This window comes from Astatotilapia calliptera, chromosome 9 (genome assembly GCF_900246225.1).
Source record: "Astatotilapia calliptera chromosome 9, fAstCal1.2, whole genome shotgun sequence".
Taxonomy (NCBI): domain Eukaryota; kingdom Metazoa; phylum Chordata; class Actinopteri; order Cichliformes; family Cichlidae; genus Astatotilapia; species Astatotilapia calliptera.
Genome location: NC_039310.1, coordinates 19,621,691 through 19,748,863, shown reverse-complemented (window position 1 = coordinate 19,748,863; position 127,173 = coordinate 19,621,691). Strand labels below are relative to the sequence as shown.

The 127,173-nt window shown below is 40.4% G+C and overlaps 5 protein-coding genes across 7 annotated transcripts; 2 read left to right on the top strand and 3 right to left on the bottom strand.

The window, feature by feature from the left end:
- Positions 1-6,589: 6,589 nt before the first annotated feature.
- On the bottom strand, positions 6,590-36,590 carry ube3c (ubiquitin protein ligase E3C). Of its 2 annotated transcripts, none has more exons than XM_026179788.1 (24): positions 36,447-36,590; positions 35,776-35,890; positions 35,592-35,645; positions 35,033-35,107; positions 34,422-34,568; positions 34,178-34,293; positions 33,912-34,069; positions 33,206-33,359; positions 32,120-32,340; positions 31,819-31,970; positions 28,482-28,669; positions 25,617-25,703; positions 24,024-24,181; positions 23,513-23,739; positions 20,618-20,722; positions 20,044-20,131; positions 18,237-18,334; positions 17,676-17,808; positions 14,691-14,938; positions 11,753-11,965; positions 9,631-9,819; positions 9,477-9,543; positions 9,240-9,370; positions 6,590-7,678 (listed from the first exon to the last, which is right to left on the bottom strand). In XM_026179788.1, exons 2-24 carry the CDS (start codon positions 35,839-35,841, stop codon positions 7,508-7,510), a joined length of 3,246 nt encoding a protein of 1,081 aa, XP_026035573.1. In that variant the 5' UTR covers positions 35,842-35,890; positions 36,447-36,590; the 3' UTR covers positions 6,590-7,507. The 2 variants fall into 2 exon arrangements, with proteins under 2 accessions (XP_026035573.1, XP_026035574.1); XM_026179789.1 differs by lacking the exon at positions 36,447-36,590 and adding an exon at positions 36,094-36,196.
- A 5,804-nt stretch (positions 36,591-42,394) lies between these two features.
- On the top strand, positions 42,395-45,120 carry mnx1 (motor neuron and pancreas homeobox 1). The gene is made up of 3 exons (XM_026180185.1): positions 42,395-42,964; positions 43,634-43,794; positions 44,409-45,120. Exons 1-3 carry the CDS (start codon positions 42,469-42,471, stop codon positions 44,694-44,696), a joined length of 945 nt encoding a protein of 314 aa, XP_026035970.1. The 5' UTR covers positions 42,395-42,468; the 3' UTR covers positions 44,697-45,120.
- Positions 45,121-46,898: 1,778 nt separating this feature from the next.
- nom1 (nucleolar protein with MIF4G domain 1) lies at positions 46,899-57,357 on the bottom strand. The gene is made up of 11 exons (XM_026179784.1): positions 56,280-57,357; positions 56,062-56,174; positions 54,555-54,750; positions 52,414-52,737; positions 52,170-52,280; positions 51,735-51,905; positions 49,733-49,854; positions 49,503-49,635; positions 48,024-48,155; positions 47,814-47,923; positions 46,899-47,440 (listed from the first exon to the last, which is right to left on the bottom strand). Exons 1-11 carry the CDS (start codon positions 57,201-57,203, stop codon positions 47,263-47,265), a joined length of 2,514 nt encoding a protein of 837 aa, XP_026035569.1. The 5' UTR covers positions 57,204-57,357; the 3' UTR covers positions 46,899-47,262.
- Positions 57,358-57,423: 66 nt separating this feature from the next.
- Positions 57,424-99,303, top strand: lmbr1 (limb development membrane protein 1). The gene is made up of 17 exons (XM_026179785.1): positions 57,424-57,632; positions 63,445-63,517; positions 66,977-67,016; positions 67,838-67,977; positions 71,601-71,704; positions 79,237-79,363; positions 79,616-79,684; positions 80,336-80,400; positions 80,688-80,760; positions 84,906-84,995; positions 86,134-86,210; positions 86,670-86,747; positions 90,568-90,641; positions 90,899-90,989; positions 91,617-91,683; positions 96,130-96,291; positions 96,753-99,303. Exons 1-17 carry the CDS (start codon positions 57,570-57,572, stop codon positions 96,836-96,838), a joined length of 1,479 nt encoding a protein of 492 aa, XP_026035570.1. The 5' UTR covers positions 57,424-57,569; the 3' UTR covers positions 96,839-99,303.
- Positions 99,304-101,494: 2,191 nt separating this feature from the next.
- On the bottom strand, positions 101,495-108,597 carry rnf32 (ring finger protein 32). Of its 2 annotated transcripts, none has more exons than XM_026179786.1 (7): positions 108,553-108,597; positions 107,848-108,082; positions 107,618-107,760; positions 106,055-106,212; positions 105,830-105,938; positions 102,634-102,801; positions 101,495-101,827 (listed from the first exon to the last, which is right to left on the bottom strand). In XM_026179786.1, the coding sequence occupies exons 1-7, from the start codon at positions 108,565-108,567 to the stop codon at positions 101,597-101,599; spliced, it is 1,059 nt and encodes a 352-aa protein (XP_026035571.1). In that variant the 5' UTR covers positions 108,568-108,597; the 3' UTR covers positions 101,495-101,596. The 2 variants fall into 2 exon arrangements, with proteins under 2 accessions (XP_026035571.1, XP_026035572.1); XM_026179787.1 differs by having other exon boundaries at positions 102,634-102,795.
- Positions 108,598-127,173: the final 18,576 nt, after the last annotated feature.

Genomic DNA, 127,173 nt, shown 5'->3' with positions numbered 1-127,173 from the left:
TGACAGAAAGAACTAAATTAAAATTTTGATTGAATAATTTTAGTTATTTTCTCAATTTTTAGTTATTTTCTCCAAAAACTTTGATTTAGTAAGTCAGAATTTTGAGATGCTTAACTAGATGCTTAAAATGTTTGAGATAATAACCCAAATTCTAAATTATATATGGCAAAAAAGTAGTTGTTTGTTTTGTTTAATTCAGGGTTTTTTTTTCCACTGGCAGAAATAAGCTTCCAGATTGTGAATTTAAAACAACAAACAAATAATGTTTAAATATTTCATTACCAAAAATGTGAAATCTATCATCTGTACCTTATGGTATTAGTTTTGCTGAATTTAAAAAAAAACCTGTGGATGAAAATAGCGAATGTAGTGCATGGATACATCTGTTTTCTTCGTCCCAGCCCTTTGTCAAAATGAAACTAAAACTTTGAAACCTAAAAGCTGAAATAGGCGGATTTTTATTTGTCTCATTTCCACAGACAGGTAGGTTTCAAAGTGGCTTTCATAGCATTATAACTTCTCCGTTTTGCACTTTATTGTTGTTGTTTTTTGGGGTTGTTTTTTTTTTTTCTTTTTTTTTTTTTAAAAAAAGAACAGTTTTCTGTATTTTACTTTTATAAATTTCATAAGCACCCCCCACACTCCCTAGCAGATCGTTACATGGAGAAACCTTTGGAATACAAGCGCGCTGATCCACACAGGTATGCACACGGGTGTTCACTGCTCGTAGACCCAAATTACACCTTTCTTGGCTGCTACTTCGAAGCACATCTGTCCTGCGTGCTGCACAACAACATTGAATATTTAGTATTTACTGCTGTTTACACTTAGCTAGATTAATGCGATGGTGTTGTGTTTAGTATGTTGCTTTGTTTTTTTTTGTTTTTTTTGTCTTTTTTTGCTTGTTTTCTATTCTTCTCTCAACAGGTGATCCAGGAGATTTTTATTTTTTTTCTCCCCCCCTTTCTCACCGTCCCTCTCCCCTTCTGTTTTTCCTTTCCTTCCTCTTTCTTTCTCCCTTTCCTATCTCTCACTCATGTCTGTCCCGTCTGTAACATCTGAAAATAAAATATAATAAATAATAAAAACAAAGATCGACCAAATGGACCAATACGGCAATGCCACGATGATCCATTTGGCAAAGTAAATCCATTGGGTATCCTTGTTGGTCTTCAGACAACAATTCTGATGGCTAAAGAACCAAATGGGACAGGCGGGAGAAAAATAAATAAATAAATAAATAAATTTCATAAGCACAAAGTAAAGCACCAAATTGTCTTAAAGAGAGGAAGAACAGTCAATGTGATAAACTATTTTAATTACAGCTATTACCAATGTTAATTACTGATTGGTATTTCAATCCTCGTCTGCATGTCAAAGTGTCATTGAGCAAGACAGTGAATCCCGAGTTGCCTCCCTTGTAAGTGTGTGAATTATAGGGCAAAAGGTGCTTGAACAAATGTGTGAATGAGGTTTTTAGTAAGACGGCAATTGGAGTGCTCAAATAAGGTAGACAATCACTATGTAAGCACAGGTCCACATAGAGGGGTAAAAGTGACCTTCAGTTTACACTTAACTTTGTTTCTCAGTGACAAATATTATTAATATCAACGGGATAACCTGAACTATTTATAAATGAGTAGGGGGAAAAAATATTTCTGCATTGTTATAGCCATTTTGCCTGCTGAATGAGGGTAATCAGTCGAAACTGCCCTTGATGACTGCCATTGACAAGTGAGAGGATATTTACTAAAAGGTTTTGTTAGGTTAGATTTTTATTTGGGATCACTAGAATCTATAGTTTTTTTAACCAACTGAATAATTACTTAGAAATCTGCAGACATATCAGTATAAAAGAATGTGTGGAGGCAGCTGTAGACACAATAACTGGTGCCTGATATCGGTCACGGCCACCTGTTAGCTCAGTTCCTGCAAAACAAGCATTTTCTATGAAGAGTGGGATATGGCTCTTAACAGGGTCCATTCGTCTTCTATATGTTCAAGACATTCCTTAATACAATTCAAAGTGTTACACAGGTTACATTTCTCAAAAGCTAAACTAGCAAAAATATTTCCAAACGTAGAGCCATTGTGTGATAGATGTAAACAGACTCCAGCTACTTCCCTTTATATGTTCTGGTCCTGTCTGACAATTGCTCCCTTCTGGTTATCATTTTTTGATGTCATCTCTAAAGCCTATGCCTATAACATCTTGCCTTCCCCCTTGGTCTCAATTTTTCTGGTATAATGACTGCTGCTCCCCCTGCCCGTTTACAGAGGGTCATTGCCTTTTCGTCATTATTAGCAAGACGCCTGATTTTATTTAAACGGAAGTCTACTACTGCTCCATCACACCACCACTGGATAAGGGATGTTATGCAAAATGGCAAGCTGGAAAAAATCAGATGTACTCTCAACTGATCCATCAGCAAATTCCACACAACATGGGACCGTCTGATAGCATACGTCAACAATCTACCTGGTCTGAAACTGTGAATGTTCCAGACCAGTTCCTACCACCCAGATAAATGCACATTCTCATATAAAACTCTGTGTAATTCATATAAAACTACATCTATATATCCATTTTTTTGAGCACCCATCTAATTCAAAGTCACAGGGTGGCTGAAGTCTATACCAGGACACCAGTCTATCACAGGGCTAATATGAGATTTAGTGCAGTAAACAATAAATAAATAAATAAAATGTAGGACAATGTTAAAGAACAGAAAATAAAATATTAACATTTACTGTTTAAAATGTTTAATTTCAGTGTAGTTTTCATCACTGTCACTGTTGGTTTTCTTTTAGATCAGTTGCAATATAGATAATATTTGACAGACTGAGATTTAGAAAGTTCAGATGAGATAATACAACACAAGCACTTGACTCGCTGTCAACACATTATTGTTTGTGCCTCAGATTCAACAAGGTGCTGAAAACATTCCTCAGAGTTTTTGGTCCATGTCAACATGATAGCATCGGCAGTTGCTGCAGAATTATTCGCTGCACATTCCTCAAGAGAATCTCTCGTTAGCCCATGTGCCACAGGCGCTCTGCTGGATTGCAATCTAAACTGTGGAGGTAATTTGAGTACAGTCAACTTACTGTTTTCTTTAAGAAACCAGTTTGAGATGATTTGAGCTTTGTGACGTGGTTCGTTATTCTGCTGGAAACCATTAAGAAGATGGGTACACTGCAGTCATGAAAGGATAAACATGGTCATCAGCAGTACCAGGCAGGCTGTGGAGTTTAAAAGACGCTCAATTGCTACTAAGCGGCCCAAACTGTCCCAAGAACATGTCCCCCTCAAGTTTTCAACCTCAATAAACATGAATGCAACTAAAAGATATATAATTAAAGGTTTATTTATTCAAACAATCAATCATTAATGGAGATGCGCTGGTATTAACTAAATGCACACTAATCAAATAATAATTTGACCAGATTCCATTAAATTTAACATTTTATACTGTACATAAATAACAAAAATATTTCAAAACTTACATGTAATAAAATAACTTAATGGCACAATTAAGCCACCAGTGGCCTGAATTGTTGATACAAAGCAGGATGGAGCCACGCTCTTATCTTTACCCCCCAAAAATGACCCTACCATCTGAATGTCACAGCAGAAACTGAGACTCCATAAGCTTGAGGCGACATTTTTTCATTTCATATATCGTCCACTTTTGGTGAGCCTGTGTGAACTGTAGCTGTGAACTGTCCTGTTCTTGACAGCTTCAGCCCACGGTGTGGTCTTGGTGCTGCTGAAGCCCATCTGCTTTAAGCCTTGACATGTTGTGCATTCAAAGATGCTCTTCTGCATACCTTGGTTGAAATGAATACCTTTCTTCTGTTCAGTTCAATTCAATTTAATGTTAGTTATATGGCACCAAATCACAACAACACTTTCCTTAATACAAAGAAAACCCCAACAATCATATAAGCCCTGTGAGCAATCGTTTTGGCGACAGTGGCAAGGAAAACATTTTCCATAATATTTCAACAGGAAGAAACCTGCAGCAGGGAGGGTCGTCATGTGCCGCGAGCGGTTGGGGTGAGGGGAGGAGGACGTTGTGGAGATCTAGATCTGGGATCTGACAAAAACTAAAACTATCATTAAAACTCATTTTATTTTTATTCAATTTAGTTTTTATATTAATGTTTTAATCATTGAAACGCTGAAATTTGCAAAGTCTGTCGTTTGTTTTTATTTCCCGTTTTATGGTAATTTTGATGGTACGCGTTTCACCGAGGGACACCTGAAAGCAGCACGTCATTGAGCGTGGACAGCAGCGTCGTTGCGGTGTCCTGCTCACACATCCGCGATGACACCCAACACCAGACTTTGCTGTTCACGCGCGCACAGTGGATGAAACGAGGCTGTCACGTGCCTCGCATATCCCCTAACAAACCTAGAAACGTGCCGGATCATAAGAAGCGCTTTCACGCGGCATTCAGGGAGCAAAAGAATCAGACAAACGGCTTTTTGCGCCACCTGTCGAGCGCACGAGAAACATACGACCTGTGTCTGTTGTAATTATAAGCCTGATCCAAAACCATTGAGAGGGGAGGGACAGGTTTCCATGTAAGCTCACCCGTTTTCCCTGCTATAAGAGGATACCCACTACACTAGCAGTGTGATAGTGGGACTTTTAATTGTAAATAATTCTCAGTATCACGCCTCTGCACAGGTGTAAGAGTTGGGCTGAATTTGATATACTGAAAAAGGCTTAGTGAGCCAGGGCCTAGTTTATATTATACGATATTATAAGACTGTTTATAAGATATTATAAAACTGTTTGATCAAAACTGTCAAATGTAACCAGAAGAAAAGGCTCAGACTCAATTTTGAGCTTATTTTCAACACTAAATCTCAACTATGAAATAAGAAGGTAAAGTTCTCACATTTGCATACTGGCTTTCAATATTTATTTATTTATTTTTTAAAAGATGATCTCCCCTTGGGTCACACTCTAGAAATGTAGGATACGCACAGAAGACATATCTGAGGAACTGATAAGCAGTGAGGTGAACTCATCCTAACCCAAAGAAGTCAAATAAAGCAGGGCAGGTTATTGCAGTTTCAAACCGAAGTGAGGCTGAAATTACAGGCCTGCATTGATTTTAAATGGAAGATGAAGGTCGTTTTTGCAGTAAAAGCTGGCCGGAGCTCTTGCCAGCAAAAGAAGACCCAATGAAAATGACAGATAGCTATTAATTATACTGGGCATTAAGGGCAGTCTGGATTTAATTAGACCCATTGAGTGGGAGGAATCACAGCAAAAATAGATATCATGCATAGGTCAGTGCTTTTCCATACTTTGAAAGTCTTCACTTAAGACTCTTTATTTTCTCGCCTTTCTGTGATCGCTGTGGCTGAATTTGACGTGGTAACAAAGTAGGGCGACAACAAGAATGAGACTTAAAAATCGATCAGATTTAATTTAAACGGCAACCACAACTCAAATAAGCTTGGGCTGATCAGTCTTCATGTCTAGACAGGCAGAAAGGCAGCACAGGCACTCCCTGTCCTGATGTACTGCTATGCCAAAGCCACTGAACCCACATTTCCTTCACAGGCTTCAGTGCCAGGAGAGCCATATTCATAAAAAACAAATGAATTCATTGCTTTGATATTTCTGTTATTGGTTCGTGACCTTGAAAGGCTTCCAGAGGGTCTTCAGGTGTTTTCAAAGTCGTTTCCATGCAGCACTAAAGGTTGACCACCAGGTGGCAATCTGCTACAAGAAATATGTTAGCAGAGACTTAACTAAGATCTTTTAATCCACAACCTGGAGCTATGTCCCAGTTTTTTTGGTCAGTGCGCTCAGTAAATGGCCAGTTTAAACCTCAGGTTTGCTTCCATGTTAATTAAAATCCATGTTTTCATGCCAGCTTCGCAGGGACACTCACTTTGGTATCTTGTTTTGGAAAGCAGGCTACAATCCCACCCCCCTCAAAACACCCTCAAGTGATTTTTTTGATGCTTCCTCGCTACGCTGCAAGATAAACAAGCCTAAAAGCTTCAATTAGCCCTTAAAAATCCTATGAGCAAGCTCAAGTAGCATACGCAGTGAAGATGATTCACAACATCCTGCATTAACTTTGTCAGTTATAATCCATCACTTGGTAATAGTCTTAAATAAATCTTATAGTAATTGAGATGAATCCCTCATTTCAATGACAAGTCTGGTTTTTAAGACCCAATTACCACTTTGAGTTCTCTGGCCCAGAGGATGTGCGGCGTATGAGAAGAGGGGGGCAGCGAGCTGGCTGCTTTGGCGGAGAAGCGAGGATGGAGAGATGGACTCGGTCCAAATAGGGATGGATATCTTCCTCAAGGGCTGCACTGCATTAGAGGCCAGGTAGATTTATGACAAACGCACACAATCTTAATTTGTGCTCAGCCCGATAATGCATCTCAAGGCCAGAATAGTTCTGCTCAGTGTTTCTTAACTGGATGTTTCTTTAATTATATGTCAGAGGCCATAAAACTCAAGAGGAGATTTTCCCACAAAGCACTGTTTTATGTCTCGGTCATTACTGTAAATTACAAGTAACAAGAAAATATGGAGGGAAAAAATCAAAAAGAAAAGTGGGTTTATTTGTTTCCATACACTCTTATTTTTTTTTCAGCCTGTTGGTACACTGATCATCTGTAAGCCTCATCAAACATGACACAGTTGCTGCTTCCCCCTACTAAAAAGCAAACTTGCAGGAGGAAGGAGAGGGGGGGGGTCGTTCACCTTAAAGCAGACGTGTGTGAAAACAGAAACTCGTCACGTGAAAAGGAGAGAGGAAAAACAAACCTGTACAAATACTGAATAGATGAATAATACAAGAGCAGCTGTAAACATATACATATTCACACAAAAAAAAAAACCAACCTTCAGTGCTCCCCTCCCCAAACATCCAGCAAGACAAGTCATTTCTATTCTTCAGATGGCGTGTGCACACTTACTGTATCGTTATCAGACACGACGGTTAATACTAGGAATAATAACAATTCGAGAAATCACAAAAACCTGCAGGTTCACCGACCTCTACGTGAAAATTCATGACGGCTGTACACAAAAGCTCCTCCTGCCTCCACAGCCCTTGGCTTTACAGTCCTGCCCACTCTGTCCCCCCCAGTCTGTTGTTATATTGCCTTTTTTTGTTTCAACATGATGCCGCTTAATCTTTGGTGAAAACATTTCTCCATTCAGTTACACATTTGTTTGTTTTGTTTTTTTTTAAATGTATGCACAAAATACCTTCTGCAAAATTTAACTAAGCTGCTGATCTGTCTGAAGAATAAGAAGGGATTCAACATTTCAAATGATTTAAAAGCACCCTTCTTTCAGTCTGTGGGGGAGCATTTCCTCACCATCGGCTTGGCACGCACGCACGCACACACACAAACAGTAAAATCAGTCAGTGCATGGTTTGCTTTCCCTCGTCTATTTTCAGTCTTTCACCCCAAAGCCACTTCTGTGGCGTCCATGTCTGGAGGCACAGCTCAGCTCAGCTCGAACCCGGAGGATGACTCGATGGCATACAGCAGCTTGTTCCTCATCAGGTGCTGGTCGCAGAACTCGGGGAGCTTGAGCAGGTTCATGCAGGTGCTGGCGGTGGGCAGGCGATCCAGGTCAGTCCCTCCGTTGTGGATGCAGAAGGCCGGGTAAAGCTCCTGTTTATGAGTGAAGGGCTTCAATTAGAAACTGATAGAGAGAAATCTCTACATCCCCGAGGCGTTTAAGAACCATGGAAATTAAAAAGAAAAAAAAAAATGAGGCGACAGGCAACACGTGTCCGTAATGATCCCAATTTCAAAACCAATTCAGATTAAGCAATAACTGTCAACTTCCACAAGGGGATAAATGTTAAAAGAGAGACATTAAGTGCTAAGCTAATACAGTGGAAGTATAAATTGAGGAAATAATCTTAGTGCTTGAAAGGTACCGAGTGGGGAAATCAGCCCACGGTTTGACCCTTGGATGAGACGCTGGAGGAATGGTCATTTCATGTTGTCTAGCTGGCATTTTTTTAAATCAAGCCTCTCGCTGATGAGGCCACCTCATCCGCAGGCGGTGACACGGACCGTTTCCATCACTGGCCGGGCCAACGCACCAGGTACTCCGCCCTGATTTCATCCTGCTTTTTAAAGTTAGCATAGATGGCTCAGCGGCCACACTTGCCCGATTAAATGGCTCTTTAGGGGTTTGGCCATAATGACCCCATTTTTCTGACAATTACCGTATTAAACTATCGTTGCTTATTGAGAAAGTGTCATTACCGCAGGCATCATTTTGGGGGGGAAAAATGGAGAGTTTCCATCATCTTTTTTAAACGGCTTCTCCTGACAGAGCCATTTCTCCTCTAATGAATCCTGGGCCGAATCACGACAGCTAATTAAAGCTTAGCTGGCTTGAGCTGAGGGCCGGGTCAGGGGCCGCTTCCCTACGAATTACCGCCTTCTGCAGCCCAGAGACGAGCGGAGGCGGGAGGAGCGGAGTCATATTTATCAATGGTGGAGTGAAGGCAACACTCAAACACAGAGAGAAGGAGAGCGTTGCTCCCCACAGCGCAAAAATCAAGTTTTCTTAACCGATGACAATAACAAGGAGTACTAAAACCAATCATATCATGATTACACCTTCTGGTTTGACAAAGTATGACATAAAAATTGTTTAATGGCTCAGAGTAACACTTTCTCCTTTTTTCTCCTATCTCAAACTACTTAAGTGTCCCACAAATCAAGTCAGTGAGAAAGCGAAACAGCTTCCAATTAGGAAATCATTTCAGAAATAGGAGGTTAGCGGTAATGATTCAGCAAACGGTCTTCAGAAGTAGATGGATGGAGTTTCCTTGCATATTAATCTCACAGAAAACTGCTGCTTTCTGCCCCGTCGCGCAAAGTTGAAAAGTTCAAGAGGCTACCAAGTTCTGAGCGGCAATATTTGACCAGCCAAGGTTTTTCCAGCCAAGCCCACGCATGCGAAGCTGCAGACAGACTTCTTCTGCAGAGGAAGGTCATGAACTATAAAACAACAGTGGACGTGGTGATAAGACTCGGGTCTTATCGCCAGCTAATTTGAAAACGATCATTTTCTAAGCTGTTATCAGTCTGGGCATTTTCATTACAAGCCTATTAAAGAGGGAACACTCCCTTCTGTTGAGGATGGAGAACCAGAGGATAATGGTGGGCAAGGCAAGTGCAGAGAGAAGAAGGGGGGGGGAGTCCACATCACCTTGAAGCCCAGCAGCGGTGGTCTGGAGCAGCTGGTGACAAACTTCAGCAACTTGCGCTTTTCGTCATCTGTGAATCCTTCGACCACCTCCCAGAAGATCTGGATGACGGGATGAGTGGCTGAATACCCGCCTGAAGATGACGATGAGGGTGTAAAGTTAGAATGAAATTTCTCAGTTCTATAAATGAGAATTTGCAGAAAAAACATACACAAGAAAATAAAGCACTTTGTACCTACCTGAGTAGTTTGTAAAGTTTTTTAGGTCGTCGAGACAAATTGGCACATGAGCCCCAGATATCAGAACCTTTAAGATGTTTAAAGCATATTTTTAGCTTCTTTAACACATTTTATGTTTCTTCAGGTTCAGTTATTTATGTCACGTGTAGAATACCTGAATCTCCTGCTGGTCAAACATGCGCAGCCACTCCAGGTTGACCACATTGGCCAGACCCTGTCTGAAGGCCAGGCAATGAGGCCTGATCTGCTTGTTGAGCCTGTAGTCAGCCACCAGATGGATGTAGGCTATTCGGTTTGCCGTGGTCACAGGAATATCTTTGCCTCCAAGCTTCAGCTCAACCACCTGCATCAGAAGGCACACGAGGCATTTACACGGTTCTTTCACAGTTCTTCATTTTCTCTTTAAAGTTCTTCAGTTGCGAGGTGACCGTTCGAGTATTTATTTGCAACGTGCAGGATTTAATTCAATAACACAAAGGTCATTAAAATAGTTTCAGCAGCACTTTGATTAAAGGTAAAGCTCTCTCCATGCAAGTGTGAGGAGAAGTGCACTTCAGTGTTTCCAAATATAGCCCGACTACTGAACATCTGGTCCAATACAATTTGGCCCAGTGTTCTCTTTTCATTAGCTTTAGAGCAGTTAGCACTTGATAAGATGTGCTCGTCTCAGTTCATAAAGCTGGCAGTGCGATGACATCATAGCATCCGCAGGAGTAAGAAAAGAAAAAAAAAAGTAATGTTCATCTTTTTCCAACGCTGTCTTGGGATATGAGATCTAGTGTTTAGACAATTAAATTACTCACATGTATAAACGTGACTTCAGAAACTTTATTTCCTCTTTCTTTTACTCCAATAAATTGATTACAGGGGTTTAAAAAATACTCACTGCCTTTGTTGCTGCTGCATTTCCTGCAAATACTGCAACACTGCACCACGTGGCAATGTGAAAAGTTTTAATCAGGACGATCCACACGGCGGATTAAATCTCATCTCAAGGTGCTGCAGGACTGGGTTTGCATTAATTTTCCTAATTTTAGTCAGTGTGTTATTTGCAGCTGGCCAAAATATGGATAACCACCTTTCTGTGTCTTTCTACCTAAAGTGCCAGTTATCAGCTCAAACTCTTCCGGATGAAGAAAAATATGAACTTGCACTGATTTTCAGCATCACTGTCACAGATAGCTCGACTAAAATGAGCTCAACATCATCGTTTTGCAGTGAACAACTTTCAGCTGCCACGTTGGATCAGGTTGTCATGCTGGAACCAGTTCCCTTTCTGTTTGTTATTTTTCTCATAAACCTCCAACACGTGGCAAACAGGAACGCCGCTTTTAACAATGGTCGCATGCAGACGGTCACAAAAACTGACCGATAAACACTTTACAGGATATTTGTTTAACTAAAATAAAAACTATTGTCTGAAACTGCAGCGGTGATGAATCAGCACCTCTGACGCATTCTTAACAAAAACTGATCGATAAGCTTCACAAAGGCGTTCAGTGCCGCAATACTCAGCCAGACCGCACTATAATGTAAGCGGTTTTTCTTGTGGTTTTTTGTGTTATTTTTCAGCTTCTACCTTTGCACTGCTTGTGGTCTAACTTAAAGTTAATCATTTTCTGTCTTTTTCTCACTCACAGTGGATTCTGATTATGTGCTAATGTAAGAGAATTACTATTGTTATCTTGCTTGCTTTGGCTATCTCACGAGGGCAAATGCAGGGCAGACTGCTCCCGGGTGTGTGCCTAATCTTTCACAAATTGTTTTCCCTGTCGTGTTTGCGACCAGGAGGGCTGTACCGTGACTCAACCATTTCAGGTGTTTGAGAAGAGCTAATACGACGCGCTAAGACCCTGAGTAAACAGGAGCTCCGTGCAGAGTGCAGGTCTGGGCTTAGGTGACTCAGAGTGATGGTGGTTGTTCACCTCCGGAGCCTTGAGCTTTGGAGGGGGCGTGCTTAAGAGCAGCTAGCTGCTTCTGTCAGGCGTGTTGTGAGGTAATTTCTCGGGGAAAGGCAGGTGGAACGGTCAACAGAGCTGCTGTGTTCGCTGCACCGCAGCAGGGCTTAGGGTGACAGCGGTGACGTGCTTTATCTCTCTCAGAGCTGAAAAGTGGTACATTATGAGGGAAATGAATTATTAACGCCACAAAGAGAAACCAAACAGGAGGAAGGACAGACGGCTAAGCATGACCAGGATACAAAGAGATGGAAAAAAAAAAAGTACACGTGAATCATTTATCCAACTAAATCCCACCCTGTCCCCAACCCCGGTCACCTGAGCTTCTCCCAGATCGTTGTTGACCACGGTGAAGTTAAGGCCCAGCTCTTCCACGTCACCCTCGTAGCTCTTGAGGAAAAGCAGGTTGCGATACATCTCTGGGTCCAGGGAGGCCAGGTGGTGAATGTCCACATCTGCGCTGGTTCCAAGAAGCTTGGACAGGAAGAAACTCGCAAAGGGCAATTCCACCAGCATGTTTTCATAAAGCGCCTGCGGGAAAATGTTGATGTTAATCCCTTAAAGCCTGCATCAAGAAATAATTTGCCACGAAATTCTGTTTTGGGGGTTTTTTAATTGAGGGTTTAAACCTTCTGACAAAAACTCAAAATTGATTTGTATAATATTTTCTGCATTCAGCATAAAATCTACCTTTACCGCACCAAATCCATTCAAGTTTAGCAGTAAGCAACATCTCATTAAGGCAACTTTTAATACAGGGAGTTGATTCTAAATTCGATTCCAATTAAAATGTATTTCTCTGTATCAATCGTGCCCTCCCTCAGAGTTTGTATTTGTCCAACCAGAGAAGCCAAATATATTCAAACTACAGTCCAGGTGAACGGGAACACTGTACCGTTTGGAAAACCAAATACGTCGCTTCCTAAATTATTCAGCGTCTTCAGAGATTTACTCACTTTTAGAGGCAACCTCAAGTGGCCATTTTTTCTGCCCTTTTGTTTTTTAGTTTCATTGCATCAAACACCACAATTAAATAACTAAGAGCCTGCTTCCAGCAGCAACCAAAATGCTAGCAAGCACAAATTAAAGAAAAAAAATAATAATAAAATATCACATTTGCCTGAAACTCCTAACAATGAATGAAGTGATAGAGACTTCATCTGATCACATCTGAAAATACACAAAACAACCTACCGCAAACACACACGCTTCTGCTTCACTGGACTCAAACTTTATAAATGCCAATTCTCACCTTGACCTTAAATGCCATTAAGTACCACAGCCGGGCAGGTGACTCATAAAACGAAAAGCTAATGTACTTGAATAGTCCGAAAAAGAGCCCATTGGAGACATTAAAATATACAGGTCTTTATAAATGATTGCGCTAAAAACCCTGACCGCATCAGCTAAATGGATTATAAATCTAGAGGATTTCCATAATGCATGCATCTTAAACACACACACACGCAAGCATAAATCACGGCTATTTTCTAAACACAGGTTAATTGTGCAACTCCAAACATTGTCTATTTTTTATGCAAAATAATCCACTTAGCATTTCTCTCGTGGCCGCGATTCATTTCAGACCATATGCGCGGCGTGGCCCCTTGAAACCTATCAATAACACTTGTGCTGGGAAGAGGCAGCATTAAGTATATGGAAAAAACCTGTAGCCTTATTTTTTTCAATGCCATTTACTTTATTTATGAGTGTTTATTGCCAGAAATTGTGCCAAAATGACTTGGGCTGGAAAGAATTAATTATTATGGCCCAGGCCCTTTTAATATAAGTGAGTGCAGTGGCAACGCAATTAAAGCAGATCGCGGCACCATCAGGTGGAATAAATGCCAACAACATTGCAGGTGCATTCTGTTAGCTGCCAAATAAACTCCTTAATTTACAACATTAAAAATCAATAAAATTATAATGCCTTCCAAACGCATCTCTATCAATCAGCAGTGCAGAACTATCAGTCAGAGAGCAGACTGTGCAGAGAGCTGGTGTTTGGGTCGTATCAAAGCAGTTCACAAAGAGAAAAGGCCACTGCCGAAGAGGCTGGAAGAGAATCTTGATATTTGGACAAACGCATGCTCCCATCTAGATTAAACGCAACTTTTTAATCTTTAGGTTGAAGCGATGCCACCGCAGCAGCAAAGTAACCTGTTTTCATGTTTTCCCATTTGTGGCTTAAATCTTTCAGCTTGTCAGCTGGGTGGACAAGTGAGGAAGAAGGATGATGGCCGGCCTCTATTCTGATGTTCAATCCACTTTCAGTGAGTACCCCCAGACAAGCCACTCCTGCCTGTAATACATCACCTCCACAACAATGGCACGCCTCGGACATTAATTAACAATATTAATCTCCTGTGTCCTTTGAGCCGCGCCGTGAACTGTGCACACTGCAGCAGCGGTGATGCAATCCCAATCTATATAAACGGTTGCCTTTTATCCAGGCAATAACGGCACTAAACAAATATCAATACACCTCTCAAGTGGCCACTCAAACGTCCATTTTTATGGAGAAAGAGGAACTTAAGGTAAGGTTAATTGAAAGTCAAATTCAAATTAATTTCCCACCGCCTAATTGCCTGAACCATTAGCTCTGGGGAGCACAATGTTGCAAGACGTAGGGGTGGGGAGCTTGTAACTGCTGATTGATCATGTCTCACTTCCACAGAATGCAGAGAAGAAGAAGAAAGGAGAGGAGAGGAGGGGGGGGCTCAGAGCTCTGATAAGTGGACTGGACCACCCAGGGCCGAGCAAGAGAGAAGAGACCTGGATGTTCCTGACTGTAAAAGAGATCAAAATGCTATTACCACATGCTTTGAACGCTTATTTATGTCCTGTCTCTGACGAGCTGCTGATTTAGTGCCAACCAAATGTGATCACTACACAAACAAGAGGTAGGAATCATCGGCTAATGGAAGATCTAATTGAGAGGCGACCGCTTGTCATGAGGTAATTCTTCTCCAGACTGAGATGGTAACCCCCCCCCCCTCCCAACAACGCACACCCCTGAAGGAGGCATCTTGATAAACAATCACCACCACATGCATTAAGGATGATTTAGAAACATTAGGCTCTAATAAATAGTGCCATCAGGCAAGGAAAGGGGCAGAAAAACAATGCTATCAACAGATTACGCAAACTGCTCATTAATGAAAATAAAGCCCACGCAAGTGCCAGATTTAAGTTCTTGACAAACTCCTCCATTATATAGGTTAATATTTCTTAGTGTTTTACTTTGGAGGCTCACCTTTCCGAGGATCCTGCCTAAGAAGTAGTAGTGTCTGGTGAACGAGTCTCCCACCAGCATCTCTGCAGCGGGGCTGGGGTACAGCAGGCCCTCGTTGGTCGTCTTGAAGAAGCCCTGGTTGGGGTTGAAGCCCGATTTGAGGAGCTCATTGAGGAACTCGCGAAAGATCCCACCTCCGTCGATTCCCGCCTCATCCAGACCGTGAGCGTTCAGCAGGTGCACTCTGATCCTCTTCTTTAGGTCCGGTTCTTAAAAAAAAGAAAGAAAAAAAGACACGGGACATCAGGAAGATTTCATCAAGGTACAACAAGAATAAATATTAAAGACACTCTCTGATAACATTCATGGTCACAGTAAACTGAATTTATTTTCCCTCCATAAATGTCACCAACAAGCCTCCTGAAGATCTCAGAGATTTTTTATTCTTCACTTCACATTACTTTTTATAGTAATTTCCAGCAGGGAAATTAATTGAGACACACTGCCAGTATCTTCAGTCTAACAGTTAATGGTCATGTTGTCAGTTTTTATGATCACAAACCTATTTCCTGCCATGAAATTGAGAGAACAGCATATAAACGGAGGTTTTCACAACAAAGCTAGCTGCTAGCTTTAAAACAATAGTTTTAGCTTAAAGGCATATAAGGAAACAAACCATTTCCTGTGATATAAGTGGAGTGAGATTGTTATAATTCAGGACAAAACTGAACTCTTGCATCATTACTTTAAAGTTCGGTTTGACCTTGGTTACTCTTGGAAGTTAGGAGACTGAGTTTCTTGTAACTCTTTGGCAGCCCTGTGGATCAGCAGTCACAACATGCTGCTTTTTACATCACGTGTACACTGCATTCAGTATTTCTAATCATAAAAAATACACTTTCATATGTTTTTTAAAGCTTAAAATCATCTGTTGTCTGATTTTTCCCCCCGATTAAACAAACCTTGCTGACTTATTTTCTAAGTGCTTTTATGAGCTAACAAATGAAATGTGACTGTGTTTACCAAACATGCCCTTCCTGGTAATCAGCTGGATGACCCCCATTGTTTAAAATACCCCTATATTTATATAGTTTTATTTTGTTCTAAGCAGGAAATCAGTTTTGCAAGTAAAAATATAAACTGTTGTGAATAGAAACAATTAAATGCATATAAAAAAAACAGTGATTAACACATCAAAGTAATCTATGCCTCACAGCAAAGGAGAAGAAATGAGCGGAGAGGCCCAACAACTTGTAAAAGTTAAGATCAAAGTCCAGATTTTTAGGCCATTTTGACAGAATCACATTAGTGGAGGTTTGCAAACATTCACTTACATAACTTCCTCTACCTTCTTCCTAACTTTTGCCCTCATTGACCTTCTGAGTAACCCTGTGAAACCATTTACACAGTGACTAAATTATTTCATATTCAGTGCAGCCGACAGGAAATATTCCTGTTCCATTTTGATGTCACCTTTATATTAAAACTAAAACTTGAACATTTTATCGAGCTGACTGGTTCCTTTTTTAAATAATTAATAAAATTGCAATTATTTTGACTTGTTATTATTATCGATCTATTAAATATTAAAAGGTTCCTTTAGAGGGTTGAACTTATTTACCATCAGAAAATGTAAAAACAGTATTAATGTATACACTTGCCACCCACTGTTAGGGAAACTGCTCATTAATCCAAATATGTAATCAGCCAATCACAAGGCAGCAAATCAATATGTTTAGGCGTATAGGCATGGTCGAGACAACCAGCTGATGTTCAAACTGATCGTCAGAATGAGGAGGAAAGATAATTTAAGTAATTTTTAGCATGGTGGCTGGTGCCAGACGGGCTTTTCTGAGTATTTTAAAAACTGCTGATCTGCTGGGATTTTCCACACACAGTCATCTGTAGATTTTAAAGAGAATGATCCAAAAAAGAGACAATATCCAGTGAGCAGTAATTGTCTGCATGAAAATGCCTTGATGAGGTCAAAGTTCAAAGGAGAATGGTCATGCTGCTTAAGGCAGACACAAATAACCACTCATTACAGCCACGGTAGAAGAAGAGCATCTCTGAACACACAACACACTGAAATTTGCAGTAGGTGGGCTCCAGCAGCAGAAGATCACACCAGGTGCCACTGCAGCTGTTTTCTGTCCACTAAGAAAGAGAAACTGAGGCTACAATTTGCATGGGTTTAGTATCGTGGATATGAAGCCGACAAATCTACAGCCACTGTGTGATATAGAAACAAGTCAACATGGACCAAAATCTCAGAGGAATGTTTCCAGCATCTTTTTGAATCAGTGCCACAAAGAATTAAAGCATTTCTGAAGGCAACCCAATACAAGCAAGGTGTACCTAATGAAGTGGACATTAGGTGTATATATTCCCACAAGTCTGAAGTGCTGTGCGTTTTAATCCAACAAACATATTTTGCACTAAAGCACTTTCTTGACCTGCAAAATATTATAATCAAATTCTGTAAAAGGTCATCTTTCAGAATAATTAATGTATGGCAATAAATCAAGACAGCTATAACGTATATACACACATGAATGATATAGATCATGTCTTTAGCCCAGGTCTCCTACTACTCTTTTTAATCAGATTGCTCCCTCTCGAGCACCCTTTCAAATTCAAACACAAAAGAGGTGACTTAAAATAATTGATTCCGCTTTTATGCGCTCCATTATAATAATCGCGACCACAATTACAGCTTTACTGAAATTCAATACTCTGCACAGGAGGAGAGCCAACCTTCATCTTTGCTGCTAACCAAAACCTTGATCCTTGATATTAAGATTTTAATGGAGCATAACAAGAGTTTCGGGAACATTATCGGCATTTACTACAGAATGCCGCCTCATTTCTTGTGCTCGGAATGACGCAGCTGCACGTTTTCTATGGTGTAATGTGCTATGATGTACTCGCTTCACATTGTTTACCCACAAAATAATGCACGTATTACAGTTTTCTTTTATTGAAACTGTAACGCGCATGCAGTACCGTTTTCTGGAGAGAGTTTGTCGTAGGCGTCCTCATATATGTAGTTGCGCCTGATGGTGACATTGATGCCGTCGGGGAACGGGCCGTCCCCCTGCACATCTCGCTTGTCGGCGAAGATTAACCTCTGGAAGATCTACAAGACAGACATGAACCCGGTGACAGGGTCAGTGACAAATCCTGGGAGTTATAAAATGTTTAATCCTGCGAATTATTTTGAGCTTTAGATTTTGAACATACAAACACGAACAATTCCTAAAAGCAAAGCGCTGCTAACCAATGATGGGTAAAATCCAAATATGTAACTGGATAACTGAAACAAATGGATTTTTGCTTCTCTACTTTTACCTCCAATCAATAAAAAAATATGAATGTAGCTACAAAGACGTAAAGCGCTGCACTCGAGTTGTTACCACAGTGTTAAATACTTACTGGCAAGCTTTAATATTCTCAAAATAACCAGCAAATTTAATAGCATTATATGTATACTATATAAAGGCAATCACTATAATACAACACTCAAAGCCTTATGGTGCAGCTGAATATGGAGCAGCGGTGCAGTACCTTCACTCGCTCCTCGAAGGGCACCACAAACGGGAGCTCGGTGAGGATGGCCAGATGTCTTTCCTCGGACACAGACAGCTGTGGAGGCTCTAAACCAACTAAAAAAACAAAAAACAAACCCACAGTGTTCGATATTTTAGCGATTGCTTTAATGCAGGGAATCAGTCATTTTCTTCTTGTTTTTATACAATATAGTTATTTAGTGATTTTTGTCCAAATCACAGTAAAAAAAACTCATGATCTAAATACTTTGTGCTTTTATAAAAAAAAAAAAAAGTAACTTCATGAGTCTCAGATTTAACCAGGGGCGTAATTCCCAGGGGGGTTATGACCCAACCAATATAATCCCCCCAATAAAATTATGAATTATCTTGCATAAATACCAGCAAAATAGTTGCATGTTTATTCATCTGGGGATTTATTTATTTATTTATTTATTTAGACACAGATCTTGACCCCCCCAATGTTCAGCACAAAGTTACGCCGATGAATTTAACCCTCAGTATGTGCAATATAATTGTTCATTAATACACAATATTTGTAATTTAACAGCCAAGTGGTTTTTGAGCTGGAAGCACACTCTCCAACATCACTCTGTAACACTCATCTAACATAATCGCTCCTCACTGTTAAGCATTACGATTAAAACTTCAATCGGTCCACAGGCCAACCATTAAATACCCTTTCCACCCTACAGCCTTTTAATTAACCCAGCTGTGACCTGTCCATCCACCTGCTGGGCTTTATCCATTAGGCTGCTGTTTGTTTTGTATTAAACTTGGCATTTAGACTGTTTAGCCCACAGAAGAAAAAAAACGCTACAATAGCTAAACCGCTCTTCACCCTCCTCCGTGTCCACTGCAGCTCAATTATTCTGCCCAATTAGTCAATCTGATCTGCATTTTCCCATCAGGTTTCCATCTTTGAGGAGAAATATGGCCTCTGAGTGGTCAATACATTGCTCATTCATCAGCCATGGGGCTGTCCATTTAAGGAAATGAGAAAAGGCCAGACAAACACGTGGACCAGATGTGGCTGACTTCATCAGGTACTTTCACGCTAATTGAATTTATCCCACACGGCCTCTGAGTGGCACTGGGTAGATCATACACACATTTTTATCAGCTTGTTTTCACACCGTACTTCACAGAAACCCAAAGTGAGCCTGATGAAGCCCCGTGTCGACGTCAGTGTATTTTCCTGAGTGCCTAATTGAGTCAATGAAGAGAAAATGTGGTTAATATATCTTGGTAGGAATGGGGAAGGTTAATGACTTTTCTGCAGCTTCTTTTCACATCCCTGGGAGGCCTGTGAATGAAACATTATGGTACTGGAAATGTACTTCTATCTCTTTATCTCACTCATTGAGGAAGAATCTACTGGCTATCAGCAATAACACTTCCTTTACACAAACATGATTTTACACTCAAACGTCTCTTATCAGATACATTATCAATGCACAATTCCATAATATATGAAAAGCAAACACAGAGAAGGTGACTTTGGACAGCAATTACTGTGATTTCTTGGACTACTTATCAAGCTGACACAAACATTATGTGCTTCTAAACTTTGCCAAATGCCAAAGGAGTAGCTGTGTGGTGTACATTAAACAGCGCTGATGATAATAGGCTTAAGAGTCTAGTCATTCCAGTTGATGACAAATAAACATCAACTATTCTGCGATTTCAGAGCAGGATAAATATGAAGGTCAATTAGATGACATAGAAAAAGGTAAAGGGGCTCAATTTGACACCCATCTTTTTATAAGGGGAAAAAAAACACCTAACAGCAGAAATTACAGTACCATCCAGTGTAGACTGAAGTGGCCCAATGCGGCCCATCCTCCGTGTTCTCCATACGTGTCTTGCAGATGGGACGTACAGCTGGGTGACCTGGAGAGAAAAGAGAGGAAGATAATGATGAACCTGAAGCTCCTGCCTGTGCCTTCGAGCCAGAATAAGGGTTACAGGTGACTTTACAAGCCCAAAACATCTTTAAAATAAGAAGTCTTTGTAAAGTTTTTCTTACTTTTACAGCAGTGGTGTACACATAACTTTTTTTTTTTTTTTTTTAATTTAGAATAATTTTCATTAACTTTTCAGCTACAAACAGTAGAATATGCTGACTCTGTTACCACCTCTTGAAATTATGCTCTTCTGTGCAACGAAAAAAGAAAAGAAAATAAGCTGAAGTTTATGAAACTCCTCTCACTTGCTCTAAACATGTCTTCACCTTGTTAGAAGGGATAAAATGTGTTGTGATGATCATTTTACCCTTAAGAGGGTAAATTCATTTTATAATTCTGTCTATTAAAATTAAACCAATGCAGAACACGCAATGTAACAATGAACCAAACAGCTGTGATGACAGGTAAATACCTTATCGGCCCGGATGTTGACCTCCTCCGAGAGCCAGTGACCTGCCGGACAGAAGGGTCGGCGGATGTCACGAGCTTTCACCATCTTCACCAAGTTAGTGATGACCTAAAGTGGAAATCAAACACAAAGACACACACACACACACACACACACACATCCATACACATACCACATTAACATCTTTAAGTCTGACATCAGCATCCCTACAAGAATTCTTAAAAACCGCGGCTAAAGTCTATTTTCAGAGGAGAGCAGCTGTTTTTTTCTTTCACGTATAGGCTGTTCAGTAGGATGAGGTGCCTCCTCTTGGAGGAAAAAGAAAAAGCAATTTGAGAATTTAGCCATTAGTGCGCCATTTATGGGGAGTATAAAAGAAAAACGACCTGCGCCATCCCTCAACGTCCAGCCCTGTTAATTACTGGCGAGGTCTGCTGACATCAGCCATCGGACAGAGGAAGCAAAAGGCCGAGCAGCACTGGATCACAGAGCTGTAGCAGAAGGGCGAAGGGTTGCAATGATATTTCCATTTGGTTACACTGATATTACTGAACCTTTGTCCGAATGCATAATGCTTTAAAGGATTGAGACTTGTATCATTAACCTGAATTATTCTGACGCCATGTGAATGTTTCATGTTTCAACGGGGCTTCTTTCAGTAAAAGTTGCAACAGCATTTTTTCCTCTTTGAACCTAAACAGCAATAACATATCCCTACTCAGTTGCTAATTTCCAATAAATTCAGACTTTTGATTCTGGTGCCATCATTTGTGATTCTCTGAGCCAGTGCGAGAGGGGCGTGGCCCGTTATCTCTCGCTGCAGCAGACAGAGTAGAAAATAACTTAACTAAATGGTACCTTTACATTTCACTTATGCAACAAGTCTTTTGCACATTTGGAAACCGTTGCGAGTCTATCTCTGTGAACATACAAAGTGACCTATGTCTGAATGACAGCATGCCCTCACTTTAGCAAACTAATGAGGCCTAAAATGTCACATATCCCATGTCTGGAAAGGCTTTAGAGCTTTTTCAGTCTGCTAATGACTCAAATGTTAATAAGAGGCTCCCCTGTTGCTATGGCAAGTCCGAGTTAGACACCTACTGAACAATCACATGCACGTCTTTGCATGAAGATGTAACGCTCGCAGCCAGTCAATTTCCGTATAGTACCTCAGCTAGATTATTCCAATCGACATGTTCATTTCTAAAGCATGTCATTTACATAGAGAAACAATCAATCTTGGCCAATCACCGGGAGGCAACCAGAGCCCGCAATAATGGCAAGTGCAAAAAGCTGTAAGAGGCACGTGACGATGGGTTTGGAGCAGACCTACCCCCTGACTCTGGGAATGAATAAGCATTCCTTAATTAGCCCATCGGGTTAAGTGCAAACCTTAATGGGCCTTTCCCAAACTCCGGCGTGACATCGTTCTCCAAACATAGCCAAGAAGAAAGTTCCATTAGCAATATTAATACAAGCTTAGTTGATCATTTTCATTCAATTAACTTCTTTCAATTAAATAGATAGCTCGACAATGGAGGTGATAAAAGATGGGGAGGGACAGCTGATGACACGAACCAAACATTAGCGTGTTAGGGGTCAGCAGCGTTAAACCGACTGTAAATCCCAACGTTCAATTTGGAAAATGCATTTCCCCTGCTCCCAACTTCTTTAATGGGTCGTTTTAGCTGACAAGAGGCCTTTGAGCTGATCTTTTATGAAAATCCCAGACATGCGCTTCACGTATTCACCACCTTTCAGAGAACACAAGCGTTCACTTTTAAATCCTTTGTCTAAGGGCCAAGAACAAAGTTGCTTAAACACAGTTTCTCGTGGAGAAAAGCAAAGAGGAGAAGTGGAAGGAAGATGTGGAATCGAGACTAGGATTAAGTTGAGGATGTTTTCTGCCTCATTTCCTCTGGGTAAATAATCAGCGTATGACCTCTCTGGTGCTCCGTCTCATCTTTGCCTGTTCATGCTTACATGCTTAACTTCCACTGGTATGGACAAGCATTAGGCCAATCTTGCCTCAACGCACAGAGGGACTACACAACAATTAGGCCCATCGCTAATGTGCCATGCTTCACGGTTAACATGCTGATGAACAGACTTCAATAAAACAGATTTAGCATGATCATAGGAAAGACTCATGAAGAATATGTAATGCTCACTAAATACATGTGTGCACTGAAAGCTAATTACTGAGATACTGCACGAATCCTTATTGTGCTTTGTGATCTTAACTCCTACTTGCACATGACTGCTCTGGATTTTTCTTATCGATGACAGAAAATATGCCCACACCTGAGGCCAGAAAAGATTCAAAAGTTTCCAATTTTATGCTAAATTTAAAATTTTCTACTCAATATAAAGAAAAACTTCATCTTAAAACACTAGCTAAATTTCTCTCGCTGGTATATCTACTGAGATACATTGTGCGCTCACTTCCTGCCTCATGTTTTAGGGTTAAACACACGTGTAAGCAGGTTAAAGGAAAAATATTTTCGCAACAATGAGACTGTGGGGTTTTTTCTGACATTTTACTGCTCAAAACTTCAGTTTTCAAATTACTGGCTTTGCCACACAGTGAGAAAGCAGGTTTCTGACTTTATTTCCCATGATGCACTTAGAGAACTGTAGGAACTGCAAAGTTTGAAAGTTCTGCTTTTTAGAAACTCTGATATTTTTTCCCATTACTTGATACACTTTTGTTTTCCATCAATTTAACTCTTAGCTTTTTTTTGAATGTGCACTTTGTGTTTGGCAAAACCCTCAATGTCATACGTTTTTATGCTCTGAAAATGAAGAAAATAATAATTTTACCTGGACATAATGAGAAATACAAAACAGACAAACAAAAATGCTATAATATATATATAGGACTACACATCTTACCTTGAAGAGTTGCACCCAGCGCTTCTGTTCGGCCTGGATATGCTGCTGAACCTCGGTGTTCGTCTTCACCCCCACACTACGGAAGGCAGCCATGTACTCCTCTCTGTGCTCTGCTTTGGTCTTAGGGTAGGCCAGCTTGATGATACCCAGACATGCATCTCTCAGACAGCGAGACAAAGTCACAAGCTCTAACAGCGTGAAGGGCATCATGGAGGACTGCGTCTGACCTGTTGAGAGGGAAAATACATTTACAGATATCGATCTGCACCACCTGTGACTGCTAAAAACAAAGGACAACAGCGATATACTATTGTGTTACAAGCGGGAAATGAGCGATATGGGATGGATATGTATCCCAATCTGTCGTACATTCGCCTGTCCAACGACCTCTGTACAAAATATTTGTCAAATAAAATATGTAACGTAGATATAAAACAGGGCACCTAGAGGACTACCAGAGAACCATAGATACGCCATTATATCAAGTTAAACAGATGTTTATGTCTATTACCTTCCATTGCATGTCCAAAAAACTCGCTGTCATGCACGGAGATAAGAGAGTGGCTGAAGAGAGAGCTGAAGAGATAGAAGACAGGAATGATGCGGTTGGAGTCCTCAAAGGACATGGGAGACCCTCGGGAGATCAGCTGTAAGAGTGGCACCATAGACCTAAAGGAAACACAGACACATAAACATTTGAAAAAATAAGTATAAGGTTGTGTGAGCAGGCAGAAATATACTGCACATGGATACAAGCTAATGGGAGCTTAAAAACCTGCAGTTTGTCTACTGGCCAACTGAGGCCTACTGCAAAAGTCCCATGTTAAAAGCTCAACTTTACAGCATTAAAAAACATATTTACAGATTGCTTCTGGTTAACTGAATCACACTGAATGGCAGGTGGAGCCGGTTGGTGTCTGCTAGGCCTCATCCACTAGTTCAAGTCATTAAACTGGACATCTTTACTGTGCGTGTGCTGTTTGCCTGTTCTGGAGCATTTTTAATATCGGACTAATCTTATGGCTTGTAGTGTGGTAAAGACTGTCCAAAAAGTCTGCTTCTTTGAGGTTTTGGTGGGTGATATTCTGGTATTTTTTCATCTCTTACTGTATGGATGTTTGTGTGTTCCCCTTTCATCCAAATGCCCATCTTCTATACCATCTACGATACAAACGTGGTGCGTCTGGAAAGTATTCACAGCGCTTGTTCCACACTTTATCAAATTACACTCATACTGCAAAATGGATTAAATTAATTTCTCACCTCAAAATTCTACACAAAATACCCCATAATAATATTTACATATATTTGTTATCTTGGTTGTGTGCTTAGGGTCGTTGTCCTAGTTCGAGATCCAGAGCACTTCAGTGCAGGCCATCATCAAAGATGTCACCGTACATTGCCGCATTCATCTTTCTATCGACCCTGACTAGTCTTCTCATTTATGCTACTGAAAAATCATCCACACAGCATGATGCTGTCACCACCATGCTTCACTGTAGGGATGGTCTTGTACAGCTGATGAGGAATATCTGGTTTCCTCCAGATATGACACTGGGCATTCAGGCCAAAGAGTTCAATCTTTGTTTCATCAGACCAGAGAATTTAGTTTTCATGGTCTGAGATTCCTTCAGCTGCCTTTTCATTGAGGAGTGGTTTCTGTTTGGCCACTCTATCACACAGGCCTGATTGGTGGAGTGTGGGAGAAGTGGCTGTCCTTCTGGAAGGACAATGAAATTCTCCTCTTTCCAAAAGAGCAATGCTGATGCTCTGCCGGAGTGACCATCGCAGTTCTTGGTCACGTCTTTATCTAAATCCCTTCTACTATAATCTCTCAGATTGGCCGGGTTACCAACTCTATTGAGAGTCCTAGTGGACTTTTTCCATCTACATATGATGGAGGCCATTGTTCTCATTGGGACCTTCAATGCTGCAGAAATGTTCCAGATCTATCTGAATGTATCTGAATCCATCTTGGAGTAAAACTGTAACATGACAAACTGTGCAACAAATGAAGCACTGTGAATACTTTCTGGATTCACTGCATATCTATAACAATGCTTCAAAAGATAAAAATCATATAGTCAATGTTAGAGTAGCTCACCCAGTGATCATCTTGGTTGTCATGGAGGTGATGAGGTGCCAGAGATGTCTCAGGAAGCGTGCATTGAAAGCCAAGCTGTACAGAAGTCTGCAGAGAACAAAGACAAGCACATAAAACAGAAATATTTAAGTATATTAAATGGAACTGAAAAGACTTGAGTGAGATATTTCAATCAAATGGCACAATCAGTGTGAAGAACAATACATTTACCCTTGGCCAACCTGTTTACCCTGCTGAGATTGTCAACTTTGTCCCGTTAATCAGGGAACACCCAGAAAAAGACACTGTTAACCAATATTTCCCTCACACAATTTTCTTAGTATTTTTTCTTTCTGTCCTTTCATACCTTGCGAGGGGCAAAAGGAGATTAAATTAGCCATTAAGCTTTATTTAGGTGAGGCACCTTCCATTAGTAAACTAGTTGGTGGTGAGGGTGCCCATAAACAGCCCTCTGGCTTCCTGCTGGAGCCCCATTTAACTTAATGACCAGGGGACGGGGCGACAAGACAATGCAGGACGTAGGAGGAGGGGAAACCTGGTCCTCGCTGTGACCCTGCAGTACTGGCATGCTTCCACACTCACAGTGAATTACATGATAACGCAGAGGAAGGCCCACATACTTTGCTTTAGTCTCTCTGCACTCAACGGGCTGTGGCACCAAGGTGTGAAGGCGCTCTTTGTTCAAGTGTGTGTTTTTTTTGTGTATGCTCCTAAATTGCATGGCTTTTCACACGGAGGATAAGAACAGGTGACAATAATGTGGTAAGTAAGCTGAAAAGCAACATGAAGTAGCCCTGCATATAATAGGCCTCTGTCTACTGACACCTACTGTATGAGGATGATTGCCGTTAACAGGGCAGCATCATGTGTTCACAGTAACACAGAGGAATAAAGGTCAGCAGAGGAAAAACATAAAAGTTGGTTGAGTGGGAAAGGGGCAATTCCATGTCTGCTAGATAGTCTCATCTCAGTATCAATGTTCAAATTCCCATTCCACCATCCAATCTGCCAAAATGGAGATTAACATTAGGAGCAGACAAACCTCAATATGGCTTGAAAAGTGGTTTGTGTTGATCACAGGCCATCTGTCAGTGCAACAAGACACTGGAGGGAAGCAAGGAGCAGTGCTGTGGGCCCATAACAAGTGATGTGGGTGTTTGATTGAAATGGGAAACAAAACACTAAATGCCAGCTGACATGCTGATTTACAGCCTGAGAGAACCCAAACCCCCATTTCAATCATGGAATGAACCACTAATAAACAAAGTCAAGACATCAGAAGGGGTTGTGTGTACATATGTGTGAGTGTGTGTGTAAAAAGCAGGTTGATGAATAATGTCTGGATCATTTCATTTTGCACTAATGAAAGAATCTCAGTTCAGCAGAAAAAACAAACAAACAACAAACCCCCGAAACATCAGCCGTGCTCAGGTCAGATCTGATACCGTGAGCCTTGAACGCGCCTCAGCCTACAGACAAATTTGTTTTGCTGGCTTCTGTGTCCGCATGAACCAACAGCATTTTTTTTTTTTTTTTTTAATCACACCACCACAAAGATCGCGGTAACGGTTCAAAAGTAAATGGAGGTCACTTAATCAGAGTGACCCTGTTAGCAGCAGAGTGCTACACTGGAAGAAACCAAACAATCAAAGTGAAATTACACCAAATATCCAACCCTAACAGTTAAAGTGAATTACTGCGTGGTCTCCAGAACAAACCTGAGCTAAGTATAATTAGCAAATCAATCAAAAATCTATTTTGGTCCCAGTTGATTGTCCTGCTTTTAAAGTTACCCTATAGAAAAAAGTGTGGAGTGCAGTTTAATGAGACATTTTACATATTTATTAAAAAGGCAGTGTGCTGGGCTGGCTGCACGACTGGCCGGCTTCTTTTTTTTTTCCTTTCTTTTTTTTGCTTTAAGACTCGTAAATCAAGACCAGAATGCAATTTGCTCCCCTTAGCCTCTTGTAAAGCTATCCCATCCACTCCTGCAGTGATTAATCTTTCTCAGTGAGCTAATTATTTTGTACAGATATCCAATAATGATGGAAGAGGAAGGACAGGATTTATGGTAAAAGCCGAGAGAAAGAGGAAGCTGTAAAAATAAATAAATACATTTAAAAATAAGGGCTGAAATTCTTCTAAATTCTTGTCAACCGCTTGTAAACAACAATGCAAAATTACTAGCTGACCACTAGAGTCCAGCTGCACATGCCCAGTTTATATAATTACTTGAAAGGATTTGGGGAATGTTATGGATTCAAATAATAGCAAAATATCTGTCTAGTAAAGCAGAGCTGCTAATGTGATCCCGAAATGCATCCTCACATATAAATGAACTGACAGCAACTGGCTTCAATAATAATTAACTAGAGCTGGTTGCCCGTCCATGAAGCTCAGCCTGATCACCTCCTGTCAGTCAATGCACCATCTAGACCCCCACGCTACCTCTGACATCCTGGCCCTAATGCAATCAACCTGAAAAGGGGTAATTGCCCTCATCCAGAACTGACAGCCTCCCTGACATCCCGGCTTCCTCTGCCGGTTGTAAATGCCAGCGGGTGCGGACCACTGATAACTGCCTGCCTGCCTGGTTTTATCGTTACTTACATTACTGCTTACAGCGCGGAAACACATAAACACACAGTTTTCCTCTCAATCAGGTGGCTCCTGGGATGCAAGGCTGATCCCGTCGAGATGTGCAAAGTGTTATGATATGCCATTTAAAAAACGAAAAGCTTTTACATTTACTTTGAGGTTGTGTTTTTGATTCAGACACGCCTCCTGGCGTAAGGCTACTTACATTAACTTCATTACATGACACAGGAAGAATGAAAGACCCCCCAAAAATGTGCGTCTTTGTACCTGACTTTTGGCACCATGAGACGATGCTGCACCATCAGCGTGTGACAGATGGACGCCATCATGGTGAAGACCTCCTCGCTGGCTGAATCCCTCCACACCAGGTTGAGCAGGGCGTTAGTCTGGTGTTTGGTGTCCAGTTTGTGGACACACTCTTCTGTTATCAGCTGAACTGAAATCCGGCTGTCATCCTAGTGAAGAAAGAGATGAGTGTTATTTAAAGGACTGTGATTATGTGATTGAGAAGTATGTGTACGAGGGTAAAAAAAAATAAAAATGTTATTTTAGTTTTTTATAGTTTATTTTCGAGATGCAATCTGCAATTTTTAGGTTACTGTTAATAAAACCAAGCGTTTAAATATCAGTTTTTAAACTTGTCGGTGTCATATGAGAGTATTGTGGAGTGTTTGTTGCTACTAATCTGCCTGGTTTGTGCTTGTGATAACAGTTATCTATTTACTTCTCTTTTAAAGAAATGTTTATTGGCTCTTGGTGAAAGCATCTTCTGTGACCACACAAGAGTGCACAACGAATTTCCCAACTAGGACAATAAAATATATTGTATCGTATATTATCGCTTTATTATCGCTAGACGAGGTGTCTGAATGTACGCATTTTTGAAGGTCTGAGGCAAAATGTTTTAAGCCACAGCGGTGCAGAATCCTTCCAAATATTCATTTATTCAGTTTCGTAAGTTAATCATGTTTACAGTGGGCCAACCACCAACTGGTGGTAAATATTTACTCTAAATCCATCGATAAGTAATGAGTAATCCTGCTTCAAACACAAAAACACAGAAACAAACTAAACCAACCACAACCGCCATAGCAAAGCTAATAAGAAATAATTTGGCAAATGTTGTGATTTAATGCCATTTTACCTTCAGTTATTCAGCTGATTGTCATCCTTTATGTTAACTTATCACTTTAAACTCATTCAGCATCATAAGCACATAAGGAATAGTCTGTTAATTCCTTTTATTCCTGAGTTTGGGAAACAAACTCCCAGTTGTTCACACAATGAAAAGTGTGGCTTCTCCATCGCTGCCACACAGCTTACATTAGAGAGGCTGACATTACCTGAGTATAGGGCTGCTCGATTATGGCAAAAATGATAATCACGATTATTTTCACTGAAATTGAGATCTCGATTATTTGACGATATTTATTTAACCCTTACGACCTACTATAGAACCAAGTCCGCCAGAGCTTATATTATTATTATTATTATTTTTTTTTTACATGTTGTAGTGCCATTTGTGGGAGCATTTCAAGTTGCTATACATCAATACAACTGTTATAGCCTATATTGTAATAATATGTATGCATTAAGTCCATAGTAATTACATTAATTGCAAAAAAGTACAATAAACTACAAAAAAATTGAAAATCGTTTTTGGGGTTTTTTTTTACATATATTTCTACTTGGAGAAATTTAAGAGGTTTATCCCTCAAAACTTGAAATACAAAAAAAGTTGCAAAAAATAGTTTACAACAACAGGAAATTTATTTTGAGTGTCTTCATAGTTTTATTTTGGAGATACACCAATTTTTATATACTGCAGGAAAAACGAAAAAACAATCCTATGATGCAAATTTGCAAAGAAAACAGCAGGTGCATCAAAATAAACCATTTCCAGCAGTACAATTCGAGTTCTAAGCATCACAGAAACTATTCAGAAAAGTATAGAGTCAAACATGACTTATAAAAACACCAGTATAGGCAATTAAGGCCTACAAGTAAAAAAAACTACATTTCCGCGAAAATGACGTCACTTCCGGTTTCGGGCAGGAAATGGCGCACATGCGATAGTTCGCGACTTCCAGTGTTGCCAACTTTGTCGCTATATTTAGCAAGTTTTCAGACCCGCTAAAAAAAAGACGTGAAAGCCCTTATTGCTTTTACTTTCTTCTTTTACTCTTATGCTGTTTTGTGGATCACAAGGTTTAAAACTACTTATAAACACACACACACAAAGTAACTCCACCAGAGCGCCTATTTCGGGTCACTTTTGCCGGGTAAAGGAGCAGGGTTGGAATTGTGACATTAAAAAAAACAATAATTGCTAAAAGAAATTTAATTTGTAGTTCTAAATAAATTCTAAATGCATTTAGGACGTTTTTTACTCACTTTATGTCTCTTCCACGATGTTATTTCTCTCTCCAACAACATAGGTTACAATTAGATTAGCATGACCTATTATGCAAATTTGGCGATGACGTCATTTAGCGACTTCTAGCGACTTTTAGGACAACCAATAGCGATTTTCCTTACTGAGGAGTTGGCAACACTGCTGACTCTGTTACACTGTGGGAAGTGTTATGAACAGCTGATCGGATCACAAAGCGTGTTTCTGGAATATTATGTTTTTGTTCCTGCAAGCGCTTTTTATGCAATTTTTGCAAAGCTTTATGTGGAAGGAAACCGTGACCGAGGACAAGCTGATGGCATCAGATGTAAGTACAACTCCTCCGGTTTCATATGCAAAACAAATTATTGCGCTAGCTTACACTGTTCAGGTTCTACAGGGATTTAAAAATTGTTACACAAAACGGAGCGTGCTGCTCTGACCGGCTTTAAAGGGTTAACGATGACAACGTATTGAATAATGACTTTAAAAAATAATATAAAATAGTGTGCAACACCACTGAAGTTTTTTTTTACCTCTCTTTTCAACCAGCGGCAGTCACTCTCCTCTCCAAATAACTTCTGCTTAGCTTTCCGAGCTTCCCTCGGGTCCTCTTAATCAGCGGTCTCCACCCTTTTTTGCACCACGGACCGGTTTATGCCCCACGGACCGGCCTTTAAGGTGTCGCGGATAAATGAGGGAGGGGCCAATAATCGGCTCAGTCATTTTTAATGATCGTTGAAAGCCCAGATCGTAATCGTGATTAAAATTCGATTAATTGAGCAGCCCTACCTGAGTACAACATGAACCTTGTGCTGGTATCAGCCAACAGGCTAAGTCACATTTCTAGTGAAAACTGTTAACAGACACGAGAATGACCTTTTTGAGATATTCAAGTTTTGCTTAAATCAAAACTGCTTTGACTGTAAGAAACTTTTGTTTTGTTATAGTTAGCCATATTGTTTATGCTATGTAAAGGTAAATGTCTTGCGGGACAGTTTCACATCTACAAAGCAAAACTCATGACAAAAAAAAAAAAAAAAATTTAAAAAAAATGGGGCTTTGCACATGTTTTGAATGTAGAAATAAAAGTAAAAATTAACTGAATTGTGTCAATGCTAGAAATGTGTAGAGGGGCCTTATCAACACTGACATCCCTCACCGAGGCATGCTGTGCGCTGAGATATTTGGACATATATGCGGGGATTTTACCTGCATGGGTAGCGGCTGGATGCCAGCGTTATCGTCATCCTCCGAGTCGCTGCTCACTTCTGGCCTGGTGCTGCTTTCTGACACTGGCAGCAGCGGCAGCAGCGTCTGCAGGGCCCGGAGGTACAACAGGAGACCCTCCTCTGATAGTGAGCCTGCCAACGCGCATCATTCATCATTACCGCGCACATTAACCCATCTCCCACTCTATAAATCAGTCTCATTACCACACAGAGGAATGTACAGGAGAAACAAGTACAGCACAAGCATGAGCCTGTGTGTTCAGCTCTAAACTCCCACTGACCTAGGCGGTTCTCCCCTGCAGAGAGGACAAAATAAAACAGCCATGGTGCTTGGCTCTGTGCTGCTGAAGAGGAGTCGATCGTGGCCTTAAGGGAGCTCAGGAAAGCCTCGAAAGGGAATGAGTGACGGAAGTCTGATAGTGCCGGGATAAAGAAGTGAAAGATCTGCTCAGTAAACGGAGCAGAGATGAACTCCTCGGTAAAAGCCGCAAATACAAACTGCCTGTAACATGACAGACAAAGCAGATATTAGTACACTGTGTGAAATCCTAACAAAATAAAAATAATATCAAAATACTGTTTGCTCATCGATAAATTCACTAAAGTATGGGTTGATTTAACATCTCCCTGCTCTTTCTACTGTGTGACTTCTCCAATATTGTCTCTCCAAACAGTGCTGCTTTGTGTAGCCTGGTCACACACATCTGGCGAGCCAAGTCAGATAATTAGCTGTTAGAGCCAGTATGTACACAAGTTCCTCTCACTCCCGTCTTGCTTTTCTTCAAAGAAGAAAAGAAGTCCTCTCGTCGTTTGTTATTAAGAATGTCTCAAACCAAGAGACAAACAGGCTGGTATTCTGCACTCCAGCGAGCAAGCAAGTCTGGGAAACTTTTATGGCTTGTTGTAAATTGGTCTGTGAAGCAATTACTGCTTCACTATTGACAAGAGGGACAAAAACTGGTGTAGTTTGTCTGATTGGCTTAATGGATGATTTTAAAAGAATTCAACAGAGACAAACACCTTCTGTTCCTGCTATTATGCCGCTATCGTCTCCACTGTTTACTGTATGTGCCGGGCGTTCTGCAGAATTGTGTAACTTTTGAGACAATTCCTTCAGTAAATAGTTAAACAATACAGGGCAAACTAAGTTTTTTGAATGCCACTGCTTACTGTTTTAGCTTACTTTCCCAAAAAGTGAAAATAGCAGCGCTGTCTTCTTTTTTTGGAGATGCATGCACTAATTTCTCTAAAACTGTCCTTCAGACAATCATCATTGTACGACAAATACTAGCAGGTAATCTTTTAGGGGCGTCTTTCTTGTCGCATCCTGTGCAAATGTTCCTGTTCTCCTGCTTTGCTCACTGTACCTTGCGCCTGTTGTGCAGGAGGAGTAGGTAAAGTGCAGAGGTTTGAGGATGTGCTCCAACAGTGTGCTTGCCAGGGGGATAGTGGGAGCGTCGCTGTACTCCAGACTGGAAGGGAGCCTGTGATTCACAAGAATATACAGCGACCTGTAGTATCCTGATGAGAGGACAGAGAGAAGAATTAACACTCAAAATAATTATCTGAGAAAACGCTAATGTAATTACGTATTTAATATAAACATATTAAAAAAAGAAATCTTCCTGTTTGCAGTAACTGAAATGTTGTAAAAATGAGTCCCTTAAACCTAACATTCAGGCTAAAAAGTAGGATTTTTTTCAGATGTAATGCTAAAAAATGTTTCGTGCAGACAACAATGACTAACTTTAAACCGTGCTTTTGAAATGACTCATGCTTCTGGGAAATCGTCAGTACTTGAAATACACTTGACTTGAATGTAATCCTGTACCAGTCACAACATGAACTGCCCTGTACTGATAAAAAACACTGACAAAATTATATTGACACACATTCAAGATCTCTGCACACCCCTTATTGTTTAATAATTTGGTCTCAACAGGTTTATTTGCACCTATGCTGCAGGAATCTGTGTGTCACTGACATTTCTTTTCTTTCTATAAAAAGAAGAAAGAAAAAAAAATCCTGACCGCAGACTCACAACAGAGATAAAAGTTAAGCCAGTGAGCTTACCTTTCTGTACCATGTAGTGCAAAATCTGCTCGAGTAATGAAGCTACATTATTAGCATCTGGAATAACGGGAAGATAGGTTCTCTCTGTAGAAAAGATTTCTAGCATTCGCATGGGAACTGCAACATTTAAACTGTCATCCGTGCAGCTCTGCAAGAGTCTAAAAGACAGGAGAGAGCGACAAGAGTGATAATGGCAACTTCTGTTACAGATATCCCATCAGCTTTTGCATTTATGCATCTGTAAGAAAATTATTTATTTCCAATACCTGCAGCAGAAGCCTAAGATCCTCTTGATCTGAAACACGCATGTCTTCTTCTGTGGGCCAACCAACAGCTTCACAAACTGGCCGTTGTGCTTCACCAGGTTCTGGCACAGCCATATCTTTATCAACACACAGTTAGACACAGTTTTGGTCTTTGGCAAACACAACTTTTTAATATATTAGCATCTATTAAATCTATTGATACAACCAAAGGGCCTAAGGCTCGGGGGTTTTTTTGTCTTCTCACCAATCTATGGGCATCCACACTCTGTCTGTAGAAAAATATTAATTGTCTTGATAAGAGGCAGAGACCAACGCCATCCAGGGCGTGTTGAACTCCTCCCGACTGCGTCTGGCTGACACGCTCGTCAAACTTTGCCCGCTGTATGGCATACTGGAGAAAGAAAGTCACAGGTCACACACTGTAAACACTCTGTTTGAGCAGACTTGGTACAAAAACAGAAATGCTGCTACCACAAATCAATACAGTTCCCAAAACAAGAAAGAAAATGTGATCACCACATTTGCATTTTAACAGAAACAACAAGATGCAGCATCAACTTCTTTTAAGTAAGGTAACACAATATCATTGCTGTAACTGTCTGTGGACCAACCGACTTCCTGATGAGATGCAGAAGTTCACAATTTTGCCTAAAGCCACATGTTTATTTCTGATCTTTGAAGCCAAAAACACTCATCACAAGGACGAAGTTAAGGTTGCGAAAAAACTTGCTATTTCCCACACCATCAAATAGGCGGTGTCATTCATTAGCCAGCTGCAAGTTAGAGGGTTTCACATGTCATCGCATGCAATGTCACTAGAATTATGTAATGTATGAAATGTGCTTGCAGACATACCTGTTTTTTCAAGTCTTGGTAACCGCGTACATAGGACTGAATGATAATGGCGTTCTTCAGTCGTCTTCTTTCATCCTGAGCAAATTAAAGCAAAATTTACAAATGCTTGATTGTGCTACTTGCTGCCAATGGTAGCACAACCAGTTATTAAGTTTAGGGGGCAATTGCTTTTTGACATACTATATGGACAGATTTGGATAACTTTCTTCCCTTAATAAATGAAATAACTACTTTAAAAAAAACTGCATTCTGTATTTTCTTGGGCCTTTGTTTAATATTAATCTGAAGCATGTAAGTGTGATATACAGAAAAAGAAATCAAGGAGAAAAAAGCTTTGCAGCACTACACTAGTTCCAACGTCATGCTGACTGTCACAAAGAAATGTGACGTTTATATTTATGAACGCAAACAAATATACTCCTTTTTCATTAATATTTCATGTTTCTTTGCAAGACCAAGCTGGGTGAAACAATGAAAGAACTGACTTTTCAAAATTGCAAATAGTATGAGCTGCAAAATTTTAAAGGGCACCAACAAAAGACTTCAGAAGAGACATTACTTCTCTTTTCCGTCTCTCTTCTTGAGTGCGGTGCAACAGTGATGCCTTCTCCTCCTGAAAAGCAACAAAGATTATTATAAAAATGCAACACAACAACACGTTTTAACCACATCTGTTAAGCATAGAGCTATGTGTGGTTTGTTAATGGCAGCAGATGTATTCCCAGTTTTGAGATGCCACTTACCTTTTTACTCGCTCCTCCAAGGGACACCTTGGGTCTTGTCTTGAAATCTCCCTCAAAGCTGAACATCGTTAGATTTTTTCCATGGACTGACTGACTCGAAGGCTTACTCTAATTTCTGAAAGAGAAAATGAAACAGACCAGTCGTGATGACTTGACTGCCAACTTATAAACAATTAACTTCGGCTAACAGTTTCTCCGACCACGACACTATAAAGCTACGTTTGCAGGCCATATTTTTAGTAGCAAAATTAAACGATTATGAACAGTCAAAGCGGACAACAGTTGAACAACATCACAGGAGGTCAAGTTCAGCCAGACCTTCAGTTTGAATGCAACAATAGTTAGCTAACCGGTTAACTTAGCCGGTTAGCTAATGACTCAGCAGCTGCTAGGGGCTTTAACAAGCCTGCTTCCTCTAAACGACCCCAACAATGAGACACCATATTAAAGCTCATTTATTCGTGACATTTCGTAGCAAGGACAACGTATGTGCAAGCAGCATGATTTTGCTGACGTTAGCAATGCAGCTAACTAGCTGGGCAGCTAAACGCTGAGGCAGGCTAACTTTCCGGGGGGGTGTCTTCCTACCCTACCCGCATGTCCTTTTGACATCATTTCTTTTGAAGGACACACATCTGAGAAAAATAAGCAGCAATGTATGAATCGTTTACCTTCGACTTTTGAGCTAAGAAGTGAGACAGACACTACAACACTGAGAAGGATGTTTACGTTTCTCCAAACGTCAAGTCTTCTTTTCCTGCTCTCTCTAGAAATCAACACAACACCGGAGAGCAGCCTGCATCCGCTTCCTGCAAAGCGAGGCAGCTGATTGGACAGAATGTCTGTCAATACCGTCTCTAAGACCCGCCCTTCTACTAGAGCCATTGAGAAGGTTCTCGGGCTACAGCATGAGTGTGTGTTTGGGTTGAATTTGTCATTTTGCGAGGACCTTCGTGTATTTTTTAGGGAAAAAACACGAAAAAAAACACCATTAACTTTTAACCTGATGAGTCTGGGATAGATGTTTAGATTATGGTTAGTGTCCTCTAAAGTAAGGGAAACATGAACCAAGGTCATTAAAGTTAACTAAAGCTAACCATTTTAGGTAATTAAAATAAACAATAAAACTTAGACTAAGGTAAGGGCCAAAACAAATACAGATTATTAGAAAAAAAATATGATTGGACAACACTGAATTTTTTTAAAGCATTGGGCAGAGTGAAAGGCAGTGTGGCAGGTGGAGATGAGTGTCAGAGGTGATTTGTGACAGAATGATAGCACCAAGAGTTAAAGGGAACATGAGACCTCCTGGGGTTTAATGTTTGGAGATAGTTGCACTGATGAAAACACAAGACACTGAGCTGCAGCTGTTTAGAACTGAAAATACTAGATTTACCTTGGGAGTGACAAGGATGGACAGGATTAGAAATTAATATGTTGAAGGGACAGCTCAGGTTGAGCAGTTTGGACACAAAGAGAGGAGAGGCCAAGATGGTTTGGACATGTGCAGAGAAGAGACGGGATATGTGGACAAGAGATACTGGATAAAAGATGCTGAATTTTGAGTTGCCAGGTAGGAGGAAAAGAGGAAGGCATGCAGAGGGTCAGTGTGACGAAAGATACTAGGGATGGGGTGAGATGTTGGGGTGACCTCTAATGGCAACCAAAACAACTGAAAGCAGACAACTATATGGTAAATGATATCACGTGCAATAGAATAATAGCTGAAAAAAGTTAATTTTAAAAAGTGAAGAAAAAAATTTAAGGAGTGAATTAACTGACTTCAGACTAGCTTCATGAAGCAGGTCACTGAAGCCTGAGGAACCCTGAGGGCAAAAAGATCAAAGAGGAAATATCCTGAGTGTTAGTCTTTGTGAGTTTGGTCATATCTGTTAACAAAACCAGCCTGATGAGGCATTGATGCACATGTTTATTTATATCTGGGATGTCTGTGAGTCAACTGATTTCATCAGGTGTTGTGTTTATATTGTAATACCTGCTCTGAACTACATAAATCATCCACTTATCTCATTCAAGAGGTGTTGGAGTCTATCCCAGCTGTCGCTGGGTGAAAGGTGTGGTATACCCTGACACAGTACTAACAGTGAGGCTGTCATGGTCCTTGGATTTTTTTTTGACAGTGTTTTAAAGCTGTGGACTTGCTTTCCATGTGTTATTCTTGAGCTTTTGTTTTAATAGTTCTGCATGATTTTCATGGTTTTAGTTTGTTTATATTTTTTTATTTCAGTTATCCTGCCTCCTTTCTCCTTATTATAAATTATTTGTCTTCATATTTGTTTATTTCCTGTTTTATTTTGGTCATTCTTTGTCTGTTGTGTATTTTTATAAGCTTACTTCTCTTGCGTCGTTATCCTGATTTAGTTTAGGTGTGTTTTGTTCCTGTTAGACCTCAGGATGTCTGCATATATTAAAAGACTGTTTGTATTAGTTGCCTGTAAGTGGTCCTGTGTCGATCGCCAGTTTGGCTCAATGGGCTTCAGAAACACCAAAATAAATGTTTGTTTTTTGGGTTTTTTGTTAGATATTTATACATTTGTTGACTTTATCCTGTTTTGTTTTGTTTTTTTCTCCGGGACTTGTACATACATGAAGAGGGGAGGGGAAAAAAGACTTTTGGAAACACATGGAAAATGTGATAAAAAATAAAGATACTTACATTTCAGTTTTTCTGTGAACTCTCTGGACTTTTCAGGAATTTTATCATTAAAGAGGAAATTAATAGTTCAATGTTAATAAATATATACTTTTTATCCTTAAGTTATCCTTACCATTGATATAGAGAAAGCAAAATTAAAACCAGAGGAGAGTTCTGCTTTGAATTTTATTTTTGGTCCATATATAGGCTTCTGATGACCTCAGCCCTGCTGCTATTCTAGTAATAGTGTTACTGCATGATTGGTCATTGAAACTGTACTGTGCTTATTTTTATCTGAGCTCAAACGAACTCCCGGAAAAGTAGATTTTCTACAGGAAAAGTACATTTAAATAACAATGTTGACAACAATTTCCAGTAATTTGGCATGCACCTTTTTTAATCTTATGTTTATTTTTGAAGAAATACCTTTTGTTCTCAAAAATACTGAAATTAGTTTTACACAAACATGATTTTTGTGAATGCGGTTCAGAGGTCGTGTTGCTTCTACACTCTGTACCTCTGTGATCTCACACCTGTTTTTTCCCAATATCAGTGCTTTTAATAATCGGAAAGGCTAACATTACTGAAAATGTCAGACTAACATTCATAATAAGAATAATAAGATTAAATTCTTTTAGTAGAGTCAACAGATAAAAAAAAATCTGCGCACATGGCACACAGATCAGATTTGTTTTTTGTTTATTTTTTGGTCAAACTGTTGAAATGCACAAATTTTTTGATATTAAAAACCAAGTGTTGCACATTTGATATGAGGAAAAAAAATATTTTAAGCATTTAAATTAAAAATTGTAGTGAAACCTCATTTTTCCATTTAGAATGGAAATTCTGCTTTGAGGACCTTTCATATATTTAGACAAACTTTTTGATTCAGCTGATTTCTTTGAAACTCTGGCAAATTTCGTGTGGAAGGTGAAAGATAACTTTAATACACAAAAGGTCACTGTCGATGATTGTTAATGATAATAATACCATATGATTCAATTCCCCTAACAGAGCCAACAGAACGTGTAAAAGGGACACGCAAGTCTCTGAATGTCATCATTGTTTTAATAAACAAAGAGCAAAAACCTCCCCACTCTGAACATTTCATAAAACGGCACAGTAGCTTTGTGGTGGTTTTGAAAAGTGCACATGCAGTCTGAGATTGAGGTATTTATGAGAGCCGTTAAAGACAAACTATATAGGTCGCATGAATTGACTTAAAAAGATGATGTTGTATTAAAATTGTGCAGGGAGACGCCAAATCCGAAATTAAATAAATTAGATTTAAGTTAAAGAAATAACGTGTAAAATGCTCGAATAATGAATATTTTATTGTTATTATTATTTTTTAATATTTATTATTATCGTTTATGATGTTTGTGTTAAAATAACAATCACGAATTAAAGGTCATAAGAAGCTTCCTGTCGTCATTAGACTGGATAATGAGTGTGAACACTGACAATAATTGTCGGATATGGATATAATTGTACTAAAATATATCTATATGACCGCTAATGCATAGTAGTGTATAATAGAAGTACTACCCTTTTGGCACATGTCAACAAATTGCCTGCGCATTCAGGCTCACCGTGTAACACTTTTGTCTGAGATGAAAACCTCGATATCGAATTTAGTAAAGGGGTTGGATCCTTGGTGTTATTTTAAGTCGCTCACTCGTAATTGCACTGATATATCTGACACCGACATCAAAGATTTCCCTTAAATAGAAAACAAATGTCGTGGAAATTGTACAAAATCAGTATAAAATTCCCGGTTTTGCCAGTTTGAGCGAATTCTGCATTTATTGCGTTAAAAGAGACAGGGCGGGTTCCTTTAAACCGCCTTTTCATAATGAACACATTTACCAAAGGTAATTAATATATAAACTATCTCGATTTGTCACTTTGATTTGTATTTTAGTTAATTGTGAAAGTAATTACGGAGCAAATTAACAGCTTTCAGGAAAGAAAAGGGTTTTAGGGTCAGTTTCCATTGGGCTCCTTATTAATTTTCTCTCTCCTGGATGTGATGAAAAGGAGCTATAAATCTGCGTGATCGGCGAAGGCCAATACTAAATGGCTCCATATTTCACCGCTGCTTTAATAGAAATATTCATGTGGGCTCCTTAATGAAATTAAACCCGTGGTGAGGGACAAGGCGCAGAATAAGAGTCCGGCTGTTGTAAAAAATCAGACAGAAGGCTGATAAAGTGCGTTTAATCGTTGAGGAATATGCAAAAGAAAACTTGTGTTTCGGCAACTCGCATCTGCTAAATATTCCGAGGTGGAGATGTTAATTAAACCCATGGCAATATCATAATAATTTTAAACCACCCTCTTTAATGCCTGCTCAGATTGAACGAGAGTTGCTGTGGGCATCTGGACCGGATATTTGGATTGATTTTTTTAATGCGCTGTTTTCAGAAACATTTTGGTAAAATATTCACAAGTCAATACATTCGAGACTCTAGTACAACATCTTCACATCGTCAACATCTGCGCATTTTCTCGCAGAAATGCTCGAAGCGCATTTGATCGTCTCCTCTCTGTCATACCTCCTCTCTCCTCCACGTTTCCACGCAGGCCCGCGTCCCACACACCCACATCAATCTCCCCCTTATCATTCTGTAATTGCTCGTGATCATCAAGGTCCACAATTAAATGGCGATCCTTTACTTCAAAACTACCCGGTGACTTGTTGATTTCCCCCGAGCAAATAAACGTCCCCGGAGTGCGGTTAGCTGATGAATTGACAAAAACTAATCAGCTTTATTGGTAGACCAGTTAAGGGCAACGGGGTGTCAATAATTCTCATTTTGACCTCCTCTTCCATTAACTTTAAGTGGCTTATTAGACCCACGTCACCCGGAGCCACGGGCCGATTACATCTCTCTCCTCATCACATTTTAAGGCTTTCAAATGCAAAATTTGTCGATGCCTCCTTGTTGATTTTTAAAAAAACATCAAACCATCCGTATTATTCGTCACAGTTCAGGGATTCTATTTTTTAAGGTTACAATTAATAATAAGTTATAAAAATCAACAACGTAAACGCTACAAGCAGAGACGCATGGACCTAATTAATTCAGATGCATAGCGCCATTGTAACGTGTCGCTGTGCGTCAGTCACCTTCAGGTTTTGGAGCGACAGAAGGAGGGCTTTTACTTAAATTTCCCTGTTGGCCTATGTGGCTCACTTTTGCCTATGCAGTTTTTTCCCCCTGAATTTAATGGGTCACTGTTGTCAAGACAGCCACAAATCACTTCACGTGTAAGGTCTGAAAATTGAGTTGGCGTCATAATCCAACTCGACCTATGCGCTTCGTAATATCCCCCCTTATTATCACGGCTATCGTAAGTATGCTTTGTTTTGTTCTGCTTCGGCTAAACCATGTCCCGTCCTCAAATGAACCATGAAGCATGCAGGCCCAAAGACAGAGCTCACCTCTGGAAACGGAATTGTTCTATTTTTATCTGCTCTTGCAGTAGTAATGCGTGTATTCGCTCAATTCTAAGAAAACAGGGATTTTAATACGTGGTTTCTAATGAAATAATATATTTAAATATAAATATATATTTGCTGTCTTTCAAAGTTAAACCAATACTACCAGCTCACTTCTAATCGAAGAAGGTCCTGTATTTTATAAATAGTCACACTGGAAACATGCCAGCCTAAACCTGCTGCTGAAGAATTGCGCATATAAGCAAAATTAGCATCCAGCTGACCAAAAACAGAAAAATATTTCTGTCTGCATCGTTTTTTCCCTCAGTAATGGCAATATTTTATGGAAACAGTAACTCTGCCAGCGCCGTGCTTACAGCAGGGAGGCTTTGTTGGGTGCGCAGTGACGCTTCGGACAGCCCCCTGCCAGAGGGCTGCACCAATCGCCTCCTTCTGACAGGAATTAAGTGTGACACGGAGTTCCTCTCACACACTCCGGATCCCATCATAACTTTAGAGAGGTGGGGAAACGGCTGTGGCTTCTCCTTCAGTCTGAGCAGCAGTGGCGAGAAGGACGCGCACCGGGTCACCGATGGAGAAATCCAAAAACTTTCGCATTGACGCGCTTTTAGCAGTCGATACACCCAAGGCGCAGACCTCGCCGCTGGCGCTTGTCACTTCCCTGTCTTCCTCCTCCTCCATCCCATCGTCTGGAAGTGTGGCAGCCGCGGAGCTGACCACCAGTGCCGATTCTTTACGCGCCGACACGCCGTCTCCGCCGAGGATTCCCACCTGCGGGTTGATTCCCAAACCGGGTTTCCTCAACAGCCCGCACAGCATGGTTGGATTACATCCGCAGAGCACGGCAGGGATTCCAGCACAGGCTCTCTACGGTCATCCCATGTACACCTACTCGGCTGCTGCGCTTACAGGCCAACACCCTGCCCTGTCCTACTCCTATCCACACGGCTCTCATCACCACCACACCAGCGATCCCATTAAACTGACAGCCAGCACCTTCCAGCTGGACCACTGGCTCCGGGTCTCCACGGCCGGGATGATGCTCCCCAAAATGTCTGACTTTAATTGTGAGTAGCAGTTTCATGACACAATATTTTGGCAATTTCAAATCCCTCACTTTGAGTAAAACCCCAAAATATTATTCAGCCCTTGGTTGTGGTGTAGTCTGCTTTATATCTTGTTTAACAGAATATCTTGAAGAGTAAAAATAATGCTGGCCTAGATGCCCATAAACTGTGATTTAACTTGGAAAAAAAGTTCGATTTGGGAATTTCTGGTGCACAATTTCTATCAGATATTATCGTCTGAAGGGAACTGTGCGTGACACACTGATGCTTTTTCATAGAGGAACTAAAATGGACAGATAATGGACAGTGGGAAAGTGGCAGAGGAGTGTGAAACCCACAGTCGACATGCTATTTGCTCACCAGATACTGCCTTTTTGTTTCTGCTCGTTTTAACAGATTTGCTCAAAACTGGGTGGCAAATAGCTTGTCTGTGGATGTATTGATGGCGAGACAAGCTTGCTGTTTGAGAGAACAAGGACGCATAATAAATAGCCTATACTGCCGACTCCTCTTTTTCTTTTCAAAGTATCCTCTACAACACAAGCAGTTTTAATGTGATGATTGTGAATATTTGAATATGATGGCTTTCTTTACATAAAATGCATGACAGAAATTGCTGAATGTGTGAAAGCTGACTTCTTCTTTTTTTTAATATATATATTCATGCAGCTCAGGCGCAGTCCAACTTACTTGGAAAGTGCCGAAGACCAAGAACTGCATTCACGAGTCAGCAGCTGCTGGAACTGGAGCATCAGTTCAAATTGAATAAGTACCTGTCAAGACCAAAGCGCTTTGAAGTGGCCACCTCCCTCATGCTGACAGAAACTCAGGTAAAACATGACTGCACGACAGCACACACACACACACACACACACACACACACACACACACACACACACACACACACACACACACACACACACACACACACACACACACATATATATATAAACTAGAATTTTGCAGAATGATTGAAAGAGTTTGTGTTTAGTATTTGATATGAAAAAATATTTTCTAGCATGTATATGAATGATAACTTTAAGTTATGATAACTTAATTTTTCAACTGGTGTTTCTAAACTCTCAGAATGGAAATTCGGCTTTAAAAAAATCTTTTAACTTAAATTTTTTTTATATATATATATCGATTAAAGCTGATTTTACTATATTCTACAGATATTTTGAAACACTGCATTACATTTCAGGCGGAAGGATGACTGCAATACCCAAAAGGTCAATGTCAGGCGCACGGGTGACTTTTACGCGCCGATAGCACCTTCATTCCTGTGCTATTTTTAGTATTTTTGGAGAATTTTATGAGTTCATGCATAGGCTAATATTGCACATTGAGTGTGGTAGAAAATTAAAGGATAGGGAGAAGTTGACGATTTGTTGCCCAAGTTTCCTTCACACCAGTTTAAATCATTTATTCTGCCCTTTTCCAGGTTAAAATCTGGTTCCAGAACAGACGCATGAAGTGGAAGAGAAGCAAGAAGGCAAAAGAGCAGGCCGCCCAGGAGGCCGAGAAGCAGAAAGGTTCCAAGGGCGGCCAAGAGAAATCAGACGGACTCGAACAGTCGGATTATCACAGCAAGACGGACTCAAAAAATGGCAGAATAAGAGATTTCAGGGACAGTGACGACGACGAAGGCGAAAATTTCCTGTACAACTCGTCAGACTGCTCTTCGGACGACGAGAGGAATCACAACAGTGACATAAGTCCGCAGCCTTGAAGCTTGGAGCAAAAGGGCGAAGGCAGCGTTTTCCATTTCTAGTGACTCTGGGGGGGCTTTCGCTGTAAAATGCAGTTAGATGCATGTAATCCAACCTCTAATCACCTACTTGGAATTGTGGAGATTTTTGTTTTTGTTATGAAAATAATAAAACGTAGGTTAAGATTAGACCCTCGTGTCATAAACAAGCAATAAAGCAGAAGATTTGCGGTTTATATCGTGCAGCACCCGGCTATAGGTAAAACTGTGACGTAGCCTATTGCATGGTTATATGCAAACGCTGTAAACTGGCTCAGGATTTTGCAATATCCACCTGCTGTGATGGTTAGTTTATCAGCAATAATCTTTCAATTATATCCTATCCTATATCCCTTACACTTAATAGTGGCTCTTTTATTTTTGTTCTTTGTGATGTTTTACTTCCTCGGTGCCATATCACACTGGAAAAATGTTATGTTTATTTTTCTATCTGTATTTATAAAACGTACATATAATACATCTTACTTATAATACATCTGCATGCTAAATTATTGTTTAGCGTCTTGGCAAACAATGTGAAATAAAGTGTTTTGGGGTTTTTTTCCTATATAAAACTATTTTCTTTCTTGCAAACGCACTCCCTCTGATTTATGATTTTGCTCGCAGTGTGTTTCCGGACAGAGGCTTGTGTTTTCCTCCTTGCTCTGACAGGTCGGGTCATGGGAATTACTGTTAATAGCGCTGTCAGATCTGTGCAAACGTGCAGTGTGAGCAAACAGCAAGGAGGCAGTCAGACGGAGGAAACATTTCACACCACACTAGCAATGGGCTCGTATTAATAAAGCGTTTTAAAGGCGTGTTAAGCGACAAACTTGGCTGCTCAGGCACTATTTTCAGTACTGAAATCATTCAAACTCATAAACTCAGCTTAACAAAATATAAATAATTGACTATTGACCTCACAGGATGCGCGTTTGTGGAAAATGGGCAGTATTGGTGCAAATATTTTGAGCAATAATAATTTAATAATAAGAATATATTCTAATCCGTGTAACATCTAAATTCCATGAGCTAACAGCTATAAATTGTAATCATAGATCATATATATATATATGTGTGTGTGTGTGTGTGCAGGCCAAATAATCTAGTGCCTAGTTTTTGGTGAAAATGAGTGGACACCCTCAAATCTCACCGACTGCTAATGTGTTGATATCTAGCCTGACCCTCTTTCAGACAAACCACGTATTTTATTATATTATGTATATCTCAATTAATCCGACTTGGCTTCTGAGGCAGTTTAATAATCCTCGTGTGCGCGCTTTTACGCATGGCTCTATTTCCAGAAAGCAGGGCTAGCGGTGATTTGACGCGTTATCATTTCCTCCGCAGTCATCAGCGTTAATCTATAGCAGGGTCTCACTGATTATGTGCCATTTGTATAGGGATTACTGAAGGATCTGTTAGTTATCTTCTGCTGTTTGCTTTAGCAGACTAAATCAAAGTTCAGCTGAGGGTCAGACCCACACACCAGGTGAGGCTGAAGGAAACTCTCCGGCTCATGGTTGCAGACAATAGCCAGTGTATGGAGTGCACAGTGAGCCTATTGATCCCATTATCTCCACCTCAGCAGCCAAATTCTCAAGCTTTTCCACCAAAATTCTCAACTGACTGAATTGATGAAGTAATTGCGCTCTCTAAAATTACCTGAGACAGCTCGCAACATTTCCCCCGGGTGACCTTAGTGTCCTATTCCTGACCTCAGGGTACTGCTCCGAAGTCTTGGATTGATTCAGGCCACACCAGCGGAGCTAATTAATAGGAGCAAGTATCAAATCTAGCAGATTGATGCTGCTATGCTTACAATGCGGAGAGGCACTGGTGTCAGCTAGCGAACAGTATAGGACAGATTCATGGCTCCAGGTCATTTCATTAAGGCGTGTAAACACCTCTCGGTTCTCTCTGCTCCTACAGCAAATATCCACAAAAGGATAGACATACACAAATATGCAGCAATCAGCCACGTTTAAGGCTGAAAAAGACCAGATTAAAAGTTGCTTTATCATGTGGAAGGTGTAAATAGACTCAGCAAAGCCCAGAAGAATAGACCCAGGTGACCAAACTGTGCAATATTAACTCTTGATGCACACTGCCTCCCCGAGGGCAGTCTCTGAAGAAAACGTAGACAGACTTACGCCAACACAAAACAGTTCTTTTTCCACATAAAGGAGTTGAAAGTTAATTTACTGAGGTTTTCTTTGACATGAAGGTACAGGACATTTTCTTTCATAACAAATATACAAGAGCATGAACATTATGTAATTATTTATTACAGTGGATTACCCTTTAAACGCTGGTGTGTGCCTGAGGGAATCAATAACTTTCAAATGTAAAAATCTTTCTTTATTGTACACAGACACACCAAGGCAAACTGCTAGATTTAACCACATCTTCTTCATTTCCTTGTTTCCTTTATAAGTAACACAGTAGGTTTGCGTTTTTGTATTAAAAGGTCTTCTGTTGTTCCAGTTCTTTTTGTTTTTTCATCACAGTCCATATTTTGAGTTTTTGCTGTGTGCGTTTCTGTGTTTTACAGTTTTAGCTTTGTCTCTTTTGCCTCCATGGCTTTGGTGGCGAGTTGGGCACGCTCTGACAGCAATGCTGCTTTCTCTGGTGCTCCCTGGGACAGGATGCTTTTCAGGAGGAAGTGGTCAATGAAAAGCTTCAAGCCCTCCCTCAGCATTCCTAGCTTGGGAATTCCTGAAATCCTGGCAGAAGGGAAACAAAAAGAGTCACAGTTGACTTTCAAGGTGTGAGCTAATAGCAGTTTATAGAAGGTGGATGGTACAGCCATGTGGTATAGCTCTAACACATCTATGCCCCAGTGCAGCCTCACAGGGCTTTAGTCATGGCTGCAGTTCTTAATTTTGTTTTTCTTAACAGAGGTGCACCAGCAGTTCCTGGCAACAAACTCTGTGTGATGTCCGACTGCACCGATGTGAAAACCATAGCTCTGGTGACTTTACAGGAAGAAAGAGTTCCATGCACTCTACAGAGACAACCTTTCTAAATCAAATGGAGAAAACCCTAAACTATCCCCTGCTATGTGTGACATCACTCTCCTGATGTTGTGCAGCTCACCTTCCAAATATGCTGGCCAGCTCCTCGGGCTCAGTTTCTTTCAGCAGTTTGGTCAGCACCTGACGCAAGAAGCGCACTGTGGGCTTATCTAGTTCCCCAAACTCTATTACCTAAAGGCACAAACAGCAGAGGTTAATGCAAAGAATAGGTTTAAAGATTTAATCTGTAAAATCAACTAAATACATGTAATATATACATAATATTAATTACTTTGAGAATGGAGAGTGAGAGGCATTTCCTCTGAAGGAAGCAGGTGACCAGCTGGACCAGATTGTTAAAGGTGCTGCTGGAAAGGTTGGGCAGCTCCCTGAACTTGTCCCAGAGGCTGAACTGGAAAGTCATCTATGAGAAAGGAGAGAGGGTTTGAAGGAACAATTAAATCCAGAAACACACATATCATATAGTATTGTGTAAAAGAACAGGAATAGTCCTTCAGGCTTCTTGAAGAACATTCAAAGCCCTTCTTTGGATATTAGCTGGCTTTTATTTTATTTTTCTGTCAAGATGAACCCACGCTGCTGCTGTGGAGGCCAATCTATGACCGATAGAAAAAACACACAGTGGGACGTTATCTAGGTATGCGTTTTCTGCATTGACAGTGTGTTTGGGATCATTTTTATGCTGAGAAATGAAGCTGGTAGCAATCAGATGCTTTCCAGATAGTACTGTATAGTGGAGCAAAATCTAACATGACCCCTAACACCACTGAAAACCAGCTCCAAACCATTTTTTTTCTTAAGAAGACGCCTTTTAGACACTGTTCATCTGCAGTATATAGTTTTTTTCTTAATGCCATTTCTTCTTTTGTCATTCACGTGTCCAGTTTACTTAAATTTTTAGGACACACTGCACATGATGCCTAAGTTTTTGGCCAATAGCGTTTTGTGATTCACCCCATCGGTGCGAAAAGAAAACTATTATAATCCTGTAAAACTGTTACCTTTGGCATTTCTGTAAATTCTACTAATGACAAAGAAATGGGAACAAATGATGCGTTTCTGCTTTTTTTATGCTTGAATGATTCATAAGCAAGTTTTAAGTGGGTTAAAAACACTTACAAGAACTTGACTGAAAATGAGTGAAAAAGCAGCCAATGACAAAAGATTCCCCAGAAAGCTCGGAGAACTATTGCTCAAGATCACTTTAAAATAAAAGACAAGTCTGGCTCATTGATGCAACACTATATCCGCAATACTGTCATCAGTGATTACCAAATTAAGCACCTTAAATAACCGACTCCTCTAAAGAGATAACCCTCTCATCGAGACCCAGTTTACATGTGAAAAGCAAACATTCCCACCAGCTCCGTTCTGGAGCTCTTTGATGAGGACAATGGTCACCAGTTTCCGATATGAGCTGCTGGCCTACATGACAGCAAAGTAGGAAGTGTGGTCTCAACGCCATTGTTTGTAATCACAGTTTGAGTCAAATCAGAAGCCAGAGGTGTCAGAGGCTCCCACACTGCAGAGGTGAACTGCAGGCCACACACAGATCACACACAGTTTGAGAGACCGGGTGGTCATATGCCCGTGCCAGGTAATTAAATCCCATAATAAACCCTTTTAAACTGATTATGCAAACTTACGAGACTTTTAAACTAAAATATAAGAAGGATTTACAGTATAATCTACCATAACCATTGATTGAACAAGCAGCACATGTCTTACATGGTTTTGCTAATAAGGCTACCTGGAAGCGACGGTCATGTGAGCAAAATTTCTCTCCCAGTATGACGTAAAAGGCGTTGAAGTTTTTCTCTTGGAGACAGCAGTCCATCAGAACATGAACAATCTCTCTCTCCTGCTTGTCCTTCAGACCCATCCTTTAAACATAGCAAATTAAAAATAAATAAAAATTTCAAATGGGCTAAACTACTCCAAAAACTGAAGAAAGAAACAGAGATGTGAGACGAAACAAACCTCAACAGCTTCTCAAATGCATCCAGGTAATCTTCACTGGTCATAAGCACACAGAAGATGTTCCTTCTGACATCGGTGTTCATCCTCTGTTTCCTGGCCAGCTCTAACACTTTGGCACTAAACTAAAAAAAAAATAAAACAATGACAACAGTTATAGAACGATAAATGCTGCCATTACTGATGAAGCCATGCTTTCCTCGTACCTTATTTATTTGTTAATCATTGTCCCAACATAGCTGCAGGTTAAGACTTTGATGCAAAGCGGAAAATATATAAAAGGATTCAAATGGAGGGCTGTGATCATAGTACAGTTCCTGAAAATATTCTATAAAAAAGATAAACCGGCTAAATGTCGGACTCATGGGAATGTTGATGAACAGCATAGACGCAGAGTGGAAAGAAACTTGCTGCCTCCTTGGGGCCAACAGAGATACTGCTGCAGAAAAGCATTAATAAGAACTAAGTCCAGCCAACTTAGTGCAACTTACTTATTTTGAGTGCACGGTGCTTAGAATAACTTGATTTTTCTGAGTGAGCAATACTAAACGAATTAGTTCAACTGACATATGTCAATATAGATCAGCTGACATACATGACACATGCCAACTAACATATATGTCAGCTGACATATGGCCAATGTGTAACTTGAAATAATTCATTTAGTATTGTAACTGATATATATTGACATATATCTCAGTTGAACTAATTCATTTAGTATTGCTCACTCAGAAAAATCAAGTTATTCTAAGCACTGTGCGATCACAGAGAACAAGTTCCCCTAACTTGGCTATCTCAAGTCAACTAAGGCAACGAGTTTGGGTACTAATTTTTTGATTACTAGCAACTTATTCACGTTTACAGTGTCCAAATATGCTTAAGTGAAAGGAGGAAAAAATGTTATCTTAATTTGATCTGCCTAGAAGTGCACTAACGTTTTTTTAAGCACATGGCGAGGAAAATGGAAAAAAAAAAAATGGTGGCAACCATCAGGTGGTCAGAATTACAGTGTCAAAATGTACACATTACATATTAGCTGCAGAAGGAAAATTTTAAATCCAGGAACTGTTGGAACTGAAAAAAAAAATCTATTAGTTTTCTTCTTGGAAGCGAGTAATTTAAAGGGTTTATTGTGGTAGCGTCATCATTGCTAGAATCTCCTCAGCTGTGCTCATGAGGAGGCCGTTCACTCCGAACATCGGGGTGTCCAAGAAAAACCTTGGGTTTGCACAGGGAGGCTTTACTGCTTCTTTATTAACTGTTCTCATGATCGAAGGAGCCAGAATGAAGTGGTGGAGCGGTTAAAATTCATGATAAACGCTGTCTCCTTTGCTTCTGCAAGGACAAAATTGACAGTTACCAAGTAATTATTCTAGGTAAATATTGTCTTATTCTGTTCATTGTCTTAACTGAACGCACACCCCAGATCTTACAAATAATATCCAAACTACTGGATGTGAAGCTACCTGTAAAACTGGTTATATCCTTGGATGTGTGTTTACTTTAGGTGAAGCGATCCATTGCTTCATCAGTGAAGAACACGCCAAGGCCACACACGGAAGATGGAAAATGTCACCTTTGAAAGGATCTGCGGCCCTCTTAGACGTCAGATCTGCTACAAAATGATGATCCTTATAGGAATACGTTTAATTTCTAATTTAATAATGCTTCTGTCCAACTTGTTGTCTTTCATTTTTTTGTCATGAAAAACAAAAATAAATAAATAAATCAATATCCACCCCTCATATTGATCAGTTTTTGCTAACCAATACAATAATTCTTCTAAGGCATTAAGACAAACAGTCATTCTTTGAAAATCAATCAGTGCCTCCCACATGTTTTTCTACCATTTTTGAACACAGCAGACAGCCACGTTGAATTTTCATGGATATACACACATCTGAAGCAGATGTCTCACACTAATCCAGATGTGCTCCAGGCTGCCTAATTTAAACATGAGTGCTGCTATAATAATTTAATGTCTTCTGCAGCTCCGGTACTCTACCTGTCCTTGAGCAGGGGTTTGTTTTGTGGTTGTGTCCTCTTGCTTGCTGATCATGGGAGCGCCGCTCCACGATGAGCCGACAATCCACCAGCGGCCCACCTGCTCTGCTGCCAGGAGACTATCAAGAGAGACCCTCAGCTTCATGTCACTGCCCCCTGCGCTTCTGTGGATCTGAGCATCGCAAGGTGTTAGCCATGAGAAGACTCAGCTGGTTAACACCAGGTATATTAGTTGGTAATATTGTGACAGGATTCCTGAAGGTGTGAACTATTAAAGCAGAAGTTTAAGTCTATAAAAGTGGCACTCTGGGGCCACCTGGTGGTACAAGTGGAGGCTAAAAGAATGATTATTATGTTTAATAGGATTAAGTTCAGGCTTAGACTTATTTTTAATAATGCAGGTAATAAAATCAAATAAAATATGGCTTTCACCCACCAGACTCCGCTGCAGCTTCCTCAGTCTCTCCACAGGCTCGGGATCATAGCCAGGGATCTTCCTCATGTCATTGTTTTTCAATGCCATCATTGTTTCCAGCATGAAACGCACCTGAGGACGGGTTTTCACAAGTCAGAAATGCTTCTAAACTTGGTTGAGAAATCATGACACAGCATTGTGATCAGTTAGGAAATAAAACGTAATCTTGGTTTAAAAAAAACAAAATCTGATCTCATCTCCCTACCCTGGTTTGATCCTGAAACTTCGACCCCATATCGCTGGCCTTGCGTTGGGCTTCAGAGATGAGCTCCTTCAGAGCTAGAGGATCGTCCTTCCTCAGGGCGAAGCCGACATTCCTCAGCACAAACAGGACCAGCTCGATGTCCTTTTCTGTAAATGTTCCCACCAGCAGTTTTAGGATGTCGAAGATGAGGACGGAATGTACCACCTGGAAGTTATACAGGTGAGCAACGATGGCGATCAGGTTGTCGCACTCTTTGCCTCCACTCGGGTTCTTGTAGTGCTCGTCAAACTTTCGCACAACTGTCTCCAGAAAATGGGCTCCTACCTGCAAAAGGAGAGGATATATAAGATATGTGATCAACATGAGAGCAATATACAGCACTATGAAAAAGTATCTGCTTTTTTTCTGCTTTCCTGAATTCTTATTTCTTTACACATGCATTTTTCATGTGAAAGAAAATTTAATATGACAAAACACCTCGATCAGATTGAAGTCCAGACTCTGACTAGGCCACTCCAAAACCATCACTAGGTTTTTGCTGGTCTGTTTTGGATTATTGTCCTGCTGCAGAACCCAAGTGTGCTTGAGTATAAAGGCATGAACTGATTATGGCCAGTGTGTTTAATCTCAGCAGATTAATGATTTAATAAGAGGCTGCAAATACTTTTTCACCACATTTAGTTTAGATAGCATTATTTCCCTTAACAAATAAAATCATCATTTAAAAACTGCATTTTGTATTTTACTCGGGTTATCTTTGTTCAATATTAACATTTGTTTGATGATCTGAAACATTTAAGTGTGGAAAAATATGCCAAATAATAAAAAAGTGCCAAAAATTTAATATATGACAAGGTTTATAAACAAACCCAAATGTTTAAGCCAATAGCACATGGCTTAAAATATCAGCCTAATGTTTATAAAACTATATATAGTGCTACAGCGACTTCGACCAGGAGAAGATGTCGTCAGGTGGTGTTCAACTATTATCGGGTGTTTCTGAAAAACAACAGCCTCAGGTCGTTGGATCAGCAGTGATGGCCAGTCAGTGCCCATCTCCTCCTGGTCCCCAGTTACCCTCCTCCCGCTTATTCTAGAGCCAACAAGAAGCTCTCTCGGCGGCCTCCTCTAACCTATGGATGGCTGCCTTTTTATCTCTTCCTGTTATTCCAAAAGCCGTGAGTGTGTTCCACTCAGACTGTGCAGGGAACCCCATGCATCCTACTTGGACTGGGAATAGCCAGGCCTACCACCCTCTGTTCCCTCTGTAGCTTGTTGGTGATGGAAGGGCGTAATAAACTGAGCGGAGCAAGGCTCCAATCTCCTAAGTTCAGCCCAAGTAATCTCACTTCATCCAGGTTCCTTGTGAACCCAGTGCTTTTGCCCAGGACACTCTACCTTCCTCCTCGAACTCCCGGATCTCAGCTTGAACCATGTCTCTCCTCTGTCTTGGATCAGATTTTACCCATTACTGGAAGTGAGTGGATCCGAATCCCTGACGCCCCAAGCAGGGGTTGCCAGTAACTTCTCTCAATTTCAGCATACTTTCTGCTTGTGCCACTGATGTGCCTGCTTTTGCATCCAGCTATTGTAGTGACTCCTGTGTCAGTCACCTTGTTATCAGTCAAGTCTCTAAGGAGCATTACAACCCTGCACATTGCCACACTGAATTCCTCCACTATGGATGATAAACAAGAGTCTTTGTAGCATGCCATGCTGGAATAGCCAGACCTTAAATTTGCCTGGTAGGCCTGAGTTTAATATTTATGTTTTATGTCATTTAGAGAATGACGTAGACCAATCAAACTGACAGATAACAATCAGTGTTACAGATCCCCTTCCAATTTATTTAAAGGGTATTACTTTTCAACTGAGATGTGCAAAAGAAGCTAGCCAGTTAGAAAAACAGCCTCCTGTAAATAATCTAAGAGCTGATGTGAATCAGGTCAGTGGTTTTTATTTCTCACACACACCAGCAACCGTGTTAACGCTTCTATCTATGTACCAGATCTGAGCATCTCCACAAGTTTACAGGAAGTAAAACCAGCCTACAAGCCATATTTTAAATACCTCTGTGTCTATTTGAAAATTTCTGGCAGACCATAAACCTCAAATTGAGGGCTCAAAGGAGGGGGTCTTACCTCCAAGCCCACAGCATGATGGAGGATGCTGACAAGCAGGATGTGCTCCATCAGTAATCTGTCTGGCATCAGGGTCGGGGTGACGCAGGCTGCTAGCAGCAACTCTGTCAGGGTGTCGTTCATGTCCTTCCTGCTGGAGCTCATATACAGCTCCTCTAGCTGACCGCAGATGGATGACATGTTGGGCTCGCTCAACCTGAGGATGACAAAACAACAATGAACTGTGCAGAATTTAAATAACTTACATTAGTTTTTCCTATGTGTGGGAATTTAAACTACCTACTTCTTTCAGTACCTGCATCTAACTAACCAGGTAACAAGCAAGAGGCTTCCACTGAATAATTCCTGAAGTGATTAATTAATATTTTATAAAATGTTTGTTTGCTTCTAATAGTTGGTTGCAGAAAAGTCTCTGTATAAAACCTGGATTAAAATCCATCAAAATGACCCATTTATAAATTTAAAACCATGAGTAAGTATTACTAAACTAAGACAAACCACCTATGGCTCATATTCTACACTGGAGTCTGTAGGTGATAGTTAGAAAACACTTAAAAGCAAATAAAGTGCTGTATGAATGTGTGTAAACGACTGAACGTGGGTTGTAGTAAAGGGTTAGAGCTATACGAGTACCTGTCCTACCTATGCCTAAGATGAGCTTTGTAGGCTTCTATCAATATTCTCAGTTAGCTGTAGCCAAGTTTTACATTTTGTTTTTAAAAGGGGGAGGGGTGTTTTCAGCCTTTATTGGACATAACAGTCAAGAATACACAGGAAAGTAGGGAGAGCAGGGGGGAATGACCCTCAGGAAATGGACCAGGTCCAAATTGAACGAAGTCCCTGCAGCCTTTCGATATACGGGTCACCTGCTCAACCAGTGGAGCTATAACGTCGCACATCAGTTATTATTTAACTATTTTAGCTGTTATATGTTGTTGGTCCAAGAAGTCAGCGACAGAAAATTCGTTCTTATTTATGATCTAGGTCTCATTATTTTGGACAGTGATTGCAGTTTTATCATATCAATAGGTTCGGGCCCCCAGATTTGCTCAGTGTTTGCAACCCAGTCAGACCTCTCATGTCATCAGCTGCAGATCTTTTAAGCCTTCCCAGAGTTAGAAGGTGTGGTGAAGCTGCTTATAGGTACTGTGGTCCTGTTCTTTGGAACAAGCTGCTAGCTTTCATAGATTTGGTTCTTATATAGCACTTTTCTACTCTACCTGAGCACTTTATATATGCCTCATTCACCACTTTAAATTATTTCTATCTAACATTGACCCTCTGATGAATTCATCTGAGAGCAACTAGAGGTTTACATCTTGACCAACAATGCAGACTGAAGCAGCCAGTGATTGAATCACCAACCATCTGATTAGTAGGTGACCTGTTCTACCAGACATTTACAGCCATGTATTTAAAAAAAAAAGACCCAAAATCAATTGATTCATATAATGAAATGTGCTATATAAATAAAATTCCCATTGGGGGATCGACTTCATTGTGTTACCTGTTCATCAGACCTTTCACGTTCCTCTTCAGTTTTTCTAGCTCAGCTTTGCGTTTATCATCTCCCATGTTACGCAAATGAGGTGGCACGTACTTGCCACTTGTGGAGGTGACCTTGACATTGTAAGAATTAGTTTATTATTAGATTAATAGATCAGTAAGCAAGATTATCTAATGAAGTGATAGAAACAACCAGATATTACATATATCTGCACTCACAGTCTCCGTTTTTGTATCGGGAGCGTCTGTTTCTTCCTCTGTTTCCCCTTCTTTTTCATCTTCTGAATCAGGCCCGCCACTATCATTAAGCCCCTCCTGGTCATCCTCCATTTCCTCATCTTCATCCGCTTCCTCTTCATTAGACATGTCATCATCTTCATCTTCACCGTCATCATCAATGTCATCATCGCTGCCTTCACTCGCCATCTCTCCTTCAGATTCCGGGTCCTCGCCTGACCCCTGAGAGTCATCTAGCTTTTTAAAGTTCTCTTTGGCTGTTTCCATGTCAACATCATCATCTTCATACAAGCCCACAGCTGATGATCCAGAGTCAAGCACCCCAAGGATGTAATCAAGTCCATCAGCCACAAAAGACTGAGGGAGACTTTTTTTGTTTTTCCTTTTATTTAATCCAAGACATCGCTCCAGCTTCTTTATTTCTCTGTCCTCTTGTTCATTTGCCTCCATAAGTGCCAATTTTCTTGTTTCCTGAAGCTTATTGACTCGCTTGCCTTTCTTGGAAGGAGGTGGTGTCTCAGACTTGTCTGACTTGTCTTTAGGCTTGCTTGGATGCGACTTCGACCCTTCCTTCTTTGTTTTCTCCATTTTCTTTTTCTGCGTGTGTGGTTGTTGATGCTTGTCAGCCCCTTTTTTCGGGTTTCCTTCATCACTTGGGGGCAGAGAGACGGTGTTTTTGCCCTCGTAGTGACTTTTCATTTTGGCTTTTTTCATTTTCCGCTTTTCCTTGCGTAGTTCCTTTCGACTCTTCTTTTTCACAAATCTCAACCTCTGGTCACTCTCCGCTTCTTCCGAGCCACCTTTGCTTTTAAGGAAAACATCCACTGCCTCCCTGTACTTCTGTAACACGGCATTGCCTTTCTTCTTATTCTTCGTCTTACCTTTATGCTTCCAGTTCCCTTTCATTTCTACGAATTCAACGGTAGCTAGCTTAGAGATAGCTTAGCCTGTAAACTGCTACAAGCACACAAAATAAAAGAAACTGAACTATTCTGATCATATAAATACCTTACAATGCACATGGGCCTCCATGAGGATGACCCAGAAACACGTGACCTTTCCCTTCCAGGGCAGCTGATGACGTATTTTATTTTGGGGCGGTTTTTCGGGGGTGGTTTACGTCGCTCCGATGTAAACTGTCTTTAACCAGTCAGAGCAGTCTATGCAGAACAGTATAGACGAAGCAGGAGGAGTTGCTACCCTGGTTGCTGTCAGTTGTACAGGCGAGAATGTAGGGACTCAGTAGCTTTAATTGTTCTTGCAATATGAAGAATGGAAGAAGACGATGTGACTATTAGAGAGCAGAATTTCCACAGCCAAGTTCGGGAGTACATCGTAAGTAGCGGAGCGGCTAGTCGAGCCTAGCTCGCTAACGGTTGCTAGCGTTAGCTTTGCCTGTCAGTTTGACTCGGCAGTATTCGTTTAAGCTTGATATTGTATTTTAAGACCCACTTAAAAAAATGTAAAAAGAAACAATGAAATTTGATGCCCGGTTATGTCACACACCAAGTTGGGTTTAAATATAAAAAAGCGCGTGAACCCGCTAATTAACACGAGCTTCCGTTAACGCTAGCTGCCACCAAGTTAATCACAGGAGAACTTGGCTAACCCACTATATGATGTTATTTGGCATGTAAACATCCCCACGGTTAAGTAGAGGTATCTGTAACTGTGGCATTGACAAAATGTCAGGGTCCTGTCTAATTCAAGCTTTGTGTGTCGCATATGTTTCAAATCAGGATGAAGTGTTTATGTTCTCGCTGCTTGATGCTCCGTTTAAAAACCGTACACTTTTTCGCAGTCACCATATCAGATTTTTATCGCATGATATTGTCGTAATACCTGGTCTTTACATTTTATCGTAGAGTTTGGCTGCAAAGATAAGCTATACTTTATCTTTAAAGTTGGGTAATCTTTGTGTTACAGAAGCCACCATATGACACGTAATCTGTACAAACTAGTTTAAATTAAATAAATTAAAATTTAGTACAGAGTAACCGTATCAGATTTTGACTGCAGGTTTATCCTGCTCACCAGATGATATTGATAATTATAGTGATATCTTTGTGGAAAAATCCATCTTCACTCATGATGTGTTTATTAATATAAGTTATATTATACAGTGGTTTATTGTAGTTTTTTTAAAAGATAGAAATAACAGGAAAAATGCACCTGCTTTTGTTAAGTGAGGCATGAGGACTAATCATGATTACATTCATAGTCACTCGTCATAGCTCCATTTTGAGCATAAAACCTCTGTTTAATATGTTTTTATTTTTAAACACAGTACCATTATGTCCTTTTTACCTCCCAGCTGTAAAAGGCTGATGGGGTATTATCACCTGAGTGGGTAGATGTTGTTGACAAGCAAGTGTGTGACTGCGATAACTCAAGGCGGCATAGGAGTTTGAAATTAATACTACAGGTGTAGCTAAAAATCTCAGACAAGTTTGAATGTCAGTGACCTCAACCTCAAGGTCAGAGGTTAAGTTGTTTTTTGAAAATCTTGTGAAAGCGATAACTTGAGAAGAAGGTGGCGTAGGATTTTCTAATTGACACCATACATGTATCTACTAGGAGGCTGAGGGGTAGCACTGGCGTCCACCAGTATTTCTAAAAACGATCATCAGTCAATATCGGTGTAATGCCACATCCCAGTGTAGACCGTCCATCCATTTTCTTCTGATTATCCAGTACAAGGGGCGGGGTACACCCTGGAAATGTAACCAGTTTGTCTCATATGTCATTCACTGTGTAATTAGGGGTGATTAAATCCCATTATATGATCATTTAAAGCCTTCCTGCTTTAGTAGAATTAACATTGTTAATGTTTTGATAGTTATATCTATGCATTTTATGTAGAAGACCATTTTGTTGACATGTTACAGTCTGTTGAATTTGGCAAATAATATAAAGGTGATTTGTGACAATGCAATATGCATGTATGTTAGGTTCTTATCGGAGAGATGTTTCCCCACTGCAACGGTACATTCTGTCTTTCAAGAAACTATCTAATGCAATCACCAGCCATCTAAATTAAATTAGAGTTCAGTGGTCCCTGGGACCTAAAGGCTGCTTGAATAGTTACCAGTCAAGACTGTCTACTGACTTTTCATCCAAAATAAGGTTTTTATAAACGTTCTACCACTGTATTTGCTGTTGCAGATTTCTTCCATAGATTTCAAATTTGGATTTCCTTGAATGTCATATCTCTCTCGTTAAGTCTCTCTTTCTGTGTGTTAGAGACTGTCCATAGTAACTTTTAAGCTCACAATACAAAAAATATAGCATTGCTAAGTAACACAACCACCTAATTTATTCATGTGGCAGTTATCTTATCAGCAGTGTGTCACCTGTTCTTTTTTACACAGCATACGGTAGAAGCTGTTTAATTTCATTTAGATGTATCAATACAAAGTTTGTCCAGCAGAGTGGCTCTAGACTTACCTATTTGTGAAATGCTTTGCTAGAAACTCCATTTCTTTTTTTTAAAACAACTTTAATATACTGTCTATCAGTGTTTTTCCAAAATTAGCCTTTGGGTATACAGTTTCCTGTCTTTTCTCATTGAATTGTGGTGTCTTGATGTCTCCATAGCTCTAGGTGGGAGAAAAAAAACAAATAAAAGAAAACTAAAAGAGTAAAAAAGGTTTCAGTTTTCAGAGGTTTAGAGTAAGTCTCCTTAATTATTCCTGTCAGAATCTTGTGTAATATAGAGACTATCAGATATCTCAGCACTAAGCAAGGCCAACATCTGAGCTTTAGCTTGCACATTTTGTCCTGAGCCTGTACGCCTGGATGTCAGTATCTTATATCAACATTTCTAACTGCAAATCGTTCTGTGTGATGGATTAACATCAGTGTATCATTTCATCTTGATGTCTGTGGTGAGTCAGCTTATGGATGGATTTTTTTAATTTTAATTTTTTATACAGGTGCCAGGCGACTGATATTTTCCAGTTATTGTGTGTACTTGTTTTGCAGTTGGGGTTACTGTAGGTTAGGCTTAAAGTCAGTAAACATCTCTCAGTGACAGGACCTCATGTTCTCATCAGGCCCTAACTGGGAATCATTTTTCTTCCACAATGAAACCACTTGTAAATAATAATGCAAAAATTCTGTGCCTATGTTTAGCAAGAATGTAGAAAATTAGGTTACTGAGAAAAATCAGGTTAGAGTTGAATAATTTTGACCACAGTTCACACATGTTTTGGACAGTAATCATATTTCTTTGTCATCTCATCACAAAGCTTGTAGGTCATTATCAGGCTTTCACATTTTTTTGTAGACTATTAACCATTGTATTTTACAAAATAAAAAGTTTTATTATAATTGATGTCACAATCAGCCATTGTTTAGTAGTAGTTATAATAATAATAATAATAATAATAATAATAATAATAATAATAATAATTATTATTATTATTATTATTATTATATTTTTTATTTTATTTTATTTTTTTTTATGAGATTGTTACCATTATGAGAAAGTACTTTTTACTACTTAAGTTTCTGAAAAGGCTGTTCTTTTTCAGTATATTCATCTGTGATGCTAAACCAAAATCATATTCTTCCATTATTAAATACCCAGACTAGTGACACTTTAACCAAAAGGAGGGACAAATTATTAATTTCACCAGTTTATTCTGGTTTATTGCTAATGTTTTTGCCTTGTGGTGGTCATCACAGCATTAGGAAAGATCCTTCCCTTGTCTAATAAGCATCTTTCTGATAATCTGGCAATAATTAAAGTTTGGAAATGTGTTAGAGAAGTCTGAAGATAATGCTATTTAAGGTAATGCACACATCAAAAACACACTCAAGCTAATGGTATACAGTACTGCCCAGAATGTACCTCTGTTAATAATATTGTTTTTAATAACTTAATCTGCAAAATAGATGGATATTTCAGGTTTTTGTCTCTGAAATCAAACTACTCCTGAATGAGTTTTATTGCCACAGTACATGAAAACAAGTTGATTATTTATCTGTTAAGCCCCTTTTAGCGGGGAAAAAGGTATTGCTGTTCTTCCGTTCAAGCCAATTTCCACCAATTTGGTAACATAGGATTGTAATGCTGAAACGATTGTTGTGCCAAATTCTGTTTTTCAAAAAAGCTTATTTTTCCCTCTCAGCACATCTTTTTCCTTTACTTTTGCCCTCCTTAAAGGTCAAAATTCACTTCCGGCAAGCCTGTGGGAGGTTTCTTTCACCTCACATGAAAAGGCATTTTTCCCTTGTTTTATGGCCCCTAAATTCTGTTGAATTGGCCAAAAATAATTGACGTTATGGATTTTGCCCCAGTGAGTGAATGTATAAAATAAGTTTTTGGAAATGGTTTGCAACCTGGTTAAATGACGTCCCCTTGTCAACACTCGCTGATTTTTCCTTTACATAGAATGCAAATGTAAAAATTTTTTTTGAGGGAAAATGGATTGATAAGAAGGGTAGTAGCACTGGCGTTCACTGCTGTGCCTGAAAGTTGCTGTTATCTCCTCAGAGACTGCTGTGTCTTTGTGTCTGTGCTGCTTTATCAGCTCTGTGCACCTGATGATGTCTTGTTCAGGGTTTGCCACTTTGTGGACATCATTCGGCTTGCACCAGCATCACTACAGAATTTATAGCTAGAAACATATGAGCAGTCTTTCATTTGATAGGGGACTGCATATGATAGGAAAAAATGTTTTTGTTGCTGCTGTCACATTATGACATTTGGCATTTCTTATTATGCCAGTTTGCCTGTCTGTGTTGTGTATGTCCGCCTGGCATCTGGTTGAATCCTCTCATAACCCCAGCTCGGCCGCAGTGAGCTATGTGGTGTTGACAAGGTGCAAAGTGCTGAAGTGGGAGCTTCTAAGATTAGTTGCGTCCTGGTCACTGTCACAGGAGAAGAAGGGAATGTGGAAAGTGATCTTTCTGTGGCTTGTTTTGAGGCTGTGGTTATCTAATTTGTGGACCACTTTGCATGTAGCTTCGACCTAATTAGTGTCATCAGACAAATAAGAGCAACAATGCAATTCTCACTTTCCTACTTTAATCGAATAAATGGGTCATATTAAACATCTTAGTTGCCACTGTTAATGTGCTATCATGTGGTTGCAATTAAGGTTTCTGCATAAACTTTGCAACTGACATAAGGGACATGCACAATTGAGTTGCAGTAATCATTTACTGGTACACAAAAAAAGTAAATTGCTCAATATTAGAGCATGAGAAGTTATTGACTTGCTTTAATGCAAAATGCAAAATTGCTTTTATGCAAATAATTAGAGGTTACACCATTACAACTAAAAGTTACCTTGTGTGAGCTCAGAATATGTTGGTCATTGTAAGAAATCTGCCATTGCTGTTAAACGGCAGTCTTGATCTTTTAACATCCACACCGTTTAGTCCATTCATATCAGACTCTGGTTTGTTTTTCCTTTTGGTGCAGTTCATTTGTGAACACGGTAATCGCTTTTGGGTGTGGACCAAAACAACTGGTCTCCCGAGGTGGTCTCAGTCTCAGTTCCAAAGAAACTCCAGAGTGACGTGTAGGCTACAAGTTTGAGCTAAATGCCTTCTTATAGCCAGCTATTCTTTGCGACAGACACCATAGACAGTCGAGTTTTGCCTAAAATATTATTCAGATAAATACAAATGTTGGGATTGAAGTCTCCTTTGTTATCTACTAGTTCAGAACACATCAATTTCTTCCTGTATTTACTTCTGTTGATCCTATTATTTTACAGTATTGGGAGAGATGGTCAAGCCTGATAATGCCTTGGATATAAATGAATTCCCAGTGTGTTCCTCAGAGTGGGGGAGCACAGCTTGTACATTTAACAGTGGTATCGCAGTAAAGCTCTGAGAAGAAGGTTTTGATCTTTCAACTTCATCATATAAAAACACAATAACTACTCTGTACCTAAGACCACGTATTACTGATTTTGAGCTGCACACAATGGTATTAGCATTGTATATACACCATATGGTGTAAGAAATACTTTGACAATCCTTTTAATACCTAAGTGTGTCATAGTCTTAATGTGGGATATTTTGGGGTTTAAAATCTGCTGGGTGGATGGTGCATATGGTGTCTCCAATGTGCTGATTCATCCCTTGTCATAATAAATCCTGCATTAAAATTCTTGTGATGTTGTTTCAGATTTGCTTCCTCCTGTTTGCCGTCCTCTACATCGTGTCCTACTTCATCATAACCAGATACAAGAGGAAGAGTGGTAAGTGCTGTGCAAAATGTGAGTTCAGACTAAAATTCTCGCCTGTCTGTAACACGTAAAAAGCAGCGCTGTGTCTGCGGTGAAACGATTCTCACACCAAGCATAACAGAGGTTTGCTTATTTTGTCATTTATGCTGTGTTTGCTCACACTCAGAACCCATGATTTTTTACAGCCAAGGATACTATAGTTGTTTGCTTTGGGTCACACCCACGCCTGAACACAGCCTGCTTTGTGTTGGAAGGGCTGTGGCCACATTAATCCACTTGGTCACAAAAGCTGTTAGGTTAATGCTGACATAACTTGTCCTGTGAGGTTGATAACTTCAGCTACGTCACCTAAAACATTGATTGTAACCTGTGTGACAAACAAGGAGATAAGAACAAGAAGAAAAGAAAAATACAAACATGTAGCACAAAAATAGTCATGTAGATAATGTGAACTCTTTCCCATTTTCCCAAGGCTAATATAGTTTGTCCAGGTCACCCAGCCTTACCTTGTCTTATTTTAAAAGTAGACCACTTCACATCAGAAATCCCTTCTGGAGATTTAAACTGTAGAAAACTAGGCTGCACCCAGTGGTTTGGGTTTTGGGTTATAGAGCAAATAATGTGTGAGTATTTTAGCTTCCATCATCAAATTTTTTTATTTTTTTTATTTTTTTGCTTTAGATAATAGAATCAGAGATTTGATTCAATTGAATTTTCTTTATATAGTGCCAAAGCATTAGCACAAGTCTTCTCAAGGTACTTAACATGATAAGGTAAGCACTTGCAACAGTGTAGAGGAAAAACTCTTTTAAAACAGGAAGAAGGCTCAGATAGGATGTGTGACCATGTGCATCCAGCTGTTTACTGTCAGTGGAGAATATCAACACTTGTATGGTTGTAAAAAGCATTATTAGTACGGTACAGGTCCAAGGGTTATTCTGGTTCTGGGTGGGACTTCTTTGGATTGCCTTGTTACGCTTAACCATTTGTGACATAGAAATTTCCACTATCCACAATTAACTGAATCCCAAGGTAACAAAACTGGTACATAATATTTAAGGGTACAACATTCTTAGCCTGCTGTTTGACGTTTTTCCCCTGATGACGTATATAAAATCGATGCAGCCTCTTGTTTACTTGTTGGTTTGTGAAATGTTTTCGCTGACTCTTAGTGTTTTGACACTCAGTGTGCCAAGTGAGGTATGGGTCTGACTGAAGGTGGAAGCTCATTGGCCGACGTTTGGTTTTTTGCAAAAAGTGAAGGCTGTTGGCTTTAGTTTTCAGACCTGGACGCATCCATTTTTTTTTCAGCTGTCTGAAATTTGTTCTGTATTTGTACTGATAGTTAATCATACATTTTGGTTTTGTATGGTGAGTAGAGAATATCAGATACTTTGAGCTATCTGTATGAAAGCGTTCATTATGTTATTATATCCATGTTGCTGTTTTTTTTTTTTTTTTTTCTCTTCTATGTTTGCCCAGAGTTTGTTTTTTGTCTTGTTTGTTTTTCGTAGTCTTCCTGTGCTCTCCTGTCTCTTCTCTTTTCCCCCACACTCCCCAACCAGGGGTGGCAGATACAGTGGGGCAAAAAAGTATTTAGTCAGCCACCGATTGTGCAAGTTCCCCCACTTAAAATGATGACAGAGGTCAGTAATTTGCACCAGAGGTACACTTCAACTGTGAGAGACAGAATGTGAAAAAAAAATCCATGAATTCACATGGTAGGATTTGTAAAGAATTTATTCGTAAATCAGGGTGGAAAATAAGTATTTGGTCACCTCAAACAAGGAAAATCTCTGGCTCTCACAGACCTGTAACGTCTTCTGTAAGAAGCTTTTCTGTCCCCCACTCGTTACCTGTATGAATGGCACCTGTTTGAACTCATCATCTGTATAAAAGACACCTGTCCACAGCCTCAAACAGTCAGACTCCAAACTCCGCCATGGCCAAGACCAAAGAGCTTTCGAAGGACACCAGGAAAAGTATTGTAGACCTGCACCAGACTGGGAAGAGTGAATCTACAATAGGCAAGCAGCTTGGTGTGAAAAAATCAACTGTGGGAGCAATCATCAGAAAATGGAAGACATACAAGACCACTGATAATCTCCCTCGATCTGGGGCTCCACGCAAGATCTCATCCCGTGGGGTCAAAATGATCATGAGAACGGTGAGCAAAGATCCCAGAACCACACGGGGGGACCTGGTGAATGACCTGCAGAGAGCTGGGACCAAAGTAACAAAGGTCACCATCAGTAACACACTACAACGGCAGGGAATCAAATCCTGCAGTGCCAGACGTGTTCCGCTGCTGAAGCCAGTGCATGTCCAGGCCCGTCTGAAGTTTGCCAGAGAGCACATGGATGATACAGCAGAGGATTGGGAGAATGTCATGTGGTCAGATGAAACCAAAGTAGAACTTTTTGGTATAAACTCAACTCGTCGTGTTTGGAGGAAGAAGAATACTGAGTTGCATCCCAAGAACACCATACCTACTGTGAAGCATGAGGGTGGAAACATCATGCTATGGGGCTGTTTTTCTGCCAAGGGGACAGGACGACTGATCCGTGTTAAGGACAGAATGAATGGGGCCATGTATCGTGAGATTTTGAGCCAAAACCTCCTTCCATCAGTGAGAACTTTGAAGATGAAATGAGGCTGGGTCTTCCAACATGACAATGATCCAAAACACACCGCCCGGGCAACAAAGGAGTGGCTCCGTAAGAAGCATTTGAAAGTCCTGGAGTGGCCTAGCCAGTCTCCAGACCTCAACCCCATAGAAAATCTGTGGCGGGAGTTGAAAGTCCGTGTTGCTCGGCGACAGCCCCAAAACATCACTGCTCTCGACAAGATCTGCATGGAGGAATGGGCCAAAATACCAGCTACTGTGTGTGCAAACCTGGTAAAGACCTATAGTAAACGTTTGACCTCTGTTATTGCCAACAAAGGTTATGTTACAAAGTATTGAGTTGTATTTTTGTTATTGACCAAATACTTATTTTCCACCCTGATTTACGAATAAATTCTTTACAAATCCTACCATGTGGATTCATGGATTTTTTTTTTTCACATTCTGTCTCTCACAGTTGAAGTGTACCTCTGGTGCAAATTACTGACCTCTGTCATCATTTTAGGTGGGGGAACTTGCACAATCGGTGGCTGACTAAATACTTTTTTGCCCCACTGTAGCTGCCTCTCTGAATCTAAATTAAAATTAAGTTCTTTTTTCTCACCATCACCAATTGCTCTCTTGTAAGGGAATTATATGGTTGCTGGGATTTCCTGACATTGTGGGGTCTTTACATCATAATGTACCATAAAGTGCTTTGAGGAAACTGTTGTATTACAAAGCTGAAATGACCTGTGTTAGATTATGTTCTGCTGTACTTACATATACAGTGTAGTCTTTGCAGAGTCTATAGTCTGACTCAGGATTTCTCCTTGAAACTGAAGGACTTTTGTTTCCCTCTTTAGATGACCACGAGGATGAAGATGCTGTTGTCAACAGAATATCGTGAGTGTGGGATTTTGTTCCGTACAAAAATTAAAAAAAAAATTCTTTATTTGTAGATGCTAACCATTAATTTTCTTAATTAAATTAAATGAATTTTCTGCAATTCAGAATTTACTGCGTCCAAATCAGTTAATTCATTTAATGTAGAAAGTAAGAAGAAGACGAGCTTAAGCAAAATAATCATTAATTACTAATAACCAGAAAAATGTTTTCATAAATTTGCTCCCCAACAATCTGTATGTTTCAAAAATGGTTTCATTTTCTAGACCAGTGATGAAGGTATCACATCACTCCAGCTAGGATCTTACATCCACCCTTCATTGTATGACTGCTGTCATCGCATTCGTCCTGCCTGCTTATTTCCAGCTGGAGGACATGGTACCTTAGGGTCCTGCGCACACAATAGATAGCATGCCTGATTAACATGCTTTTTTAGCAAACGGGTGTCGGGCCCACTGAGCAGCTGGTCACTGCCTTGGGCAGAGTCTGGACACTATATTGTGAAAAAATACCCAGTTTATGCCTTTTGTTGTTCGTGGACTAAGGCAAAGGTGGTGAAGGTTTAGTTTTATTTAAGTGGCTACTGATTCTAAATAAGCTAATATGTTGCTTGCTGGAAATGTTTATCCGTGTGACACACTCCCACTTGATGCAAGTGGCCTTTTTTTATTTTTATTTTTATTTTTTTAGAATATACAATAATCTAAACTAATCTAATCTTTCAGTAAGTAAACGATTTTTCCTTTTGGTGTTGTTATGTGGAATTGCCCTAACATGAGTCTGTACGTGTGTCTATGTCTGTGTGTTGATTACATTTACAGATTGTACTTGTGCACCTTCACTCTGGCAGTGTCGGGTGGTGCCGTCTCCTTATTGCCTTTCTCAATCATTAGTAATGAGATCCTGCTCTCCTTCCCCCAAAACTACTACATTCAGTGGCTCAATGGCTCCCTCATTCACGGTCAGTAGTTCACACAGTTTATCCCAGTTTTCATTTTCTCTTTTTTGTTTATGAAATACTTCACTGTAAAGAAAATTTGTCTTCCAGCGTATTTGATCATAATAACAGTCAGTTCAGCTTTTCACATTAATGTCAGGATAAAAAAAGTTGTGCTCATTAACATTCTGTGTACATTACATTGGACTACTAACCACAGATGTGGTGTGAATGTGATCCAACCTCAGTCTGGATCAGCTACTAGTTGTACATTGCAAGTCTGAGGTTTAAAAAAAAAAAATTCTGTGATGCAGCAATGTACTATAGATGTGGTCTGTACAGGCTAGCATTTCTCCGTGTTCACCAGTCATCCAGAACACAGCATCTTCTATCTTCCATTTGTCTTTGTTGCTCCCACTCCACACACATCTGGCCATTAAGTAGACTGAACATTTTCACATGGTTTGTAGTGATGAAATTTGGTTTGCTTGGATTCTTCTTTTTGGAAAAAAAAAAACAAATTACGAATCGCCAACTAATTCGGACCAACATAAATGAACTGTAGGTGTGAAAATACCCTAAGAGTGTACTTATTGTGTTTTTGTGGAGTTCCTAGTAGAGATTAATATAAATCCAGACAATAGAGTTTTCTAAAACTAATTATAGTAATTCTCACTAAGTAATTATTTGGTGACTCATCAACATTAATAGCATCCAAACGGGATCTGTCTATAGAAGGAATGTCAACCTGGATCAGTGAAACTTGCCTTTCTGTCAGTGTTAAAGTTATACTCCGAGATATCTTAATATAAGAGACAAATATGCAGTTCAAACAGTATCACAAAGTTGTCAGCACAACTTTGGGGGTTTAAATTGTAGGATTAAATGTGTAATACCACAAAAAAGAATGCCAAGAATGCCCAGTACCGTATTTTCACGACCATAAGGCGCACTGTGCTAAAAGGCGCAGTCTCAGTTATGTGTGCCCTTACTGTATTTAACACACACATAAGGCGCACTGGACCATAGGGCGCATACAAGTACCGTATGCGTATTTAAAAATAAAGCGGGAGCAAACCTGAATTCGGTACCTTACTCACATTTCTATTGCCGGTAATCGTCATCATCAACAACACACAAGCATACAAGTGTGCGTATTTAAAAATAAAGCAGGAGCAAAACAAAGTTTGGTACTCACATTTTTATCATCAATCAAACCCATCGAAGTCCTCATCCTCTGTGTCTGAATTGAACAGCTGCGCTAAATCTCCATCAAACATGCCAGGTTCACTGTCTTCACTGTCAGAGTCACTTTCCGTGCCGTGCAGCTCCTCGGAAACGATGCCGGCTTTTGCGAAAGCTCGAACAACAGTGCCAGCAGACATGTTAGCCCAAGCATCTACAATCCATTGGTAACTCGCCCGGCGCTGCCTTCCACTCTTAGTGAAACTGTGGTCTCCACCGGTCATCCATCGCTCCCAGGCCGCTCGCAGCCTTACTTTGAACGGGCGGTTCACACCGATGTCCAGCGGTTGGAGTTCCTTTGTCAGGCCTCCCGGAATGACAGCAAGCTCACAGTTCATTTGCTTCACAAGTTTTTTCACATCGGCTGTGAGATGGGCACGCATAGAGTCACAGATCAACAGCGATGGTGATGCGTGGAAAAAACCACCTGGTCTCCTTACATACACCTCCCTCAGCCAGTCTTTCATCATTTCCTCATCCATCCAGCCCTTTTCATTTGCCTTAATGATGATTTCTGCTGGAAACTTCTCTTTAGGCAAAGTCTTTCGCTTAAAAATCACCATAGGCGGCAGTTTCTGTCCATTAGCATGGCAGCCAAGCACAACAGTAAAAGAAGACTTTTCATACCCCGTTGTGCGTATCGCTACCGTGCTGGTCCCCTGCTTCTCCACAGTGTGACTCACCGGGATGTCAAAAGTGAGCGGGACCTCGTCCATGTTTGTGATGTGGCTGGGCTGGATGTTTTTGTCGCCGATGTGTTTGCTGCAGTAGGAGCGGAAGATGGCCAGCTTTTCCTTATAATCCGCTGGAAGTTGCTGCGCTACCGTAGTCCTGGTCCGGATGGAAAAATGGCACCGTTTCATAAAACGAAAGCACCAAGACGGACCTCCTTGGAAATGTTCAATGTTCATCTCTTCAGCTAGTGAAACTGCTTTTAGCCGAATGGTGACCGTCGAAACGCTTCTCCCGCTCGCTCTTTGCTCGATGATCCACCGCTCGAGTCTTTCCTCCAACTCGAGCCACCTCGCCATATGTCCGCGGAAACTCAGCTGCGTTTTCTTGACCTGCCGGAGCTTGTTTTCCAGCTTCCTCCGTTTGCGAACCATCGATTCGTTAATCTTAAATTCTCTCGCCGTTGCTCGATTTCCATGTTCCTCCGCGTAGCTGATGGCCTTCAGTTTAAACTGTGCTTCGTAAGCGTGTCTCTTTGCCATTTTCAGGGTTGTTAAAACAACGATGTCCTGCATAATGCACATACCTGTTCTTTTATACAGGTATGTGCGATTGTCCCGGTATATACGATCAACGCCCACACTTCACCCTTTAACGTTCTCATGGTGTTCTCTACTACATCCTCCTTACAACACATAGGGCGCACCGCGCTATAGGGCGCGCCGCACTTTTTGAAGAAAATCTAAGACTTTTAAGTGCGCCTTATGGTTGTGAAAATACGGTAATTAATAAACAAAGTTTTTGTTAATGCACATAAAATGTTTTCTATAGTAGATAAATTACTTTGGTGTAGTATGAAGATCCACAGCTGTAAGTTTTGACACCTGTAGTCTATAAAGTCCTCTATCATACAGTGTATCTAGTTTCAATTTGTGGACATTAATGCGCGTTTATGGTGACACATTCATTTATCTCAGAGTAACTACGTGACAGTGTATCTTATTCACTCACCTTACACATCTTATTATGAAGATTTAAACACCAATGATGTTAATTATCTGGGTTATGTTTGTGTAGAAAAGATAACATTAAGTGTCCTTTGGTGCACAAAGTCTAAACATGAATCAGTTCCATTGTGTTTGCACTAAAACTAAAAGAAAACATGCTGACTTTGAGAATTTTTAGATGTTTATAAAGGGAGAAAAAAGGTGAAACCTATTAAAAATATCTTATGTGCTAGAATTTTGTAGAGTAAGTTAAAGCTTTGATTAAGCCAAATAATGCATTAGATAATAAGAAATGTGGTCTCTTTGTACAAACACTGACACAGTTTGCTTCCTATGACTGTTGAGAAACTTTGTATTTGTTGAAACATGACTTTGCTATACAAAAAAAAAAGAATAGATGTGTCACCAGATGGGGTGCTAACAAATGAAAGAAGCCAGTTTGTTTTTCCCCTTAAACCATTTGAGATTGAGAATTATTTATTTGCACTGCCAGTGCTAATTACCTGCTTCTGTTAAGGCTGTTTGATGTTCAAGTATCCACCAGGTGGCAGTAGAGTCCATGACTTAGAAACTGCCAAAAGGGCACTCAACAGACAAAACTGTCTTAACTTAAATTGCAATTTAGGAAACTCTGTGAATGAATCTTTGGCACATGTCCCCTTCATAATGAAACATTTTTTTAATAATATATTGTCTCTGTATATGTCTGTTTGGTTACTGCAGGTCTGTGGAACCTGGTGTCACTGTTCTCCAATCTTTGCCTCTTCGTCCTGATGCCATTTGCCTATTTCTTTTTGGAGTCTGAGGGATTTGCAGGATCGAAAAAGGTACAAACTATGGGTCTTTATCTAAAAATGAGAAAAAAGTTGCCAACCTATCCAACTGTTCTAAATCTCTGTTAGCAGCATATCAATTTTTTTTTTTTTTGTAATACATGTTTATTGATGCCTTTAAAAAATTATGGACAAGGTAGAATTTCATTACAAAAAATTATTTGGACAATTTTTTTTGGTTTAAAAAAAAAACAAACAAACTTGGAAGTCATTAAAAACAGTTCATAGTAAAATTTTGTGTGGTACTGTACTCTAGGCTGTTATGTATTTGAATGCTCTAATACCTATGCAAGAGGTTTTCTCTTAGCAACCAGAGCAGCAGCAGGTGCTTAGTGCTTGCCCTCTCCCTGACTCATGCCACTGACCGTAACTGCCACCGCAAAAAGCTCATTAACCATGAAAGTCTGAATCTGGTCTTCACCCAGTGCCACATCCTGACAAACCCTTTCAATATGGCCATAGGCTGCAAACGCTTCAACACTGCTGCATCGGCCCCACTGATTTAAAGCCTGATTCCTTGTCACCTCCTCCCCAGCCCCCTAAAATAAAACTTCAAAAGGACAAGCTAATAATCGAGTTGTAAGGCTCAGCGAACTTCCTTGTTTAATTGATTACCCCCCCCCAAAAAATGGGCTGGGGGCTCGTGTTCCAAACGTCCATAAAGTCGCAGCAACATGACAGCACAATAGAGCCTTGCAAAATGGAGGGCCAAAGATTTACTTTTAATACGCCTCTATCCTGTGTCACAGTTTGAAACCTCTCTGGTTTATGTCCCTCCTGGCAAAAGCACATAAAAATTAGTTTGTACTGTAGTGTATAGCGAGTTCTTTTCTTCCTCAGCCCACTAATTTGTTTCGGTTGGATTTCTTCAGTAGAGGGCAAGCCCTGATGTGTAGGAAGCAGGATGAGGGCCTCTTTCACATTTCTCCCTTTTGTTCTTTTTCATTTCAGCAAGACTGTTTCTTGCAATACAGCTTCCATAAATGTGCCTAGAGGAAGTACTGTTCAGTGTTGAGCTGCACTTCCAGGTATATATTTTGTTGGTTCTGTGCTAAGGCAAGGGTGGAAATGATATACCCACTCCTCCATTTAATCGCCCTCCAAAAAAACAAAACAAAAAGCCCGAGCTGCCTGCAGAGTGAATTATACAGCCGACGGCAAGATAAATGTAAAAGCAGATCTGTGTTTTTATAATGTGATATTATCCCTTTATCCAATAACAGCATTAGACTGCTATGCCATAAGGTTTTATGTGGCATTTTAACCCACTGGGCTAATGTTATAGCACTGCGAGTTCCCTTTGAGTGCGGAAATGAAGTGAATGATGAATTTCACTTCTAACGTCGTAAGTCAGCCTTTTCATGTGGCTGTGTTTACTTTTGACGATGTACTAAAAGACGCCAACAGATTAAAGATGTTTTTTTTTTTTTTTTTTTAAATGTTGTTGTTTTTTAATGTTCAACTCTTTAGAGGCTCTGTCACCTGAATGATTGATAGTTTAACAAATTGTCCAAATTGTGGATGAATCAAGAGCGACTTAAGGTTTTGATGTCAGATGTTATGATTTAGCTTTATTTGCTGCTGTAAAATGTCTACCGCTTTACTGCTGTGTTCTCAAATCTTTGCAGAAGAGCTGCATCACTGAGGCAAGTAAAGGTTGTTGTTTAGTTTGTTTTTAGGTTCTGATCATATTTAGAAATTGAGATACTACATTGTTGGTGATGTACTTATCAAATATTGTCCACTTTTTCTTTTTTGCAGCATTAGCAAAGGAATTTAGATAAATAAAAAAAGAAAATTGCCATTATTGTCTCTCTGTTACTTGTCTCCACACCACCAATAGGTGGCATTGTAATGATGAGAACCATACATGTCATCCTTATTGAGATGATCAGTATGCTGTAACAAAGACTGAAGATATCAACATAAACCTTTAGTCAGTCTTCTATTTATATCAAGGAAATGTAATCACATTAATAGATAGAATTGATGAGTGTGATATCTCAGCGCTATATTTACTCAAAAACAGTGAAATCAAGGGTAAGGGTTTTGATGGTGACAACTTCCTGTTCTATTTCAACCAAAATAAGTGACAATTATTAAAGCATGCATAAAGTCTGTGAAACAGGATTTGTACAGGAACTTGTGCTTTGCAGAGAATAGTCTTTTGGTCTTCCCCACAGTATTGAAATGTGTTTGATCCTCAAACGAGTTGGAACGAGTCTGACCCCCTGACTGACCCAGCAAAGGGCCAACAGGTTTCATCTGGTAGTTAAAGAAACTCCTCATCAATCTCATCCTAAGCCCTAACCCGCCGATGATGAGAAGTGTGTTTATTGTGGAGGAGGAGGAGGAGGGGAAAGAGAAAACGTCTCGCCGAGTAAACCCGTGTGGTGTTACTAAGATACTCGTCTTTGTTGGAGCTCCACAATAGGGGCCTGGATATTTATTTCAAATCTCCTGCACATGCAGACATTTTTCCCAGGCCTTCTTTTGGGTAGGGCCAGCCGGGGAATATAAAGTGGTGTTTACATACCTTCCTTTAAGGTCACAATGTCTCCCGAAAGCTGCCTGTTACAATGTTCGTTACCATGGCGACATATTAGCTTGAGCTAGGAATTGTAAAAACGAGCAAGCGAGATTTTCCCCTCCTCTCGTGACTCAGTTTTTCAAATCTAAATGCAAAGTTCTGAAACAAAACTGAGTCTCTGCTGATTTTGTAGCTGTTTTTGAAGATTTTAAAGTAATCTGTAACTCACGTTGACTTGGTTACACAGCTTTATTTGCACTGTGGGTTAAGTTAGGTAGAGTATTATGTGTTATTAGGTGTGCTTGGTCCCTACTTTCCGCTTAACAAAACCCAGGAAGCAGCCATCTATTTGAATTCTTATTAATATAAGGATTTTATATAATCACAAGGTGCTGCCACAATAGGATGATTAAAAAAAAAAAAAAAAAAAAACCAAAAAAACAAAAGGGAGAGGGAGACTTGACAAACAACTGAAAGCTATGTTATTCATTAAAATGATTCTGTTTTCTTAAGCATCTGTACTCAAACAGATAAGCTGCTTCACTGTGGTTTGAATGATATGACTTGACACCAGCCATTTCCCTTCTGCCCTGTTTATTAAGAAGTCTTAGGAGTCCTTAGAAGTTGATTGCGCAGCTTTACAGGGCAGTGTCCCTCTCCTCTGCTTTCTGTCTTTGACACGGTCATTGCGCTGCTACCGACTGGTTGAAGGATACGCTAATAAGGTCCCTGAGCATCTGGCATGTCTTTAGCAAAGAGGGCAGGTCTTTTTGCTTGGAAGTGAAAAGGACCCTGCCCCCTTCCTCACTTATTACACTCTTGGCCCTTGTTGCACACGTCCCTGACAGTGAGCAGAAGGATGGTCCGTTGGATGATCTCTGCCATCACCTGCTGACCTGTTATGGAATGATCACAGCGACTAGGAAACGCCTGTGCCAACTTAGTTTCGTCCTGTGTTTGATTGCAACTTGATTTTACTTGGAAGTGGAAACGGGTCATGAAAGATTGGCTTTAGTTTGTCTGCAGAATACACCAGGCAACAAGCTTGTGAACTATTTCCAAAGCCCTCTGTAGCTTTGTGTGACTGGGTGGATTGGGAGAAAGATGAACTTGTCTGATTGTGTGTTTCTGTGTGTGTGGGTAGATCAATCCATGCATGTTTGTTTGCTGCCGCATATGAAGTGATTACTTTCCTCTCTGGCCACTACGCACATTTCTTAGAAAATCTCCCTTGTCTTGTACAAGCAAAGTTGCAGCCCCTCACTCGATGTCAGTGTGAGGATCGGGGGATGCTGAATATTTCAGAGCTGCTATATTTAGAGGTAGTTACACATTTAGAAAGGCAAGAATAGAAACTTTCAACGGGCACTCTAGATGCCAAGGCGCAGTCTTTTTCTTTTTTTTTCCACCCTTCCTTCACCAGTTGACAGTTTTCTTTGATCACTGATGATGACTGACTTGGATTTTCCTATTTTTAAACCACATATTTTGCGATGAGGTGCAAAGGGCTACATTTTTCCTTGCAAGAATGTGTGATCATAAGCAGAACTTTCACTGTGCTATATCATGCATGTAAATGGATCAATAAAACCATTCAAATCAGTCACTTTCAGTGTCCCCCGTTCTTTTGACCCCCCCAAATCGGTTTTGACACAGTGGATCGTTCTTCCTGCGAAGCAAGAACCAGGGGTGATAGTAAGCGAGGTGACAAGCATTGCCTTTGCCCTAAATGATCTGAATGGGTAATGATTTGAGTCTTATAAATGATTGAGAGACATATCTAAAGGGAATACACCTTCAGCATGGCCTGGACATCTTGTTAAGGTGGACTGGTGCGCTTGAGCGGACACACGTCCTGCCTGTGGTTTCTGCTTGTTCTTATGCATCCTTAAGAGACCACGTGAGGGATGTGGCTGAAGTCCCTGAAAGCATTCCTCTCTCACCTCTCTTACCTCTAGGGAACGCGATATGCTCAGACGTTGACTCCTCTCCTCCACCAGTCTCTCTCTCTCTTCCATCTCCTCCATCTTTTCTATTCAGCTGTGTTTAGCGTGCTCCCGACTGCACAGTTGAGCTGATCTGTGATGTGCTTGATTGCAACATCGATATAACGTGCAGACACTGAGCATTAGAAGGTCAGCAAAATGTGTGCTTATGTCAGCTTGTTACTGTAATTGTAGCCTATTAATTTCAATTGACTGATAAATTCATTGCTAAATATCACAACAGAAAGGCATGCGTAGTTCACTTATATGTCACCACCATGATGTCTCTATTAAGGCTCTGTATTTTTCCATAGCACTTATTTCGTGCTGACTAAAGGTCCCACCCCCTCTAACGTTACCTGTGGCTGCAGTGTCCACTTCGGCCACACTGAGGCACTCCAGACCCTGCCCATTTCACTCTCTGCCATGCTAGAAAATTCTACACTGACCCCAGAGGCTTTTCCAGAATAACACCGCAAGAGAAGGCGAGAAGCGGGAGTCATTTCTCAGTAATTGCAAAGGGATGCTACAGGGGATTTTTACTACAGAAAATTAATGAAATCTTAGAAAGAAACTTCCTTCCTTACATTACTATAGTAAATATATACTGAGTAGGTTGGTAGCAAAGTGTAGGGATCACATTTATTAAATATTAAATACGAATATTGACTATCTGACTAATGCATATTTGCACATTGAGCTGTAGAGTGGGTAGTAAGGGAATGTTAAAGTGTTTCCACTTTAAAATGCAGATGCTGAAGGTCAGGTGTGTGGAACTGTGAGGAACTAATAACTCTGCCCCCCATTTAAAACAACCAAAATTAATCTCAAGAATTAAAGCCATTTCCACTCTTTAAATAGGCTTCGTTATTATTCATGGACTTCCATGTAGCTGTTGACAAATACTGAACAGCAGCCACACAGCGAGTGTACCTGTTGGCAAATACTGAACAGCACCCACACAGCCATTATGTTAGCTGGTAACAAATTACTCGTATGTACCTAATTTAAACAATGCTCAAAAGCAGAGAGCCCTTGTTATCCCATGCACGGTAGCCTAAGCTGACGTTTGAGAGTACCAATCTGTCTTACAGTGCTAGACAGTTCAGCTCTCGGGGGTGGGAGGTTATGGAAACTGTGTGTGAACAGGTACAGGAGGACTTTATTAACCACTCAGCAGTTTGTGACCCGGAAAACCCAAATTACCCCAAACCCTCTCTTCTGCACGGCCTGAGACATGACTGTGGTGCTAAGGGAGCTCCTAATCGGCTCCAGATGGGAGGTCTGCTCTTGATCGCAGACAGTAGCTGACCCAGCCAGGCTTCATGCTCCTTGCAACACCCCAGGAACCCCTCCCCTCCTCCCTCCTCTTTTTAATTTTACCTCTACTACCACCATCCCTGGTTGGACCCATTTTTATAGACCACAATATGTGTATATAAACGAGCTGTTTTACAGAGGAGTGGATGAGAGCGTTTATGTTATGTTTGTGTGGAGTGAATGGAAATGATGCTGTTTAGTTTAAGTGAAGGAGAAGGGGCGGAAGTGAGGTTTCCTGTAAAAGTAATCATGTTCAGTTCAATATGAAATGTAGGAAACAGCACTTCTAGCTCCTTTAAAGTTCATTCCTGACTATACAAAGTATTTGAACACTTATACAGATTTGTTTTACAGATGTTCTGCTTGAATTAACGAGAACCATATTAGTGCTTCATTTAGAGGTGGGTTATAGCAAAATAGAAATATGTGGGAGACAGTACTACATGGTACATATAAGGTCAAACAAAGCATTATGTTGAATATTATCTTGTAGTTTTCTGAGCTCCCCGGTTTTAGTGTGGTCCTCAGCAGGTGTAGCTCATGCTGATGTTTTGGTTGCATGTTTAGCTGTGTTATGCTGCTGATATTGAAATGTTGTCCATTGATTGATTGGTGCTTTTGGCTGAATCAGAGCACACAGAAGGTTTCTTCATACCCCTGCATCAATCCTGTTTCTCCAGAGAAGAATAAAGTCATCAAATGCCAACGTGCCAGTTCAGTTAGCAGTCATAGCCATAACGGAACCAAGACCATATTTGACAGATTTGTCATCTCTCTCCAACATTTATTTTTTTTTTTTTACCAACTCGTTCTGGCAAATTACCTTCTGATGTTTTTCTGACACATCTTCTGTCTTTCACCTTTTCACTAAGTGGAAGCACTCTGTCAGCTTTGAGACATGTTTGTGCCCTTTTGTGTGCTCAAAAACGCACATCCCACGAAAATATTTTGTAAGCACCAGTGTTTGTTTTGTTGACTTATAAATTTTTGTATAGTTTCTGTCAACAACTTTTTTTTTTTCTTTTAACGAAAACAACTACATAAAAAAAGTAATGCTCTAGGACAAACTATGATGAAATGTATTCACACTTAAGTTGACGAATTGAAAACGAGATGAAAATGGAGAGACAAGGTCCAATCAGATTTAATCAATGTGTGTAGAAAGGCGGGACGAGTTTGGAAGTAATCAGAAGTAATCGTGCAGTCAGGTTAAATGTGCACAATTTGATCAGTCGCCAACATGCATGGTCCCGTGCATGGGAGGAAGAGAATAGTAGACATATGGACACATTTCACATTTGATGTTGAGGAAAATAAGACACTTTGTAAACCACATAGAACAACTCTCACCAATAAAAATAAAACAAACTTTTGCACTTTATACTTTAGATTTAGTCTAAAATAATCTTAAGATATTTAGTTCACTAAAATATAAGAATTTTGAGGCCTAAACCATGACTAAAACTAAATAATGTTTTAGTTAAGACTGACTAAATCTAAATTTAATATTTCTAAAACTCTGGGAATTTGGGTCCTGTGTGAATTTTGTTGTTTTGTAATGGCCAGTATATGTAAACGTAAAAATTTGACATGGTTGATAATATAACTTTTGTGTATCATCATTATGATTTTATATGCATTATTTTAATTGAAATAATTTTCTCTCTTATTCCTGCTTTTTTTCCTGTCAGGGCATTAAAGCACGCATTTTGGAGACCTTTGTGATGCTCTTTCTCCTGGCATTGCTCATTCTTGGAATTGTGTGGGTGGCATCAGCCCTCATTGATAATGATGCAGCCAGTATGGAGTCACTCTATGGTATGATTTTTGTAATATTCTACATGATTGGTCATTTTAAACCCATTGTTTTTGTTTTTTAAATAAAGGAATAGTTTTAGGATTTAACAATCTGACTGTGCATTAACTATGAATCTAGGCTGAGAGTTTGTTTAGGAAGGAAATCAGATTTCTAGCAGCTCTAAAACTCCAATGAACACACATCTTGGCTTGTTCCAAAGTGTTGAGCTGTTCCTAAGTTTCATTTTTACTAAAAGTCTACATATTTTGTAGATCTTTGGGAGTTCTACCTGCCATACCTCTATTCCTGTATTTCTCTGATGGGAGGACTCCTTTTACTAAGTAAGTGTGTTTATAATTTTACAAAATGATGCAAATAGAAAATGTATCTCTATGAGCAGTGTTTTCCCTCAAAGTACCTAAAACTTTGAGTCCGAGAAACCTTTCTGAACAAACAAGAAAACCTCAAAGCTCTGTCTTTCCACCATGGTTTCAGCACCCTTATAGGCTAGGCAGGTTTTATGTTATTTTTGGGTATAAACTCCTGTTAACTTGGTTCACAGGTTTATAACTCAAAGCCTCGAGTTGAGGATTTTCACTATCGCCCACTTGGTGTTTTGAATGTGATAGGCATGGGGGTGGCCCTCTTCTGATGGCCAAGTTGAGCATACCCTGGATAATTTAGAACTTAGAATGTGCTTCACTCAGTATGAACCAAATCTATTGACATGAACTCCTCAGAGAGGAGCATTAGTGAAGTGTTACTGAAGGGAAAGCTGAGGGCTTTGTTCTTTTACACTTGTGCACAACTGAAAGTGTTTTTGTAACCATAGGAGTCGCCGCCTGGTGTCCACTGTGGACAATCAACTGTCTAAAGGATACTTCTTATACTTCCTCTGAAAAGTTTGAACTAAAAGTTCCAGACCCTATATGTGGAAACATGCCTTTATTATATTTAAACAAATTGACCGTATTGTCCTGTCTCCTGTGTAGTGTGCACTCCTGTGGGGTTGTCCAGGATGTTTACCGTCATGGGCCAGTTGCTAGTGAAGCCGACAGTAAGTAATCACTTGGATGAAGTATTTACTGCATTTCTAAAAGTTGAGTCGATGGAAAAGAGTTTATTAAACAGTTGTTGTTCAGATTTCTTTAAAAAAATGTCTCTACAGACAGACTTGAGTCTGCTCTTCTTGTCTGAAAGATGTCTCATTTAGCCATTTAAAATCACAACAGAGGACTACAAATACATCACCAACTCATCTTCCCATCTGCCACTGCTCCAGTCCCACTTCGGGCCTAATTATAACCCATTTCATCTCTTCCTACTCTGCTCTCTCCCCTTTAGATCCTTGAGGACCTGGATGAGCAGATTTACTGCATCCATTTGCAGGAGGAAACCCTTCAGAGGAGATTAAACGGTATGTCTGTGGGAGACGTGTTGGCACATTATAGGGGAGGGGAGGGGTTGACTGCCCTATTGGGTGTGATGGAGTAGGCCACGCTGGAATCAATTAGCATTGAAAATTCAGCTAGGCACACAGACACACACAGACATTCACAAAATTCACACACACTTGTCACTGGCTTTTCCCTGACACCGTCACACTCTCATAACTTTCTGCTTAAGGTCAAAGCAGCCACTATGGCAAGGACCATATTTTGTTTAGGAAGTTTTTCTTAAGAATCCACTTAAGAAAATCCACTGCCGCTGCCATTATTGGTGAAATGATTGCCACATTTAATGTCAGGCCTCGAATGGCAGCCTGTTTAATAGGATGGAAATGAAATTTTTCACGAAAGGGTTTGGTGCTGTAGACATTAAAGAGCCATAACTCTTCTGAGAGGACACCGGGAGCCTTGTGCTGCTTTTTTAGGGAAAGTTTGAAGTGTTGAAGAATGTTGAAGATGTTATATTTTTTTAGCCTGCATTTCCTTTTCACGTCCAGTTCTCTGTGTTCCCAAATTCCTTGTTTGACGTTAAATAATCTTAAAAAAAGCAGGAAGTATTTCGGCCAGTTTCCAAAACCTACTTTAATATTAACTCAAGCACGCAACCAAGTGTACAGATGTGAGTAAATGAACAGAAAGGAGTGTCCTTTTAAACCCGGGAGGTAAGCGAGATCACTCCTAGATAACACATGTTTTTGAACGCTTTGCCGGCCACCTCCATAGAGTGCCACCAATGCGTACAGTTTCTTAGGGCTCATTCCTCAGTGCCCTGCTTTGAACTACCTGATAGAATAATTGTAATCTGTTCCTTATCATCTCCAGGACTGTTTGATCTTTACACGTCACGGTGGGGCAAAAAAAAAAAAAAACCAAACAACAGTGGTCAACATCCCAGTATGTGTACCAAGGACAAGCTGCAGTTCATTTTTGTCTGTTAGAGAGGTGGGAATTGGAGAGAGAAGCAAGGGGAATGTTCAGTGAAGCTTAAAGCGTTGCTTATCAGACATAATGTTTTTATGCAGATACAATATGCATGCAAGTATGTGCACATGCAAATACTCATTGTTCATGGTCATAGTTAGGTGCAACTGAACGTCTAAGCGTGGTTCCTTTGATCTGCTCAGGGCATTAAGTAGAGAGCAGGTCAGGAACAGTTCACGGGACACACTCCAAAGACGAGCAATGTTGTCTTCTTGCTTCACCGGTGTCCGCTTTGCATCAGGCCTCTCTAATAAATTATCATCTTAGAAAGTTTGTGTTTGTAGATGTGGACTGTTGAGCCTAATCAGTTGATGCATTCATGTTTATTTACATGTCTGGTCCTTTGTTGTCCTCCTGTGGCATGAAATTGCCCATTTGTAATGACATGTTGGTAGTTTATGTGTTGCTGATCACGACATTGTGGTTTAAACCGGCTCATTAGCAATGTGTGTCTGCTTTTCTTGTAACAAGCGTAATGAACCTAAAAGGAGAATGTCCAGATAAAAGATGGATGGTGCTTGGCAATTGTTACAAGTAATAACGCATTGTGGCACCCCTACTATTTTGCTTTTAAATGTATATACAGGGTGATGAATTTATCCCAACTGCACAAGTAGTCTGGTGACACAGAAGTCAGGATGGAGTCAGCCTGCGATTCCTCTCGCTGCTCTTCAACTTTCTCTATGTTCAAACTTTAAAGAAAAAAAGGTCAGAGCAAAGCAAGAGATACTGACTTTAATACTCCACTCGTTTATCTCTGTATGCAAACCCCAATGATAAAGTCTGTGGGAGTGGCAGATCCAATGTTGTCACCAGTAATCTGTGTTTTCTTTGATGGGCTTTTTAACTATTCCATTTATAACCAAAAAAAAAAAGCCCCAAAAACTAATAGATGGGTTTCAAGAAGTTGACATTCAAAAAGTTGAATTCCTAACAAAGTCCTTGTTCGTCTCTATCATCACTGTTGCTACTGTTGTGCTAAAGCAGAAATTACAGTGGTCTTTATATCTTAATTCCTGTACACTGTGTTTTCACAATAGTTTTCTCAGATTCCAGATATAGAAGTCAAAGCTGTAGATCCATCAACATTGCTTCAAAAGGAGCACCTAGTGATGGCTGCTATGTGCAGCCAATGTGAACTAAGGTTCAAGAATAATGGTGCATTGTATCAGAAATGAATGTTTGGGGTTTTTTATGATGTCAGAGAGACACAGCAAATATAAAACGTCCTGTTGACACTATTGATTGCATTGCCTCAGTTACAGAAAGTAACTTGATTCAGTTTTTAGTTCCATAACAAGCCTTTCACTTCTGTTGTTTCATAATCCTAAACTGTCCTTTGTACTGCCAGATGTTGCAGGTCTCCATACACATGGTAGATGTGTGAGAGGCTAAAAAAAACTTGTATTTGTGCTTGTCAAAGTTTACAAGGACCAGTTTATATACTGTTTCAGTAGTTTCATAGTGAAGAACAGAATATATTAAAACAGCACCAGGCACACATAAATATACTGCAATACAGGCAAAGCGATGCACACACTTGTACAGACTGCCCTCTCACCACCCTGATGTGCTGAAAACAGAGCACTCGTCCAGATGCTATGCGGCACAGTGACCTTGCCAGTGCCTCTGTTGTCTCAGCATGGTGTTTAGCATATTTGTGAATGACGTAATTTTTTGACTGTGGAGAAGGTTGGAGAGGATATGTTGAATTACTCCAGGCCTTCCTGACTGCCAGAAGCCCCACTCAGCATCTCTGCCTTGCTGTAACTCAGTCTTATACTTGACGCTGCCAGCAGAAGGAGTAGAAGGATATATTTAACTTCGGTTTGCTGTGATGTCATTGAAGATACTGCAGTTGAAAATCTAAGCATTTCCCTTTCTCTGCTTTGAACAATCGATTTTATTGTCCTTTGTTTTCAGTGTAAAGTATTGTTTTGGATGGATGGTTTTAAAAAAGAAAAGAAAAACCCCACACAAACTTCTTTTTTTTTTTTTTTTTTTTTTAATTTAAGCAAGGATTTATATGTGCCAGTGATGCGTCAGGCCTTGTTCAAATACGCAGTGCACGTAGGTAAAGGATAAGTTCACTTGCAGCTGAACAGATTTGGCTCCCCTGAGGCAAAGTGTTCAGTTTGTCTCTGGAAAAAAGAAAACTATTTATGAACTATCTATGACATTTCCTGTTGTGTTCTGAGCGTATTTGCTTGGAGGGTTCAAACTTTCCCTTGCTCAGATCCTTAGACGGGCATAGACTGCTAACTCTCCACCTCTGCGTCTATCTCACCCTCTTTTACCTACTTAAACCCATCCAGACAGGGCGTGACATAATAACAGAGGGAAGAAGAAGGTCTGATCAAAGTGATTGGTCCTTCACTCCTGTAACAAAGATGAAAGATGGTATTTTTATTGCACGTTAGTAACGGTGTAACACTGAACTAATTGGTCTTGATCTGCCAATCACCCGAGGGATGCAAATGGATACTCTTCCACTTTGGCTTCGAGGGGCCTCTGTGATAGTGCGTCGAGCTGGAAGGAAAACAGAGTAAAATAGATAAATTAGACTTAAATGAGCTGGCCTTGTGGTTTTCCTGGAGAATCCCTTGCTGTCTTATCCAGCCCACTCAACCAGTTGTGGCATGTGCTAGACAGCTCCTGACACAAGAGATTATTTTTACTTGTTTGAGATCACGTTGTTATTTTCTGTGCAGGATTACTTGTTTTGATGGGATTGCTTAATAAAGACAAGTCAAATACCATATGCTGAGGTAGGATGAATACAGGGAGAGGTTAACATCCTCTCCGTCTATTTAAGTATTTAAGGGAAGTTTAAAAAAAAAAAAGAGAAGTTTTTTTTTTTCCAAGTTATGGTGTCCAAAAGAGGAGCTTTGTTTCTGTTTAAACAACATTATAGCTGCAACAAAAACAGTGAGTTATTTTTGCTGTTGATAGTCATTTAGGCTGTTTTAACAAAGCAAAAAAGCCAAACCTTTCAAAAGGGGCATCGTTTTTTTTTCTTTGTCTTCTGTGAAATAAAAATTTTTAAGAGAAGAAACATAGCTCTATATTATCCCTACACAACATGTGCTCATACAGCACGTTTCAGACATTTTGAATATTTTTATTTTCACAGGGTCTTCCACACACGCTTATACCAGAGGGAGCTTTGCTCACCAGCTCAACAAAGAACTGGACAATATTAGAAATCAGAGGAATAAATTGGGTAAGTATGTGTGTGGTAGTTTTTATACTCTCTCGCTGTCTCTCTCGCTGCCTTTCATTTGAGTTGTTTTTTTTTTTTAATTATTATTATTTCTGTTCCCTTGGTTTTATTCTTTAAATGATATGCATCATTTCTCTTCATTTTCTGTTTTGCATCTCGGAGATATATGCCACAGACGTTAGCTTAGCTTTTTGCATATTGCTGACAGGCAGCCGCTTTCTCTTCATCTGCCTTAATTTCTTAATTTGGACTTGGACCAGAACTGCCTGATAATTTCCCATCCATTTTAGGATATTATAAATGAAGCCTGAGCCTTTTGGGGAGCAGGGTAGGAGGAGGGGTAGGAGAGCACAAAGGCACTTAGGATATTGGACAAGATGCAAACTTTATATTGTACCAAGCCTTTTAGTGATGTCATTAATTTAGAAGGATGGTGCATATAAAGTGCACTTGGCAAACTTCTTGGGCAGGCTGGGTGGATGCACTTTGAGAATAAGGAGGAGTAACAAGGTTGGAAATGGAGAAAGAAGTCAAAATAGCAAATACTAAAGGGCAGTCAAATACACATTGTAAGAGGACAGTTGATGTCTGTAAGACATAGTGCCTGTGGTCCATGGGCTGTCAGCAAAGTCTATAAACATGATGAATGAGGCGTTGAAATACGAGGTACATATAAAGCTGAAATGTTTCATCTGGCTTAGAAGAATGAGAGGCATAAGTCGCCCAGCACATGCATACGTATTTTCTCCTAAATATAAATCATAAAATTAATTTTGTAGCATTTCTTTTCATCCAGGAGTTATTATTTTTTTCCATTAATTAAGGCAATGATGAGTGTGGCTAATTACAGAGGAAGAGTGTAATTTTTGAAGGTTATGAAATGTATATTACCTGCAGGTGGGGCGGTTGCGATGAGAGCTGAGATTGTGCTCAGCCCACACACTCGCGATATGTTTTACTAAACAAAGCGGTACAAACCCTGTAAATAAAGCCAGAGGGCTTGTGGTTGCAGTAGGTTCTTTGATGAGCTGATTAATTAACAAGTAGTGGAAAGTGTAATGGAGGAGTTTAGTTCATCGTACATACATTTCTTAAAATAAATAAACTCACTCTTTGTTGCACTTTCATGTCCTCACAGAGAGAAGAAAGAAGGCATCGGGATGGGAGAAGAACTTGTTGTATCCCATAGTGATGCTGATCCTGCTCACAGGAACGGTGAGTGTTAAGATGGACCTATCATTAGGCCCACACTGTTTGCTCATGACGTTTACAGCCTGGCTGGTATCCACTGGGAGTAACACGGTACCTCAAAATCCATCTTTTCCCACAGAGTCTGGGTGGGGAAACTACTTTTGTTTAATGGATGTTTTAAGACAATGCTGAATACCAACCTACAACAACAGTGATTTTAAATAAATTACAGTGTGTGAATACTGTTTGTCGTCTGATACTGTTAGATAAGGTAGAAAGGCCATGTGCAAGGCAGGGCACGTGCATCGCACAACCCCCAAATTGTTTAAGTTTTGAGAAGCTCAATTTTGGCACAGTTTACAGTTACAAGATTGTTATTATGCATTCAATTATATCATGATGCCGGATACTTGGAGGATTTGATCAATCTTTTTATAATTATACCATGTGTGAACAAATTTTTGTCTTCCTCTATGTCTGCAGACAATCTCTGTTCTTCTGGTGGCACTGAACATCCTCTATCTTCTAGTAGATGAGACTGCCATGCCCAAGGGATCCACAGTAAGCCTTCTGTCTAACTAGGCTTTTGCGTTCACACCATCACACACCTAGAATGTAAACTGCAGTAGGGCTTGCCTATCGGGCCTGCCCTGTCCCTGGCGGAGACATAAATCAAATTCCAGATATGCTCAGGTGCACGTTGGAAGAAAAGACTGGACCAGATGTTAATCAGGCTTCAACGTTGTGGCTCTGGTTTTGTTTTGGAAGCTCATTCAAAGTCATTTCACAGCAGTGTGCAAATTCAATGAGGTTGCTATGTGTCTCCTGCCCTCAGTGGGTGAATAAGCTGCTTTTCCTCCCTTGTGCAAATGCAGACGGGGGCAAGTGAAGGGCTCTTACTGTGAAACAGCCATTCCACCAAGTGTGGAATGGCTCTGAGATTCTCATCTCTGCCTAACATGCAATGTGTTTTAAGCTCCTTGTATCTCATCTCATCTGCAGTGACAGAGATGCGTGCATGTGTGTGCTTGCATGTGTGTGCAGTTGTGGTTGCATTCTTGTCTGAAAAGGGGCAACATAATGTATCCTATTTCTCCCTCATTTCATTTTGCATCTCGCGGGCATCTGACAGAGCTGCCCTCGACATTCCAATTATTTTATTGAGCAGAGATGTTTTCTTTGGCATGACACATTGCAGAAAATCCCCCAAATTACACTTGTCATGTAGCTTGAAGCTGTCCTCCCTGACAGTATGGCCTCACTAAATGGTTTATGCTTTATGTTGAGCTGGATGGATGCCACACCTCTGATCTCACAAATCTACGAGCAGGAGGGGCCATCTCATCTTCCTAAAACAATCAATACTGATATGAGATCATCTATCATGCTTCTTTAACCTTATCCTCTAACTCTCAGACTGTGCCCCTCTGGCACAGAAATTCCCTCTGCCCTCTGTCTGGAAAAAGATAACGACAGGGGAGAGAATGTGATATAAGAGGGGAGAGAGAGGTTTGACATCTCGGCAAGGTACTGCCAGAGCAAGAGAGACTCAGACTGTGGGAAAGTCAAATGAGGCCCTGATTGTTATGGGAGTAGAGCACAATAGAAGTGCCCTGTCAGTGTTTGTCTTCCCTTCCAGCTAAGCATCCTGCTGTAGTCTTTAGAATACTGAGCAGTGTACCGCTCAGCTTTACAGGGCAGTGGATGGGTATAGAGAAGGATAACATGGAGTAGGGAAAGAAAAGGATGACGAGCAGAGAGGAAACGCAGGTGGCTATAGATGAGAAGTTGGCACTGCCTCTGTCATAGGACAGAGGGATTTACAGCTTTATGAACAAGCACTTAGAGACACCAATAAAACTGTTACTACAGGCCCTTCTTTTTGGTGGCCACTGCACTTGACACTCTATTTTGCAAAACAGGCAATTACTGTGGCTGGACAGTAATTTTCACCCAACTAAAGTTGCCCTTGTCCAAATGCACAAAGGCTTGCATCCATCCACCCATCTTCTGCCTGTCCAGATCCGGGTCATGCTAGTCCCAGCTGTTGTGGGGCAAAAGGCAGAATACACCCAAAACTAGTCACCAGTCTGTCGCGGTGCGACTGCGTAGAGAGAGACAACAGTTCACGCTTACATGAATACCTGCAGCCAGTTTAGAATTATCAGTTAGCCCAACATGCATGTGTTTGGACTGTGGGAGGAAGCCAGAGTACCTGGAGAGAGTCCACATAGGCACAGAGAGGACATACAAACGCATTTATCCTTGCATGTATTTAACAACTTGACCTCCCATCTCCAGACACCCTTTTCACTTTATAACTGGCTTTAAGATTATCTAAAAATCTGGAAATGTATGTGAATATCAAGCCTTTGCTTGTTGCTTATTATATGTATATTTAATATTTACATTTCAGAAATTCTGTAAGATTAAATGACAGCAGCCTCTCATATTTCGTTGAAATGTATGGATTGCAAATGTCTGTCACTTAAACCCCCTCAGACTCCAACTGGTTGCGGCAGATGGTCACCCCTCCCTGAGCCTGCTTCTTCCTGTTAAAAGGGAGATTTTCCTTCCCACTTTTGCAAAGTGCCTACTTAGTGGGGTGGGTGGGTGGAGGCAGGATTTCTTTGAATTACTGTAGTGTCTTTACCTTACAATTTAAAGTGCTATAAGGCAACTGTTATTAAATTTGGCACCATGTAAATAAAATAAAATTAAATGAGTATGACTGTAAAAGTAAACTTTGAAACGCAGTTGCTGTTTCAAGGTTGTTACATGGGCACAAGCAACTTCAGAGATCTGAACAGTTTCTTCTCCCACTTGTTTAGATTTTTTATAGGTTGGAATTAGGTTGTTGGCAACTGGATACATGAGTAGGACATGGCTTTGACTATACGAAAGATGAAAAATATGAGAATATTTTACGGGACTGCCTTGAAATATGTTAATCATAGGGTGCATGTGTAGCTGTGTTAATAAAATCAAATTAAATACAATTTAAAAAAACAAAAACAACTTAGTACAAAGTAAGAATGTGAAGTATAGATGTATGTATGGCATTGACGGCCTCATCAGCCTCAATATGCAGTCTTAATGTGCAGTGTGAGTTGACTGGAACATAGACCCTTCCCTCTATGGACCCCTATCCTGCTCTTTCACACACAGTAACACACGATCCGTCACTCTTTCTGCTACCGGAATGTAAAGACGAATGGAAAGGAGGTGCACAGCACAAGCTAGGTGTCCTGTGTACGCACGTGCATGCTTATTGCGAGTGCACACGCCATCTTAATGCATGCCCTCCCTCCATTAATAAATGACATCAGATTCTGTCTGCTAATGCTGCTAATTCTCTGTGTAAGAGAGAGAGGGCACTGCACCATGGCTCTGCAGTAAGCTCCCAGGGATGACAGTTGCATAAAAAGGCATGAAACAACCTGTCAGGCTTTCCTTTTTTCCCCTGCAGCCCGTTTTACAAAACAAATCAAGATAAAGACACTTAAAGTGGGAAAGGGAAAAAGAATACAAATGCAAATCTCAAACAGAAACCACGGCAGCACACCAAATATATGCTGTGCAGTTTAATATGCTGTAGGTGCATATTGCATGACGAGTAACAGCACATTTGCCTTGCACTTCTGTACTCTAACTGTACATGCAGTACTCTATGATTTAGAGTAAAAATAAATAAATAAAATGACTGGATTAGTGCTGTACAGCTCTGTTAAGATAGGTTTATTGTATCAGCAAGAATCTGAATTTGCAGCAAATACTTTTAGGGGAGTTTTAGGTAACTTTGTGTGAAGTACTGTGTATATACCCCCATTAAATGTACAAATCCTCTGGAGGATCGTCTTGGGTGCCAAGTCTGAAAAAAGCAAATATTTGGCATTTGACAACTCAGATGCTTGGTATGTGCTGTGTATGTGGATGTATGTCTTTTTCCTGCTCCACTTTCAAAAGGCCTTAGGGGTTGGAGGGGTGAGGATGGGTGAGGGGGTTTGCGTAGTGTATTTGCTAAAGGATTTGTTTAGTTGTTTTTATGTTTTTGGCATGCTTTCAGCCTGTACACTCTTCTTACCGTAAGCAATGTGCCGTTTTTGTTTGAACACCTGTTCACATATTGTATGGTCGACAGTGATTTGCAAAGAGCCTCTTTCATCTTGTTCCATTCATTACTTAGCCAATTTGATTCTGTCTTTCTCAAGTAGGGAAATTCTTCGTGCACCACGTACTTACTTTTGCAGGTCTTCTGTAATTGCTCATGTCTGCAGTCGTACACAACACCAAGTGTTGTCATTTTTGTGATCTGTTTTAGTCTGAAGGGTAGTGTAGGATGTTTAATATCCCTGTTTTCCTATTTGTCTCTCTCTTCTAGGATCGAGCCATTGGGAACACCTCTTTGTCCACATTTGGTGTGGCTCAGGCAGTGCTGGAGATTGTCCTCATATTGTATCCTTTCAGTGACCTCCCCTTTGTCTGTGGCCTGAGTAACATGCTCCATGGCCAACAGCAACATTGCCAAGGCAGCTTTGTTTACCCAGGACATAGTTGAGCTGAACACCTTCCGGAAAACATGTTGCGTTGTTTCATCACCCTTTATGATACCTGAAAAGGTTGAGCCTTGACACATAAAAAGTTGACTCAAAGAAAAGCTGCTTTCTACTTGCAGCAAGGTGTTTTTGCTCCTTGATTGATTTGCTGAACAGCTACTTGATGGTGTCTTCTGTCGTTGGCTTCTACAGTCTGCGTGTCTTTGAGGGACTCACTCCCAGGAAGGATGACACAACCATGACAACGGTAAAGATGGGATAGAAAGGCAGGGAGTGGGGTGAAGTGGGGGCAAGGGTGCTGAAATTGCTCCTAAGGTGCTGATGTGTTTGCCCCCTCCTGTGTTTCATCTATTTCCCCTGTCTTTTTTTTCTGTCTTCATTGCTCTCGCCTTCCTGTCTTCTCTGTCCCTGCTGCTCACTAATGTTTTCCTCCGGGCCCCTCAATAGCCTTAGTTGATCTGTTCAATATTTGTTTGTAAGTTGCGTAAACACCAGCAAAGTGCAAGCTCTTTTCTTGTACATCAGAGGGAGAGTGAGTTTTTTTTTTTTTTTTCTTAGGGGGAGAAGGGGGCTGGGTGGCAACTATTCACTTGGTAATGAGTTTGGGAGTGGTGAGGCTTGTTAACTAGCATGATGCTTCAGTGAAAGGACTTGAAAGGACAATAGAAGGAACCTCATAATGAGCATCTTCAGAGGTACTAATTGTATAATATGTGGAACCAATTTATCATCAAGTGGCGTGTATGTGTGTGGGCACATCACGGCTAAAACTGCTGGTGCAATGGGTGCTTTTTCTGCTTCACACTCGCTATAAATTGCATGTAATTTGTTGAGGGCTAAACTCGGAGGTTTGATTATTTGGTCTTATTTGCAGATCATTGGTTGCTGTGTCTCCATCCTGGTGCTGAGCTCAGCCTTGCCAGTGATGTCCAGAACACTAGGTGAGTATGCTTTTTCATGTGAGTGTTTTTGTATTTTCTTTTGCCTGCGGTAAGGAGAGTGAGTGCAGCTTGCTTTTTCTTTTTTCATTCAGAGACAATTTTTTGTAGACACATTAAATGATTAAATAGCAGCAGTTTGACATCTTTCAAAAAGAAAGGACATTTTTTAGAGTTAGATGAAAACATTAATAGTGGGTGATCAAGTCCACCCACTAAATATGAAGCTGTAGCTTGTTAGTTTGATAGCTTGAAAATGTAAGTCCCTGATTATTGTCCATTGTGGACACTGACAGCTGGGTAGTTCTTCCTGTTGTACTTGAAGTCCACTACCTAGGGTGCATGTGTAGTTGATGCATTGTAATATAAATTTTCCCTTGACCAATGTTTGTGGTGACACATGGATATCTGCATGGACCCTTGCGCTCACTGTCTGATGAAATTTGCCACTCTGACCTGAGCGAACCAAAGCGGACTCCTGGATGTGGAAAGTATAATCGAGGGTTAAAGGGACAAAACGGCTAGCCTTGCTCTGTCTGAAAGAAGTGAGAATCCACCAACCAACACTACAGTTTATGTGATTCAAAGCTGGAATTTGGGAGGACATGCAAGGCTGGGAAAATCCAACTTGATTTATACCAGAGTTTTAAATATTGTGAACAGGCCAACCCTTTTGCAATGTGCAACCAGCAGCAATTGGTTTTCCAGATTTGAAGAGGGCAGAAAAGGTAGCACCAGGGACAGAGTAAACTGCACTGATAGAAATACAGATTGGAAGGGGGGGAAAAAGAAACTCTGCATTCAGAGAAAGGATAATGGTCTAAAAAAGAAAGCGGTCGACAGTAAGGCCCATTGGTGTAATCTCTATAAACCGCTATCATTTACAGATCAGTTTGTTTTCTGTTAGCTTCTTTTTTTTTACATTTTTTTTTAAATTATCCAGATCCATTCTGGTGGACAGAACAGCGTTTGGTCATGGTATCAGTTATCCTCTATTCCAGTTGGTGTTTCTGGTGTGTAAAGAACAAAGTTATTGGCAAGCTGATGGGTTCCCAGACTAACTTTGGTCTATGGCTTGTCCTCGCTATAAGCATGTCCACTCTCACTACCAAATGAACGATGCAAAAGTTCCAACTGCTGGTTTATCAAGGAAAACCTGAAAAAGATCAAAACCTCTCTTTCAGGGTTATCCTGGCTGAGACCAGCATACTGTATCTCCTTTTATAATCTGAACATGCAGAACAGACAAGAAATATTCCTGCCCAAAAACAGACTTTGTTAATGAAAGAAACAAGATACAGCATGCTCATTAGTGAGCTTTACAGAAGCTGGTATTTTTGCTGTGTTACGACTGAATGATTGAAATGTAGGTTACAGACTTATCAGAGCTGTCATTGTGTCCTTGGCACAAACAAGAAGAAAGATTAAATCTTCCTCTCCCACAACAATTTTCATTGTTACCACCAACACCAGGTCACAGGAGTTGAATTCTCCTACAGTCTCTCATGGTGATGTTAGAAAAGAGTGCAGGCAGAATAAAAATGACAGGAGTAGCACCATCACAATGGCACTAATAAACATGCAGAGTGCAGAGCACAGCTGTTTAAATAGCACTACTTTTGTGTGTGTGTGTGTGTGTGTGTGTGTGTGTGTGTGTGTGTGTGTGTGTGTGTGTGTGTGTGTGTGTGTGTGTGTGTGTGTGTGTGTGTGTGTGTGTGTGTGAGCAACAGAGTGGGAAAATAGGATGGAGTGAGCATACAGTGACTCACTGGGAGCTTTACAAAATATCAACAGGTTCTGCTTTGTGACACTGAATGGATGAAAAGGAATAAATGCATGAGACAGAGTTGAAGAGAAAAGGCCGCTCAGCACAAGATAAAAAAAGACGTGCAAAGAGTTGAGTGTGACGAAGTGAGATGTTAAGAGACAAGAAAGGGTTTCGTGTGTTGACGTGAGGCGTTTTTATGTCGGTGGGTGGTAAATATGCACTGTGTAAGAGATAAGGGAATTGTGCTAGAGCACGCAGCATGTTTAATAGTGTAGTAACAAATGTTTAGTTACACCAAATGCACATCACAACCAGCTCCACCCTCCCCTCCCACCTCTGCAGGTTACACATGTTTGGGTGAACTTTAATGTCTCTCTCTGTGCACTTTAAGCTGCATCACCATCAAATCCAGCTTGATTAATGGTAATATCACCAGACGTTATGGCTTGGTTTTACTTTGCACCAATTCATATTTAAAACTTTGACAAATTCTGCATGACATGTTGGTCTCTGCTGAGTTGAGGCAGGGTCAGAGTGAAGATGGAAACACAGTGTAACGTCCTGACGGCTCTGAACAGCAGCATGATAATGTCTCCGTCTCCCTACCGACATTTCAGAGACTGAAATGGGTTTTTTTTTTTAAACCCTCAATTAGATTTTCTCACATTACTAACCCAAGTTTAAAACCTTTGGCATTAGAAATGAATTTAGCCCGACCACAGTGGCTAGCTGTATTGACTGGGGTCTCCATCATCGCTCTCCCCATCTTTTCTCAAGCAATTTTGTTAAAGGTCCTTGATGCTTGCCAAACCGCTTACTGCGGCTGTAAATACATCTCTCCAGACGCTGAATCGATTGCCCAATCTAATTGATGACAGAGGTTGTGAAGATGTTACAGGAGAAGTTGAATGTCCAGGGACTAGGGCTTCCTCAGTCTGATGCATGAGAATGTGATTTCTGCTTACAGATAGCAGGACAGGATACCGTTATGGTACTTGGACTTTAAATATTGATGCAGTAATTTCCTTCATCAATGTTGCATGCAAAATTAACATAGGAGAAGATGATTTAATAACATTAAACAGATCTGTGCACACAGGTTATTGAAAGCTTAATTATCTCCCCACAGTACTCTGTGGGATGGCGCAGCTAGAGTGCATGAACGCATGGATGGATAAGCAGGAAAACAAAAGGGTGTTGATGGCTTTCCAAGCTGCATGTGATCAGCTGTGACAGATGGTTTGAAATTGGTCTGGCAGTGTAGAGCTAAGAGGGAGCTCCTTTATCTTTGTCTGAAGGAGAGATGAAGTCCACCTGCAAGCCACCTTAGCTGCTATAATTAGCTCGCCATCCTTTTATGTTCCTCAGAGAATTGTGCTCACATTAACCAAGATGCAGCCAAGTGATAAAAATAAGCAGCAACTCTGCCATGCAGTGGGTCAGTGGATGTTTACCCAAGCCTGAGTGAAATTGCTTTGGTCCAAACCAAATCAGAATTCTTACACGCTGTACATTTGGATGACCTCCCTTCAAGGCCGTCTCCGGATCGCTTTTAGCGTGGTCGATTTTAAGATCACTCCCTGAAGTCGTGATGTGACCACTATACCTCTGCACTGGACACTGGATTCCCGTCAGTGTGGCAAACTGGTAAAACACAGCTGAAATATCAGTTCATTAACGTAAACTGTGTTAATGTGGCCGTCGATGGAGACAAATTGAAGACGAACGATGCACAAAGGTCATGATGACATATTCACAGCAGTGTGGCAGCAGTGCTAAAAGTGGTCTAGAGGTTCACGAGTTGACCTTACAGGGGAGATTGGACAAATATGAATTGTCCATAGTGTTTGAGATTTCAGTGGGCACATTCTGTCTTCGCAATAGGTTATTGAAGAGGGTGGAAATGCCTAATGTAGGTTAGTTTTTGTTTGATTGATTGATTGATTGATTTTTTCAGATTTGGGCGTAAATCTGCTTGGAAATGTGCAGATTTGTCAACAGAAATTAGAATTGCATGCGTGAAGACTAGTGGTGTGAATCTGTGGAGTTCTTGAAGTAGTTGTTTTTGTACCACCTTACAACACAGGGCTGGTCTCAGACCCAAAGTGCACCAACGCTATTACAAGTAGTTTTTTTTTTTTATTACAAGTCAGAAATGTATTAATTCCTGTAATCCATATTAAATTGTTTTTGTATATAAGCCCCCTTTTCAGATTTTTATTTTCTTTTTTTCTTTCTTTTTTTACTTTTTGAAAAAGATGGGCCTGAGGAGAATGACATTTTCAAAGAGGCTCATAAGTTTGCTGCAGCCTTCTGCTTTTGTTAGGAAGAATTCTTATGAACAATACTTGTCTTGTCAGAAGGAGCCTTGGAAAGATGAACTTCATTTTTCTCAGGGTTTTGTTTATTTTGTGGAATTCAGCTGAGGAGAAAACATTTCGACTCTTGGTTATCACAGCTTTGTGTGAAGAGTTATTAAAGGTCACGGTTCTGAGTAAGAAATTGCACATTTTTGAATGAATGTCAACCTCATTTGTAACCCAGTTGTGCGTGTGTGTGTGTGTGTGTGTGTGTGTGTGTGTGTGTGTGTGTGTGTGTGTGTGTGTGTGTGTGTGTGTGTGTGTGTGTGTGTGTGTGTGTGTGTGTGTGTGTGTGTGTGTGTGTGTCTCTGTCCTTCACAGGCATCACCAGGTTTGATCTTTTGGGAGACTTTGGCAGATTTAATTGGCTGGGAAACTTTTACATCGTCCTTTCGTACAACCTGCTGTTTGCAGTTGTGACAACACTTTGTCTCGTGAGGAAATTCACCTCAGCGGTCCGGGAAGAGCTCCTGAAGGCGTTAGGTAAATTCATCAACAGGGTCTGTACATATCCTAAAAGTTTCTAACCAGCAGCTTTCAGTATATAGTACAGGACAGTGCGTAGTCTTTCACGTGCCTCAGTACAGCTATGTTGGTTCTACGTCTGTCTGATAGGATGTGACTGCTCAATTGAGCAGTCACATACTAATTTTGAGACGCTGACAAATCCAACCTAGTTGGTAGCTTTGGAGAGAAATGGTGTTTATTTCTCTCTGATAGAGCGACACGTCCAGCGTGTCGCTGAACTGACATGTGACAGAAGATGAGACTAGTCCCCAAGGCTTGTGGTGACGGGCCCTGCATGTTTGATACACAGGGTGGGATAGGGCTAGAAAATGCCAGACAGAAGAACCGAGGGAGGAAAAAGGACATCAATACTTCTGTCTAAGTGAAAGTCTGAGGCTTTTTAATGAGATTTTTCTGCCTTATCTCCCACTGCCCAGGTCTGGATAAATTGCAACTGTCAAACAGCCCCACAGACCCTGAATCTGGGAAGCTCTCGGCCAATGGGCATCAGAAAACTCTGTGAAAGGGACGATAGATCAACACACGCATACACACATGCACAGACACCTACACACGTAAATGCAGCCAAAGGGATATTTCGACAGTACTGCCTGACTGCTGAAAGGTGAAAAGGATTGGAAGGAACTTAATAAACCCAGGCAGTGTCTGACGGATGCTGCAAATGGAGGCTGAGAGCAATTTAGCTTCGTGACATTCCATCCTCTGCGTCTCGGATGGAAGCTGGGACAGGGCCAGGGCTGAGACTGAGGATTGAAATAGACTGGCATCACTGCAGTGACCTTGAAGTTGACCTCAACCACGACTGTGACTTCAAACCACCCATCTTTTGCTTCAGGGGCATTCTCTCCCTCCCTCTGCCCATTCTCTTACAACCTTTACACCACCGCACTACACAGAAGCAACCAGAGTCTTACATTTACCTCTGTGTTCACTAACATAAATTTCACCTACACAATTCAATTAGACAGTTTTTTTTTTATTTTATTTTTTTTTTATTGTTAATGTGTCTGTGACAGTGAGGCAGGGTGCACTCACAGTTAAGGGTCTTTAATCGTAGAGGGTTTTTGCTGTTGTTGTTCTAATGTTAACTGATACAGGCGTAATGAGGTGTCAGTTTGTCAAAAAATGTGAAAAATAACCAAGAGCTTTGTGAAGCGTGAGGACGAGTCATTTATTCCCACTCATCACGGCTGGTCTGTAAAACTGCACAGCATCAATACGGCTCACATATTGTGAATTAGGCACTGTCATTCTTAATAAAAGGGCCTCAAATTTTTAGCACTCGGGACTGTCATCAGTCATTTTATCTGGCTTTACTCCAAGTGCGCTTTAACTTTATTGATGATGTCATTAGTTTGTATGAAGTAGGATGAGAACTTTTTTTTGGGTGCTCCAGATTTGACTTGAGCGGCTCCACAAATGGGAAACTATGTGGGAGTTTTATTTCACTTCGCTTCCAATGAGCAGGTTTGAAAGTGAGGACGAGGTTGTATTCTTTTATGCACATCGGAGGAAAATGTCACCGCAATATTGCTTATTCCACACCCCAAAATCCTCAAAAATAAGTAAATAAAGAAGGAAAGAAACTTTTTTTTTTTTTATACAGGGCACAGAAATGGTCACGTTTCTTTGTAAATGTTGTATACACATGTACATATTTCATTGTTTCATACCTATTTTGGATGTAAACATTGGGCTCGCACCCAGGGTCTGAATCACTAAGCATTCTGTATTTTCTTGTACATATACCTATATATATATTTTTTTTATAAACAGCTTCATCTAATGCAAATCTGTAGGTCTTCACACAGAATGCATGAGTAAGAAAACATCCAGCTTTGTTGCTGTGAGAAAGACTAGGTGACTCAGGCCCCTTTTACATGTTGTATTGCTGCATAATCTTCTGAACTGTGATGTTCTTTGTCTCCAGAACCACCTTAAATGCCTTATACGAAAAAGCAGGCTTAATGTTAAGGTTCTGTGGAGTTTTTGTCCGTGCACACGTGCGTGTGTGCGTGGGCATTGTGAGCGTGTAGACAGTTCCACTGTGATCTCCTGTATGCCAGAGTTTCTAGTCTGAAGCCATTTCTTTTTGCCATGAATGTTTATGTCACATCAGCTCCATTGAGACTAGATTAGAGTGATCTCATGATGTGTGCGTGCGTGTGTGTGTGCGTGCGTGCGTGCGTGCGCGCGCGCGCGCGCTTTGTATTTTCATGGTCGTTTAAGTGATAGAGTGATGAAAAGAAGGAGGAAAAAAAGCTGAATTTGTATATGCAATCGAAATGGGAAGGAGAATTTTTTTGCACCAAAAACTGACTGCAATTTGATGTTGTTACAAAGACTGGAATTAAGGAAAAAACTCACTGACACCAACTTCTCCAATCAGACCTGAGAATGTTTTGTAAATGGTGATTATGTCGGCTTTTCATCCCAAATCCAAAGTACAGCCATGTGTCTGATTTGTGATCAAGGCCATATCAAGAGAGCAAGTTGTGTAGTGGCAGAAACTTGAGGTACATGTCCTGGTATGTTTCTTGTCATTTTATTTGTTTCCAGTAAAAGCACGCTGATGTCTGCATACTGTGAAAAATACCATTGTGGCACAAATTAATGTGGTAGGTCAAAGGGTGACACTGATGGATTAGAGATTAAAATTAATAATTCTTCATCTGGGTGAAAAGGTTAAACCCGTGCGTCCATCCACTCAGCTACACACTGCAGGAAAGTGTCACACCCCTAATAAAGCATCACAATCAAACTCTGCATACTGCATTTACAATAAATCTGTTTAATGGGGTTTTTGTAAGGGGGGGGGGTCAAAAAACTTGAAAATTGCTCTGAAATGTCAGTGAGCAGGCTTTCATTTCTTTCCATCTGACACTCGACCCCTGCATGTAATTTTGGTACATGTTTTTTGTGAATGTATTTTTTTTTTAAACAATTCTTCAGTCTGCTAAATGTAATGTTTTGTTCTTTTCGATGTTTGTGTGTTTGCAAATAAAAGAAAATGCTTCAACTTATTTTCATTTGTCACTGTGGCAATCAGGTCATCAGCGGTCGTTGGCTAATTGTGACTTCAATGTTTACCTATTACTTGTCCAGTAATCAGTTTCTTTCCTTCCCATAATAAAAGGTGAAAATGTGGATGTGTTGGATCAGAAGAATGACACCATTGTAATATTCGTGTTGTGGGTATGATGGCAGGATGTTATTAGCTTTGCTCAGGGTAAGACTGGGAAGCCATCCTAGCTCCGTCCTCAGATATAAAGAAAAATGGCACCTATAAAGCTCACCAACATAATATCTCACTTGTTTAATCCATAAATAAGCAATGAAAAGATAGCTTGTGGTTTAATGGGGAGCTATGCGCTATAATTATGTCTTGTCAAACAACAGCTGCTGGTTGCCTGTTAACTCTCACGGTGGCACAACTACACAAGGGCTAGCTGCTGTTTGGTAAATAACGTCTCTCGTGTTTCTTTTTAATGCACAAAGTAAACGTGAGCGATGCAGAGTTTTATGTACGCTTTAGTTGTGGTTTTAGTCTGCTTCACTTCTTCACCCTGCATGATTATGCCGAGATCACGGCCTGTCGGTTCCAGCTTCATATTTAATGTTTAACTGTGATAGATGATTAGGTTATCCCTACCTGAAACCCTCAGGATCAGCTGGTTTTATTTATTTATTGTACATAAACCGTAGCATTTTAATGAAGCTTTGCGACATTTTTCTTGCATACTATAATAGGGTGGGTCTAATATGGACACTTTTCAATTTGCCTTATGTATTCCGTCATTTTTTTTTATTTTTTATTTTTTATCCCTCATAACATCTTAATTATAGGTGAAAACCTCATGAGATTTCCGGGGCTCAAAATCATCTCAATGCTCTGTTAAAACTGCAGCCAAAGCAATTTTACACCCACTCAAAGTGTCACAATATGAAGTCAAAGTCAGTGTAATATGTACACTTGCTGGTCACTTCATTTGGTACAGGTGCTTAGTAATACAAATATCAGCCAATCAAACTGCAGAAATGTATTGCTTTAAGGCTTGTAGACTTAGTTAAGGTGGTCTTAGTTCAAACTAAGGATGAGAATGTGGAAAGAAGGTGATCTAAGTGACTGACTGGTTGTTGGTTGTTAATGGGCTGGCCTGAGTATTTTAGAAAACGCTGATTGCTTTGACTTTCCCCATACAACCATCTCTAGGGTTTACAGAGAACGGTCTTAAAAAGAAATCATCCTGTAAGCAGCAGGTCTTTGGATGAAAATGCTTTGATGTCAGAGGTCAGATGAGAATGGCCAGACTACTTCGAGCTGATAAGAAATAAGCACTCATTACAAATAAGGTATGCAAAAGAGCATCTCTGTATGCGCAACATTTTGAACCTCGAAGCAGATATTTACAGCAGCAGAAGACCATACTGGATGCCACTCCTGTCAGCTAAGAACTGAGGCTACAATTCACAAGGGTTCACCAAACTTAGGCCGTAATTAGGAGATAATAGACTCAGGATCCCTGCTGTCTTGCATCAACAGTACAGGCTGCTAGTTGTGTAGTGGTTCAGGAGATATTTTCTTGCTACACTTTGAGCCCCTTGTTACTGACTGAGCTTTGATAAAATACCACAGCCTACCTGAGTATTGTTGCTGACCATGTCCATCCATTTGTGACCACAGTGTGGCCATCTACTGATGGGAGCTTCCAGCAGGATAACACACCATGTCACAAAGCTCAAAACATCTCAAACTGGTTTCTTGAACATGATAAAAAAAAATTCACTGTAGTCCTTCAGAGTTACCAGATCTCAATCGAATAGCTTTGTGATGTGGTGGAAAGGGATATTGACATTTGAAGTCTTCTCGAGTGATCAGAAAACAGATAAAATATCCAGGCTACCACTCTGCTACCCTGTGTCACAGACATTAAATTGGTGCAGTTGTGCAACTATCAAAATTGTGATACTGGTTCAAAGTTGGTTGAAGGAAAACAAAAATTGGAACAAATTCAAGAAGTTTCCCAGAGAAAAACTGATTTGGTTGAGGTTTCTAACAAAACTGAAAATGTGTTTTTTAAACAGTTTGTGACCCACCTCTATGTAGAGGCTGTAACCCAGAGAATATTCATTGTACGAAAGCATAATTCTGCACAGCTTCAGCAAAAATGCTTATTTTATTTTAGTATTTTATACAGCTAATTCTGATTTTATATTAAGCGACCCACATGGAGTCATCCAGATTGCCTTCTCCACCCTATTAGATAGGTTTTTTGTGGTACGCAGATCTGCACAGTGGACACAAAGGTCTACTATCTGCAGAGAAGGCCTCAAAGGCCTCAAGACAGAGCTGGTGGAAAAGGTGGGAACAGGACAGGAGCACGGTTGGTCTCCGCTGTTGATGGTTGGATCTCGCCGATACTGTCGGGAGGCTGAGGTTGCTTAGTGCAGTCAGGCAAATGGGGCAGTCCCACACACCTCTCTGGATAACCTGTAAGAGTTTGAAGTAAATCACATGAATTCTCTTGAACTTGCCTTAATATGTACCTGCACAATAAGAGGACACTGAGGTTCTGTTGGCAGAACCTGACAGGTTTGATCGGACACGAAGCAATAACGCGTTTATCAGCGATCCTTATACAAAACAAAGCATCACATGCATGGATTCACCAATGATTAACCAAAGGCAAGCTTCCTGTATTTAAGGGCCAGCATGCGCCCGCTGTTTAATGTTTCATAACGAGCTGCACGCCAGTTTATAGAGTTTGTATCCGTGAAAAAGGTGCAAGGCATGTGTTGAAAGCGCATTCAGCGTTTGATGCTTCATGTCAAGGCTGAGCCACTCCTGCCTTGTGCTCAACCTTTTCACACCAGATAAAGAAAAAAAACAGACATCTTCTTTGCACACACCCCACTCCCTCTATGGAAAAATGGCACTGACTGCAATGAAAGCCAACAATGGGGCCTTAAGGAACAGCAAATCTTAATGTCTTTTCAGTTCCTCCGCAGTAGGCCAGGTGATGAAAAGCCTGCCGTGCATCATCAGACTTGCTCGTGTTTTTTGATAAACACAGAGGATTATTAGCCTACTCACTCACATTCATTTGGTAAAAATGAATGATCACCTCTGAGAGATATGTACTTTCTGTATTGCAGCTGTGATGCTGTGGTCCCCTTGCAAGCATTGACTTGTCAAGGGAAAGGCAAGGCTGGAAGAAGAATCAGACCCGGATTAGATATTTTTATGGAGCCTTGTTTAATGATACAAGCGGCTTCTAGTGTATCTCGCCCCCTGACCTGGCTCTTTATTCGGTCCCAATCGTTCTCCTGAGGTTCGGAGACGCTCTTTCTCTCCAGCTGCTGGAACACTCGTCTGCTTGATGACAGCGAGCGGTCGATATCACTCAGAAAAGCCTCCGTGTCGGTGTGACAGTATCGGACAAAGCTGTCATTCAACTCCTGCAACTAATTAGAAAAACCATTTTAGCGGCACAAAGGATGCGAACGTTTTCATTCAGCCGCACAATAGAGTCGTGTTTTCGGCGAAGGCTAATTGTGTTTGTGTGTGTATGTGTGCATGTATTGTAATGGCTGAGGCACGCTGACAGGGTGCAGTTGTTAAACAGCCAGATCGATACAGTCACATCTCCCACTAGCATGGAGAATTAATGGAAACCAGTAAAAAAAAGGAAGAGGGTGCTGGGAAACATGGAAACACACATATCACTTACACTTTTTTCTGCTTCATATACCAGACGCACACGCAAACTGCTACACACCGTCTGGGCAGACACTCAGTCAAACCAATTGAATAGTAATTGTTCAATCTAAACGACTGAATACGAACTCCTCTTTTCTAAAGCAACTTCTGATTTCTTGATATTTGTTCCAAAGCCATATTTCTGGATCAGCTTAACCAGCATGACTTTATCTTTCTCAGCTAGATGGAATATATCACATGTCATGGTCGGTTTTCTGTCTATTCAGGTGAAATTGAGCTTTCCTTTTCGATACATAGACAACACAGACTGAGTCCAGTGTGATTTAACTACTTTAAATTTAACTACTTAAAAATTCAGTATCACTTCACAAGAATACTACTGTGAAGAAGCAGCATTTAAACCAAGTAAAACATAGCCTACCCGCATGCCCCACAAATTCTTCTATTTTGGATATTATTTGGTGTGTGGGCAACATTTTCCAAAGAGGGATGTGGACTTTAAATACAGCGTCTTCACTCCTCTCTCTGAAGCATTTAGTCAGCTATTCAATTGTCAGTTTGACCATTTTAAAGTCTTTTTTAAATTATTATTTTGATGTCTATCTACACAGAATTCATCTGTCTTCTCCCATTTACAGCAGCTGTTGCTAGGCAACAATTAAAACATACTCAATGAAAATATGAAGAGGCTGTACATTCATTTAAAGCCTTCTGATTTGAATATTTTAACTAGTTCAACAACTATCGTGTCTTCGTGCAGGCTACAAGCGATTTGATGTTCTGCAGAAATTTTTATCAGACCTTCCTCAAGCTCGGGGTGATGTGTTTAAAATCTCGTCTTGTTTGATCAATAGTCTTAAACCTCCAGCGATTCACTTAATCACATAAGACAGTCACACTATTGGTCTGTGCACCTCGCAAAAGTAAGAATAATTTGTAAGTGCGTTAACAGCAGAGGAGCGTTTGGCCCAGCACCTGCTTTCATACATGCACAAATACAAACCTTATCCCTTAGCCTGCCACAGTGACATCAGAATTGCTTTACAGCTAGGCTTTTATCACTAATTAAACAACTGTTAAGCATTCGGATGGAGGGTTTTATGTGGCTGGCGGACTTTTTTTCGACAGTCAATGCAAACAGCTCAGCCTCTGATGAACTTTGCCTTGCTCCACAGTCGATGCAGACAAGAGAGTGGGGAGGGGGGCACGCTACGTTATCTCACAGCAATCCACGTAGTTGTCGGAACTGTCTCGAGGTAATGTGTTGACTCAGGGTCGGACCTCCGAAACAGGACGAAAATTGAAAGCTGGACATCTGGATAAGCTGATAAGAGTTCTGAAACTGGCCTGTTGTTGTCAGTGTTTTTTTCTGAGGAACACCTTCGGGAACACCTGTAGCTTCATGATACAAAGATGCTTTATTGCCGTGTGTTATCATAAGGAAAAACCGAAAGAATAGGTTTCTCCCACTCATACAGGTCCCGGCTCAGCGCTAACACGCCTGTTTGCATTACAGTCAGCTAAGCAAATAAGTCTCCCTCTTGAAAATCAAGTCAATCAGACCTGTCAGCGCTGCGGTGCGCGGCTCTTGAAGATCATCCTCGGTGTGACAAAAGATATGAGACAATCTCATGACCACCCACAACCACTGAATCACACAACTTGAATGTAGAGTAGCTGATACAGCTGACTCCATCCTGAGAATGTGCACATGGATGTGGTCTAATGTGTTAGAACAGAGTTAATTGCCTCAGTAAAGGCTGTGTCTTTGTTTATGTGACAGCTGTAGGGACGCTTTATAGGCGAGAAGATGGAGACGGACAGGGGGATGGGTGGGACACTGTGACCCTTACGACACATTGTAAGTGTGGCCCTCACGCATTTGTCACTTGTGCTTAATCAGCCTCTTGGAAGGAAAGGAGCACTTTGCATGATTGCAACACTCCATAGAGACATAAAAACATACGTGCATTGGAGCTTTATCTATTACAAACAATGGCCGCTGGATGAATTTTCACGAGGGGTTACTCTGCAAACAGATGTTTGGTAAAGAAAAATGGTGACCCGTTTAGCCTTTGGTCATTCAAGGCCTTAGCTGGGGGAGGTTCACTAGGTGGCAATGTTCCCTTTTCCTGAGAGCCGTCATGAAAGCGACACAGCTTCAGAGTCAAACGACCCCATTCCCTGACAGATTACGAGATCAGTGGTCAGGGGTTTGTAAAAATGACCTCTTATCGAGTCCGCCTTAGCTTTCAACATATCACAAACTGCATCAAGCATCCAAAGACATTTTCACCTCCCTCTCCTCTTCCCCTTCTTCCATATTACCCAGTGACAGGACTGAACACACACATACACACACCAGACATAAAGAAAAAGCAACCCAAGCATACACACGAGACCTGGTGCAGTTGTGTTGACCCAGGAATGTCCAGACTGTTTGACTAAAACACAAAACTCTCTTCACATTCGTGGACAAACAGTGTATGATTCACAAAAGATCAAAGGAGCTCAAGAGGGTGAGAGCAGGTGAAGAAGTGTGCGTGTGTGTGTGTGCTAGCACTGGGGTCAGCGAGTCCCTGAAACCCACGTCTGAACCCTCAATATGTGATAGTCATCACGGCCATTATTTGACCAGCTACACAGTCAAAGAATGTCCGAGTTAAATGTGGAAAGAAATAAATAAAAAATGGAGGCTTGACGCCCTGCGATGTGATCTTATGTTTGTTTGCTGGGATCATTGTGATGTCATCCCTGCCGTGTTTATCTCACCCTTGATTCGAAAAACTGACGTCTCAGCCTTTTGTCTTTTGGGCAGATGGTTTTCTTGATAGTTCTGTACCATTTACGAGCCATGTAACCTCGCCAGTAAGCTTGTATCCTGAACATACACATCACATGACAAGACACCCATGTAACAACACATCCAAATTCCAGCGAGTGTTGCCGATATATATATATTTCTCTAAAGATATATTACTAGCTTATCGCCCCTACCTGGTGGCACACCGATGTTGGAAAAGGCGAGCTGCATCGCTGATGACACGTGTTTCATATGGCTCCCTTCTGCACAGCGGGCAGCGCTTCCGCCCAGAAAACCTCTCAAAGGCCTGCAGACACGCTCGGTGGAAAACGTGAGAGCAGGATAGCAAAACCTGAAAAGAACAGTAAGGAAAACATGCAAAGAAAAAGAAAAAAAGATCAAAAATCTTGACCTAAAATGTTCAGCTCAGATTCCCCGGTTGGACTGAATATATGGTGCTGACTTGTCTCCAGCCTGAAGGATGCTGAATGCACATTGGTTTTAAGGAAAGCTTGATTGCATTATGAACACATACAGTGTGTGGCTGTGAGGTTTAAGCCATGCTAAATCTGTGTGTATTCAAGCACATATGTGATCACCTGTATCTGCCTTTCACTGTTATTTACCAAGAGGATAGAAGGAGTCAGCATGACCCCCAGTGGGCCAACTGGGACCTGGACTATAGCCTTCTTCTACCTGTAAGAGGGACTCCTTTATTGCCTGAAAGTAGAGCACTGAAGCTATGGGGCTGGGCACACAAACCAGTTTACTCAGGTCTCTAGAGGGCAAGGGGGGAGGCGTATTGATTTCCCATTGTTTTTGGCCTGACCAACACACTCCATCACCAGTGAAAGGGCCCCCTGCAGTGTACAATTTCCAGGAGCTCGACAAGCCATTAGACCAGAGAGAGAGAGATTTCACATCTCTCTCTCTCTACGCTCTAAAGCTTCAGGCTGCACTTTGCCATCAGACACACAATATAGAAGTGAAATAAAACATTTGGGAAGCAGAAGAGCTCTTGCTATTTTATTCCTGCAGTGTTGCAAACAATTCGCGGTAAGTATCAAAACATTATCAGCTGCAGAGAGGAGCAAATGCTTCAATCCACACGAACGATTCACAACAACTGCTGTCGTAAGCATTTTCAAGTGTCACATTAACGCTGGAATGCAACATAAGATTTGCAGCACAATTGCAATCGTTACAATATGAAGGCTTTCAAGAAAATGCCAGATCAACAAAGATTCCCTCTTGTCACTTTCCCTTGTTAGCAGGCTCTAATTAACTTTTTTTTTCCTCCCCCTGAGTCAAACTAATATTTACACGCGCATCTATGGCAACTGTTCTTTGTGAAGGCGTCTATTCTGGTCCCGCATTCTTGAGGAGATTGGCATCTTAAAAGGGGATCGGAAAGGTGTAAAAGACCGAATGACCCTCACAGTAACACACTGATTGCTACATCATCACGTCACAGTTGAGTTCCAAGGCAGTATGGGTAAATTTGTACAGTTGTCTACACAGATTAGAACATACAGGAACTGCAGGGGAGAAGGAGGGGGCGAGGGGGATGCTTTGTGTTTCCATGTGTGTGTGTGTGTGGTTGTGCGTGTGTTTGTCTGTGTGTGTGTGTAGGGAAACACAGGCTTCCCTGAGGCCAGACACAGAATACAGTAAAAAAAAAAAAAAAGTAAGAAGAAAAGGGGGGAAAAAGAGCTCCCACACAGGGAATTAAGAGGAGCCACTGTGTTGGGGAGTACCTGAGGCTGGAGTTGAAACTCCTCCCTGCATATTGCACAGGGCTGAGCTGATTCCTCCTGCTGAACGGACCTTTCTTTGACCCGGGTCCACTCATCCTCTGTCAGTCTTTCTCTAGGGGAGGCCACCAAACCTAACTTTTGAGCTATAAAAAAATAAAATAAAAATTACTTGAAGTAATAGTTATAATTCATATCCTAGTCTTCCTAAAATCCCCAACTGTTTGTTCTACCTAAAGTTAACGGCGGTGGAGCAGGGTCAAGCACGTATTCTCTCTCTTCTTGCTCATGTCGCCTTTGCAGATCCCTTTCTTCCACTCCTTCTCTCACCTGGGGATGTTTGCCTCTACTGTGTCTCCGCAAAGGGTCAGAAAGTGAGAAATCTGGATGCAGCAGGCTTCGCATTATGTGGTCTTGGAAAGCAGCTGAGGTGATTACCAATTTGCTGCTTGCATTGGATTTTAAGTTCTGTAAAATATGTGAACTGCTGCAGTTACATTCAGTAAATGCATAGCTGGGCAAAAGCAGCGAATGCAGAATTATTTATCTCAGTGAGGATGAGCACAAAGCTATAAACAAAAATGAATACACTGTGAGCTATACTGTCTACAATAACAGCAAAATGCATGAGGAAATGATTATTAGGTAATCCAGAAATTACATAGACATCATATATATATATATATATATATATATATATATATATATTTATTTATTTATTTATTTATTTATCCCGTATGGAGCTACAGAAAGCCACAGAAAGGAGAAATTTTGTCAACCACTGTGCCCAGTTTCAAGTCTTCAGCTAATGAAGTCTGTCAAAGTCTAAGGACCAAAGAAGTAGAAGAAAACTACATTTTCAGATTAGCAAACTACAATGTTTTGTTTAAATAATATCACAAATCTGGGTGAAAAGGAGCTGAAATTAAAACCCAAACCTTCCGCAATGCCATCCTATCAGCAGTGTTTCGGTGGTTACCGGGTTACCAGTCCCCGCCCTCCGCATCGCCAGAGCAACCAAAGACTCAGCCCCATCAGTGCCTCTGATTGGCTGTCGATAGTTTCTAAACTAAAACGGCACGGATTCAACTTTGTGTGGTTAATTAATAACTGCACAATACAGGAATATGTTCAATATCGCAAGTACCTCTAACGCTATTCGTGTTTTAGGATTTGTGATGAATATTTTATCACATAAATAGCAGTGGAATCTGAGCAGCTTACATTTACGGTATTACTGTAAGTACTGTATTATTTGCAGTCCAGACTTCTGTGATTTTTTTTTCCTCCGGTGATTTAATCTAAGCTTATTGAATTTACATGTTCTCACTTGAGCCACTGAGAAAACTAATGAGCAAGTTATATAATCTACTGAGCAACCAGAAACCAGAATCGAATCCAACAATTCACTCCACCTTCGCTTTAACCTTCCTACCTTATTTCCTTAAAGAATAAAGTACGACAGCTATAGTAAGTGATCATTTTTACCCTTTTGGTTTTTAGTTGATATCTTCTCAAGTCCCTCTGGGGCTGTGGAAGTGCTGGAAACTGCAGATTCAAATACAGCTGGCTCTAAAACCAATCCTCATAATCCCCCACCGCCTATGAAATGAACACATTTACATCCAAGTACAACAACTGCGCAACAACAACTGTAAATGGGTAATTTTTTTTATATTGCAGTGAATATCATGTACTATATCTATATCAGTTATTACTGACTTCTCATCTGTGATTGTGATGTTGGTGTCTTTTGAACATTTTTATTGCCATTATCAGAAAACAAATATAGATTGATTAAAAAATATATTTATATCATTTATTATTTGTATTATTATATATTTTTTTATTTATATACAACCAATTCACAGCAATAGGCAAAAGAACCACCTAGCGAGAGTGGGGAGGAAAAACTTCCTTTTAAAAGGAAGAGACCTCTATGGAGGGGTAGCCATCAGCTGTGACTGCTTGGGGGTCTAGCAAAAAAAAAAAAAAGCATAGAAAGACCATAAACAGGGCAAGACACAAACTATGATAGATTACATACAATAGTGACATTTCAACAACACTGCATTAGCATGTGCAAACAAAGTGTAAGAATTAGTTTTAATGAGGAAAACCTGTATTATTGTGGCCTTAGCGCACATGTGAAGGTGCCTGTATGTTTAGGATGAACACAATTTTTCAAGATTTTATGCCGGATATTTTTTTAATCAAAACAAAAGCTTTTGATACTTCCTCCACCACTGCTCACAAAGTCTTCTAAGTCATTGTCCTTCCATCACCACACAAAGACAAGTCTCTCTCTTTGAAGACTGTGCATCTCAGTCTCACTAATGATTATTTTATTGTCAGAGAGTTGTCATTAGTTGGAACCTGACCAAAGGAGGTTAGCCTAGGTGAGTGTGTCTAGGTGACTCACCGAGCTGTCGTCAGAGTAGGCACTGAACAAAGCTAAGCTGCTCATACCTGTCCTGTGAGCTCACGGATCCCTCCCAGGTCACCCTTACACTGAAACCATACACACAAACACGCACAGTACAAACCGTCTGTCTTTTTGTGAAACTGATGAAAAGTTTGCTTTATTTCTCACATACAAGGAGGAGGAGGGGGGGGGGGGGGCGGTACGACTTTTAAAATGCTTTGCAGCACTGATTGACTTTGATGTGCTCAGTCAGAATCGTTGAAAACAGATGGCCGAGGAGAGGGCTAACGGTGAGGCCTGTCAATCCAGGGAGTCCTCTAAGAAAACAAAGTGAAGACACTGGCTCTGGGAGAGGAGGAAACCCCTGAGCTTCTCAAGAGGCTGCCACATTCTTGAGATTAGGACAAGAAAAACGTAGACTACTGCTGCTAATGCCCCAGACAAAGGCACGGAACAATTTATTAGTTAAGAATTCAAGCTCAGAGCTCAATCAAAGGGCCATCGTCCACAGTGCCAGACTTGGAGATTTGGTTTGTTGTTTTAAGTAAATAATCACGCTTAAAAGATACAGCATAGATGGGGCTCAAGTCCCCCATAAAGCCCGCATTCTTCCAACTGTCATCAGAATGGACTTTAGAGCATGCTTTTATTTTCAACGCGGCATTGTTTGTCTTTTTCTCTATGAATACCATTTTAAAGAGCTTTTTATTTAACTTTCTTCCCCCTAGACCTCTTTACCTGATCTGTGGTATTTTTAAATAGACAGCTCGCCTTGACGTGCAGTGAGCTGATGACTTCAGGGGTTAGTTTGAAAAAAGGGAAAACCAGTGTCAAGGACTAGTTTGCAAATTTACACCAATAGCTGGTTGAAAACACTACTAAATCTGTCAGCTCTGCAGTGCTTGTGCACATGTCTTGGCGTTAAGTGAAGCAGCAAGACAATCGTGAGCTTGATGCTAGTTAATATTTGGGTAAATAAGAATCCATACGTGTGAGTAAATGCACAGCATTTTCAAAATATCAGGTTGATTCGTACTCATAAAACTGGTCTGTGTCCAAACATCATGCACTGTGATATACTGCATTGTTGTCAAATGAGTAATTGCTGTGAGATATAGATGAGAGAGGGCAGCCCATAATGGTTAATTAACAATTATGTCAGCCAGTGAGATGACCAGGAGACCAATCACTTTGATAGGAGACAGTGTAGGGGGACAGAAATCAAATTACTTTATGACTTGACCCATAATGCTTCCCTAACATGACTTTAATCACTCCATGGTGCGTAGGAGTCCCCCATGGCTCTTTTGGAGTGAACCAGCCTGGAGTGGAGGACAGCGAGGCTTTACCGGTTGCTGTTATCTCCTGTGACATTGCTGAGTAAGTAAGCCATAAAAGAACACAGCCATCATTACGGCAGTTTGGTTGCTTTTCAGAGAGATGGAGCTACTAATGATTAGACATGTTCTTTGTAAATGAAATACAAATCACCCCGGGCTTTGGGTTTTACTTCATTTACTAAGTGCTACATTACCTCATACTTTGGACCTAACAATGGATTTCCAATAAATCTCCTGGTAGTTGAAATGATGAAGGGGCTCACATATCATGAAACTTGCCAGTGCTTATTAGCACTTGAGAAGTTATTGATCGGGGATTTTGATTAATATTTGCTGGAGGGTATGGTGGCATTCAACCCCCCCCACCCCCAACCCTGGCAGCTGGCAGGGACTTCTCTCAGTAACCTCCAGTTTGTGCTGACTGCCAGCCTGAGCTCTGGCAAGATGACAGCCACTGCAGAGCTCTAATGCCAGGAATAATAGGAGCTCACCCTCTATTTCCCGATTCTTCTCCATTATTTAGACATAAACATATTGAAAGCAGGAGGGGGGTGGCTGTAAAGGGTTTGCTTATTGGAAAAAGTTTACTGTATGGGTCAGGACCACGGAGTATAGGAAAAGCATTAAATAACTGTAATAATAATATTGGAAGCGTTATATTTAAAAATACCCTCTTAAAAAACAACCAAACAGACAGTGAGAGACCAATAAAAACATTATATTTAGATAGCAACCTCTGATTTTATGGACTCAGAGGTAAATTGAAAGCTGATTTTTTTTACAATTTAATCCAACAAAAGGTAAATTGAAAGTGTTTTTGTGTTGCATACACTCAGTTACAGGTGATCAGACGAGCATCTCTGATTAAATGACAGGTCAGATGGGCTAAAGCAGCTGAAGACCATATCTGACGGCCCTCTGTTCAACTAAGAACAGGAAACTGAGACAACAATTCACTCACCAAAATAGGGACAACAGAACATAGGAAACATGGTGCCTGGTTTGATTTGATTTCAGCTTTGGTAGGGTCCAAATTCATCAATCCATCCTGCCTTGTATCCACAGTTCAGGCTGTTGCTGGTGGTGTAACAGTGGGGGATATTTTTTGGCACACTTTGGGGCCCTTAGTACCAACTGAGCATCTTATATCATCATAGCATCATATAATCTTATATCATATAATCTTATAATCATCATAGCCTACCTGAGTAGGCTCCTTTGACCTGCAAAAATTAAATAAATAAATAAAGAGAAAAGGAAAAAGGAAAAAAAAAAAGGCAACGTTTAATTTAAAGTGCACACATCCCCACAATATGTAATATTATTTAATAGGCCACAAGTATGAGAACATTATGAGGAAAAAACATCAGGCAAAACTAAAGGAATCAGTCACAAAACAACAGATTTTAGTTTAGGCCCAAGAGATAATTTCTCTGTAATGTACTGCAGCCAGAACCAGTAATTTCTCGTAGAATTGCGCGGCCATCTTTCTCCATAATGGACAATAATTGACCCTAATCCATCTCTATGGCTAGAAATAGTCCACCGTAATGGCCATAAATTGTTCCCTGCAAAGGCACTTAAAAATCCCATCACCCCTGCTGTGTGAGAGAGGCATTGCAACTTCTGTACATTCCCTTTTTGTCCTTACATTTTGACTCCATGCTGATTACGTACAATGAACATCCAGTGGCGTCAAATCATACCTTTTAAGCACAGAGCACACTCAAATGACCTTTGCAGAGTTTTAGTGGCACAATGTAATCCAGGATTTCTGCTAAGAAAAGCATTATTGATTGAAAGCATGACATACAATGGTTCCTGATCCCTATCCATCTGTAGAAGATACATCAATTTTACATAAACTATAAACTGCTTGGACTCTTAGAACTTCTAGTATTTTTTTCATGGCTCTGGAAATTTTAAAACATATTCGTCGACCTTCTAAAAGAGGAGCTACTGTAAACCTAATTAACTTGTTTCATTTTTTGAAAGGGCACCTGCATTAAACAAGCCGAGCTACTGGAGACTTTCTTCCAAACTCCACCATAAATCATCAGCAGCAGCTATTTCATCTGATTGAGCTGCTGCAATGAGCCTGAAGTTTGCCTGTGCTGCGGGGAATGCATTTGCGGCAAGTCTCATAAATGCCAAGTTCTTTGGGCACTAAGAATAAATATCGCAACCACTCTCTAAATTTACCACATAATTGGGGACTTTCCCCGTCTGCACAAGATCTCGTTGTATCCTCCTCCCACCTTGCATGTACCACTACAAATGAATCCATCTTTAAGGTGATGAGGTGTAGAAATATAAGAGGATGAGCCACATATAAAACCTGCCAATGCATATCATTAAAAACTCCTTTAAAATATTGACAATAACAAGTAAAATAAACTATTGATCAAGATGCATGATGAATGTAATATTTCAGGAATCCTCTTGCATCCCAAACTAGAGTTTGTATTCTAGTACAATTAGACGCTGCAGTCACAATTGAAAGTTGAAAGACATCAGTATGCAGTAGAAAATGTGGTGGTGAAGTAGAGCTCTTGCTGGAGGCCTTCTCCTGTGCCTTTGTGGGGTTTCTCTGGGTATCCAATCTAGAATCACATGCATGTCCTTGCATGTGATTCTAGATTGGCCATATATGTTAAATGTGCATTACATTTTGCCCTTGCCCTTGTTTTTCTATGCTTCCCTGACTTAGTTCTGCTGGACGTCTCATTGTGAGTTAAAAGGGAGTTCTTTCTTCCCGCTGTCACCAAGTGCTTGCTCATCGTCAGATTTGTACATTTTTTGTAAAAATTTAATGAAATTGCAATATAAGTAAATTCAAATTCAGTACAGTGTACAATAATTTTAAGTAGTCTGTACTATCGTCGTAATTTTGTTGAAAAACAATTAATTTTCCCCCATCTTGCAACAGAAGTATGCTGAACGTTTCAAGCTGCGGGCCAAGTTATAAAGTGGATTAATCTTTTTCACATCTTTTTTAATTCTTCTCATTTCCCCGACTTTACAGAAGGCATATAGTAGGGATTTAGAGCAGTTTATTGCTAAGGTTTGTGGTTATACAAGTTGTCTTTTGTGATGTTTCCAACTTTATAAGGTCACATAGGCCTGCAAATTTTTATGGTATTTATTTTTTCTTGTAAGCTACAAAGAGAGGACTATCTTTATTGCATTTATATTGATATAATAAAAGGACAATTGAATATAGCCACACCACGAAAAGAATATAGCATACATGTGATATAAGATAGGGAAATATAGTCTGTGGACAGTGACAACAGTTTTTAAGTGGCAGACACGTTGATTTGGTTGTTTTTAAATATCTGCACAGCTCTTGTGTCAATAAACAAGCTATATCATAGATTGCGTGGTCTAGCCATGTGTATTATAGTCACAAATGCAATTTTTATTTATTTATTTTTATGAGAAAGAAGATGTCTGGCTCTGGTACATGCAGTAGTGCTGTGTATGCAACTTCCTGACGCGACAGTGCACAGAAGGCTCCACTCAGCAATCAACATTGGAGTATAAAAGCTTTGAAGACTAGCTGGCCAGCCCCACCAGCCAGCTCTGGCACTGTTATAAGTGCTTCCTTATTTGAGAGCGGCTATAGCTCAGGAGAAACAGTGGGTTATTTGCTATAATCATAGCTCCTCTAGTCCATGTGTCAAAGTATCCTTGTGCAGGAAATAGTTGCCCCTTGGGCACTGGGGCAACTGTGCCCTGAATTGCCCCAGTGCAGTGACAATGATACATAAAAGCGCTGGGTGAACAAGAATTGTAGTAGAAAGGGTATTACCTCTGTAAAGCACTATGTGACTGGCTCTCATCTTAAAAAGCACTACATGAATACATTTTAATTATTACTTACTTAATAACTAACAGTCTTTTCTTTTTTAACCATTTGACTTTTTTCAGCTTTGAGGATTTGTTGCAAACTTTTTGTTTTAGGTTTTTGATGGACACATCAGTCTACTTTTCTCTTTAATTGAAACCTTTAAAAAATACAGTTTTATTTGTAAACACTTTTTAAATTGTTACTCCCCATCCCCTAGGACCTTTTGATGAGTCTAACAATTTGGGGGCTTGTCTGGAATTCGGACTTGGGACCAGGTACCTGGGATCCAACATTACATTGACACAAACCATATAAAAATTTTCACACAAAGCAGTGTGGCTTTGATTGATTTATAGATTTGCAAATAATGAGTTAGCACACTTAAATTGTATGGAAACACCTCTAGTAGCAAACAAAAGAGGCATTAATTGGCATGAGACGTAATGCTATCGTAATGACAGCCACATATATTTATTTTATTGCATTTCCATACAAATAAATACACTTATACACATATCAGTCATACAGAGATCAGCAATGCAAAGCAGGTATACGGATGCATGCTGATTATAGATGTGAGCTGATCAAACCCCCAAAAAGCAGATTGTATGTGTTAGGTACAACTTCACCTACTTCTAAAGTAGCGTAATGGGACCAATACTGACGTGCACTGGTCTGGCAATAAAGTAAAAAAAAATCCTCACCTGCATGAATGTTCAAAACCAAAGCCAGGAAATCACAGAAACTGCTAAATATAAACATTACAGAGCATGTTTACCTTAGCGTTGTGTTACTGACAGAAAATTAATGGTTACATAAGTGTCCTGTTGGGTTAGAGGATTAGGCCGTTCACATGACATCACATCAACTATGTATACCTATGTACCTTTGTCTAATGTAATTCCCCATCTTTCTGTCCCTTCATTAAATGTTAACCCTCTACTCTCCACACATACACTCATATAAAAAAAAAAAAAAGCAACCCCAAAACAGGTCACACGTGACAAAGCTCACACTGCCTTTCCACAACAATGTTCAGTGATTAGCTCCAGTCAAACAACACCAAACAATTTGATTTCAGTTACTGAAAATAACATCTCCTGAAAGCAACTCACTTACCATAACTCATGTACTTCAAAGCATGTAGAAAGACTGCCAAACATGCATCATCTCTTGGTTTCTTGTTGTAATTTTCATGTGGGATGAAAGTAAAGTAGCAAAACTTATTTGCATCTGCTGTGGCAAAGGTAGGTGCAGCCACAGGTGTTTTTCCTTTCCATTAACTGTCTCATGAAGTGAGCCTCAGCCTTGATGGTTACTATTTGAAAGTAAGCCGCTGGTTACAACATAAACCCGATTCCTACAATAATAAATAGTCTGCACATTTATAATCATGATTTCCTTCCACTAATGAGAAGTTACAATGAGTGTGTCTTTTTGTTTTTTGCCTGCAGCGCACAATGAATTAGTAACTTGTAAATCTTTGATTGTCACCACTTAAATCCATTTCCCATTGCACACTGTGTGCACAGGAGCCTTTGATAGACACCTTGTAAACTGTTGCGTGATCAGAAAGTTAGAACTTGAGTAAAGTTAAGGATCCGAGTGATATAGAAAGGAAAACAAAATGCAGTGATATTCATCTACTCTATCTACCAAGATATGCATTCTCTCAGTGCCACATTTATTCCGCTGGAATGTAATTTATATACTGCTGTTAATTTACATAAGCTCCTGCAGGAGGGGCTCGTACTGAAATGTTCCCCTGACCCGTGCTCGTCATGTTAAGTGCGACGCCGGGTAACGTTTCTGCATGGCTTGCATCGATTCACTCACATGCGTGGGGACAGAACGGGAGGATCCAGTGGGAAGAGTGACAAGCTACTGGCTGTTTGCCTGCTCGGTCTTCACTGCCAAAGTAAACAGGTGAGCTTCTCATCTTTTCGCACCTCTGCCTGCTCCTGACAGGGAATCACATGGAAGAGAATCAAGAAGAAGCACACCAGACAATACGGACGATGCTTTGGCCTACTTACAAGTCGCAAAGGTGTTTTGATAGACTCCCCTGACTCAAGCTGGCTATTTAAAATAAGCCATTTTTGTATGGAATAAAAGAACGGCTAGATTTCAAAATGCTTTAGAAGTGCCAGAAGATTAAGGCTAGAAAGGCGTAGTGCGAACGTGTTTACATTCCTGTATGATGTCCCACTCCAAGTATCTCATTTGACACCACAAATCAATTTTAGGAGAGATGAAGTGGAGAAGGGCCCGTGAAATTCAAACATTCCTCTGATGTATATTGCAATTTGCTTAACCTTTTGATACGGTCAATAGGGCTACGTCGCTCACAGCTAGATGGCTTTTTGTTTATTTTCCCCTCAACATTTGTCACATACTTGTGCTGAAAAACAGGCTGCCGCAGCTGCCCCGCTGGGAACCCAAGATGTCATACAAGCGCCGCAATACCTGGCCATCACAGACTGACAACCTTTGAACTGTCAGCCTTGAAATGACTGAATCCGCTGAGGCTAAACAAGACGTGTCAGGCTAAACAAGCTGGCGTGTAAGCAGACAGTTCAGGTCATGCAACATGGGAACCACAGACTACATCTTTATCAAGAACCTGTGTGACCATGCAGAGATTTACTCACCTCCGTGCACACACCCTCCACTGTACACTCACATCTTACTCGTGCAGCAGAGACTTCAAAAGGAACGTGGAGATAAAACAAAATGAATTGCAGACACATCAAGCCTCCCATGCCCTTTAAAGCTTAATTATACCTGTTGGGGTGATGAGAGACACATCACAGAACCTAGTGATTAATAAACAAACGCCGCATCCCATAAAGTGCCTGACAAGTCCCTGCTTATCACCCCTCGCACTCACAGTCTGGGCTCAGGTGGAGTGCACATATCAAAGTATATCAAACGGTTAGCCCAGCCTTGGCCAAGAATCAACCCTTATACTCCCTGTTCTGCTCTCCTGGTCATCTTTCCCAGTTCACCTGTCTGTCTGACAGCTGACGAGAGCATCATCCAGACACGCGCTCCACAGCAGCGGTGTCAGTCCACGCTTTCATCTTTCATTGCTAGTCCCAGATCACTCGGCCGGAGGCTTTGTACCTGCCGACATTGTAAGTGTCACATTTGCTGGGGTTTTGTAAACAGACACACCTTTTGTGGAAGATGATGTGAATGAGATGAAGTTACTAACTGCTGGAACTCTGCGGCTGCTGCTGAAGGAAGGGGCTGAGGGCATATTAGATTGCACCGTTTTGAAAGGAAAGGGATACCCATCCACTGGGATCCAAAGTCGCTGTGAGCGCAGTGAGTGCACAGCCAAAAATCAGAAAACACCACCAATGAGACAATAAGAAGTGTGCAAAAATATTTATCAAGCTCATTTATCTTGAGTCACGCAGCTTCTTTTCAGTACAGAACAACATAAATCACGGTTTGTGATATTTCTAAGATCTCCTCTGATCACATCTGTACAGGTGTGATCTAGAAACAACAAGTGCAGATTACAATAACAGTGGCAACACCGACGGAACGCGATGGTTTCGGTTTAACTTTTTAATGTAAACTTTAAATTGATATGAATGAACAGTAACCATGAACACAGACTGAATGAGGACATTGGACCCAACTGTTTGTTATGTTGTCAGACTTCTGGTATTTCTAAAGCCCCCCTCCAGTCACTGTGTTATTACACTCTTGGCGATGCATGCGTCTTTTAAGCTGCTTTAGCCAAACAAATGTGATTTAGCCTAATCATTTCACTCAGACAAGTTGGGATTGTTCGGCGGGTTTTTCCACTGACCATTTTGTTTTATCTGCCTCAAAGACTGTTGATATTCACCTTCTTAAGGCCGACTTGTTTTTAAGTTTCGGGTTTAAAGAAAAAAAAAAAAACTGCGCCCATGAAGAATCCTACAATGTCCTGACTTCACTTAAAAGCAACATTTTAAAGCTACAGTAACCTTTTTGTTTTGTATAAACAATGGATGAAATGATTTGAAGAGCGAGGCTTGAGAAATATGAAGTATTACCACACTCCGCAGGTCCCTAAAAGACTGAAAAGTATTTAATCATCTTTCAGCTCATTATTTTGAGTTTATAGTTGGCATAATTATGTCTTGGATTAGTATCAAAGCTCCCAATGACCCATTGTTTAGCCACAGTAGGCAGCTTTATTTATTTTAAAAATACAAAAAACCAGATAAACCCGTGTACACTACACATCCACCACCAAACAACAAAATACCTGTGCTCCTGTACCAATATGACATCTACATGTGCAAATTATGGAAAATACTGTACTTTGTGTTGCAGATTAATTGCCAATTGCATTAATATTGCTAGTGAGACAGAACACGATTCTGCAAAAAGTACTCTTTGGTAAATTGACTCAGTTTCTACAAGGGTTGCCTTTACGGTTTGGCTAATGCCAGTTTAACTGTCTAAAGTAAACTATTCCTGTTTAAAAATTACACGTGTAAGCTCTATACAAGCGTAGCTTAAATTGTTCTGAGATATAATGTGCATATCAAATGCTATTTGGTGTCACATGACAGCTACTGTCATAACTACTGTCTATTAGGAGAGCTGGTGTGTTGTATTGCTGTGGACTGGTGATAGACTTGGACCAAATGAGAGGGCTGACAGAGACGCTATAAAGTGTGGTATAGTATAAATGGTGATGTCTTACCATTGATTTAACTAATGATGAGTGCTCCGAGTGCAACAATAGTAATTTTGTCATAAAGCTGTCAGCAGTTAATCAATCTGTTAAGGGTTTTCCTCCTGCAATGTAAGATTTATTAAAAGTTCATGCAGGCGTGTTCAGGCATGCTCACAGTCTGGTTACACAAAGCAAGTCTAAATGTTTCACAAGTACTTTGATGTTCCTATTTGTCACGATCTCCATTATTATTTCATACAAGCTACTTACTGAATGGTTTAAAATTAAGGTGACATAATTAGGCTTATTTTCCACATGTGGACATAATGACATAATTTGTTTCTTTACTCACCTGTGTGATTTTTCTTTTGCCTGGAGTTTGAATATTTCGTCTGAGCTCCTCAGGCTGTTGCTCATAAAGCCAAGACTTGCACTGTAGATGCCTTTAGGACTTTCAAGACCTGTTGGTACATCTGCCAACAATAGGGATTTCCCCAGTTTACACAACTCCAAATCAGTTATCTGTAAAGATTTAGCCTCATTGTTTCCTTTTTTGAGGATTCCTGCCAGTAAAGATTTTGAGGGTTGTTACCTCAGCATCTTTTAACTGAGCCGACTTAATCTTAATGCAATTATTGTAAGGAGCATTGCTCACAGAGCTGTTTTATAATTGCATCCCTTTTTCCCGTTAAAATATATTACTGTAAACTGGTGGTATGGCTGATATAAGCCTTTGAAAATGCTGGAGTTTGTGAACCTTGCAGTTTTCCTAGGAAAAAAAATCACCTCTTTCAATGCAGTTATTGCAAACAAAGCGAGGCACTTTGATTTGTTCAACATGCCTCACACACAGAGTTAGAGTCAAGAGGCAGAATAGTAAAATTTAGTGATAAACTGAAAATAAATCTATATAATATTGCAAGAGAAGATCATCAAGCTCCAGAGTCATGCTTTCTACCTCACAAACACACAAGTTCATAAATTTTCAAATTCGTGACTCTTTGTGAGAAATATGGCATTCAATTAAACAATAGAGGTTGCACCTTTAGAGTAGGTTAGCTTAGCATAAAGGCAGGAAATGTGCCCAAATGCAACCAAATGTGCTTGCTAAAGCCTTGATTATCCGCTTGAGTTACAGAGATGTAAATTATTAAAAATTACCAGACAGTAAGCTTAAGAGTACATGTGGATCACAGAGACAAAAAAACATGGACCTAGCTTACGGGCTGGAAAAACTAAGCTAACGCAGACATACCTTAAACCTGCATTCTATCTGAATGCCACCAGAGGGCGACAGCTGTGGTTGCAAAAAGACTTCCAATCAAATCTAACTGCATAAAATAACAGACTTCTGACGTTTTGTCTGTAAATACTTTAACACTGAGTGTAGGAGCTCAGTCACATAATAAATTAAGTCTTTTTAGCAAATCTTGGTCATACATTTCAAAAATGAGGGTTATCTAGGGTCTCCTCATTGGCTAAGGACCAGTCAATCACAAGTCCCTAGCCAATGAGACCATCCTTTCCAGTTTTTTTTAATCAACGGAAGCATCGGAAACACTTATCTGGAGGTTTCAATGCGGGACCCAACCAATGGATGACGCCAGTGTAGCTATGTCCACCCATTGTAATGTCTGACCACTTTTTTTTGTGATTGCATGCATGCGTGGAAGTGTGCCTCCGGTGGTGGGCTAAGCACACTTACAAGAAATATAACTACAATGGCTATTTAGCCATGGTGTTTCAAGCTGTGTCAACAAGCAGAATATAATCAACGCTTAACATGTTTTTGCACTGTTGCCGCACAGCAAGAAGGTCCTGAGTTCAATTCCATCATCAGGCCGGGATCTTTCTGTGTGGAGTTTGCACCTTCTCCCAGTGTTTGCGTGGGCTCTCTCTCTCTCCAGTTAGTGGGTATGGGTTAATTGATTAATCTAAGTTGCCCATAGGTGTGAATGTGGGAGTGAATGTGAGTGCAAATGGTTGTCTGACCCATGTGTTAGCCCTGCAACAGACTGGCGACCTGTCCAGGGTGTACCCCGCCTCTCGCCCTATGACAGCTAGGATAGGCTCCAGCGTTTTCAGCGCCCCCCGCGACCCTGAAAACGATAAGCGGAAGCGAATGGATGGATGGATGGATGGATGGCTTAACATGCTGTATGTGGTTTCTTTAAACCTGTTCTTAAAACATAAAGTGTGGAAACAAAAATAAGGTTATTTATTCATTTATTCATTTATTGCCAGCAGGCTTCTACAGGACCACATGACAAATGTTAAAAAAATACAAATTTAACATATTTAAACACATTTTAACTAAAGACCTCTGACAGTGGTCTTTAGTAACAATGGTAAGGGGATGTTTTTAATTATTTTTTACTGTGTTTAAGCCAACAAGAAACCTTTTTTTCTACTATTTTAATTGATCATGTCATCCTTACCTGATTCATTCATCATCCAGCAATCTTATATAGGTGAAGTAAACATGAAAAAAAAATCCACCCAAAAGCAGATTTTAATTTTAACTAATATTTATAATGACCTGTAAAATTATTGTTTTTGTTTTTAGTGCTTTCTCCTGGTGCTCTTACTTTGCCACTTTGAAGTCAGATATTAAAGTGCTTTTTAATGTGGTCATAGACTTCACATTTTGCCTTCCGACTGTAGTCAGCTCTTCTTAAATATATAGCCAGGGCTGTAATTTTTACAAGTTAAGGCAAAATGCACTCTAAATACAGTATCATAGTTTCAAATGGTTGGGATAACCATCTCATTTTGTATATATATCACCATTTGATATTCAGTCAGCCACGCTTTCTCTTATCTCTGGTGTTATTAAAATGTATAATCATAGATTTTGTGAATGAAACGGCTCAAAATGGCAGGTATGGAACATTTACTTAGAGTTGTTAGAGTTTTTTTTATTTTATTTCATACTTGGCAAGCCCCCAAATTGAAATGTGTCATTGTAGAAGGAAGGTTGAACACAAACACAAGTGTAGTTTTATAAGAAAACAGAAACACACTGATAAACAAGAAGATGATGAAAACTCCTTTTCTGGAGAAATTAAATTTAAATTAAAACTAATGCAGATGAGGACAATTTCCTGTAATTTGTTCTATACAGTTGGTGTCAGTTGTTTTATCATCATCATTTTTGTTTTAACTCTCTGTTGTGTTTCTAGCCCGGTGTGTTTCTTAAAGTCTATAAATGTGAATGTTTTGACAGGAAGTTTCTCAAAATAACCTTTTATAAAGAGAAGCTTTCATGCTTTCATGTATTTCAAGCCTTCATCTGCTTAAAAAAAAGCCTTAAAATTTTAAGCTTTAAAGCTGAAAGCTGAAAGCCCTCTTGAGTCAAACCCTTTTCTGCTGCTTATTAAGTTTTGTCTGCAGGTCTCATCGGACGAGCAGATGATGAATAGGAGGGAGAACATTGGTCACTGGGCGCGGACCACCACGAGCTCCCCTCTGAGTCTCCTCCACAGATATGAACTGCTGAGATGTTATGAGAACAGGATAGCTCTCAAGACGCTTGCCTTTCACTCCTGAGATGGTGCGTAAACAGAGCAGGGGCCGACAGATGGGCCTCAGCAAACTGGTCCCGTTGACCCTTTAACCCCACTGTCCAGCACTCCCCTCATCTCTACAAGAAAACGCAGAGGAATTCCAAGGAGATTATCATCCTTTATGTCCTCGGGTTTGCTGCCGATTGCGGGTGGTGCGTATACAGAATACACAAGGAAAGCACATTCCCAGGATCCTGGAGTAGCGATAAGGCTACATCTTGCTAAAACTCGTGAAAGCAACAAACATAAAGAGGAAATAATGTATAATATCTAATGTGTTTTTATGAGCTATAGGTATGACTCTAAGGTGAGACATGACAAGTGGGGGTTTGCTGAGCTGCTAATTTAAAATGAGGCTTTGTAGTTTAAACAAATACCGTGCTTTCCTTATATAGTAAAACGTATTTTGGGTGCAAGTTCAGCTACTGTTTACCTGTTCGCATCATATCTATAGAGAGAGATAATGAGAGAGTCGTCTGTCTGAGTGAAGGATTTGAACTTGCACGGTGAGACACAAGAAAGAAGAGACTAGCAATTTGGAAAATTATCACTTCAGATTGCCTGAAGCTATACTTTTGTATATTCTTGTTCTTATTTTCAACCTATTTCCTGGTATAAGCAGAGCCTGCCCAGGGTTTAAGGAGTTAGTAGCTGCTGCAGGATGTAAAGAGGCAGTTTCATTCATAATTTCCTCTGCATAGTATTATTTGGGCTTTATTTTAAAGTGGCACCCTGTGTGCACAAACACACACACACACATGCACACTATATTTTTCACTTACAGGTAACTGTCTTTCTTAGTGTTTGTGTTAGCAGATGATTCTACTTTTGCAGAGCTGCTGTTTGTAGTTGTGCACAGCATCTGCTATGCAGTCCTGTAGGCTGCATAGCCCATACTACATATTGCTTTTAGCTTAGTAGTATTTTTCTGATCTTAACTAAAGTTTAAATTTCTTTTCTTTTTATGTTTTCTACCCCTTGAGCTGAGGTTAATGATGAATTTTATTTGTCAAAGAGGAAAATCTTCAGTTCTTTCCCTGATCTGATGGAAGGGGGACGAGTAGATACAGTAAACCTTCCCTAAAGGTTCGCTGATGTTCATAATTTTATGACAAAATCATATCTTCACTTATATTAGTGATGATAATTTTTCCTCACAACATTTTAGGACAATAACTGAAAATACTCGGTGGATATATACAAATATGATCTTTTGTTTTATGGCTTTAGATACAATCCAAAGCCACATCGCGTGTTTTGGGAGTTGGTGATGAAAACAGTTTATGTTTTGTTTTTATATAATATAGAAATATGTATATTTTAATAAAATTGAAAGGAGAAAATGATTAAGTCATTTTCTTAACTTTGAAGGACCTTTTTTTTACAGAGTAGTTATCAAGTTACCATGAAACTATCGTCTACTTAGCGGTGATGCTACTCTGCTGCGTGTGCTGTCTCTATGACAACAGTACTGTAATGGAGACAAATTTTGGTGTTTTTTTTCTGTGACTTATAGAACTGCAACATGGCTTCTTTGGAAATCCCATGTTACCTTTTTCCTGATATGAAAACACACATATAAAGTTGCAAAGCGCTGCTAAAACGATCTCTACTGCTGAAACTGCTGCTTGGCATCCACCCTAACTACAGCATGTAGCTGCTTTGTAAAGTAACAGTCCCTTATTCTAAGGTGCATTAGTTCGTTAATACACCTTCATTTTTGCTGTTATGGAGAAACATAGTGTCTTTGTGTAGCATAGTTTAAACCTTTACTGATCTGTGCAGAGAGGAATTTTTGGCATTCCTTGTTAAATTTTAATCTGCTTTGCGTTTTTTTCTTCTTCTTTCATACAAGCACAGGGAAACAAATCAGTATAAGCTGGTCAGGTCAGCATTGTGGTTTGTTTTCCATGCCCACTTCCAGGACTTAAACCGCTGTGAGAAATGAATGAGAAGTGATCCAGTTGTACTTGTTAAAACAGAAAACAAAGGGCTAAAACCAGAAAGGCTTCTGCTGAGAAGCAAACAGATGAAGCAGGTAGAAACACGTTGCAAAGATGTTCACAGATTGTGCGCGGTGCTCAAACTCAGTGTCCTTCGGTATCGATATTTTTCGTCTGGCATGAGCATTCACTCGAAGTTTTAAAGGAAAGCACACTTACTTATATAACAATGCTGATTAACAGAACATTTCCCTTTTGTAGACCGCCACAAAGAGCGACTCTAGCGTCTCTGTGGCTGAGTCACCACACAGCTTGGGCCCCATTCATGTTTTTCCCATGTTGCAATTTACTCACTGAATTAGGCTTCGACCAAAAAAGTGTTTCAGTCCCAATTATCATCTGGCAAGGAAGAGAGGCGGTCTGACAGGGGTGGGGGGTGACATACTTAAGCCTTTTCACTAGTGCTGCCTTGTTTCCCCTGTTACTCTCCTTGAGAGAGTAATGTGTTTCCTCACACAAAAGGAGGATCTTCAGAGATATGCCAAGAGTCTGGAGAGTGTGTTTGCTGGACCTGTGAAGAGACCTCTTTAGGAGGCTTTGAGGACAATGGAGCATGGGCACCGGCCATGGTTTACTTTGTCCACGCCAAGCATTTCACACGCACCCAGGGCAACAGCCGGTCTGAGCAAAGGCACAACATTAGTCTGAGATATTGAAAGGCCTTTTTCATCTTTGTCACCCAATCAGTGCAATGATCGCTCCAAGGGAGTTATGTTTGACCAGCACGTTTTTTCCCCCCTTAACACTCTTCACATTCTTTACCTACAAACTATTTCCCCATTGAAAGGTAATATTTGAGCTCTTTTTGATTATAGTTTTATGTCGCTTACAGAAACAGTTCAGATTAAAAGACTGATTCGGTGTGAGTTGGTCATTTTGGTTGATGTCTGCCCTCTCTTGTATGTAATGCAACAAAATAATAGCTAAAAAGGAAAACCCAAAGAGTTATCCTTTGAGAAATCAGGCCCTGGTTACTCTATCAAATCCACAAAGGGAACATCCCAGTATCTCCAAAACCGGGCAGCTCACAGTAAAACAATCTAGCTGGATAAACAGTACAGCAGACCTGATGAAAAACGGGGATATTTGATTTGCAGGTGAGCGGTCCCCTTTGCACGTAGAACTAAAATGGCACAGTAATGAATCAAACTAATAACAGGAGGATGTTTTTCATTGTGCAGCTAGAACTGCCGCCTGCACCGCTTGATGTGCTTTGTAACTCATAAATATTGAGGAGCAATCAAGCAGAGTACGTAACGCCGACAATGAACGCATCAAAATACAGATTCAGAATTGCACGAAAATAAAAATAAGAGTCTCCCAGAGCCTTTTTATGCACGCGGTTGATTTTATAGTGACAGCGTCATTGTGATACATAAAAATAATGGATCAGAAGCCTTATTGTGTTGCTCCATTTTTATCATTTGCATCTAAATTGCTATAACTAAAGCTCTACGACAATTATCATTTATCGTTTTATTGATAATGATCACAAATTTATTCAGTTCCTTCTAAATTTGAGGAACATACCACGTTGACAAGGCCAGAGGAATGCCAGTTTGAATGATCTGCAGCTGAAACCGAGGCGGCATCCAATACATCATCATTATAGCTGAAGTTTCCAATCTCTCCTGTGTTTCCAATCTCAGCCTGCTCTATTTGCCCCACCACATTGTTCATATCTC

Bases quoted from the DNA above. Each gene is read 5' to 3' on its own strand.
- ube3c (XM_026179788.1), bottom strand. From the start codon at position 35,841: ATGTTCAGCTTTGAGGGAGATTTCAAGACAAGACCCAAGGTGTCCCTT. The intron at 31,971-32,119 runs GTCAGTGGGAGT...GCGCGTTGGCAG, and splicing joins TGCAGGGGAGAACCGCCTAG to GCTCACTATCAGAGGAGGGT. The intron at 20,132-20,617 runs GTATTTACCTGT...TTTTCTCTCCAG, and splicing joins TCAACATCCGGGCCGATAAG to GTCACCCAGCTGTACGTCCC.
- mnx1 (XM_026180185.1), top strand. From the start codon at position 42,469: ATGGAGAAATCCAAAAACTTTCGCATTGACGCGCTTTTAGCAGTCGAT. The intron at 42,965-43,633 runs GTGAGTAGCAGT...ATATTCATGCAG, and splicing joins CAAAATGTCTGACTTTAATT to CTCAGGCGCAGTCCAACTTA. The intron at 43,795-44,408 runs GTAAAACATGAC...GCCCTTTTCCAG, and splicing joins TCATGCTGACAGAAACTCAG to GTTAAAATCTGGTTCCAGAA.
- nom1 (XM_026179784.1), bottom strand. From the start codon at position 57,203: ATGAAAGGGAACTGGAAGCATAAAGGTAAGACGAAGAATAAGAAGAAA. The intron at 52,738-54,554 runs GTAAGACCCCCT...CTCCTTTTGCAG, and splicing joins ATCATGCTGTGGGCTTGGAG to GTAGGAGCCCATTTTCTGGA. The intron at 51,906-52,169 runs GTGGGTGAAAGC...TGCGATGCTCAG, and splicing joins GGAAGCTGCAGCGGAGTCTG to ATCCACAGAAGCGCAGGGGG.
- lmbr1 (XM_026179785.1), top strand. From the start codon at position 57,570: ATGGAAGAAGACGATGTGACTATTAGAGAGCAGAATTTCCACAGCCAA. The intron at 67,978-71,600 runs GTCAGTAGTTCA...TGGTTACTGCAG, and splicing joins CAATGGCTCCCTCATTCACG to GTCTGTGGAACCTGGTGTCA. The intron at 79,685-80,335 runs GTAAGTGTGTTT...TCTCCTGTGTAG, and splicing joins GGGAGGACTCCTTTTACTAA to TGTGCACTCCTGTGGGGTTG.
- rnf32 (XM_026179786.1), bottom strand. The intron at 106,213-107,617 runs GTACTCCCCAAC...TGTTCTTTTCAG, and splicing joins AGTTTCAACTCCAGCCTCAG to GTTTTGCTATCCTGCTCTCA. The intron at 105,939-106,054 runs GTAGGGGCGATA...GTGTATGTTCAG, and splicing joins CAACATCGGTGTGCCACCAG to GATACAAGCTTACTGGCGAG.